Source organism: Equus caballus, chromosome 15, assembly GCF_041296265.1.
Source record: "Equus caballus isolate H_3958 breed thoroughbred chromosome 15, TB-T2T, whole genome shotgun sequence".
NCBI classification, from domain to species: domain Eukaryota; kingdom Metazoa; phylum Chordata; class Mammalia; order Perissodactyla; family Equidae; genus Equus; species Equus caballus.
This window is the reverse complement of record NC_091698.1, coordinates 92,242,565-92,386,743: the sequence shown is the minus strand read 5'-3', so window position 1 is coordinate 92,386,743 and position 144,179 is coordinate 92,242,565. Positions and strand designations below refer to the sequence as shown.

At 38.7% G+C, this 144,179-nt stretch overlaps 2 long non-coding RNA genes across 3 annotated transcripts; one reads left to right on the top strand and one right to left on the bottom strand.

Annotated features, from left to right (window-relative positions):
* Window positions 1–83,808: 83,808 nt before the first annotated feature.
* Window positions 83,809–116,329, bottom strand: LOC111768151 (uncharacterized). Its single transcript, XR_002800293.2, has 4 exons — window positions 116,003–116,329; window positions 109,911–110,227; window positions 108,280–108,437; window positions 83,809–84,864 (listed from the first exon to the last, which is right to left on the bottom strand). It is a non-coding gene; the product is annotated as an uncharacterized lncRNA (long non-coding RNA).
* Window positions 84,767–128,796, top strand: LOC138917900 (uncharacterized). 2 transcript variants are annotated; one of them, XR_011426555.1, is made up of 3 exons: window positions 84,813–84,885; window positions 123,311–124,649; window positions 125,483–127,892. It is a non-coding gene; the product is annotated as an uncharacterized lncRNA (long non-coding RNA). The 2 variants fall into 2 exon arrangements; XR_011426556.1 differs by lacking the exons at window positions 123,311–124,649; window positions 125,483–127,892 and adding an exon at window positions 128,212–128,796 and having other exon boundaries at window positions 84,767–84,885.
* Window positions 128,797–144,179: the final 15,383 nt, after the last annotated feature.

Genomic DNA, 144,179 nt, shown 5'->3' with positions numbered 1-144,179 from the left:
GAAAGTAATTATAAACTGATGGAAAGGAGTAGAGAACATCTATGAATTGATTCTTCTCCAAGCTTTTTCTTCCTGATTCAGCTCTATCTATCTATATATCATCTAATCTTATTATCTTATTCACCTATCTGCAACTTTATAAAAGTGGTATATTTACAGGGTCAAACATATATTACGACGTAAAAGAAACAGTCTTCTGCCACATTTTGACCCACTCCCAAGTGTACTTTCCAGAAATAAAACTTTAAAGACTTTCTGCAATATTTTAAAGCAATATGTATACGTACATATTAATTGATATATTAACTTTGGACATTAACTATATTAACTTTCTGACAAGGATTTTATTCATCGCAGCAGTCTGAGACCCCTCATTCCTATATATTTATATCAATGTCTTTAGTTTTTCTACTGTTTAATTTTGTATTTTGATATTTTAAAAATTCTGTTTCTTGTTTCATCACTTGTTGGTAACATCTCTTGAATGCTCACTTGGTGAAAAGAAGGTATCATCTCTTCTGCCCACTTCTTTTATCTTCGCCGTTACTTTTAAATTTTTAACCTTTGCACTCTTAAGTGTAACCTTAATTAAGTCTTCTGTGCTTTGTCCAGAGGTCATTCTAAAAGTTTAAAATCAATAAAGTGCATTTATTTTATTGACTAAGTAAAAGTGTTCACTGCAGAGCCTGAGTCTTATGACTTAATGTATTTCTTATATAACTGCTTGTTTTTTTTTTCCCCCGCTCCCTGTTGTTTCCAATTGCCTTAGAAAAGAAAGTCTAGTATTTTCTGCCTTTATGACAATATTGCATTTTCCAAACATCTCAGTGATACTCTCTAGTCTAGGAACTCCCCCCTGGGCAGGAGTTCTCCTGTCTGATTACTCCATTCGAGACTGTATTGACTGCTTTTTAGGCCTGACTCCTCTTTCCCTGCTCTCCTTGGTCAGATCCTGAATCTCATTCTTTCTCTCTCTTGGTTTATCCTCTCATTTTACTGGAGCGTGTATTTAAGTAACTTCCTAATAAAGAATTTGTGAGAGGAAAATTTTCTGAACCCTTTCATATCTAAAAGTGTCTTTATTTTGAGCTCACTATGGATTCATACATCGTCTGGGATAAAATTCTAGATTGAAAGTTATTTTCCTTTAAGGATGTGAAAGGAATTGCTGCTGATGAATCAGATGCCAGTGACATGATTCTTTTTCTTATGCAAGTTATTTGTTTTTCTTTCCACGCACCACCATACCCTCCCCAACACACATGCAGTTTTAGAATTTTCTCTTTATTCTTGGTGTTTTGAAATATTACAAGCATATCTGGGTATAAATTTTATTTTTAACATCTTGCTCATTACTTGGTGGGCCACTTTAATTTGTTTCCTTTATTTCTGCAAATTCTATTCTATTAATATTTATTAATTTCCTTTTATCCATTTTCTCTGTTCTTTATTTCTCAAATACTTGTGCTGTTGATTTAAACTTCTTCGTCTTTGATGTTTTTCACTTACAATTTGGTCCCTTTGTTCTTCGTTTGAGATTTCTTGGCTTTATACCTATGTGCTTCTATGGAATAATTTTTACTTGGCAAACACTTTATTTTTTAAATTAGAAAAATTTTCTTTTTCTTTCGTTGATATTTTATTACAGCAATTTGTCATTACTTTCTTGTTTTATGGGTACAGTGATGTTTGAAATTTATGTGTGGCCGTGCTCTATGATGCCATGTAGGTCCCCCTCCAGTGTGGAAGCAGTCATTCTTCCACTCCCTGCAGTCACAGTGTTGCTTGCTGAGTCCCTCCCTGGAAATTATACAGTCCCCCTCTGCGGGGTGGCCTGAATCCAACAACTTATCAGTGGAGGTGGGGGTAGGGTAGGATTCGGATGTATAAAGAGCTGGCCTTTTGCTTCAAATCTATAAATATCCGAAGGGCCATCACGGCTCCAGAGCATCACCTGGGACAGCCTGAGATGTCTGTTGCAATTGAGTCACATGTCAACTCCTCCTTCTGCCCAATCCTGCTTCCCACACTCCCTTACTCCCGTCATTTGGGAGCATGCAAATCTCTCTCTTAGAGTTTGTTTCCCATGAAGCCTGGCCCAAGATATTACGTGACGATACTAATTTGAAGGTTTTTTTTTTTATTTCATCTGTTTTCTGAATTATATCTATTTCCTTCTGAGTCATTTTTCTACTTTGTGTGTATGTGTTCTATTTAAACTCTGGAGCACTTTTATACATACCATACTTCTCCCTAGATGGCTTGTTTGTTATTTTTACCCCCCCCAAGGAAGAATTTTTTTTCTTGATTTGGGGTAAACATCTGGCTGTTTTTCATCTCTGCTTAGGGAGTCTGGGAAGGTGGGTGGGAGTGGGAGTCAACTCCTTAGAACTTCAATTCACCACTCTTTTCAGCCCTTTTTCCTCCCCTGCTCTCTGTTTTCAAGTCGTCCCCAGGGTTCTCCTCATAAGACACCTGTTCTTTGCTGACATCGTCTGTGAGGGTCTCTAGGCCATGCCTTGTGCTGCTCTGGTTTGTTAGCCAATATGCCTAACATGCTTTCTGTGTTCCAGAAATGTATTGAAATTCCTCCTTTGTGGATGGCCCCCGTTCTTTTAGCTGTAGTGTTGAGCCACGTCTTTTCATTCCTTTACGTTCTGTTAATGTAATCCTAAGAAGAGCGGTATACTCTGTACTCTCTCTTGAACCCAGAGTCTTCTGACTTTGGTTTGACTTTTAGAACAGTCATACTACTGGCTGTCCTTCAGGGAGCTGAATTTCAATTCTCTAGGATGGTGTAAAGACCACAAACTTTCCCAAATTCCATCGTGGTTATTTGGGGAAGTTACCAGATATAAACAAATGTATTTGATATCATCTATATGGGGACTTGGAGTCAGGTGAATTATAGCTATTTAACTGTGTTTCTGATAATTGTGCAGCCAAATAATGACTAAATGTCTCCTCTCTGTCAGAACCTGAGTAAGGTGCTGTGGATAACTGAAAAAAGTGTGGTCTGAACTCATAGTCTAGTGGAGGAGGCAAAAATAAAAGATAATCTCACCATAAAATAACAAATGCTCGGGGGCTGGCCCCATGGCCAAGTGGTTAAGTTCACGCGCTCTGCCCTGGCAGCCCAGGGTTTCGCCAGTTCGGATCCTGGGCGCAGACACGGCACCGCTCATCAGGCCATGCTGAGGTGGCGTCCCACATGCCACAACTAGAAGGACCCACAGCTAAAAAAATACACAACTATGTACCAGGGGCCTTTGAGAGAAAAAGGAAAAATAAAAACATCTTAAAAAAATAAAATAACAAATGCTCACTAATAATATTAGTTTGTATAGCGCCAAAACTTATCAAGTGCTTATTATGTGCTGGCTCTTCTACAAATGTTTTACATTTATTAACTGATTAATATTCACAACAAAATTATGATGTAGTCCTTATTCTCACCCCCATTTTATGGAAAAAGACAAGGAGGCATTTGGCCCCAAGCTCACAGCTGGTAAGTAGTCAAGCCAGGATTCAAATTCAGGCTGTGTGGCCCAGACTCTGATGAGCTTTCAACTGCTTGAGTGCACTGTTCCTCAAGAGAGAGGAGGGAGAAAGAAGCAGAGCACAGAAGTCAGATGCCTAACAGAGCTGGAGGTGACATCCTGAACAGTTTTTTTGTCTTGTTTTTATGGAGAAAGCGGCATTAGCGGAATTGTTGGTCCTTTATTGCCAACGTTTTGGAAACAACATTCTCATGGTAGAGTCAAAGTCCTCAAGCTATGGTCATTTAAGCAAATGCTTGATGGTCACACCAGTGAAAGCTGATGTGGCTATGTCTGAAAAAAATTCAAAAGACTTTCCTGAATTCTTCTAAAGAATTTTCATAATTACACATTGAATAATCTCACAACTATATTCAGATATCTTGTTAGTTTCTTCTTTTGCAACTTGCCTTTTTAAAAACTGAGTTATAAAGATATACTAAAGGATACAATATTGCACGTACTAGTTTGTGAAAAATTAAATAGTCAGAAAATACCAAGTACTGGTAAAGATCTAGAAATTCATGTGTGAATTCATGTACACTGCTGCTGGGAGTGCATATTAAAAGTACTTTGAAAAATCATTTGACATTTTCTAGTAATTAGAATATTTTCATTTCTTACAACCAAGATATCATATACCTAGGAATACACCTTGAGGAAACTCTTGGATATGAACTCATAAAACACACAGAAGAATATTCATAGGAGCACTGCTTGTTAAGGGAAAATCCTGGAAATGATGCAAACGTCCATCACATGTAGAATGGAAGTCAATCGTGGCACATTCGAAAATGAGATGAAAAACAGAAGTACAAATGAAGGAACCAAAGTTGTGTGCATCAGGATAATTGAACTTCAAAACCAAAATGTTGAATGAAAAAAGCAAGTACAAAAGGATATTTTTGCTCTATGATTATGTTTTTGTAGAGTTAAAAACTGACAGCACTAAATAACATGGTTGTGTTACATACGCATGTGGTCAAACTATAAAGAAAAACAAGAGAATGATGAATACAAAATTCAGAATAGAAATTACCTCTAGAGGGGAGGTGGGGGGTGGGATCAGGAGGAGACACTCTAGAGTGTCAAAGATACTAACATTCTATTCCTTAGACTGGATGGTGATGGCTGCATGGGTATTCCTTTTATTATTATCCTTTAAAATATCTATATACATTTTATATAGTCCTTTGTATGTGTGATAATATTTCATAACAATTTTTTAAAGAAATAATAAAATGTTTAAAAAATTGGCTTTAGAAGAACAATAACTGAGATTTATGTAAGAAATTAATATAGCCTTAATTAATATAATATTACTTAAAGTAATAGTAGCAAGGTTCCCAAAATTATTTTGAGACATGAAGTGCAAACAGGCTCTGCACTTAAAAACGTAAGGAATGAAAAACTACAAAGCTGGTTAAATTTTCTCATTTCTAAAACACATCTTAAACAATAAGGTCATGTGGATATCCGTGAAATAAAAATCCTTACCCTTCTTTGTTTTATTCTTTAGAATGGATGCTTAAAGAACAAATAGGAGTTAGTCAGGCAAAGAAAAGTGGGATGTGCATCCCAGAGGAAGAAAGTAGCATGGAGAGAGTTCTTTTCCAAGAGGAATCATGGTCCCAATTATCTAATATGCTTTCCATGGCTGCTTTAACCTACGACAGACCAACTTATAAAGTCAGTTTGCTAAATGCCTGGAGGTTTTAAACAATGATAAGTGCCAAATGCATTTTTAACACAGGCTGTTCATTTGTTCATTAATTCACTCATTCATTTACCAAATATTTATGGAGTGTCTACTATGTGCTGGTCCTTATGCTGGGGAAATGCTAATGACCAAGATAGACATGGTCCATGCCTTCATAGAACTTACAGTTTAGAAGAGAACAGTAGAGAAGAAAAGCCAGAGTATCTGTCCTTAACTCCTGATGTCTTGAAACAGGAGCTCTTTGCTTAGAGCTGTTTTGACATTGACTATTTTTCCAGCAGTCAAAATTGGCTTCAGAGATATTAACTCAATGAGAATGTTTAAAAATAGATTAGTTATAATGGGAATAGGATGAGCTGTATGGTAGTCTTTTGGTCTGAAGGATCTTTTCAGAAGAATGAATTCAATAAACAATTATTTATAACATTTACCAGGGTCTTTTATGTGTGAGTTATTGAAAAGAATAGGAAAATAAATCTGTCCTAGACCCTGCTCTTAGATGGGTGATAGGCATTGAAGTCTTCAAACTCACCCTCATTTCTTCTTCCCAGCATCTCACAGTAAAGCTCACTGACTTCTCCTTCGGATACTCAGCTCTGACCTAGTTCTCAGAACCATTTCGATGGGAAAAATGATTTTTCCTTCCTTCCTCTGGTACCATGCTCTTCTATGATGCTTACTACTAAGAAACCTTTTTCAGCTTAGTGTGCAGTGATGTTCATTCTCTTCTCTGCATTATTCAAAGTTTCCAAAAAGAATTGAATATACATCATTAGTGGAATATACATACTATGTCTCTCATTTCTTTTCTCTAACCCTTGAAACTATCCAGGATAGGTATGACCATGCTCGTGTTACAGATGAGGATAAGGAGACTCAGAGATGGACTAGTTTTCCCCATGACTTATCAGCCCATCAGTGGTAGAGGAAGAATTTGAACCTAAAACCCAATTTTGTCTCTCTTAAAAAAATTCATCTTTTTTTTTTTTTTTGGATTCCTGTTTTTCCTTGGTGTTTTTCTGCTTTCTCTTTTTCTGATTTCTGAGTCTGAGCTATTACAATACCGAGTTGGCTTGTCTACACTGCTGATGGATCTAAAGTTCTCCTTTAAGTTTTAGCGATGGAGGCAGCCATCAGAGTGAAGTTTTACTTCATTTCCACATGAAAAATTCCTATGAACCAGTAAAACTAAGTTTCACTTCATTTTCACCTCGTAACATTCCAGACAAATAAATGCATGAAGCCAAACAAGGGGAGAGAGTATCAGAAAGTTTTGTAGATAGGTCACCCTAACAAAGTGAAAGAAGTAACAAGATGCATGGGAGCTTAGCACTTTGCTGGACTGAGTTCCGTGGCATTGCCACACAATCTAGGCTTTCATTTCAGTGTCGTAGAATAAGCAATCACTGAAAGAAGTAGTGGTATTCATTCTCTCATTCATTCCTGCATTCTACAAATATTTGTTGAATGACTACCAGGTGCCCAAGATTATTCTGGGCACAGAGGATGTAACAGTAAATCTCAAGGACAAATTACATATCTTTAAGGTACTAACAGCCTAGTGGTGGAAGACAAATAAGTGGAGAAATAAATAAATAATGTAATTTTAGGTAATGATAAAAGCCATGAAGAAATAAAGTTGATGAAGGACATGAATTACTGGGAGAGGGGGGCGTCGTGGGCAGCTTCTCTTATGATTCCTTAATAATCTGCTTCAAGACCTTATAGTCAAGGTATTCAAGACTCTGTGTAATAATCTCCTCTTAAGTGTAGGTCGTCCTAGCAACTTGCTTCTCATCAATGGAAATTGGTAAAGGTGATGGCAATCACGTTCATGATTAGATTTAAAGAAATTGTAACCTCTGTCTGGCTAGCAATCTTTCTTTTGCTTTCATGAAGTAAGCTGCCATGTTGGAGGAGTCCACAGGACAAGGAACTGAGGGCAACCTATGACTAATAGCCAGTGAGGAAATGAGACCCTCAGCCTAACTATCGTCAAGGAACAAATTCTGCCAACAGTCTGAGCGAGACTGGAAGCAGATCCTTTCTGAGTTGAACTTTTGGATGAGACCCCAGCCTGACCAACAGCTTGATGATGAGAAGCCCTGAAGGAGAGATCTCAGCTAAGGCAGCCCAGATCCCTGACCCATAGAAACTGTGAGATAATAAATATGTGTTGTCTTAACTGCTAAGTCTGTGGTAATATTGTCACACTCGTAACGTTATTGTTGTTTATTTATATGCTTAAAACTTATAGAAGTCTCTTTAAAGTTGATTACACAGTGCATGCCTTATTTGCCATTCATCTTGTGCTGGCGTATAACTGGGTGTGCAGCCTCTTTGTGATAATCATTGAGTTTTACCTTTTGAATTGGTACTGGATCCTTTTTTAAAAAAAAATTAGTTATCTAATTCATTTGTACGAAATTATGCCAGTTGCTAAGAGAACCAGCTTTAACGAGGCCTTTTTCAATTTCCACATTTATTAGCTTCTCTTTCAGAGTTACAGGCTTATTCATGGATTATTACCATTAATAATGTTTAAACACTCTTGATGTAATACCTGGTCATATACCATTTTTCTTTAAGGCATTTAGGATTTATTGGGGTTCTTGCTTTATGGAAAATTCCATGCTTACAGAAATAGTAACAGTGCTCATGTATCAAAAAATCATACAGAGTCTATTCTATTAGAGCCCCACAGGGGCCTTTATGAGGGGCTATGAGAACAGCCTGTGGCTGACAGCTAATGGTTGGATTGTTGATATTGCCCTGTAAACATCTTTGGTACCATTTCCTAGAATGATTTCAACATAACATGCTACCTGAGAGCTTCCAGGCTCAGCTCCTAGCAGAAAATCTTCAGTGGGAACAGCTGGGCCTGCATCTGCTCCATCACTTAAGCAGGGTCCCTCTGAAAGTTGGAGGATGAGAAAAACCCTTCCAGGAGGATGAGAAGAGGGGTGAATAACAGCAACAAGACCATACACACCCTGGGAGGGAGAAAGGAGGAAGAGACAGGCCAGCCAAAGCGTCAGTTCAGCCAAAATCTCTCCCTTTTATTGCTGCTCAATTCTCTCCTTGGGGACCATCAGAAACTAGAATACAGAGCTGGTGCTTTCTTTTTCTGCACGTCCCATCTCTACAGGGATTCTCTGTCAAAAAGCATTGGTCTCTTTTCCTAACATGGCTACACATTTCCCCTTTATAGATTGCCTAAAGCCAGAGTAACAACCCCAGCCATTCCCATTTGAATAAGAAAAGGCTTATTTTATTTAAATAAATAATATACCTGTTAAAACAGGATTATTGTGTATGTTACTTGAAGGCAAGATTTTAGCTGCTATCTCCTGACATCCCTTGGGTTTCACTTTGGTCGCAGCTGTGTTGCTAACCTGGGTCAAGCATCTGACCCTCAGAGAGCAGCTATGGAAGGACAGACAAGACTGGCACTCTCTTAATGGGATCACGTATGGCCCATAGTGTCCTGGTTCCCAGGTCTCCAACCAGCATGTGCCAGGATTATGTTTTCTGTAGAACGAGAACCTGTCAATCAAAATGTAGTCTGCATTATCCTCCCTCCTCTAGTTGCTGGTAAGCAAAGATGAAGATTCAAAGCAAGTTGCTGCCCTGTCTTCAGGCAGAAAGAAAACTCCAAGATTGGCTGCTGCCTTTGGAACCTTGTTTGATATCATAGATGAATGGAACAAGGAAGATACCCAGAGGTTGAAATTGCATGTGTCATCTAAGAAGCTAAGGTTCATGAAGAAATTTATCACTATTGTTACATACAAGTATACAAACACTCTCTTTACGGTGCAAAGAAGATGGTGTCCCTTACATCTCAGATAGTCAGCAAATGGCAAATGTATGTTTGCATGGTGTGTCTATGGAAGTGTATGTGCATGTGTGTGATGAGGCTATGAAGTCATCCTGTGGACTGTCACTCTGAGGGTGTCAAAGACCACCTTATGGCAACATGTGACCTTGAAGGTTTAATTTTCAATAGAGACTGCCTCAGAAAGTAGGTCATTTCTCTTCCCTTAAATTCTCCTATGTGGTGCCCTCAACTTCTCTGTATAGCTAGATGGTAGGTAGATAGATGGTAGGTAGATAGATAGATAGATAGATGATAGATAGACAATGATAGGTAGATAGATGATAGATAGATAGATAGATAGATAGATAGACAGACATCATAGTGTTCCAGCAATCATGTCCAATTCAATAGTTTCTGAAAATATATGCTTTCCTCAAATCTTAGAAGTCTTATTTTTTTAAACAATAGACAGCAAATGAGTGGAACTAGTGATGATTTAGAAGTTAAAATCCCTGGATGTGTGTGTGTGTGTGTGTGAGACAGGCTGACTCTTAACTTCATCTCTGACCAGCTATATGTCCTTGAGCTGGTCACAATTACTCTGAACCTCAATATTTTTATCTGTTAAATAAATAGTGATAGTAACACCAGCCCTGTGACACTATACACGTTTTCCTCATTTTCTTCATCTGCAAAATGAGAATAATAGAACCTTCTTAAAGGGATGTTGTAAGAAAGTGCCTGGCACATAGGAAACACTAAGCAAATATTAGCTATTATTATAACCTCACAGTATTAATCTTAAAATCATCTTAAATCATCCTAAAAATGATGCATCAGTAAGTCATATGCTATAAGTGTTTATATGATGTAAGCGTGGCAGTAGTTGTGCATATTAATTATTTGTAGTGCTAAACAATTTAATGTCTTCTTGGTTAACTATTACTGAAGAAAAAATCAGATTCCCTACTCATATCACATACAAAAAGAAATTCATGATGGATCAAATATTAAAATATAAAAAAATAAAAACATGAAAGAACTGGAAGAAAATGCCAGTGAATATGTGTATCATATTGGACATAGAGAGCATCTTTACAAACATGACAAAACCAAAACTACAAAATAAAAATCCATCCAATTGTAATACATGAAAATTGAAAAAAATAAAAAGCATATTGTATATGACAGAGGATACCATAATAAAGGGAAAGGCTAATTTAAAACAAGGAAATTTTTCTAAAACAGATGAAAGGACAACATCTGTCATGTGTAAAATCTACCTACGTATCAATTAAGGAAAAGTAATACTCAGAAAATGGACAAAAGGTATAACACCAATTTTATATTAGTAAAAACACAAAGCTCAAAAAATATCAATAATGAGCGATGTACACTAAAAAGATAAGTAAATTTTTCCCTACCAAATTAGCAATGATTAAAAAGATTGGTAATACCAAGTTTTAATCAGAATATGGAAAAATGAGTATTGTCTACTCTGATAGTGTGAATATAAGTGATTATATCTTTCTAGAGGGCAATTTGGCAGTACATATTAAAATTAAAAATTTCCATGCTCTTTGATTTAGGAAATCCACTTTTAGGAAATTTATCTGGCCAAATTATTTGTACGAGTTGGCAAAAATGTTTGTATAGTAATAATGGTCATTGAGGCATTGGATTTTAGTAACAGAGAATTCGATCATTCCACGCACAATTTCTGCATTATGGTGTTGGTTACACAGGTCAGCCCTATTCGATGCCTGAAGAGACCAGACAAGGGTATAAAGAGGTCCCTCTTGAAAAGAGTGTTCTCTCCTTGGGTCTGGGTGAAATAATGCAGCCTCTGGTTCCCCGGGTCCTGATGGGGATGTATGAGCCTTGGCATTCATTTGGGATGTTGGGGCCTTCTGAGCCCCAACCTGACCCTCTGAGCAACAGTTCTCAGAGCTGGCTTCTTATTTCAATCATGCGGGTAAATGAGCCATTCCTAGTCCTACCTAGGTGTTCTTACTTAATTGGTTTGTGGTTGAGCTCAGGCATTGATTTTATTTTTTTTTTTAAAGTTCCCAGCTGGTGGAATGATTCATCTCACAATATAGCTTAGGCCACACCTGGAGGCAGGAACCATCTATTGGGTGAGGAGGATCATTATTCCTTCCATCCTATTTCTGTGTATAAAGCAACCAGGGTCACCCTCACACTCCCCAAATCCTTTCACCTCCTCGAGGGGGTGACGTATCGCATTTATCCCTCAATATAGGCAGCCAAAATCGTAAGGCCAATCCAGCAGTGAATCCATGTTGGTGTGTGAACAGTTGTATGCAAACTTCACCAGGACAGAACATTGCAGAAGGAATTCAGACCATTAAATAGGAGGTTTCTGAGCAGGCAACATCATCATAGAGGAAAGAAGGTGATTTATTTTGTGGAGTTGCTCTGTCAGCTTTTTTATCAGCATGAAAAGCAGTTAGAACAAATTGGCAAATTGGCAGAGGCAAATGGTGCAGGAAACCAGAACAGAAACACCAGGAGACTTTAGTTGTTGGTAAAAACATATAAAATATGTAGTACAATATATATTTCTCAATGGTTCTGTTAATGAGAGGTCTAGAAAAAATAATTCTAGTCTTTGTTTCTAACATGCAGTGTGGCCTTAATCAAGAGTTGCAATGTTTTTGAGCCTTTTTTTTTTTTTCACATTTAAATTGGGGATAAGGTGAACTAGTTATTTTCGAAAATCTGTTCTTATTGAAAAACATAATATTCATGCAGCCTTGGATAGCACTGCAAAATTGAAATTTAATTTGCATGTGAATTTAGGAGCCGAAGAGTTGCTCAAGACTGCTACCTGCATTCTATGAAAGTGGTGCCTCCAAGCCTTCTGGAAGGGAAAGAGAGAGAAGCGGGACATCACATGGGATCTGGGTTTGCCACCAAGTGTCTAGGAGACCTGAGTTCAAACACATCCACCTGAGTGTGGAGAGTTCTGATGGTGGACTGGTAGGGACCTGCTTGGAGGAGGGCCTCAGGGTTTTGGGTCGTCTTGGATGAGAGTCAGAGGGCTCTGAAGACCTAGATGAAGTCTCCACCACATCAACTAGCTGGAAAAGAGATGAACACAATGAAAATAGACTAACAGGAGTTGGGGCATTGCAAAACCTGGTACAGTTGAGTGGCCCTGATTCCCCTCCATCAGGTCCAAAGTGATCTTGATCATGGCTGGAAAACCAGGCAGTGTTATCACGTACTAAAGCTCTTCAGATTCATTTAATCTCATGGGCAGCAAAATAGAAATAGAAAATGGCTTCACTCTGGAATTGTGAGAGTGAAAAACTACAGAACGCATCTTTTGTTTTCCATGAACCTCTAAAGTACCACTATCAAACCTGACCCTCCTTGGCTTCCCTGGGGCAGCCTAACTTTACCTCTCAGTACAAAGCTATCCAAGATGTAAAGACTGAAAATTAGCTCAGGCTGTTAATGGGGCTAGGAGGACATAACCAGAAAAAGCCACAGTTAAGAGAAAACTATTTCTCCCCAAGTCATACAACAGCTATAAAACCTCATATGACCCCCTCTACTAGTGGTTACTGCTTTCTAATCTATGACTCCTCCAGATCTGCTTTGCTACTCATGTATATTACTGGGGATATCCAGTTGGGAAATCACCTTTGCCTCAGGCTTTAATTCCTAGTTAATCTCTGCTTCTCCTAATATAGTGTCAGAAAAAGCAACCAAGCCAGAACTGATCCGTTGCCTTTAGATTTTCCTCCAAGTCTTTCATCCGAAACCCAAATGTTATAAAAGATGCTTCCCTCCTTCCTCTTTTCAAATGGCACTGCATGCTTCCTCTGGATTGCCCTCCCTTGCTGCATTGAATCAATAAATCTGATCCACCAGGCAGCAGATTTGTGCCTGGTGGTCTTTGCCTGATAATGCTTTGGCACCGTTGTGGTAGAGGCAGTAGTAACAGTAGGTGTATGGAGGACAGGGACCCAGAGATGCCATTGTGTATATTCCAGAGACATTTTATTTATTTATTTGTTTGAATCTAAGACAGATGTTGTGTATGTGTGAGAGCGTGTGTGTGGAGGGGGCTGTGATAGACAAAACCATGAATGTTTGTTAATGGACATAGCTTTCATGTTACTTTGCACTATGTATGCATTCACAATGAGAAATCAGCCATTTGTGGTTTGATGATAGGTGAGGAAGTTCATTGGAGAGAACAAACCCTCTGCAGGGAGAAGGAGACCACTGAAAGGCACATTTTTCTTTAAAGGAAAGAGAGTAGAGATGAAAAATGGCTTTATATCAAGCAAAAGGTATTTGTAAAGCTTCTGCCCTGGGCTCAGTGTTGAGGAATAGAGGTGGAGTCACACCCATTGTCTCTGCCATGGGTGTCTCATACAAAGGCTAGGGAGAAGAGGCCCACACCACAGAAAGCCTCAGTGACTGAGAAAACCAACCAACCACCAAGATGTAGGTCATCGTGACTTTTGTATGGGGATGTTGGCAGCTGTTTACCAAAAATAATATTGACTGCCCATAAAAATCAATAGTCCCATCTTGATGTGGAACAGCACATTCACATGTCAATACAAAGAAAGAAAAAATAAGTGGGAAGGAAAAGGCAGTATACAAGTTTTTCTTTGTGAGTCCTACCACTTGGAAGAAACACATTATACTACATCCAAAAGAAATAGCATTTTGGAAGAGAGAATGTGATCGCGGGATTAGGAAGAGACAGGCCCTAAAATGGTATTTAAAAGATAGGAGGATTGAGGAGGCCATTCTAAGCCAGGGGAGAGCATGAAGAAGAACAGAATGAGATCAGGCATGTAACAGTGTTACGTCTCTAATCAATGATTATCTGTCTTTGAAAAAGAGGGTAAACAACATCTTAATTCAAGTTTTGGCCAAACTTTTTTTTAAAGCCCAGGTCTATCTTTATCTATGCATCTAAATCAGATTTCCAATGGAATTTTCTGTGATAATAGAAATATTTTATATCTGTGCTGTCCAATATACAGATTTTGAGCCCTTGAAGTATGGCCAGTGTGCTAAGGAACTGAATTTTGATTTTAATTTTGATTAATTCAAAATTTTTTTTATTGAGTTCATAATAGTTTACATCAATGTGAGATTTCAGTTGTACATTATTTCTTGACTGTCACCACATAGGTGCTCCCCTTCACCCCCTGTGCCCACTCCCTAACCCCCGTCCCCTGGTAACCACTGAACTGCTTTCTTTGTCCATGGGTTTGTTCATATTCTACACGAGTGAAATCATCTGGTGTTTGTCTTTCTCAGTCGGGCTTATTTTGCTTACCATAATTCCCTCCAGGTCCTTCCATGTTATTGCAAATGGGATGAATTTGTCTTTTTTTATGGCTGATTAGCATTCCATTGTATGTATATACCATATCTTTATCCAGTCATCAGTCAGTGGGCACTTGGATAGTTTCCATGTCTCAGCTATTGCGAATAGTGCTGACATGAACATAGGGGTGGATATGTTATTTTGGATTGTTGATTTCAAATTATTTGGGTAAATACCTAGTAGTGGGATAATTGGGCCATATGGTAGTTCTATTTTGAGATTTTGGAGGAATCTCCATACTGTTTTCCACAGTGGCTGCACCAGTTTGCATTCCCACCAGCGGTGTATGAGTGTTCCCTTCTCTCCACACTCTTTCCAACATTTGTTATTTTTAGTCTTAGTGATTATAGCCATTTTAATAGGCATAAGGTGGTATCTTAGTGTAGTTTTGATTTGTATTTCCCTGATGATGATGAAGTGGTGTTGAACATCTTTTCCTGTGTTTATTGGCCATCTGTATATCTACTTTGGAAAAATGTCTGTTCATATCCTTTGCCCATGTTTTGATTGGGCTGTTTATTTTTTAATTGTTAAGTTGTGTGAGTTCCTTATACATTATGGAGATTAACCCCTTGTCAGATATATGATTTGCAAATATTTTCTCCCAGTTGGTGGGTTGTTTCTTTGTTTTTATTCTAGTTCCTTTTGCCTTGCAGAAGCTCTTTGGTCTGAGGAACTCCCACTTGTTTATTTTTTCTTTTGTTTCCCTTGTCTGAGAAGACATGGTATTCGAAAAGATCCTTTTCAGTTTGATGTCAAGGAGTGTACTACCTATATTATCTTCCAGGAGTTTTATGGTTTCAGGACTTATCTTCAAGTCTTTGATCCATTTTGAGTTTATTTTTGTGTATGGCATGAGGTAATGGTCTACTTTCATTCTTTTGCCTGTGGCTGTCCAGTTTTCCCAACACCATTTGTCAAAGAGACTGTCTTTTCTCCCTTGTATGTTCTTGGCACCTTTGTTGAAGATTAGCTCTCCCTACATGTGAGGTTTTATTTCTGGACTTTCAGTTCTTTTCCATTGATCTGTGTGCCTGTTTTTGTACCAGTATCACGCTGTTTTGATCACTATGGCTTTGTAGTACATTTTGAAGTCAGGGATTGTGATACCTCCAGCTTTTCTCGTTTTCCTCAGGATCGCCTTAGAAATTCGGGGTCTTTGGTTGCCCCATATGAATTTTAGGATTCTTTGTTCTATTTCCATGAAGAATGTCGTTGGGATTCTGATAGGGATTGCATTAAATCTGGAGATTGCTTTTGGTCGTATGGACATTTTAACTATGTTTATTCTTCCAGTCCCTGTGCATGGAATCTCTTTCCATCTCTTTATGTCAGTATCAATTTCTTTCAGTAATGTCTTATAGGTTTTCATTGTATAAGTCCTTCACCTCCTTGGTTAAATTTATTCCTAGGTACTTTATTCTTTTAGTTGCGATTGTAAATGGAATTGTATTCTTGAGTTCTCTTTCTGTAAGTTCGTTATTGGAGTATAGAAAAGCAACTGATTTTTGTAAGTTGATTTTGTACCCTGCAACTTTACTGTAGTTGTTAATTATTTCTATTAGTTTTCTGATCAAGTCTCTGGGGTCTTCTATACATAAGTCATGTCGTCTGCAAACAGCAAGAGTTTCACTTCTTCACTCCTATTTGGATTCCTTTTATTCATTTCTCTTGCCTAATTGCTCTGGCCAAAACCTCCAGTACTATGTTGAATAAGAGTGGTGATAGTGGGCATCCTTGTCTTGTTCCTCTTCTCAAGGGGATGGTGTTCAGTTTTTGCACATTGAGTATGATGTTGGCTGTGGGTTTGTCATATATGGCCTTTATTATGTTGAGGTAATTTCATTCTATCTCCATTTTGTTAAGAATTTTTATCATAAATGGCTGTTCAACCTTGTCAAATGCTTTCTCTGCATCTATTGAGATGATCATGTGGTTTTTATTCCTCAATTTGTTGATGTGGTGTATCATGTTGATTGATTTGCGGGTGTTGAACCATCCCTGTGTCCATAGTATAAATCCCACTTGATCATGACGTATTATCCTTTTGATATATTGCTGAATTCAGGTTGCCAAAATATTGCTGAGGATTTTTGCATCTATGTTCTTCAGCGGTATTGGCCTGTAGTTTTCCTTTTTTGTGTTGTCCTTGTCAGGCTTTGGTATCAGAGTGATGTTAGCCTCATAGAATGTTTTAGGAAGTGTTCCAACTACCCTAATTCTTTGGAATAGCTAGAGAAAGATAGGTATTAAATCCTTCCTAAAAGTTTGATAGAGTTCCCCAGGGAAGCCTCCTGGTCCTGGGGTTTTATTCTTTCGGCTGCTTTTGATTACTGTTTCAATCTCTTTCCTTGTGATTGGTCTATTCAGATTGTCTGTTTCTTCTTGATTCAATTTTGGGAGGTTGTAAGAGTCTAAGAATTCTCCATTTCCTCTAGATTATCCATTTTGTTGGAATATAGTTTTTTATAGTATTCTCTTATAATCCATTGTATTTCTTTGGTGTCTGTTGTTATTTCTCCTCTTTCATTTCTAATTTTGTTTATCTGAACTTTCTCTCTTTTTTTCTTTGTAAGTCTGGCTAGGGGCTTGTCAATTTTATTTATCTTCTCAAAGAATCAGCTCTTGTTTCACTGATCCTTTCTACTGCCTTTTTTGTTTCAATAGCATTTATTTCTACTCTGATTTTTATTATTTCTCTCCTTCTGCTGACTTTGGGCTTTGTTCATTCTTCTTTTCTAATTCAGTTAGGTGTAATTTGAGATTGCTTATTTGCGATTTTTCCTGTTTGTTAAGGTGTGCCTATATTGTGATGAGTTTCCCTCTTAATACAGCTTTTGCTGCATTCCATATGAGTTGGTATGGTATGTTATAATTTTCATTTGTCTCCAGATAGTTTTTGATTCCTCCTTTAATTTCTTCAATGATCCATTGCTTGTTCAATAGCATGTTATGTGGTCGCCACATCTTTGTCCCTTTCTCAGCTTTTTTCTTATAATTAATTTATAGCTTTATAGTACTGTGATCAGAAAAGATGCTTGCTATTATTTAAATTTTCTTAAATTTGTAGAGGCTTGCCTTGTTTCCCAACATACAGTCTATCCTTGAGAATGTTCCACGTGCACTTGAGAAGAATGTGTGTTCTGCAATTTTTGGATAGAATGTTTTACATATGTCTATTAAGTCCAACTGGTTTAGCTTTTCACGTAATTCCTTGGGTTTCCTTGTTGATTTTCTGTCTGGATAATCTATCCATTGATGTAAGTGGAGTGTTCAGGTCCCCTACTATTATTGTGTTATTATTAATATCTTCTTTTAGGTTTGTTAATAGTTACTTTATGAACTTTGGTGCTCCTGTGTTGGGTCCCTAGATATTTATGTGTTATTTCTTCTTGATGGAATGTCCCTTCGATCATTATATACTGCCCTTCCTTGTCTCTCTTTACCTGTCTTATCTTGAAGTCTACTTTATCTGACATAAGTATTGCAACACTTGCTTTCTTTTGTTTGCCATTAGCTTGGAGTATCATCTTCCATCCCTTCACTCTGAGCCTGTGTTTGTCTTTGGAGCTGGGATGTGTTTCCCGGAGGCAGCATATTGTTGGGTCTTGTTCTTTAATCCTTCTCACCACTCTGTGTCTTTCAATTGGAGAATTCAATCCATTTATGTTAGCGTGATTATTGATGTATGAGAGCTTAATGCTGTCATTTTATCACTCATTTTCTGGTTTTCCTCCATTTCCTTTGTTTCTCATCCTGTGTGTTTTGGTCTACCCATTGCATTATGTAGTTTTTTATGATGTGTTTCTTTGTTTTCCCCTTATTTTTTATATCTGTCTCTGTTCTGCTTTATGTTTAGTGGTTACCCTGAGGTTTGTATTCAGAATCTCGTGTATAAGACAGTCCATTTTCTGATGGCCTCTTATTTCCTTAGTCTAAACTGATTCAGTCCCTTTCCTCCTCCCCTCCTAAGTTGTTTTGCTTGTATCTTATTCCATCTTGTGTTGTGAGTTTGTGGTTAAAATGACAGGATTATCTTTGTTTTTGGTGTTTTCCTTCTCTCTAGCTTAATGCTATACTTGAGTATTTGCTATCCTATTCTGATTCTGTCTACCTATTTATCTCCTTATTCTGTGTTTTGTGACCACTTTCTCTCTTTTTTTTCCAGGTATAAGGGCCTTGTTGAGGATTTCTTGTAGAGGGGGGAGTCTCATGGCTAAGAAGTGACTTAGCTTTTGTTTGTTGGAGAAGTTTTTATTTCTCCCTCATATTTAAAGGATATTTTTGCTGGATAGAGTATTCTTGCCTAAAGATTTTTGTCTTTTAAAGATTTGAATATGTCATTCCATTCTCTCCTAGCTTGTAAGATTTCTGCAGAGAAATATGCTGAAAGCCTGATAAGGGTTCCATTGTAGGATATTTTCTTCTGCCTTACTGCCCTTAATATTCTGTTTTTGTCATTAATTTTTGCCAGTTTTACTACTATATGCCTTGCAGTAGGTCTTTTTGAATCGACAAATCTAGGAGATCTGGAAGACTCTTCCATCCAGATTTCCCTCTCTTTCCCTAGGTTTTGGAAATTTTCTGCTATTATTTCTTTGAACATGCTTTCTGCTCCATTCTCCTTCTCTTCTCCTTCTTGAATACCTGTAATTATTATGTTACATTTCCTCATTGAGTCGGATATGTCTCAGAGACTTTCTTCATTTCTTCTTAGTCTTAGTTCTCTCTTCTCCTCTGTCTGGAGCATTTCAACATGTCTATCTTTGGTTATACTGATATGCTCCTCTATGATGTTCACTCAAGTGTTCAGGGAATCTGTATTTTGTTTTATCTCTTCCACTGTGTCTTTCATCTCTAATATTTCTGATTGATTCTTCTTTATACTTTCAATCTCTTTTGTAAAGTAGCTCCTGAACTCATTGAATTGTTTCTCTACATTCTCTTTTACCTCTTGAGCTTTTTGATGATAGCTATTTTGAATTCATTGTCATTTAGATTACATATTTCTGTGTCCTCAGGACTGAATTCTGGGAGCTTGTTGTTTTCTCTCTGGTCTGGAGATTTGAAGTAGTGTCTGATATTGCTAGAGGTGGGTCGCTTCTTAAGCATTCTGATATTATTTGATTGCAGTTACCTCCTATGGCCACTGGGTGGGGGTCGAGAGCCTCATGCTTTGAGCCCTCTGCCTTCAGCCAAGATCATGGGCAGTGGAGCCAGCGTCGGGTGGATAGGGTGACCGGTGCTATCTCCTGTGTGCTCTCAGGATTTTCTCGCTCTGCTCTCACTATCTGGTCTCCTAGGGTGTTGGCTTGATGAGGTCACCCCCGTGAAAGCTTTCACCCCAGTAGAGGGCTTCCCCCTAGGCTGCAATGGCCCTGAGGAGTCCTTGATGTTCCCATGAATGAGCATCCCCTCCCCCATTCCTTCCCTCACAGTGCCTCCCATGGTTGCAGATTGCAGATTACAGTCATTAGGGGAGGGAGCAAAGTTCTCTCTTACCCTGTTCCAGCTCCTCTGAGGGGGGCTCCAGCCTCTCTGTCCTGTGTTGTATGGCTGTGTTACTCTCTGACATTTTTGTGTTGTGTTAGGATGTCCTCTGTTGGAGTACGGATGCCCCTTTTTGTTGTATGTTGGAGGAGAGAGAGTCCTGGGCAAGTTCACTCTGCCATGATGCTGATGTCACTCCAAATTTAAGTTTATACAGGCACATATGGCTAGTGACTACATATTGGACAATACAGAAATGATTGGTTGACATGAATTTTTTGGCTAATTTCTAATTTGGTATATTAGTGGTGTTCCTCTCATTGAAAGCAGCATCCAAGAATAGGTCATATTCATAGATCACGCTTACCCTTTTGACTAGGAATTAAAGAAAACACAAGCTTCCAAGCTCAGAACTCCTTTGGGCTGAATGTTTCCAGTTTCTAACCTCTGCACCTGAAGCCTGTAAAGGTCTGTCCTAAACAAAGAAACCAAAACCAACCAACCAAACAAAACACACTTTAGGAAGAGTGATTGAATTGCTTGGATATTATTGGTTGATACAGGTAATCACTTGGGCACTTATTTCTATTTTCAAGTCTCAGGATGGCAACTGAATGACTTATTATATGTTGGGTTTCCAGACTATTCAATAATTTAGTCATTGAAATGATTACTCATTAAAATAATTATTGAAGATATCTATTTAAAGAATCTTAATCCTCTCACAAGCGTGACCAACTTCTAATGTTCTGTTTTGTTTTAAATTGGAACACACTTGCTTTTCCCACGTTTATTGGATTGTATGGTTTTGGGGGGCATAAGCTGAATCAGGACCTGTATTTGGGAGACCATTTAAAGGGCCAGCTTGGCATGATTGTTACAAGACTCCTTACGATTTGATAAGCAAACAATAATAAAGACTGGTCTGGTTTGGAAACCCATCCTCCTCTCCCCAGTGTCCTCTAAGGATACAAGCTGCCACTTTGCAATCTTTCTCACTTTCTCTGTAAATGTTAGATTGAATTTTAATTTTAACCCAAAACATCTGAAAAAAAGTGTGAGCAGAAGGACCCACCTTTTAACTTTCCACCAGGTTAGTTTTTCAAGCCAGATTGCAATATGCATCCCTGGGACTGAAGATGCTTCTTTTCCACACCTGGGGAATAACTTGCTTCTGATCATATTTTTCTGAAAAACTCTTCTTTGATAACTCTATAAGGTATGTTATGCCGAAATGATCCATTATTGATTATGATCTATCTTCCTTGGGAATAAAACAAGGCAGAGCCTTAGCTGGCCAAATAAGGCACTTAGCAGAGGGTACTTTTAAGAACTCTGCTTCAGTATTGGTAAATCTATAGAAAACTAGAAGAATTATCAATTGCTAAGTCTATTAATAAAAGCCAGGAATTATCTGTGTTATTAGCAAAAATAAATTTTAAAAAAAATTTCTGTTTTGTGTTCTTAAAAAAGGAGATCTTCTACAACACAGGCTGGTGTTTGTTTTATTTTTGAAGCTGTTTAGTCTTATGTGGAAAATAAAGAGAGATATTATAAATGACCCCCCCTTAAGAAATCTATAGTCTATTTGGGCATGACAGTTTATATCATGGGTCCTAGTTCTGCTTCCACATTTACTCTGTGACTTTTAATCAAATCTTATTTTAATGAGTGTTTTTTCTTCTTGAGTTAGATTTTCCAGAGCTATATATCTATTTTTTATTTGTTAATTTTCAAAGAAAAAGTTATTGGGTTTTAAGAATAAATTATTATTTTTGATTTGTTAATTTTATCTTATTTTAAATTTTTTAATTTCTGTTTTCCTTAGGACTTTAGTTATTTATTTACTTATATTGGTGGTGATTATGACTTCTTAAATTTAACACGTTTCTGATTTAACACATAAATAATTTCTTTACATTCTCACCAACACTTATTATTAAGAACAACAATCTGTCCATTTCCGATAGAGGGATGTTCAAACTCCAACTATAATAGTAGATTAGTCTATTTCTTTCTGCAGTTCTCCCAATTTTTGCCTCACATACTTTGGTGCTCTCTTCTCTGGTGCATATTCATTAAAGGTTGCTATGGCTTCTCAGAGAATTGACCCCTTTATCGGTATGTAATACCTCTTTTTATCCCTGATAACTTTCCTTAGCATGAAATCTCCTCTGTCTAAAATTGTTTTGCTGCTTTTTCAATCTTGGGATTACTGTTAGCATGGTATATCTTTCTCCAACCATTTAATTTTAATCTATATATGTCTTCATGTTTAAAGTGGGTTTCTTGCGGAAAACATATCATTGAGTCTTGTTTTTTGATCCACTCTGACAATCACTGTTTTTTAATTGGTGCATTTAGACTATTGATGTTCAAAATGATTTTTACTATAGAGTTGGATTAATATCTACCATATTTGTTATTGTCTTCTTTTTGTTGCCTTTGTTCCTGTTTTTGTTTTCCACTCATTTTTTGCCTCTTGTGGTTTTAACTGAGCACTTTATACAATTCCACTTTTCCTCCTTTCTTAGCATATCAGTTATACTTTTTTTTTCTTTTTCTAATGGTTGCCCTAGAGTTTGCAATGCACAATTACAGCTAATCCAATTCCACTTTAAAATAACATCGTATGACTCCCCTGGTAGTGGTGCCTTATAATAACAAAATAATCTTTATTTCTCCCTCCTGTCTCTTGTATCATTGCTGTCATTCATTTCACTTATATACAAATATGATTATACATAATTGAATACAGTTGCCAATAGTATTTTGAACAAATTGTTATCTGTTAGATTAATTAAGAATAAGAAAATAAACGTTTACATTTTACTTTCACTTATTCCTTCTCTGATGCTCTACATTTTTTAATGTAGATCTGAGTTGATGATCTATATAATTGTTCTTCTCTCTAAAGAACTTCTTTTAACGTTTCTTGCAAGGCAGGTCTACTGACAACAAATCTCTTTAATTTTTATTTGTCCTAGAAAATCTTTATTTCTCCTTTACTTTCTTTTCTTTTTGGGGGGGTGGGGATGGGGGGAGGTAAATTGGCCCCGAGCTAACATCTGTTGCCAATCTCCCTCTTTTTGCTTGAGGAAGATTGTTGCTGAGCTAACATCTGTGCCAATCTTCCTTTATTTTATGTGGGATGCTGCCACAGCATGGCTTGGTGAGTGGTACTAGGTCTGCACCTAGAATCTGAACCTGAGAACCCTGGGCCATCAAAGCGGAGTGCACAAACTCAACCACTGTGCAACTGGGCTAGCCTCTCTCCTTCAGTTTTGAAGGATGATTTTGCAGAGTACAGAATTCTAGGTTGACGGTTTTTTCTCTCAATACTTTAAATATTTCCCTCTACTATCTTCTTTCTTGCTTGGTTTCTGAGGAGAAGTCAGATAAAATTCGTATCTTTTCTCCTCTATAGGTAAGGTATATTTTCCTCTGGCTTCTTTCGGGGAAATAAAAGCTTTCAGACTTCTTTCTCCTTTATCTTTGGTTTTCTGTAGTTTGAAAATGGTATACATAGGCGTAGTTATTTTGGCATTTATTCTGCTTGTTGTTCTCTGAGTTTCCTGAATCTGTGGCTTGGTATCTAATATTAATTTGGAGAAATTCTCAGTGATTATTGTTTCAAATATTTCTTCTGTTTCTTTCTCTCTTCAAGCAAATGTTACACATTTTGTCATTGTCTCACAGTTCTGGGATATTCAGTTCTGTTTTCTTTATTCAGTCCTGTTTCTCTCTGTTTTAACTTTTGGAGGTTTCTTTTGAGATATCCTCAAGCTCAGAGATTCTTCCCTTGGCCATGTCCAGTCTACTAACAGTCCATCAAAGGCATTCTTGATTTCTGTTAGAGTATTTTGGTTCTTTCTTAGCATTTCCATCTCTCTGCTTACACTGCCACTCTGTGGTAGCATGCACTCTACTTTATCCACTAGAGCCCTTAGAGTATTAATCATAGTCTGTGTCTGGTTCTGATACTTGCTTTGAGCTGTGCTTTTTGCCTTTTGGTATGCCCTGTAATTTTTTCTCAAGAGCCAGACATGATGTATGGGTAAAAGGAATTGCTGTAAGTAGTCCTTTAGATCTGCTGATAAGGTGTTGAGGTAGGGAGGTGTTCTATATGCCTCTGATTAGGTCTCAGTCTTTTACTGAGTCCATGCCTCTGGACTGTGAACTTCACATGTGCTTCTCGATGCCTCACCCCAACGCTTGGGTGGGACAGGATGGCTAGAGTGACTGGAGTTGGATATTTCCCTCCTCCACATGGAAGGCTAGAATCAGCTAGAGTTAGGTATTTCCCTTTCCCCAGGTCCATTAAGCTCTGGTAAAACTCGAGAAGGTTAGGCTCTGGTTAAATACTTTCTTCTAAGGGAAGACCTTGTTAGGAAGAACAGAATGCATTAGTATATTTAAAAATGGTTCCTTTTCCCCTCCTCCTCCAGGAAGCATGAGGCGATTTTTCTCTGATAATCAATGTGAGAACCTGATAGAGCTCAAGGAGACGTGACTCACAAAAGTGTTGGGGTCCCCCTATTGCTGGGTCCCCATGGAGTTTTTATCTCCCAGGCTTGCCCACACTAAGCCTCCATCAATTCATCAATTACACTTCAGGTTTTCCTGTCCTGTCACTGGTTCCCATGGAGGTTTCTGCTCCTGGGTTTCTGAGCCAATAAGTTGTGATTCTCTGTATTTGCTTACCTATCTCTCCAATTTTAGGAGCGGCAGTTTGCCCTATGACCTCATTTCTCCTACAGATCTAAGAAGTGTTGTTGATTTTTCAGTTTGTTCAGCTTTTTACTTGTTAACTTGGAGTGGAAACTTCCAGGCTTATTACATGCTGGACCAGAAACTGGAAGTCTGCTTCATGTTTTTCATCAGTTCAACAGAATTCAAAATATTCAACTCTTCACAAAAAGTGAAACTCATCTTTCTCTAGGTTAATTTTGTTCAGAGGAAAGGTTATTAATATAAATATATTTTATATTGTATTATTTTCTGGATGGATTGAAAGGACTTGGAGACTTGTCAGTGCATCCACTGATCATAATGTTCTTTCCTAGAGTATAAACATTGGTTGAATCCTTATAAAATAGTTATGTATGATATACTCTGATAGAAAATTTTACTTTCTTTTGTTATGATATTATTGGTTACTGTGACATTTGTTCTTCTCATTAACAAGTGGTTTTACTTTCCTCTCATGCCTGCCCCAGGCTGTTATAAGCTACAGAATAGAAATTGAATCTTCATTGAAGATGAGCAGTTTTAGAATCTTGTAGAAAGAACTATGCCAGCTACTCAACTATTTATGCTTCAAGGAATAGTCTTGAGTAGAGGTTTTAAACTGACATTCTTAGACAATTGTCACACAGCACCAGGGAGCAAATCATATTTTCAGGACTATTTATAGTTTAGGAGCAGATGACTTAATGAAAGCAGACTGCTAACCAAAGATCCAGGAAAACAAGAATTGATTACACAGAACCAGACAGATTGATGAAGGCACACGAAATGTGGTAGTTTGTCCTGGAATATTGTCATTATTATTGCTAATGTTCCGCTTTTTATGGGAATGCAAGGAAACCCCTTATATTTCTCTTTTATTTATCCCTAACCCTTAAATTAGTAGGCTAAGCTTTTATAACAGAAACAAAAACACCCTTTAAATGAAGTTGTGTTCTTCCTGTCTGCTAGGAATTCATGAACAAATACTTTTATTGCATCTCTTTACTTTCAATGGCAAAATAGTTATGTTCAACTAGTCAATGAATCTTATTTTTCAGTCAAGACTACGCCTGGAGATTTATTTTTGAGCATAAATCTCATTCAACCAGGTATGACAAACCCACCATTAAGGAATAAGATTGTATTTCATGTGTGGACCCAATGCCCACAAAAATCCTTCCAGGAATCTTGGCAGCCTTTTTGTGATCAAGAATGACCTTTAGAGATTATTTACAATTACTAGGGTTAACAAAAATTATTCAGGACTTGAAATAAGTCAAAAGGATGACTACATGTTTTTTCAAAATACTGGAGAATTGTCTAACAGTCCTGCTCAAGAACTGTTTAAATCCCTGAGGGTATAATTTTTTGTTTTACTTCTCATATATGATTGATTAGGGCCACAATTTTATGAAGTTACTCATTAACTCATAGATTTTGTCCTGTAGAGATGCAAATATTTCTGTCCATTAGAAAGATAAACCCAAGCATTAGAGTTTCATTGCTCTGTAGAACATTAATCAGTTAGGTTTTTAACACAACAATCATTGTTCAAAATATTTTTCAGACGCTACATATATTCAATTTCTGGAACCCTCCCATGAACCAGCTTTATTATTTTGCTGAATCTCTTAAGTAGTTGACATGTTTTATTCTATAATTTTATGAAACTTGTGTTTTTTACTTTGTTAAGATCATATTTTCACACTTTTATCTCTATTTCGCTTATTACCTTGAAAAGTCTAAGAGTCGGGGCCTTTTACCCACTTTTTCTGTCTAAAAAGAAGACCCTTTCAACAAGACATAGTCTTTGTTCAGATAAAGGAACACTTTCTTCTATTATACTTTCTGTTTTTCTTTTATATCTTTTCAGTTTCCAATACACCTGTTATTCCTAATTTTGATCTCTGCATACTATACTCGTTATTTGTTGTCTCTTCTCCCAACATTGTCATCTTTGGTTTTTATCTGCATTCTTGGAAGCCAATATAACTGTTCTTTCTACGACATTTTCAATTTTAGGCAATATGGATTTTACAGGATTTTGTTTGTTTGTTTTTGTTTTTAAAGATTGGCACCTGGGCTAACAACTGTTGCCAATCTTTTTTTTTTTTTCCTGCTTTATCTCCCCAAATCCCCGCCCCCGCTCCCCCCCCCCCCCCATACACAGTTGTATATCTTAGTTGCCGGTCCCTATAGTTGTGGGATGTGGGGCACTGCCTCAACGTGGCCTGACGAGCGGTGCCATGTCGGCGCCCAGGAGCCAAACCCTGGGCCGCCTCAGCGGAGCGCGTGAACTTAATCACTCGGCCACGGAGCCGGCCCCGGATTTTAGAGGATTTTCAATCCAAATTTGATTTCTATATTTGCCTTTGTTAACCTAATTTTTTTCAGCTTCTCTTTCAATCTCCACTTTCATCCGACTCAGCCCCTTATGACTTCCTATCCTTGTTTCATAGGAGCCATATTTACTTTTATTTTATTGAGATAAAGGATACGTTTTATGACCTGTTCTGTTTATTACAGGAAATTTTTTTCTGAGTTTGACTTTTCCTCTCAACTTTTAGGATCTCTCTCTCTTTTTCTTATGTCATAGAATGCTTTTATCTTCTCTAGGTTGGCAATATTTCTTTGTTTTCTCATCAATCAATGAGGAGAGATCTCTCAAGACCCACTTGGCCAATTCAAAAGAGGCATAGATGTCCCTTGGCCTTCTCTGTGCACTTGGATCCGTATAGATCCTAGAATAGCTCTAAGACCTAGTTTCTAATTAATGTGCAAAACCCCCAGCCAAATTTTATTTTCTGACCATTACTCATCTTGTGCACCTGTGATGGGCTGCCTCCATGGCCTCATTTTCTTCTTCTGGAAAATAATGTTTGTCTCCAAGGCAGTACTTTCCAAATCAGACTACTCATCTGAATCCCTTGAAAACCTTTATAAATATGTAGCTTCCCAAATCCCATCTCATCTTTACTGTTTTTAATCTCTGGAAGTAGGACTTGGAAGATGTATTTCTTAAAGGCTCCCTAGTCATTGGGATGCAGCTTGTGAACAGTCCATACATAAGAATAACTAAATGTCTCTGTGAAAATTTATGGCTTTGCTCGAATCTACAGCTCCAGATGGTCTTACATCAAGAGTTGACCTTCAGCACTGTACCGGCCATGACCACATCAGATACTAGCTTCTACAGTAAGCTTTCTTGCACAGCAGAGTCACAACCTGCAAGTGAATGTAGGTGCTAATGATTGGGTGGAGAAGGAATAAACTCTGGTTTTTAAAAAATGATCCGTGCTACAAAGTATCTGTTGCCTGACTTTCAGTTTTATATAAGCAACCGCTGGGGGAGGTTTGAATTATCTTCATATCTACCACCTGGCTGGTCAAACTGGGCTGTTTCAGAACATTCGTTTTCCTCAATTGTTATCTTGTGACTCTGTTTAACAGACTTTCTCCCAAGATGCTAGAGTCTGCCTCCCTTCACTAGATTGTGAATTTCCTGAAGGCAGTAACTGTCTCTCTGACCCTATATTCTCATCACCTCCATAGTGCCTGGCATATAGCAGACATTAACAAATAGGTGTTAACGCCTGAATAAATGGGTTTATTAGTTACCTACTATCCTCAATATTCAAAGTTGTAACTTTGTTTACAATGAGGTTTTTTTTTTTTTTTTTTTTTTGCTGAGGAAGATTGACCCTGAGCTTACATCTGTTGCCAATCTTCCTCTTTTTTTTAAAATGTGAGCTGCAGCCACAGTGTGGCCACTACAAACAAGTCATGTGGTTCCGACCCTGGGAAACAAACCCAGACCACCAAAACAGAGCATGCTGAACTTTAACCACTAGGCCATCGGGGCTGGCCCTACAGTGAATATTATAATGGGAAATTGGGAAAGGCACTGTATCAGAGCCTGTAAAGTGATAGGTTGTTTCAATCCAGAAGTCAACTATTTCATTATTTCGTCAAAAAATGGGAAGACCAACCTGGACTGTGTACTTTAGTTGAAGGGGAGAGAGGGAAAAAGTCCAAAAAACTGCATCTTTTGTGTGTCATAGAGATTGAAAGTGATCTCGTTTTAATGATATATTGAATTTCAAACATTAACAGTATTGGTTTGTTTTTTTTTAATAAACTTGATCTTAGAGCTTTTGTGTTTTATGCCATATTGTAAAGACACAAAAACATAACACCAAATTGGTTCTAACCTCCAACATACTTTTCATGGAAACTTAAATTTGTATTAATACCATGGAGAGAGATTTCTTTCTTCTTTAGGCTCTGACAGGATAATTAGTTTTAGTAATAAAACTAAAGGAGAAAAAAACAAAGCCCTTTCCTTATGTTGCCAATTCAGTTCCTCAAAGCAGTTCTGCTAAAAAATATGCCATCAAACTTGAATTTTTGTGTGTGTATGAGGAAGATTCACCCTGAGCTAACATCTGTTGCCAATCCTCCTCTTTTTTTTCTTGAGGAAGATTAGCCCTGAGCTAACATCTGCACCAGTATTTCTCTACTTTATATGTGGGATACCACCACAGCATGGCTGATGAGTGGAGTGGATCCACATCTGGGATCTGAACCCACAAACTCAGGCCCGGGAAGTGGGGCACACAAAACTTTAACCACTTTGCCATGGGGCCAGCCCATGTGGAATTTTTTAAACAGCAAAGACTGCTGGTTCGAATTTAAAGTTATTGTTTATTTGGTTTTGGCCAATCTCTTTTCTCGCTTCAGTGGCCTTTTTGGAAGTAAACTTTTTAGTAGAATTTTGAATGTCTTCTAAATTTGAGTGAAAATTTGGTACTAGAAATCCTAACTAAGACTAGATAGACTGAGGACATAAAATCTCTTCTCTTGCCTTGCTCTTCTGAGCTAAATGACACGTTGATGTAAATATGCCGTCACATACGTATTTCATATTGTATGTCGTCACAGGCCATAGTTGACTTCTGAAATTGTGTTTTGTACTTTTGCCTTTGGTTTAGTAACTTCTGAGTATTTTGAATGTGGGAAACGTGTAAATAGTTTTAAAATGGATTCATTTTAAATCACTGTTTTTTCTGAATCACTTGGAATTTATAAAGTACATCCTGTAGAAATGATGTAGATTATGGTTAGGTGTCCAAGGTAGCATATATAAAATTCTGCAGCCCCTAGTGTAACTGAGGTTTTCTCATAAGTGGGGCTATCCTCAGACTTGGATCCTGGAGATTGGAGCTGTGACCTGTGAGCTCACAGGTCAGGGGAGGTACAAGTGTGGAGATGGAAGGAAGGAAGCGTCCTCCTACTTTGCCACGGCCTACTTTTCAGTAGGAAATACATATTTTTCACCTTCTTCTTACCACCGCTATTTAAATTCTCATCCATCCCTTGGTGCCCACAGAGTGCTAGTGCCCTGTGCTAGTGCCCTGTGCTGTACTATCCCAGATCTCAGCTTCAGTCTTTACCTCCACTCACTTCAGCTTCCAAACCCCTCACTTCTTACATTCCCAAATTAAAATGCTCATCTCTTCAGTGTGGTCGACTCTTGTTAGGATAGTAATTGCCTGAACTACTTCGCTTTCATGTATTAAAACCAAACATGCTTTTGGAGGGCTTATCATTTTTAAAAGAGAAGGCTTATTATCATCAATGTATTTCTTTTTTGTAAACGAGACAGAGTGACAAAAGTAGGCAAAACCATTCAGGCCTTGAGAGGGATTGAAATGAGTGTGAGCGTGGGTGATCAGGGGGTGGCGTATTGAAGTAAACACCATATAGACAAGTTATATCCAGCAGGGAGGTCTCTAAGCATTAGCCAGCTTTATGTTTGTTTTTAAAAACAGCAAAAGCAAAAAGCATCATTAAGTCAGTCGTTTGTGTATGTGAGGTATTTGTATATTCATGCATTCATGCACTAACTGAACTATGCCTGATAAAGCTGATCTTCTAAGATGGAAGAGGCTATGAAAAGGGAGCTAAGAAAATGGAGCTAGGTGGCTCTGGGGAAGGCAAAAAATGCCCAACTTTATTGTGAAAAAGACTTGTGAGTCCTAAGAAATATCTCATGCACTTTTCAATTTCTAACTGGATTTGAACTAGATTATCTCAACACATTGAACCCCAATGGCTTTTTCTCTTTTAAAAAATATTTTCATTGAATTGCTATAGATTTTTCAAGGGGGCCTACTTGCCTATTCCAAGGAAGCTCCCAAGTGTGTCAGTCAGAAGATTAAGAATGCAGCCTGCAGAATCTGAGCTATCCACATACCATAAGATGAGGGCACCAGCACATCTTCTCAGGGGTAAAGTTAACAGTGTGTGAGATTGTGGAAATTAGGGGATGACTTGTGTTTACAGCGAAGAATATGATAAGTGTATGTCTTATTACCATGACTGATGGGATCATTGCTGTTGGTTAGCTTTCTGCAAGAAGCTGGAACCAAAGCAGGCAGTGGGTGTCCTCCTGCAAGTGGGGTCAGTCCTGGACTTCAAGCACACTGACTCTGTCTGCCCAAAGTCTTCCCATCTCAGACAAAAGCTTATTAGATATAAAACTAGTTATGCCTATTCCATCTCCAACTCCCAGGAATGTCAAGAATAAAAGCAATTGAGAGGTTTCAGCAAGAGCATACATTCTATAGACTTGATGCAGGATGGATGTGCTGAATTTTCAAATTGTCTTTAGAAACCACTTTGAATAAATCATTTTTCTAATAAAGTTTTGATTGCCATGCTGAGGAAAAAAATGCAATAGAAAGTGAATTGAGACAGCAGAAATATTATCTGTAAGTTCCGTTTCCAAGTTGTGGGTGATTTGGATAGAGTATGAAATGACTTGAATTTGGAAGACTGGGTATGCTTTCCTTTCTGAGTCTGTTGCTTGATTGATTATGGAGATTCATTTCTTGGCTTTTGGTTTCCTCCACTGTGTGTAAGACGTGCAATAAAACTGCCTGCCTCACTCACCTCACAGGTTGGTCATGCAGAAAAAGATACGTTGCAGTTTGGATCGTAGTTGGACTAAGTAGTTCAAATGTTTCCTTGGCATTTTATCCTGTTGTTATTCTAATAATACGCGTGTGGCAAGCTCAAAGCTTTCTCCTAAGCCCAGCAGTGGAGATGAAGCATTCTGAGGACTGAGGAAGGAACTGGGAGAAGGCTGATATACATAGAAATATAATGGATGACTCAGATGGTGATATCACTTTTGCTTCTTCTACCTTCTCTCTGTTCTGATGTCCAGGGCTTTTGGTCATAATTCTGGTTGGCTGTTTCTCTGCAATAGAACAATCCAAAACTTGGAGTCTAAAGAACAACCATTTTATCATCTCTCATGGCTTCTGTGGGCCAATAATTCAGGAAATACTTGGCTGGGTGGTTCTGACTCCAGACAATCTGTCTGATGGTGGCTAGAGTTGGAACAGTGGGCTGCAGTCACTGGGGGCTGGCCAGGCATCTCTTCTTTCATGTCGTCTCAGAGCCTCTCCATATGTGTCTATGTGGACTATCTTGGGCTTCCTCACAGCACGGTGACCTCAGGTCAGTTGGATTTCTTCCAGGGAGGCTGAAGACTTTAAGAGTAATTATTCTACGTAGTGAGGGGAAGACCACATTGCCTTTTATAACCTAGCTTTACAAACCACTCAGCATCATTTCTGGTGCATTCGATTAGTTATAAGCAAGTCACAAACACACCCAGATTGAAAGAGAGGAGAATTAGACTCCACGTCTTGATGGAGGAGATGGAAAGATTCTAGAAAAGTATGTGGGATGGGAGTTACTGTGTCAGCCATCTTTGGAAAGGGCAATCTGCCACAGTCATCGCCATCACACTTGTGTGAAACTTCTATGACCAGTCTCTTGTGTCTGTTTGGAGGTGCTCATCATGTTCTCTCCTCACAAGGAACTTGTCTTCCGAGATGCAGCTTTCACTTGAGGTTGAGAGATTGTCCCTCACTGTGACTATTTTTATGAACAGGGACACAGGTAAGTCTTTCCTAATATCCTAAAATCGCACATGCTCCATTCTTCTCAATCCAAGCTACTGTGCCTTCATGAACAGGTACGTAGTTACTCACATTGTGGGTCTTCTCCTTGCAAGTGCATCTGTGTTCATGTATGTGTTGGGGTCGAGTGCAATAAGAGGCCAGAGAGAAGCAGAAGCAAGAGAAGGAAAGCACAGGAATGACAAAGCAGAATTTGAGTTCTGTCTCATCTCTCCTAGGCCCCCTAGCATGATGCTACTGGGCCTGTGGGTTTTGGAGAGGCAGCCAAATATGTTATCTAGTCACATGCCAGACTGTTTAATTCCCTTTTATTCTTAAGAATTTAGTACAGTTTTATTTGGTTGTTCTGGCTGGTCTCAGCTGTGCTGCAGAGAATTAACCTAAGATCAGAATTTTCTCTGGGGTAGAAGTTTACATGTGGGTGTAGCACCCCATTAGGCCAATGTGGAGTTGCAACCAGGATTTGTAGGACCCCTTGGGAGAAAGTAAGTCCCTTCATTCACTCAGTCATTTAGTTTACAAATACTCATGAAGTGCTAACTATAGTACCAGGTACTTTTCTAAGGCTGAGACTACAACAGAGAACAAGACAAAACAAAGTTCCTGCCCTCACGAAGCTTCCATTTTATTGGAGAGAGAAAGAAACAAATAGATGCCTCGTATAGATGCGCACTCTGAAGAAAAATAGCAGTAAGGTGATAGACTGTGATGAAGCTGCTATTTCCATGGTGCTCAGGGACACCCTTTCTGACGAGGTGACGTTTAAACAGAAACTTGAATCACTGGAGTAGATGCAAGATCGGAATCTCTGCTCTTCTCATCTTTTTTAAAAAAATTATTTATTAAGAAAGTTGATCCACATTCCAGATCTTTCTTTCAGACTATAAAACTTTGGTATCTGCATTCATTTTCTTTAATTTGTTTGTTTTTAAAAGTGTAGTCACCTTCTTACATATTAATAGAGATTAAATAATAATCCTTATCGGTCCAATTATTAGTTTCTCTTTCTTTACAAGTGCAATTTTTCCCAGTAAATCTATTTAACTGTACATTTCTTTGGCTATAAAATGGATTTCCGTCCATATTTTCAAGGATAACTAGTGATTATGCTTAGAACTAAGTAGAAGGAGGCAATGTGATATTCAGGAAATAATGTGGTCACTCTGCTCTGTGTTTTACTCTTGGCTCTGTCCTTTGCTAGCAGAGGAATCTTATAAGAGTCATATAAATTCTTTGAAGCACACTTTTTCTCATATGTAAAATGGGGATGATAGCTACCTTCCAAACATGTTGTTCAGTATGTGTTGATCGTCTTTCTTCTACACCACAACCAGAAATTCCTGCAGACAGTTATTTTTCCCTTTAGACACCTGAGTGTCTAGTCCTTTTTCCTTTTTAGAGGACTATTCGGCATAACTAGTAAAGATCTTGATCATCCCATGTTAACAAGATACTAAGGAGACTTCATCATTGCTGGGATTGTTTTTATTTATCGTGTTGCAATTTAAACAATGACTCTCAGACTTCCTAGATTGATTTCTCCAACAACTTATATTTATCAAAGCTCTAACGTGTGTTACACTGAAAAGTTAAGAGATTGATCAAGGTCACTCAGCTGGTTGATAGTAGAGACGCAACCAGTATCACCTTTCCTGATTACGCTGAATATTTGCCTTCTATCTTAGGACTGACACTTGATCAAAACCCTCAAAGCAAAAAATAGCCTCTGAAAGATCATATAAGTTACTAGATGACAAATAATTGCTTTAACAGATTTGGTCAGTACCAAAATAAATATCTGTGAATGTTTTTGGAGAAAGGACAATCCTTTGACTTTAGAGAAGCACGAAAGAAAAGCACACACTTAACAGATGAAGAAGAATTCAGCCTTGCTGAAATTAACCTTATTTATTTTTATTAAGGTATAATTGACATAAAACATTATTATATTTTAATGTTTCAGTTATGAACAGGATGCAACTGGTCCAAGCCTGGAATGAAAACGTACTCTTGCCTTTTAAATCTGATTTTTAGATACTTATTTTCTCTTTAGTCTTCAGAAAGCCATACGAGTCTCATAGAGAGAAACCCTCATGTTAGATGGAAATAAGGGAGAAGTACATGATTTCTATATTTTAATCTTACTGCATTAACTCATCTTAGATTGAGAGATCTACCTTTTCTCTTGTCAAACAGTACAAAGTGCTAGAAATATACCTCCCCTGACACACACGGTGGCTGGGGTCTTCCTGTGGGGAGTGTCTGGGGCTCTATTTCTGGGCCATTTCTCAGCTCACTGCCAAGCTGCCTGTCTGGAAACCTGACATTGCACATTCCAACCTGCCTGTCTGCTATAAAATAAGGATTTGCTGGGGATCTTTGAGAAAAGGCACTTATTTTTGTTTTGCTTTTCCTGTAAAAGCATAAATGCTCTGATAGGCATTTTCTCCTGATCTATCAAGTAACTTCTATCCACTGATTTTTCAGAATGCTCTCACTGTTATTTCTTCATGGTCTGGAGAAAACAAGTGACTTGCCCAGTGTTTCACAGTGAGTTAAAGGAAGAGCAAGGAGTGGATCCTGAGTCTCTTTGACAATTACTTTCATTTTAAATTTTTCCCCTCAGCGTTCTTCATTACCTCTTTATACAACCTCTAGGTCCAGAAGCCCTTTTTAAACTTCTAGGTCAGCAAGAGTGTAAGAAGTTACAGTTTTCTTCTGGAAAAGTGAGCAAACATGGCATGAAAAATTCTTGTATTTCTCTTATAATACTCTACATTTGTGTGAGTATTTTAAATTTTCTTTTCTTTTTTTTTTTTTGAGGAAGATTAGCCCTGAGCTAACATCTGCCGCCAATCCTCTTCTTTTTGCTGAGGAAGACTGGCCCTGTGCTAACACCCATGCCCATCTCCCTCTACTCTATATGTAGGATGCCTACCACAGCACGGCTTGCCAAGCGGTGCATAAGTCTGCACCTGGGGTCTGAACTGGCAAACCCCGGGCTGCCAAAGCGGAAAGCATGAACTTAACTGCTGCACCAGCAGGGCGGCCCCTAAATTTTCATTTGAAAGCCACAACATGCTCTAAAGGTATGAAGTAATCACAATAATGATTGGAATTCCCCCCTTTTTTTTTTTGGCCTGCTTGGGTAGTAAGAATAACTTTCTTAATTTCAAAATACAAAAAATTCACTTGTACATTGGTAGATATCTCGGGTGCCTGCATTCCACTGAGATTATCTGCATGTGACTTTCTCACATTGCTCCCTTGTGCCGTGCTGCCCACTGTTGTGAGGTGTCAGAGGCTGGTGTTTGTTGCCTTTAGTGTGCTGATGCACATCCTTAGATATTTACCAGCTTATTTGAGGAAAGAGAGGGATGCATATATTGAAAGTTGTATTGCCAGACTCTAAATTGTAATTCTAGGGCAGTTGAGGGAGAGACACTGTCAGATCAGTTGTGTTTGAATATCATGTCAACTGAGCAACTGCCTGAAGGTTTGCTTTTCAGTGGCGTGCTTTAACGTACATGAACCGCCTGGGTAGTCAATCTTTATTTATTAGAGTAGCCCTGCCAATTGATGCAGCAGAGGACAAGTTGTCCAAGTCGTGGTTTGGGCCCTTATTTGATATGCCAATTATAAACATCAGAAGGCATAATCAGATTGATTTCAGAGCTGTAATACAGGGTAGAGCTTACAGTATAGATTGGATTAGATCCATCTCAGTTTTTTTTAAAACCTTTTTTATTATCTTCCTGTTATGGACACCCCCTCACCTTTTTTTAAGGATAATTTCAGATTTTCTGCTTTTATTTATTTTTTTATCCATTCTGGCAATCTCTGTTTTTTTCTTTTTCCTTTTTTTTTTTGAGGAAGATTAGCCCCGAGCTAACATCTGCTACCAATCCTCCTCTTTTTGCTGAGGAAGACTGGCCCTGAGCTAACATCCATGCCCATCTTCCTCTACTTTATATGTGGGACACCTACCACAGCATGGCTTGCCAAGCAGTGCCACGTCCGCACACGGGATCCGAACTGGCGAACCCTGGGCCGCCAAAGCGGAACGTGCGAACTTAACTGCTGCACCACGGGGCTGGCCCCTGCCGATCTCTGCTTTTTAATTGGTATATTTATACCATTTACATTGAAATTAATATGACAGGGCTTGTCATCCATTTTATCATTTGTTTTCTCTGTTTCTTTTTTCTTGTCTTACTGTAGGTTTTTCTTGAACGTTCTTTAGGATTCCAGTTTGATTTGTTTGTAGAGTTTTTGAGTGCATTGCTTCATATAGTTTTCTTAGTGGTTGCTCTTGGTATTACAATTACGTATGTGACTTATTACAGCCTGTTGGTATCAACATTCTATCACTATGAGTGTAGTATGGAAACTTCACTTCCATTTAGGTCTCTACCATCCCCACTATTGAAATATCATTGTCTTTACTTTCAGATGGTTATATGGACTGAATATTTGTGTCCTCCCCAAGTTCATATGTGGTGCCCCAACCCTCAGTGTGGCTTTGGCAGATAGAGCCTATATGGAGGTAATTAAGATTAAAAGAGGTCAAAAGTGTCAGGCCCTGATCCGATAGGATTAGTGTCCTTATACGAAGAGACATGAGAGAGCTCTCTCTCTCTCCCTCCACACACCTGCAGGCACGCGCTAAGGAAAGGCCACGTGAGGACATAACAAGAAGGGGGCCATCTACGAGTCAGGAAGAGAGTCCTCGCCAGAAATCCTGCTGGAAACATGATCTTGGCCTTTTCAGCCTCCAGACATGTGAGAAAATAAGTTTCTGCTGTTTATTTTAGTCAGTCTATGACATTTTATTATGGCCGTCCAAACTGATCAATACAGATGGTGTTATAAGGTTTGTTTCAATCCTCAAATGAGATTTAGAAAACTCAATCAGCAGGAGAATATTCTATTGGAGACTGTTCTTGGCTAACGACTATTAGCCATATTTTGGTTCTTTGCATTGTTATAGTTTTCCTTCTTGATGCACTAAGATTCTTCATTTATCATTTCCTTTCTGTTTGAAGAATTTCCTTTAGCCATTCTTTAAGAGTAAGTCTGTTAAGTGACAAATTCTCATAGTTTTCCTTCATATGAGAGTATTTTTATTCCCCATTCGTTCCTGAAGAATAACTTTGCAAGATATGGAATTTGCAGTTAACAATTCTTTTCTTTCAATGCTTGAAAATGTTGTGCCACTTCTCTCTGTCCTCCATTATTTCAAATAAGAAATCTACTGTAATTCAAATTAATATTTCTCTCTGGATAATGCCTTATTTTTCTCTGGCTGCTTTCAAGATATTGTCTTTGTTTTCAGTGTTTAGAAGTTGAATTATGATGTGTCGACACAGATTTCTTTGAGTTTATCCTATGTGGGTTTCTCTTAGCTTTTTAAAGTCTGTAGATTTATGTCTTTTTCCAAAACTGGAAGAGTTTCAGCCATTATTTCTTTAAAATGGGACTCTGACAATGTGAAATTGGATTGTTTGTTACTGACTGGGTTAGACAGATCTGGGTTAAAATTCTGTTTAAGCCACTTAGTAGCTAAATTATCTGGGTAAAATAAATCTCTTTCAGATTTATTTATTTATTTATTTATGTAAAAGGAGATATAACTCCAGCCTATATTGGACCTCTGTTGTTTTGATCGGAAACACCCCCTCCCTGGCCTTATATACATAGGCACACCTTGCGTTCTTTGGAGAACTGCTCTTTCCTTGCTGTATTTGGTGGCATTAGGAACCTTAATACCATCACTATTCTTACCACATTCCACAAGAATTGAGTTCTGCTCACCCTAGGAAATAAACTGCATGAGGCAACATTAGTATCTTCTTCACTCCAGCGCCTGGAGCAATGCCTCATCCATATGACTTTAACTATTATTTGTTGCATGTAAAAATAGATAATGATTTAAATGCCAATAATATTTCTTTCTCAGTGCCGTGAAGGTGACAAAATACTTCCAGGCTTGTAGCGCAGGTAAGCAACTGGCTCTGTGATGTAAAACAGGACTTTGTTGCATTCGCAGGCTAATTTTTCTCTCTCTTTATTGCTCACTCTACATGTTTCCCTCTTCCTTTGGCTACATCTATCTTACTCTGCATGTCTTCATCCAGACTGTCTTCGTATTTTCTCCCTAAGTCCCTAAGCTTCTTTGTTTCTCATCTTTCTCTCTTGTGGTCTCTTTTGTTTATATCTGTTTGGATTTCCAGTTCTGTACTTTATTCCTACTTACCTTCTCATCTTAACATCTCTTTTTGCTTTTTATCTATCTTTCCAGGTCATCATATCTATTCTATATCAGATCATAATGGGGCTCTAACTTCTTTGTGTTTAGTTTTTATTCAGTATTTATTTGATATCTCTTGGAATAAAGATTTATTTTCCTTTTTCTACCTGGAAGAAGTTTTAATCTACTAAATCTATCTACTAACTCTACATTTAATCTACTAAAATCAATATTTGCAACTTAAAATATACTATACAACATATTTCAATATTAAATATATTGAAATTAAATACTAAAATTAAATTATTTGCATAAAGAAGATAATATAACTTTTTATTCATCTCCAACTGTCAATTAATTTTACTTTTCTTGTGGATTAAAGACTGTTAATAGAAAAAAAAAATTCCCGATCCTTCTTGTAACATGGGTCTATAATGCTAAAGCCATGAACTGTGACTGTGACAAGTAGGTCTGATGACAGTAATGTTGATTTATCTCCATATGCCTGAGCATCTGGTTTTAGGAAACTGAATAGGAAACACTCAGCTCCAGCTCAATATCTAGAGTGTTCATTGACTGGTGAATATTGACTATGCATATTACTCAGAATTGTCCAATGGAAGAGCATATCAGGGCCAGTGATCTGGCTGCATTGACAGACCTATTCTCTGGGTAGAGAATGATGCTTCACTCAGCCTACTCTCCAGACTTCAATTCTACCCCTGCCAAGGGACTGCTCCAGAGCCTGGCCCCAGTGGAGAGGAAAGAGGGAAGTAACCGTCCCTGTCTCTGCCTGAGGGACATTGGGTAACAGGGCTACACTCATATCTCCCAGGCACTTTAGCTGATCTCATTTGCCATTTCCCCTCTCTGTGACTTTCTTCTTCTCTGGAAAACTATCCCAAGTGTGTAGTGCTCCATCCTTCTCTAGATCACAGCCCCAGGAGACTTTTTTCTTATTGTGAATGAATACAATAATCTCTCCCAGGAGGATTTTTCAACCTTGAACCTTGGCTCTCTCTGCGAACAAGCATACCTGCTCCCTGGGGCCCTGGGATACTAGATGCTCCCAATTTCTACTCCTACCTCCACCCCCATGTCTTTAATAATGTGTGTCCAGGGCCCACAAACATTTAATTGGAGAGCTTAGTTAGTGTTTTTCTCATCCTTAGATTACCCTATAAATATTGAAATCAGACAAGATCTTTCAAAGTACTTAAGTGACGTTTTGTTGGTGTACACATAGGGTGAATAAATTTACATCTATTAGATAATTATTTATCAGGCTAATTGGCCCCAGATCCATCAACTTTTTTGTTTTTTCATAAAGCCTGATACTTGCAGGGAGAAGGTATTTTTTTTTCAAACTCGAGTTCTCCTAAGACAGCTTGCAAAACTGGATTCCCTGACTGCAAAGGTGCTTCACGTCCTTCCGTGGTGAGGAGGGAAAACTGAGATCTCCAGCACCAAACAGTAATTTTATTCCACAAAACCCATGTGTGGGTTATTTACATTCCATTCCCACGATGACTCAATTAATGAAGCCAATTAATGCACACTGTGCTTTATAGTATCATCAGCAGGAAATAAACGAGCCTTTTGGGGGAATGTTTATGGATTTCACTGATCCAGGAAAAAGAGTTGACTGATAAGGGCAGCTGCTTGTGGGAAACAGTTTGCACCCAAATAGGAATGAACCATAAGATTGAACAGATGTTGTTCCATCCTCTTAGTGCCCGGAATATGGTGCGATGTTATCACTTAGTTCCCTACCAGGAAAGTCTAAACTAAAGTCAGAGGAAACTGTCAGAGACCTGCCACAGCATCCCATGGCAGCAGTGCAGTGTTTACTCCCCAGAAGATTTATAGTCATTGATCTCTCAGATAGCTCACTAATCAGTTAAAAAATAAACAATAAAATGGCCAACAGTTAAAAAAATACATTGACTTGGTATTATAAATTACCAAGTTGGACATGACTTGGAAATAGTAAATTAGCTTAGAGAATGAGTTGAAATCCCTTTGAATACATTTAATAACTATTCCAGCTAGTTTTGGTAAAGGGATATGATGGTTAATTTTGTCTGTCAGCTTGACCAAACTAAGGGATACCCAGATAGCTGGTAAACATGACGTCTGGGTGTGTCTGCGAGAGTGTTTCTGGAAGAGATTAGCATTTGAAATGGTAGATTGGGTAAAAAAGATTGCTCTCACCAATGCTGAGGGCCTGAATAGAACAAAAATATGGAGGAAGGGCAAATTAGCTCTCTCTGCTTCAATTAGGGTATTCATCTTCTCTTGCCCTTGCACATTGGTGCTCCTTCTCAGGCCTTTGAACTTGAAATGAATTGTTCTGCCAGCTTTCCTGGTTCTCTAGCTTGCAGATGGCAGATCATGGGACTTCTTAGCCTCCATAATTGTGCGAGTCAATTCTCATACTAAAACTCCTCTTCTACCTATCTCTCTCTCTCTCTCTCTCCTATTGGTTCTGTTTCTCTGGAGAATCCTGGCTTATACGTGGGGAAGGCAAAGAAAAAAGCATACAGAACAAGATCTCTTATTTCCAGAGGGCAGACTTCCCAGCTGCAATATTTCTGGAAAGATGTATATTCTGTGCCTTTCTCCACATTATAATGTAGCAGCTCTGCAACCGGAATTAGTCAGAAGTGGGTTCCAATCAAGAATGTCCTCACATGAGTTGTGTGACCTTGGGTAAGTTACCTTGGATAGGTTAATGAAGCATAATGGATCTTGATTTCTTCTTCTGTAAAATGGGCTACATATACTTGCTTCACAGGGTGAAATAAAATATGTGATAATTTTTGTTGTACACATTTTCTATATTCTAAAATATCATAGATTATAAGACAATCAATTTATTAATTTGCAAGGAGATGAGGGAAGCAGAAAAAGGACTTTAATATATAGGTTGACTGTAAAGATGCTTTCTGATTTTAGAAACATGGAAATGTGAAAAGAAAGCCTTGTACCCTGGGCTTGAGAAATTGTCATAGCGGATGCTAAAGAATTATTCACTTTCTTTCTCCTTGTGCATTAAGAAAGCAGACAGCAGAGGGACCGGCCAGGTGGCGTAGTGGTTAAGTTTGCACGCTCTGCTTGGGTGGCCCGGGGTTCACAGGTTGGGCTCCTGGGTGCAGACATAGCACTGCTTGTCAAGCCATGCTGTGGTGGCATCCCACATAAAGTAGAGGAAGATGGGAAAGGATGTTATCTCAGTGATGATCTTCCTTAAGCAAAAAGAGGAAGATTGGCAACAGATGTTAGCTCAGTGCCAATCTTCCTCACAAAAAAGAAAGAAAAGAGAAAACAGACAGCAGAGAACAGCTCACCAAACATTCAAGGAGACTGAAATTGCTTGATATTTACTTGTAAGACACATTATTTCTAGTATGAGTATGTACAATCCAATGTACAAAAATCAAAGAATCCTAGCCTGAGGCCTGAGATGCGTAGACATCGCATGTGGCCTTTATTTCTTATGTTAGGCTTGCAAATAAAATAAGATGGCTCACAGCTTCTGCTATATAATCCATTCCTGGTTTTTTGGTGGGGCCAATAAAGAAGGTGCTGCAAAAATGGTATTTCTTTGACTATTAAAAGAATATTTCTAGCATAATGAATAAATCACAAATCCAAGAAAATGTGCTATATATAATCATTGTGAAGCCTATTTCTAGTTTTACCAAAGTGAGGCATGAGGTTTTGTATGTGCTTGTGCTGTCTTTGCTTTGGCAGGAGATGGGGTAGTAGAGAGAGCTTTGAGGGGAAAACATTGCTCTATAGTTGTAAAATTATTTCCTTCCTAACCATAGCTGTGCTCATTTATTTCACTCATTTCCGTGGATTGCAGCCAAAGAAATCAGCCAGATCGGAGCTGGAAGAGACTGGACTTGGAAACGTTGGAGATAGGCAGAAATACTGGAATCTTGAAGACAGAGAAAGGGGAAATTATATGTGTATATTAATAAATATCTTATACAATATTTACATATAAATAGTATATGTGTACATATATACACACATCTACTGAGAGAAATATGGATGCAATGGATAGACAGACGATACAAAAACATTCTCTCTAGGAAACCTAAAAACTTCACCCTGTAAGGGCTTACTCTTACCCCTCCCCCTCCCAGTTAGAGTGTCTCTAAGAATCTTAGTCCGGGGGACCTTGACATGCTTCTTGAACCTGTGCCATGTGGGAACACTTGCCTCACATATGCCCACCCCCTAACAGGGCTGGTACTGTTTTCATGTCCCTCTTTCATAATCAGGATTTTCTGTCTTGAATTTCAGAGTTCCTGGGGAATCTCAAGTAAGTCTTCTTTCGAAATGGTTGGAAAGACATCTGCCACACCTTTTTAAAATGAAATTTTAATTCTCTTTATCATTAACAAATAAGTGTAAATACTAAAACCTACCATTTTATTGAACATCTGCTATCTTCCAGGCAGGCACCTTAGTTAATGAATTACTTGATTTAGTTCTCATCTGAGTCTTATGAGAAAGATATTATTATTATCATTTCAGTTGAGCACACTGAGATTAATTGACCAATGTAACAGTAAAGGCATTTGGTCAATGAACATTATTCTTTTATTGTTGAAGCCTGAGGGAGCTGGTAGAAAGAGAGAGATCATTAGGATGATTTAATTCATTTTTCATTTTACAGAGCAGGAGAACGAGTCTCAGAGGAAGTAGGTGACTCCACCATGGTCTCCCTGGGGTGTGTATTGGTGCTTGGAACAGAACACAGGACTTCTGACTGTCAATCCACAATTTTCTCTGTGAAACCAGGTTGCCTCATGAAATGGAAGGACAACAGGCCTACTGAGGCATGGCCGGTTGTAAATCGGGAAATTGTTGATGTTCCGTCAGTTGTTACTGAGGCTCTCTGTAACCTGCACCAAGAAGAGGAGAAAGGATTTGGGAAGCTGCTCATATCCTTTCTGGATTAGAAGGCCTTGCCACTCAGACCCCTTTGCTTTCTTCAGGCCTCGCTGTCAGAGATGCCTGATGATATCTTCCAGAGCAAGACTTGATTAGATTAGCTACAGGATAAGAAATAGGATATTTGTAAAAGAACATTAAAGAAAGGACACAGAAAGTGAAAGCATTTTAGGACAATAGGGAAACACTTTCCTCTTCAGCTACAGTCTCACCTCTTACCTCCCCTGGCCCCTTTGTCCACTTTAACTTTAAAACCCCAGTGAGAAGATGCAAGTGCTGCATGCTGGACACAATGTCCCCTGACACTCCCCCTGGGGCAGCAGGGTCTGCTGTCTGTCCCCTTGCTCACCTTGGGCATCCACACTCTCTTCTAGTTGATGGAGCCTGTGTGAAAAGCAAGGGGATGTTTTTTTTCTCTCCTTTGAGCTCTTCAGTCTTCAAGGATTAGACGTGAGGTTAGCAGGGACAAAGGTGAGGGCTGTGGAGGTGGTAAGGTAGAGAAGTGAAGCGAGAGTCATCATACAAGTTGAGGAAGACAAAGCAAATAAACAGTCCTAAGTAGAACTAGAGAAATTTCTGCACTTGAATCTTTTTTTCTTTGTGTCTCCGTGCCCCCTCTGGAAGGATTCCTTAGCACTATCTTCCAGTTCACTCATGCTCTCGTTGTGTTCGGTCTATAGGTTAACTCATTCACTGAGTTTTATTTACATACATATTTTTCATTTTCAAGCTTTCTCATTGGTTATCTACATATTCTTGTTTTATTTCTGTCTATTCTTCTTTCATACTTTTTATTCCACTCAGCGGAACATTCTAAACATTTGTTTCATAGTATTAGGTTATCCATAAAATTTACTGCCTCTGGAGTAAGTTAATGTTCCAATTGTTGATGTTTTTGGCCATCTTTCCCATAGTTAGATTTTTTCGTTTTGATTTAAGAGCTAATTTTGAGTAGGATGAACAAAATTGTTTTTCTCTTTCTCTTTCCCTCAGTGCTCCCCACTCACTTTCTAGCCACTCTGTGTTGCCTCTGCTCAATTCTGGGCCTCAGTCCAGACTTAGGTCTTTCAGTGCCATGTTGGTGGCATTGAGGAGATCACAGACTCAGTGGGAGGCTTGGTTCATTCCTGGTCACCAGGCAGCTTGCATAGAGGCAGAGCCTCCCCTGTGTCTGACTTGCCTCTTTCAGTGGGAAACCCCGATCCAGCCCCTGGTTTCAAGCATGAGATGGACTCAGGTTTCATCACCTGAGTGGAGCGCTTCAGGGCATTACTATCCTCAGGTTCTGAACCCACACCAGCCTCTGCAGCCTGGTCTAGCTCCTGCATTATGGAAAGGGCTAACCTACCTTTTTAAAAGTAAAATGGGGATAGTAATATTTGCTTTTTAGAGTAATGAAACTGATTAGAATGATTCTGAAAGGATTCTCTAGTTTCCACGATTTTTATTTTTTTATTTTAAACAGTGCTGCCTAATCTTGTCATGTAATTATTTAATGTGGAATGGATTATTAAATAAAGTTAGAAGACCCCCAAATCCTGAGTTTATTATGTATTTATATATTTGTATATAGTTTGTATACAAGTTTAAGTTTATACCCACTTCTTTATTTTTTCATTTCCCGGAGTGGATCTTTGACAACTATAAACATGAAGAATACTTTTCCAAAACCTTATAATTGTAATTGCCTGAGGAAGGTTGTTTAAATATTCAATATATTAGAATCATTTTGAAAAGTTTATTATGCCAAAGCTATATAATTTCATTAACTTCCATCACTGAATCCTTTGCTCAATGTCTTTCTAATATGGCTACTGCAGAGAGTACTTATGGTTTTTGAGGGAGCTTTGCCTAAAATAAGATCTTTTCTCATAGATAAACAATTTTGTTCAGCAAGAGATTTCTTTGCAAGAGTATAACAGATCTGTGGAGGAAAAAAATGTCTCTTTAATTTGAGTCTTGATAGTCCCTGGATTTAGTTAACGATTATTGGAATCATGTTGTTGGCAAAAGATAGGTGCTTAGAAAGATCACTACATTAATTTTCACCATATTCCATTGAGCACAGAGATTTACATACAATTGTGTCACATTTCATATTTCAATATTCTGGTATTCTTTTTGAGTCTCTTTTAAAAAGCATAATCTGTGCTGGGATAAAGGATGTGTCTTGGGTTTCTAGTCTAACATACAGACAATGCCATATATTCTAACCACCTTTGGGGAGATCCAAATGCCTTGTCTTGCCGGGTCTTGATCCTCTGTTGCTGGGCTCATTGATAGGTGCTACATTCTTGAGGTCCTGGATTGTAAAGCCCTAGAGAGGATCCTAGTGTAGCAAAGCCCTTGCTGCCTTCTTCCATGGAGGATGAGAAAGGTCAAATCTTTAATGTAAAAATGTCAAAGAAAAAAATTATTCATGACACTTGTTAAAATAGTAAGGTAGATTCTATTCAGGACTGTTTAGTATAGGGACTATAGAGATGGGGTTTTGCAGCAGAGGAGAGAGATTAGGCTCAACTCTGAATACAATAAGGAAAAATGGGAATTTATAACCAAGGAGCAGGATGGGAGTCCATGAGTGGAAAATTGCTAGAGGAAACATCAGGGATAAGGGGAGGAATTCTGGCTAAACCGACCTAACAGGATTCTTGCTGAAGACAGGCCAGGGCGATCAGATCCTGAGGTTGGAGGATTCTGTCTAAACCAATTTGGCATGATTCTTGATAAAATTAGTAATGCAAAGAAGGGCATGGAAGTCCAAAAGTCAAGATTAGTTGGGAAGAGGATTGGGAGAAGCTTGAGCTTCGTCCAGGAGAGACTCTGTCAGTGACTCACCAAAAATATTGCAATCAGCAATTCTGAGAGTTAAAGGGGGAAAAGGGTGTTTCAGATTATCAGGCAGTGGTGTTGGATGTGAGGGTATAAACTGCCCTCTCTGTGGGCTGGTCTTGTCCCAACATGTCAAGTTAAAGTTGAGGCTCTCTGTCAAGGCTGCTCACCAAGTGTCTGCACGCAGTGCCCTCCTCTTGTGTTCCCTAAGCTCAGGGAAGGTAGCTGTGCACTGGGAATGACCAGAGGAGCCAGACCCAAAGCAGTTGTGGTTTATAATGTTCCTGTGGTTTATGAAGTTAAATGTGTTGAGTCCTCTGTTTCTCCTCACTGGCTCCCAAAATTAAAGTTTAATCTTCTCTACAAGAGTGATGCTGCTGATAGCTAGCAAGCCTTTGTGCAGTTTGTGGAAATGAGTTTTAATTTCTTTATGGGCCAGTAGGAAGTCTTTTTCCTTGCTCTTTCCCATTTCTTTCATCATACTACATACTCTTTTGCTTAGTGACTTTATCTCTACCTCATCTTGATTCCTCTTGTATCTAGGGGAAGAAAATACATTATTTAGGCATTTTCATAATTGAACAAGAGAGAAGAATCCACATCTGCATCTTTTGAACTTTTCCATCTGGATCCTTTGCCTTGGTAAACTGTGGTTCTAGGGTCCTTCCTCACTGTGGCCACTCTGCATTTTTTGTCAGAACGTAGCTCTTGCTCAACCTGATTCCCTTTCAACCAACTGATCTTATCAGTGTATTTAATTTTGCAGATAGACACATACTGAATAACTTCTGTGAATTATTGCTGAATGTATATTCAACATTTTCTCCTTTTATAGATTACATTATATGGATTCTCAAATCCTTTGTATGGCTTATCAGAAATTACATGTCATGGGAGAGAAGAAATAGCTCAGGTTCCATATCTTTTTGGAATTTCTTTTACTTGAAACTGGTAGATTTGTAAGAACAAGTTTTAGTTTATTAACAAATAAATAAAAATAAGTAATTAGTTTCTAGTAAAGCAGAAACAACAGATGGACTTTGTAATGCATACGTTTTACTTTGCAGTTCTACAGAACATACAGTATTTTCATAGGGACTGATTCTCTTCAAAGAGATAGAATCTGACCACTCTGAAGGCTGCTCTTAGTAGGAGTTATGACAGCCTTGCCAATTGTGGAAGGCCAGAGATCACCAGGTTACAGACAAGCCACTGATGTGTGAACACTTATACTAGAGTTCATGATCATAAAGGGAACTAGAGGCGGTCAGGAACAGGTTGGAGACACGCAGGGAGATTTTTCAGGTTGGCTCCTGGAGTTCATATTTCTTCCAGCTGAGTATAAATAATCTCACCACTGAGGATCTCATTTAAGTCACGCCATTTTTTTTTCTCTTAGGCAAGATATATTATTATAACTAACATACCCCCATAGAAACCTAGATGAGTACATTTAAAATGGGTCACTCGTTCTGACTTTCTTGATTTAATGTAATTTCTGCTTTAAAAAAATGAATGTGCATACTAATTTTCTATTTCCTCTCACCATCTGTTACCATAAGCTCATAGACAAAATATAGCTATAAATCATAGTTACTAAAATTTTACTCTTCTTGTCTCGTGGGATGTATTCATGAGTGTGCGTATATTTTGTGTTGCTAAATTCACATTATCTTTACTTTCTGTGTGTTTCCTCTATATAAGAAGCAAAGTAATTTTCTTTGCAGACGTTAATTATAAGCACAAAACTTAGAGAACAGTGATTTTGAACTTCTAAGATAGTCAAAAATCTTTAATCATCATGATTTTAAGCAACTTCCGTGTGGGTTGGATGAAAGTGGGTTCATTTATATGACTTTGCATTCCTCTTTTTGGTATCAGACTAGTCATTACAGAATCATCTTTGAATATAGGCCAAGTCTGTACATCTAGATCTGCTTAGTGACCCTACCAATGAGATCTTGCACCTGCTGACTTGTCTTGTTAGCATGTGAACATCTTTGCTATCAATCTCTGCATAATGCTTCTGACCATGTGTTTGCGATACATGGTGTAACACAAAAACAGAAGCAAATGAACAGCAACTGAAAAAAATGTTCCCAGAATCATTCTGTTAAGGAAAATAAATAAGTTTTACTCTCTAACTAAAATATTACATAGAAGAAACATGAAAGAAATAAACTCTGTAAACTTAGCACGATGCCTTGAACCCTAACCAGTAACTTAAAAATTGAAGCAGGATAGATAATTGATTTGTGCTCCAAAATGATTTATACCATAGTATCCAATTATCTTTAGTCTCTTTTTCTAGTCTGGTTATCAGCAACAGTACTGCGTGCTAGATTTTGAGAACTATATAACAGAATGTATAATGACTTTATTTTACATGGTGAGGAGTGATAAGCGCCACTCAATTTGCCGCAAAGCTATTTCTTCATTTTCTTTCTAAATTCTGCATGGTAAAGTGGATTATTTTTTTCTCACACCTGCAACATTCCACTGTCCCCTTGGCTGTGCTATGGCATTAAAAAATTTAAATCCCTCTGGTGAATAGCCAATTGTGACCTTTCTTTTTATGGAAGATGTATTCTGTTTCCAATTTTGCTTGGGCTGAAGCAGCTTCTAATGCAAATGAGTGCATGTCTTATAAAATGTCACTAATAAATTTCCTGTCATTTGGCATTGGAATAAGATACTACATAAAAAATCAACTTGATATTTCAACAAAACCATCAAATGAAAACCTAGATTAAAATAACTAATTTCTTTTATCTTACATATTAGAGTAAAATTCCTCTGTGTGTGTGTGTGTGGCGATTTATTGATGTGAATTAAACTCTGAGTCCAGGGCCTTTTTTTTTTCATCTTGGGGAAGATAGTTATTACACTTAATCTTTGTTTTTCTACATATAGGCAAGAACAAGAAAGGTGGATGTTAGGCGAGAAAATTAGGCATCATAGTGCAAATAGATACTTGCTATATTGCGGTCCAGAGACCTAGGTTCTAGCCCCATCTTGGCCTTTTGTTGTCTGTGTGACCTTGAGCAAATCACCCTTTCTGAGCCCTTAGTTTCTTGTCTATAAACTAGAGATGTCAATACATGCTCTATTTTCTTGGTTTTACATGTGCTTTAATATTCTTGGAATCTATGAACTGCTACACAGATCTGAGGTAAAACCATTTTAAAGTTGAACTAGATTATTTTTGGCCAAAGGGTAAGCCAACAATCAAATCACTGTTTGTGTCAACACACCCCTTTAACAATGGAAACTTTATCAGTGGAATCTATCATCTATGGGTATTTTTATTCATCATGTCCCTTCAAGAATAACAACAACAGGTAAAAATTATTTGAGGGGCATATTTTGTTGACTCTAAGGCTGGTTACTGGTAGCAAATAAAAATATAAGCCCTCAGTCACTGCCTCTTAAGTGCCAAGTGTTGTGCCTAGGGCTTCATGTACATTATTTCTGTTTTTTACTAAATCTCTGCAAGCAACAGCCACTATGCAGTTAACAGACAGGTAGATAAGTCAATGAAGCCTCAGAGACAATGCCTTGCTCAGGCCGTAGAGTTGGTTCCAAGCAGCGTCAGAATTCATATGTGGCTAGGGCAGGACTCCTGTTGATGTGTCAAGCATTTGACAGTCCTAACAACAGAATGCTGCTGGTAAAATACAAGAAAAACGTAGATCCTAGGAGAGACACACCAATAAGCCACCTCCTGAGGGTGAAGAAAGGTGTATCCTGGGAGGTTGGCTGTTGGCAGCTGTGAGAAATAGTAGTTTTCTTTACTTTTACTTGAACTTTATTTCTTAAGAGCCAATATCATCCAGACAGTTCCCTTTAGGCCCCTGCCTCCACTTCCTTTTAATCTTAAAGAAATTGATCCCATTATATTTTCAAAGGAGAACCTCATATTCTATGATAACTAGTTATTGCGCACAAAGTTGTCTGTTGAGGCTCAGTTCTTAGAAATTCATTGCCACAAGCAGTGATAGAAGGGACTACACATAAAGGTAAACTTACTTTCAGCATAATGTATATTGGGTACAATTTCTAACTCACATTTTGTTAGAATTGTAAGGCAACTTGGGCAAATTGCTTTTGGGTTTTATTTTGTTTTTGTCTTTCTGGGAAAGATTAGCCCTGAGCTAACATCTGTTGCCAAACTTCCTCTCTGTTTTTTTCCCTCCCGAAAGCCCCAGTGCATAGTTGTATATTCTAGTTTTAAGTCCTTCTAGTTCTTCTATGTGAGCCGCTGCCACGTCAACTGACAACTGACGTGCATGGCAACTGAGAGACAAATGGTGTGGTTCCACACCCGGGAATCGAACCTGGGCCACCAAAAGCGGAGTACGCCAAACTTTAACGACTAGGCCTTCAGGGCTGGCTCGCTTTTTTGTTTTGTTCTGAAAGTTGAGAGAAAGAGGCCCAAAGAGAGGAAGTGACCTGCCTACAGTCACACAGTCCATTATAAAGGTTCCAGAGGCACCCAGATCTTTTAACTACTTATCTTTCCCACTTTCTCAGGCTTTTGTTTCCTTTGCTTTATTTATTTATTTATTTTTTTAAAGATTTTTTTTTTTATTTTTCCTTTTTCTCCCCAAAGCCCCCCAGTACATAGTTGTATATTCTTTGTTGTGGGTCCTTCTAGTTGTGGCATGTGGGACGCTGCCTCAGCGTGGTTTGATGAGCAGTGCCATGTCCGCGCCCAGGATTCGAACCAACGAAACACTGGGCCGCCTGCAGCGGAGCGCGCGAACTTAACCACTCGGCCACGGGGCCAGCCCCTTGTTTCCTTTGCTTTAACTGAATCTTGCAGCAAAGCGGCAGCTGTTCTACTTACACAGGGTGAGTAATAAGTTGACTCCAGTCCCCACCTACCATTGTTTATGAATTGGGCACCCTACACTAACACCTCTACCAACACACAAGCGTTGTCAACTCCTAAGGACCACAAAAGGTTCCTCAATGGGCTTCTTGTGCTTATGAAAAAGATGTTATTTACTAGTTTTAAACTGATTTTGTTCGCTCATGCCCATTCACTGTGGTTTAAGGCTAACTGGTGCTGCCTTTGAAAAGTATGCTTCTGTGAGACTCTTGAAGCCTTGAGATGATGATGTAAATCTATAGAAAACAGAATTTGATTTATACAACACATTTTAGGACACTCATGTTAAACACTATATTTGCCTCAAAATGTTGTGTCTTCCATATAAAATCTTAAGTTTTGATTTTCCTCAGTATTCTGTTTCTACAAACCACTGTGTGTAGAATAGGAATGATATATAGGGACAGAATTTCTGTGTGTAATTTAAGAAATTAATCATTCATAGGTGAAATAAAAAATTAAGAATGCATGTAATTTTGTTTTGATTTCTCTTCTGCTTCGCCAGAATTACTTTCTGCTTATGTACACACAATCTTTTAAAACTATCTTATTGGAAATTTCTTCATGTAATGTGATTATAAGGATAGATGTCTATGTGACATACAGCATGGAAATTTTGCAATTAGAAGTAATCAACCCATAAATGTAAGCAGAGGGTCATGATGGGAAAAGAAAGAAGGAAATAATTTTAATATGAGAGTCCTGGTCTTTCTAAAACAGAATTTATTGCTAAAATGTACTCTTTTCCATTTAAAAAATGGAATTATTATAATTTGCCCTTTGTTTCTATTATTGCTACTCTTTTCTTGAGTGACTCATGATCTTTCATCAGTTCTATTTATCTTTTGGTGAATAAAATTGTAAGATATTTGAAATGCATTAATATATTAAGTATTTTTCTTTTCCTTCTATTCAGTATTTGAGGTTTGGAGCTTTATCTCTCTCTCTCTATATATGTATATAAATATAAATATGTAGATAAATCCCCTTCAGTGTGTTAAAAAGTAACACAGAGACATTTTGTGACAAATATCAAAAGAAGAAAAAATATATTCAGCCCATGCATCAGTTAACAACTAGAAACCCATTCAACGGTGATACTGTAAACCTAGGAAGGCATAAGAGAGACTAGTGGGAAAACTGAAGAACACTTTGGACTGTCTCAAAGAAACAGAGCCATGTTGTATGGGCAAATGGAGCCAATCAAGGAAGAGAAAAAAATATTATATAAGTCCTGATCTTTCTGCAATAGAATTTGTTTGCTTAAGTGTTTCATAAAGTGAAATTGCTGTGGCATTTCTTTTGTTGTAGCAGTTTCTATTAGTAGCATGGCTTAGACTCAAGAAATTTATTGAGGAATTTTGGTAGTAACTTTGATGGTTATATCACTCTCCTAGTTCTGAGCACATCAGAATCAAAAAGGCCAAAGAAGTTGTGCATCCAGTTATGCATCCTAATTATTCAGATGTGAATCCCTTTCTGGGATTCCAAGCATGTGGGATATATACGATGATGGAGAAGCTTCTTCTGCATATGCTGACAATTCTTTTTCTTGATAACTAACTTATTCACTCAACCAGCACTGAGTGCCTACTATGCACCAGGCATGTTTATACATTGGAACATACACAAAGGAAAAAAATAAGATGCTACATCTGTCCTGGAGACTCACAGTCTAGTGAGAGAGAAGGAAATAAAGTAGTTATTAAAATACCAGGTAACAAGCATATGGTAGAAAAATATTTAAAAATCTGAAGAAAATCAGAAGAGAGAGCAATAGACACTGGAGAGATCACATGTCAAATTAGTTTTGATTCATTACAATTTTCTATTAAGTTCCATATTCTCTTGGTCTCTCTCTTTCTCTCTTACACATACATGATAAAATTATGTAACTATTTTTATTCTTCATAGACCTAATTTCATGTCTCATCTCTCTGCATCTGCCTTGCTTGTGTCCTTATCAATAACCCTAATAATGAATTTTACTAAAAATACCATATCCAGATGACCTAAGGAAGCATAAATTGAGCTAATGTGCCGCCAAAGGACATAGAAAGGACTTCTGGGTAAGATTATAAGGCCCAGTGAAAGTAAATATTTTCTAATAATCAGAGATATTCAACAATGTAATGGGCTACTGTGGTGTGTAGTAAGTTCCCCATCCTCAGAACTAAGTAATGGTATACTTCTATTGATGTGGAATCAAATTTTATTGACTTTTGAGTTAAAGTTGCAAAGTTGTGAGTGGGGTCTATAAGAAAACATTTAATCGTCTTAACCTTTTGTCCTCTTTTCGGATACAATTCTACAGAGCATGTCATTGATGATAATGTTGAACATTCAGCACCAAGGACAGCGATTTCCATTCGATGACATAGATGTTGATTTGATACTAAATAGCAACAGCAACAAAAGATTACCCGCAAAGATATCATATAATATGTCCAATTGATCAATCAATGTAAGTTTCAGAGCTGAGAAGGAGGAAGACTAACACTTCTTGAGCAACCCATTATACTATCTCATTTAATCCTCCCAACAAATGTGTGTGGTAAACATTGTTATTCATAGATATATATGATGTATATATGTATATGTATGTCTATATAAATATAAAATATTTTTACAAGCTTTCAATATATGTTTATAAATGAGGAAGTAAAGGCTTAAAGTAACTTTCTCAAGATCACATTATTAGTAAGAGCTTCAGTCCCAGTTATGATTTTAAATCTCATTGCCTTTCTACCCAGAGAAGAGGAAATATGCAAAAAAGAGAAAGGTTGCATCTGCATAGCCAAAAATAAGCATGCAATTTGTCAAATTCAAAAAGAAGGGAAATGCATTTTTATAGGAAATGGAGGAGAGACGTTACTGAGAAAAGTAGCTTATTACCGTCTATACTTAGCTATTTAAAAACACTTTGCTTTATAACGGGTATATTTGTATACACATTGATGATTTATTTTCCCAAATGACCGTGACCTAGTTTAGGATACTTCTGAGACCAGGAAGTTGTGGCCCAAGACCACTGGAAGTCTGTTGGCTTCTGTTAACCTCTAGTCAGACTGGAGGGTAATTTCTGGAATGGTAGGGTTGTGATGTCTTTGGTGCTACTCAAGGAGTTTCTTGTCCTCAAGACCAAACTTTTCCCCCAAAAAAGGAAAATGATCCAAACTAAACTCTCTGAATTCACACAGAATAAATGAGGACAGTGTTGTTTTGGGTTGAATAAAAAACGAATACAATAGTAAGATCATATAAAGGGAACTGACTCTAGGGTGAGTCCTTCAAAATACTTACATATAAATGCTTATGAAACAAATATAGCCTTTGTAAGAACAAATGCTGTTAGAACGTGTAACCAGCATCTTTGAAACAGTTGCATAATAGCTGTTAGGAAATTAGGTGGAAGTTTATGCATATTTCATGAAGACTGTATTTCACCATATCTAAGCATGTGCACACATTTAGGAATGAGCAACAGGCAAAACATTCACTTTCTCACTTAATAGCAGTGCAAATCTGATTCCTAAATGCACTCCACAATTCTTCAATGTGCTCTTCCCTAAAATTTACTTGCCCAAAGAAAATCCTACTCATCCTTTAAGGTCTTACACATAACCTTATTTGTGTTTGGCAATCGATGACTATTAATGATTTAAACAGAAAAATAAAATATTTGTATTTTGCACATTTCTGGTACTATTGATGAATATTTATCATTTGGACTATCCAATTGTATGAACCACAACAGATCTATTCAGTGTGAAAAAATAGCTCCAAATCCATCTATTAAAGATATACTGAAAATTAGCTCTATGTGGAGTAATGGAAACAGTATTAGCCTGGTGGTTAGGAGTATAGGTCCTTGTTCTGATTCGCCACTGACTCTCCATGCAACTTTTAGTTAGGCATGTTACCTTTCTGATTCACATGATATAAACTTAGTAAGTTAGTTACTATGCAGCATATTTAGCTTCTTGTCTTTCCAACTAGATTGTGGTCATAGCCATCATTGTGTTTCTTTTACATCCAAAACACCCAGCAGTGTACCCAGAAGGTACAAATACATCTAATTTTAATTTATTTAAATGAATTGAATTTCATTTTTCATCATGCATGGAATATGAATAATAATCGTAGCTCTGCATGCTGTACACTTTAACCTGTGGTGAATCATTGCATGTGAAGGTATTTTAGGAGAAACATCCCATAAAGCATTTTGCAAATAGAGAGATTTAGACAAGAGTTTCATCCCAAGAGAAGCAGATCTGACTTACATGGCCTAAATGTGACTCAAAGAAAACTGAAGGAAAATAAATCCCTTGTAAACTGACTAACAGCAACCTTGAATACTAATTCCAGAATCTGAATATTGAAACTGCACATGCTGCAACCTTTTCCCTGAAGCAATATTAGAGAATGAGTTTCTCACTTATTTCTCTACCTTTATCTATAGGTGTCTAGAATTGATTTGTAAATATGGAAAATTGATGCCCTTATTTAGAATCAAGACTATATCATCTTTCTATGGTATACAATGATGTATTGCAGGGGCTCAATACTTTTACCCATATTTTTGCTTGAGCTTCACAAAAACTCAGTGATTCAAGCAAGAATATGTTCTACTCTTTTGGAAGACCAGTAAAATGAACTGACTTGCTGGTATCAAAGAGGTTCTTGGTATCAGAGCCAAGATAAAAATTCAGGTGGCTTGATTCTCAGCCCCCATCATGATTCCTTCCCACCATAGTGCCTTGGACATTGAAGGATACTGGAAGACCTGGCTCATGTCATCTAGATTCTCAAGAATAATCACAGCCTGTCTCTGGTGTTCTTGTTTGTATTTACATCATTGACCTGTGGCTAAAGCTGTTTAATCATATTTTCAGTCTCCTGAGTTTTCGTTTGATGTTTTGGTTTACTTCCAGAAGAGCACACAAGATAGATGATTAGCCATTATGAGAATATGCTTTTTCAACACTGAAAGCAGCTGTTCAACATGAGGTTAAACCTTCTCTCTGCAGGGTTATTGGCATATGTTACCACTGCACAGACTTCCAAGGATCTTATTTTCAGGGCCATTCTTAATTGGAATGTTTGATATTCTGGATCATCAAGAAATGTGGGTTTATCTTATATGGGGTAGGTTGAGATATTCAAAAAAGCCATGTTGAAAATATCTTCCTAGGAAAGTCTCTGATCATTGTAGTTTCCATTTGACAGCTCATCTTTTCATAAAGCCTTAAAATAATTATGCCAGTATCAGCAATAAAATTCCTTCCTTGTCCCTCCTCACAAAATAACAGATGGTAAATACGTAAATATTTTGGATGCTTTTACACTCTGTGACTCATTTTCAGGCGAAGTATAGCTTTCTCCAGATGTTCACAACCACGGTCTAGAATGGATGGCGAGTAGCATTTATCAAGCCTTTCATTAACTTCTAACAACAAGTTCTTGCATATGACCATGGCATGAATAACTAAAACTGAGTTATTGTTGCCTATCTTGAGTAATGCAAAATAGCTTATTTGCATGCATTTCTTGCAGGCATTGGTTAATGCGTGATCTACATATAGCACATAATATCTTGCATATCACTGTTTTACCAGTATTTTAAAAATAAATATTTGTTATAGACCTACTCATAAAAATACTTATACAACTCGCAGTATGTGTAAAATGAAACCATCTGCTTTGTAGCAGTTAAGATTACATCACTTTTGTGAGAAGCAATATGACAAATCTCTTGAAGCATGGTGGTGAATTTTTTACTCCTACCTATTTCTTAGTGATGTCATATGCACAAAATGGATTTGATGTTTCATGATCTTCTTAATAAATAAATATATAATACTAAATATATGCAAATCAGTATTCTAAGTTCCTCATAAGCAGGTATCAATAGTATAGAATTTATTTAATTTTATAAATAATTCAATATGCAGATGTAATTATACCCAACGTTTATAATGAGTCGTGTGCTTTGGTTACTGCCACTTTACTTTAATTACAAAATCTTAAAGAAGTATATGTTAGAAGCTGAGTGCTGATTGGCATTCTATGTTCTAGGAACGGTACAAGAGTAGGATAAGATTCGGTGCTTACTTTTGAGGTACTTATAGTTCATACGGGGTAATTCGGCAAAGAACAGATCAATACCTTTTGGAGTTTCAGGCCTTATACTGGGAGGAACTTTATGCAAAGGGGATTTCATCTTTTAGGCCTCCAAGATTTTGCTCCTGGCACAGGAAGCCTCTTTATCATCAGCCAACATAGAATGAAGATTGAGGGAGAGGGAGCTGCCTCACTCCTGAGATGGGTCAGCTAAGAGGAAGGCCAAGAATTGGTCCTAGATCTTTTGACTCCCAGCCTCCATCAACCCTTCTGGAAGGCCATGATGATTGACTATAATAAACTGATCTAAAGCAAGTCCTATGATCCAATTACTAGTCCATGAAATATGTAACTAGTAATGTCATATGACATATAGCATCTATGTCATATGATTCCTTGTCAGGAATTCTCACACTGGTGTTTCCTTTGCTAAGCACCACAGTACTTTCTAGGTCTGATCTGGGCTCTCCATGGTCTTCTTTTCTTTGTTCATCTCAGGTATGGGACAGCCCCTTCCCTCATTTTCATTGACTTCCCAATCTCCTCTATTCCTGATGAGAGGGTTTTCACCTCTTTGAAGTGAGCAGGCAGAGTGAAATGTAAGCCTCTACCTTGGCTTTTTCTTGCTGCTCAAACTTATAAACCTTTAGGAACTTTATTCAAAGGGTTTACTGTTATGGAAAACATATGGTAAAGAATTACAAACACAAGGAAGTGTGTTACCAGGTTCTTGTCAAGGGCTTAGCAAATTCCATCGGTCCCTTTCTCCGGTCTGGCTCCTTCTCAGAGATCTACATCCGCTTTTGTTCTCTCGAGGGTGAGATTCACTATTGCCTTCTCCAGACCCTGTACCTCTTCCATCCTACCTTTGGGAAGCTTATGTGGGCACTTTATGCCTTATTGACCCTTTATCCAAGCCTGAAGTTAAATTATAGATGGAACAATGTCACTTGACTTGTTTTATGAAGGGCAAAATCAGAGTAGAGGAACCCAGTTACTGAGAGTATATAGAGCAATTTGTCTGGACAACATTTGAAAGGTTGCTATATGTCAGAAACTGGTTTGGTGACAACTGGATGAATAGGACAAAGCCTTAGCTCTCTAGGAATTTTAGCATTGTGGGGAATGTGTGAAAAAAATATGCATTGAAGTAAGCAATTGGAGTGATTTAGCCTCAGAATAGAAGCCTGGAAGTTGGGGAGGGAAGGAGAACATGGTGACAGGCTTCAAAAGATAGCAGAGCAGTCACGGACCACATGGTTATTCTCAGTGATGCCAAGGGCTAGAACTAGGACCAGTGATTAAAAATGGCAGGTGAGTTTTGTTTCTGCTTAATATAATGAAAAACTTTCTGATAACCAGAGCTGCCTGATAATCAGTGTGCTGTGGTGAGCTTCATTTCTGGAAGATGGATGATTATTCATTCATTGGGACAATATAGGGGTCATGTGGGTGTCAGAGGAGTCTTGAGACACTTAATTTACTTGGGCTGTGTGTTCTACAGCTTTTTGGCTTGGATTTTCATAACTACAAGGTCTAAGTAGGAAACTACTGAACCTCAAAGCTAATTTCTCACCTATGATTTCTATCCCGGTTTATTCATCTTAATGCCTGCTTTTTGAAAGCAACACTTTCATTAAGCAATGTAAAAGCATTTCTGGAAATGAGTTTTCCTCTTAAATCTATTTGTTCAGCCTCCTTTGGTGAACAAACTTGTTTCTTTTGGCTTTTTAATATTCAGCCTTTGTTTTGACTCAATGTATTTTGCGATGTTGTAATCATTATTTCTTTGCTACTGTTAAATTACCCCCAACCCCAAGACTTTGCTACAGAGAAGACTGATAAATATTTTTATTGAAAAGCTATATTCTCTAAACTTCAATGACTTTGTAAAACAAGTTTCATCAGAAATGAGGTTTTTGAGTTTTTAGTAAATGTGAATGCTCACTTTCTCACTGCTGCTTAGAATTTTACTGATTACATTTTGGAACTGCATAATTGTGTAATTAATCTTGAGCATGTCAGAGTGTGCATTTTTAAAAGTAGTTTTCTTAGGGAAATAATACATATCTCATTATTTTTTACTGTAATTGATATTCACAGTCTCTTAGTTTATAGGTATAAGCCCTGCCAGAGATGGCCAATGTCAGTGCCATATATTACTAAAATGGATAATTTTTTCAAACACATCTTCCACTCAATTTCTCATTAAATGGGGAATTGTAAATTCAGCTGTCAAGGAATACAAATAACATGATTATGCAATACTTGCATTATACAAAGTCCTCTAGGCTAGGATGGTTATCTGCCATAAACACTGATCCATTCTTTATAGAAAAGAACTTTAGGACACTGACCAAGAGCCAACTGCAGTCCAAACCTTTGTTACTCTCATTGCTTTCACCAGTAAAGAGTTTGTGATCCAAGGAGGGACCTAAAGATAGAGTCAAATTTACTTTACCTATAGTTTTTGAAAAAATGTACTACTTATTCAAGGACCACCATCCTTTGTCTAACCCAAATATGAATGAAAGAATGAATCAGAATGAGTAAGGGAAGAATGATATATACCAGCACTCGATGATGGTCTGCTGTCTACAGACAAGGACACTGCTCTGTATCAAGTCATTCAGTTTCTCAATGATAAAAACTTTAGTGGAAATCTTGAGGCATTAGCTCTAAACAAATGATAAGCATTGGGCTATGCAAAGTAGAATAAGACAGGGTCTTGCTGTTAAGGAGGTCATGATTATATGGGATAGTCACATAACTAAGCATAGTGATTTCAATGCAATGTTCTTGCAAGTGCCAGCAAAATGCTTTATTCAGCTAAGGAAACCATCACCTCACTCTGCGAGGTACGGGGGGTTAGTAGAAGAGTCGCAGAGGAAGGGAGATCTGAGCTTTGGCTTGAGGGGTAGAGAGGGCTGTGTCTGTAGGAAGAGGGAAGGACACTCAGTTAGGACTGGGAGACCAGCAGGTACAGAGGTGTGAGGTTGGCATGGGCCTGGCATTTGCAGGAATCAGTTTTAAGCTCCATGGGACTGGAATAAAGTGTTGGGGGGAGTCATGGTCCTGTCTTGGGATCTATTCTGTGAGCAGCGGAATGTGCCTGAGGCTATGATACAGAGGGGAGCATACTGAGACTGCTTTTTGGAGGGCCTCTCTGGAGGCAAAGTGGAGGGCAGATTGCAGGATAAAGGACTAGCGTGAAGAATCCTTTTAGTAGAGTGCCAGGAAAATGGAAATAGGAAGGTTGATTTAAAAGAGACGTGCAAGATTGAATTCAATAGAATATTGTGACTGATAGATTTGCGACATAAAGAAGGAAGGAGTGGAAAATTAATTTTGGACCTTAGATAGATTACTAGGTTATTAATGAAAATCAGAAATGAAAAAAGAGCACTCTGGCGAGTGGTGGTGTTTTAGATGATACCTTCAGTTTGCAGCATGTTGCACTTGAATTGCTTATGACTTTCAGGCAGAGATATTGAGCCGAAGGTGCACAGAGTTCCCATATACCTCCTACCCCCACACATGCACAGCCTTCCCAATATCAACATCCCCCACCAGAGTGGTACGTTTGTTACAATTGATGAACTTACATTGACACCTTATCACCCAAAGTCCATAGCTCAGGTTAGGGTTCATACTTGGTGTTGTACATTCTATGGATTTTGAAAAATCTATAATGACGTGTGTCCACCATTATAGCATCACACAGAGAAGATTCACCATTCTAAAAATCCTCTGGGCTCTACCTGGTTACCCTTCCTTCCCCCTAACCCCTGGAAACCACTGCCTCTTTTTAATGCCCCTATAGTTTTGCCTTTGCCAGAAGTTAGAATCATATAGTATGTAACCTTTTCAGATTGGCTTTTTTCGCTTAGTTGTATGCATTTCAAATGCCTCCATGTCTTTTCACGGTTTGATAGCTCATTTCGTTTTAAGCACAGAATAATATTCGATTGTCTAGATGTATCACAGTTTACCAATCTATCTACCTACTGAAGGATATTGTGCTTGCTTCCAAGTTTTAGTAGCATGAATAAAGCTGCTATAAACACCTGTATGCAGGTTTTTGTGTGAACATAACTTTTCAACTCATTTGGATAAATATCAAGAAGCATGATTGCTGGATCATGCGGTAAGAGTATGTTTTTCTAAGTTTTGTAAGAAACGGCCAAACTGTCTTTCAAAGTGGTTGTACCATTCTGCATTCCCAGCAGCAATGAATGAGGGTTCTTGTTGCTCCATGTCATTGTCAGCATTTGTTGTTATCAGAGTTCTGGACTTTGGCCATTCTAATATGTGTATAGTGGTATCTCATTGCTATTTTAATTTGCAATTCTCTGATGACGTATGATGTTGAGCACATTTTCATATGCTTATTTGCCATCTGTATATCGTTTTTGGTGAGATTCATGTTCAGATCTTTTATCCAATTTTTACTTGACTTGTTCATTTTTTAATTGTTGCGTTTCATGAGTTCTTTTTATATTTTGCATAACAGTCCTTTATCATATATGTCCTTTTCAAATATTTTCTTCCAGTCTGTAACATATATTTCAATTGTCCTGAGCAAGCAGTTTTTCTATGTCTGATAAAATGGCTAAAATATTCATAGTGACCTACCACAGCATATTTCAACTTTCATTTTGAAATAATTTTAGATTTAAAGAAAACTTAGTACAGAGAGTAGTGCACAGAGTTCCTGTGTGTCTTTTACCCAGCTTCACTTAATGTTACCATCTGATATAACCAAGGTGCATTCAGAAACACTAAGAAATTAACATTGACACGACAACATTAACTAAACTATAAACTTTATCTGATGTCAGTAGTGTTCCCACTAATATCCTTTTTCTCTTCCAGGATCCAAGGATTCGATGTTGCATATATTTGTCATGTCTCCACAGTCCCCATGAATTCACAAGATTCTTAACCTTAGTTTTCATGAACTTGGCCCTTTTGAATAGTACTGGTCAGGTATTTTTTTAGAATGTCTCTCAATTAAGGTTTTCATATATTTATCCTGATTTTACTGGGGTTGTGATTTGGGGGAAGAATACCACAGTCGTGAGGTGTCTTCGTTATATCATATAGTATCAAGAAGTGCATAGTATCAACATGACTTATTACTCATCATGGTAACTCTGATTACCTGGTTAACATGGCACATGCCAGGTTTCATAATAACTGTAGCTACGGTAACAGTAAAGTTGATATTTTTCCCTTTCTATACTCTGTTCATTAGGCACAAGTCACTAAGTCCTTCCCCCATCAAAGGAGGAAAATTAAACCTCACTCACCATGATTTTTTGAAGCTCCCTTGTCCAAAATTAGCTGTCCCTAGATGTGTGGGTTTATTTCTGGGTCTCGATTCTGTTCCATTGATCTGTGTGTCTGTTTTTGTGCCAGTACCATTCTGTTTTGATTACTACAGCTTTGTTGTTTATTTTGAAATCAGGGAGTGTGATACCTCCAGCTGTGTTTTTTTCTCTCAGGATTACTTTGACTATTTGGAGTCCTGTTGTTCCACATAAATTTTAGTATTCATTGTTCTACGTCTGTGAAAAATGTTGCAAATTTGATATGGATTGCATTGAATCTATAGATTGCTTTAGGGAGTATGGATATTTTAATTATGTTAATTCTTCCAATCCAAGAGCAGGGAATATCTTTCCATTTCTTTGGATATTTCTTTCTTCTAATTCTTTCAACAATATTTTGTGGGTGTTGAACCATCTCTGCATCCCTTGAATAAATACCACTTGATCATGGCGTATGATCTTTGTAATGTATTGTCGTATTCGATTTGCTAGTATTTTGTTGAGGATTTTTGCGTCAATGTTCATCATAGATATGTTCTTTTTTTGTGTTGTCTGTCTCTGGTTTTGGTATCAGAGTAATGTTGGCTTCATAGAATCAGTTAGGAAGGTTTCTCTCCTCTTCAATTTTTTGGAAGAGTTTGGGAAGGATAGGTATTAAGTCTTTGAATGTTTGATAAAATTCACCAGGGAAGCCATCTGGTCCTGGACTCTTATTTTTTGGGAGGTTTTTGATTACACTTTCCATTTCCTTACTGGTAATGGGTCTATTCAAATTCTCTATTTCTTCTTTATTCAGTTTTGGAAGGTTGTATGATTCTAAGATTTTATCCGTTTCATCTAGATTATCCAATTTGTTGGCATATAGCTTTTTGTAGTATTACTTTATAATCTTTTGTATTTTTGAGGTGTCTGTTGTAATTTCTCCTCTTACATTTCTGATTTTATTTATTTGAGACTTCTCTTTTTTTCTTGATCAATCTAGCTAAAGGCTTGTCAATTTTGTTTATCTTTTCACAGAACCAGCTCTTAGTTTCAGTGATTTTTTTCTATTTTTTTTTCTAGTCTCTATTATTTCTGCTCTTATTTTCATTATTTCCTTCCTTCTACTGACTTGGGGCTTTGTTTGTTGTTCTTTATATAGTTCCTTTACTTGCACTCTTAGATTGTTTATTTGAGATTCTTCTTCTTTATTGAGACAAGCCTATATTGCTATAAACTTCTCTCTTAGAACCGCTTTTCCTCTATCCCATAAATTTTGGCAGGTTGTATTTTCATGTTTGTTTATCTCCAGGTATTTTTTGATTTCTTCATTTACCCGATTGTTGTTCAGTAACATCTTATTTAATCTCCACCTATTTGTGGCTTTTCCAATTTTCTTCTTGTAGTTAATTTCTAGTTTCATACTAGATTGTGATCAGAAAAGATACTTAGCATTATTTCAATCTTCTTAAATTTATTGAGACTTGTTTTGTGGCCTAACATGTAATCTATTTTGGAGAGTGTTCCATGTGCATTTGAAAAGAATGTGTATTCTGCAGTTTTCGGATAGAATGTTCTACATATATCTACTAAGTCCATCTGATCTAATGTGTCATTTCAGGCCAACGTTTCCTTGTTGATGTTCTGTTTGGATGTTTGGATGACCTATCCATTGATGTAAGTGGAGTGTTAAAGTCCCCTACTCTTACTGTGTTACTGTCTATTTCTCCTTTTATGTCTGTTAATAATTGATTTATATATTTAGGTATTCCTCTGTTATGTGCATAGATATTTATAAGTATTATATCCTATTGTTGGATTGTTCCTTTTATCATTATATAGTGCCCTTCTTTGTCTCTTTTACAGTTTTGGTTTAAAGTCTATTTTGTCTGATATAAGTATTGCTACCCCAGCTTTCTTTTCATTGCCATTTGCATGGAGTATCTTTTTGCTTTCAGTTTGTGAGTGTCTTTAGGTCTGAAGTGTGTCTTTTCTATGTAGCATATATATGAATCTTCTTTTTTTATCCAGTCAGCCACCCTATGCCTTTTGATTGGAACATTCAGTCCATTGACATTTAAAGTAGCTATTGATAAGAATGTACTTATTGCCATTTTCTTACTTTTTCTCTGGATGTTCTAGTAGTTCTACTCTGTTCCTTTCTTCTCTTGCCCTCTTACTTTGTGGTTTGATGGCTTTCTTTAGTATTATGTTTGGGTTCCTTTCTCTTAATTTTTTGTGTATTTATTACAGGTTCCTGGTTTGTAATTACCATGAGGTTCATATATAATAACCTACATATATAGCAATCTATTTTAAGGTGATGGTATCTTTAGTTTGACCTCTTGCTAAAAGCTCTACTCTTTGATCCCCTCCTCCCACATTTTATGTTTTTGATATCATATCTAATCTCTTTGTGTGTGTGTGTGTGTGTGTGTATCTGTTACCCTCTTATCATGGAAATAGATAATTTTGTACTTTTGTCTTTTGATCTTCATATTAGCTTCATAGGTGGTTGATCTGCTACATTTACTCTATAATTGCTTTTACCAGTGATTTTATTGCTTTTTCCTTTTTTGATAGTCTTCTTATTCCTATTTGTGATCTTATCCTTTCCACTTAAATAAGTCCCTTTCACATTTCTTGTGTGGCTGGTTTCTTTAGTTTTTGCCTGTTGGGAAAACTCTTTATCTCTCCTTCCATTTGGAATGATAACCTTGCCAGGTAGAGTATTCTTGGCTATAATTTTTTTCCTTTAATAATTACTTAAATATATTATGCCGCTCCCTCCTAGTCTGTAAGGTTTCTGCTGAGAAGTTAGATGATAGCCTAGGGGGTTTCCCTGTATGTAACTTGTTGCCATTCTCCTGCACCTTTTAGGATTCTCTCTTTATCTTTAATTTTTGACATTTTAATTATAATGTGTCTTGGTATGGGCCTTTGGGTTCATCTTGTTTGGTGTTCTCTGTGCTCCCTGTACATGGATGTTTGTTCCTTCCTTAGGTTAGGAAAGTTATCGGCTATTATTTCTTCAAATAGATTCTCTGCCCCTTTGTCACTTTCTTCTCCTCCTGAGACACCCATAATATGGATTTTAGTGTGCTTCTTGTTTTCCCAGAGGTCCCTTGGACTGTCCTTGTTCTTTATAATTCTTTTTTATCTGTTCAGCTTGGGTAATTTCCTCCAGTCTTTTGTCCAGCTCACTGATCCATTCTTCTATATCATCTACTCTGCCATTGAGTTTCTCTAGTGAATTTTTCATTTCCAGTATTGTATTCTTTATTTCTGATTGGTTCTTTTTTATGTTTTTCCAGCTATTTGTTGATTTTCTCACTGAGTTCATTCATTCTTCTCCCAAGATCAGTAAGCATCCTTATGACTTTTAGTTTGTACTCTTTGTCAGGTAGATTGTTTATCTCTGTTTCATTTAATTCCTTTTCTGAGATTTTGTCCTGTTCCCTTACTTGGAAGATATTCCTTTGTCTCCTCATTTTTCCTCTTTCTCTCTGCTTATATCTACATATTAGGTAGGTCAGCTATGTCTCCTGATCTTGGAGAGGTGGCCTTATGAAAGAGATGCCTTATGAAGCCCAGTGGTGTGCTTCCCTCTCGTCACCAGTCCCATATATGCCAGGAGGTCCCTTGTGTGGGCTATGTGTGTCCTTCTGTTGTGGCAGGGTTGCTCTTGCTGTAGAATGCCCAGGCAAGCTAGGCTGTCCCCCGGCCATCTGGTTGTAATGCTTAGCTGTGTGTGGCTCCTATGGACTCTTCAGTCACTTTATCATGTGTGGGGAGCCCCAGCATGTTGGCTGCAAGGTTTAAGGTCTAATAGCAGATTCCTGTTGCAGTTTTTCTGTTTGAATGAATAGGCCCACAGCATGGCTGGTTGCTAGGCTCGGGGGCTTATAATAGCTTAAGGCCTCCAGCCTGCATGGCTGTTGTCATCTCTCTCAGAATTACAGCTGAGTGGGTCCAGCCCCAGCTATAGGAGCACCCAATTGTTTTAGGCTTTGGAAGGTGTAATTAATCCCATTCATGACTGTTTGAGAAGCACAAGTCTGCTGCAGCTAACAAGCCCCACTGCCCACAGGGCCACACACCCTGTCAACACCTTCCTGCCTCATGCGTGCACCCTGACCCACTAAAGTAGACCCAGTCACCCCACGGCAGAGGCCTCACACACTCCATGAATACAGGCCTACCCCTTTCACACACCCTGCCCCACAGAGTTGACACACATGCCTGGCTGCAAAGGTTCCATGCACCTGGCCTATGTGGACCTACAACTTGTCCAAGGGCTTGCTGTTGGGTAGGGCCAGTCCCTAGGGCAGCTGCCTGCTGTGGCTGAGCTGGATTAAATGCATGCTGTAGTGAGCAGAGTTGACCCTGGGCTAACATGCCAAGGGAAGAACTCCAATGTCATCTGACAGCATCTGTGTCAGCATACCTGTACTAGGTCACAATAATGGTTGACGCCAATGTCTCAGTCTCTGGGGGGGTCTCACCTCTCCCCAAGATACACCCAGAGCCTATCAAGTGAATCTCTTTTCACCAAAGGGCAGTGTACTTTTATCTCTGGTGATTTAAGGTTTCTTTCCAAAAGGGGTGAATTCATGCATGGGCCCTTTAAGATCAGGCACTTTTTTTTCCCTATGTCTGATAGTTTTTCTGGGAGTATTCTCCATTGTAGTTAATAGCCAGTAAAGCCAGATATGACACTTGTCTAAGTTGTGCTGAGTCCAAAAGCTGCTTGTTGTGGTAATGCTCCCCTGCTCAGATTCCCTACTCCTCCAGGGAAGGCTTCATATGTTAATATTGCTCCCAGCCAGCTGTGAGGCATCATGGCTCAAGGTGGCTTTTTTCTCTCCAGAAAGGAATTTCTGCCTCTTTTACCTCAGCCAACACTGTCCCTTTTTGTGGGGGTTCTTTTTATCCAGTTTTCAGTTCTCTCTCAAGGGTAATTGTTCTAAGAGTAGTTGTAAATTTTTGCATCCGTGGGAGGAGGTGAGTTCAGAGTCTGCCTACACTGCCATTTTGACACCGTCTCCTGAATTTCTTTACTGAGATCTACTTTTTACTGTCAAAGTCACTGCTCAGAAATCATTGTAGAATAGTGCAAAGAATATGCAATTTGAAATTAAATAACCTGGTTTGAGTAGTGGCTTCTCCACTTGAAAACTGCATGAAGATTAAAAATGAAACAAAATATAAGATACTGTCTATCCTGACCTGGCAGGATAAGCTGGGGAGTCAGCTGGAGAAGAATAAGAATGTGCAAAGGTGTGAAGCATGAAAATGCCAGTAAATACCTGTAGATAGAAGTGGTAGGATGTAAATCAAAAATTAGGTTATCTCCAGGTTTAAAAGAATGCTAGATTCCATGTTAAGAAGTTTGAGTTTTAGCTATAGGGCATGGGAGCTCATCAGACGTTTCTGAGTAGGGCAAGGCCTGATCACATTTATGTTTTAGGAAGATGATCCTGGAGAAATATGAAGCTAGGTTAGAGGAGGCAAGGCCGAAGATAAGGAAGAAAAGGTAAAATGAATGACACATTCGTGAGGTGAAGTCAACTGACTTTCCCATTACTTCCTGGATGCAGTAGAGTGACAGTGGAGTTACGAGAGACGCGAGAGACAATGAAGGGGAAAGATGGTCAGGGCTGATGATGAAGTGGATGTGAGGGAGGGGAAGAGAGATTCTAAGACTTCCTACTCTCTGACTGGTGCAATCGGAGTATGAGTTTGGGTGGAAAGTGTGAGTGGAAGAAAAGAAACGTCTCAGGTTTGGAGAAGGTGAAAAAACAAAAATCAGTTGCAAGCCAAGTGTTTGAATTTTTGCCACTTATCAGAGGGTTGGGAAGGGTGTTGTTCTTTCCTCACTCTCCATCTTTGGGAGGAAGATGCTGGTCCAGATCATCTCTCATGACATTTCTGGCTTTAGCATTCAGATTCTATGTTTTCCAGAAAGGTTCTGTGAGCTCTCATTATTCTCTGAGGCACTCAAGAGGTACAAGAACTTTCTGCTGCTGTTGGATGATTTCAAACTCAGTTATAAGCTCCCACAAGTGTTTTCTGAGACCAAAGGTTTTCATGCACTGAAAAAAATGCTACACGAAGGGAAAACAACCTCCCACTTTGGGGAATGTAATGAGAAAACTTGAACATTTCCAGCTAACAGCTTTTTATGAGCTATGAATAAGTAAACACAGAGTGAAATAGGAGAGAACAAGCATGTGCTTCACTGGAGAAATATTTGTTTAGTGAGCCAATCGGTACTAGCCCAATTTATCCTTCGGAGGGGTAAAGATGGGCATCCTCACTTCTGAACTCAAGTCTGACATAGACATACTGTGGTCCAGATTGTATCACTGGAACTTTCATTCATTTGTACATTCACATATCAAACATTTATTGAACATCTGTATTGTGCCAGACTCACTGCTAGGTCCTAGGGCAGAGATACGCAGAGCTTATAACTTTAAAGAATTCCCAATTTAGTGAGTGAGATATACTTATATGTAACTAATTACAATGTCATTTGGTAGGTCTGATATTGGAGACACAGTGGTGCGCTTCATTTCTTCAACTCTCATCTTATAGCCATTATCACACAAGAATGACTGAGCACTTGTATTCTGTGGGGATTTTCTTGGGCTGGGGAATAATATAAAACATCAATAACATTTTTTGCACCTACAATGTGTTTTCTTTGAAACAATTCTGCAAATAATCCTTTTATAATTGAGTGGCTAAGACAGAGAGAGGTTAGGTGCCTTTGCTCAGACCATAATGGTAAGTAGAAAAGCATTGATATGACTCATATGTCTTACTCCAAAGCCCAAGTATTTTCCTTCTTTACTTCATGGCTTGGAGATGTGGTCTGAGAAGCCTGCTATACCTGGCTCATGTAGCAGGTGTGGCTTCAGGGTCCCAATATGGCTGAGGAGCTGCTCAGACATCTGTTTATCCCTTGGTTACTCCTGAACCCTTTCATGTTCACACTGGTAGACCAGTCTGCCATTGTCACAGAAATGCCACTCCACGCAATGGGTCCTAACTGGGCAGTGTGTGTTTGTCAAGACGGTTTCACTGGGTGACCTGGACTCCTTAAAGACTGGAATCCAAGAAAATTCAACCTGGAGGGGTCACCAGGCCAAAGAAGACAATCAGGAGCAGTTTCCCAGATTTGCTGACCATTCTTATCCATCTCAGCACCTTGTGATTGAGGAGGACATCATTCTCTGTGCCTTGGCCTGAGATGGCACAGGCTCATAAAGCAATTTATAGGAACAGGGAGAGCCTGAATGCAGAGGATTTCTGTAGCTAAACTGTGAACTCGGTATAATTTTGATTCAAAATCCCAATTCCTGTGTCTGAGTCTTCTCTTTCCCCTGCTTCCCATGGGTAGGTGGCTTTGTGTTCTTTTTTCCCTCCCCATCTCAGCACTCCTCATAGAAGCCTCTGCAGAGCACCCTGCAGCACAGTTCAGTGGAAAGAGCTTAGGTTTTGGAGGTGGGCAGGCCTGGACTTGCAGTGTGACTTAGGTAGGGAGCCGAATCTCCCTGAGCCTCATTTCCTCACAACCAACTTGAGGAATATGGTGTGATTTAATAAGATTAGGTTCCTAAATCACCTGGCATAGTCCTGTGAAATTATAGTTTGGTCTATAGATGGCAATTCTCGCAGCAAGCATTGCTATTTACTATAGATTAGTAAGCAATTGAATTGCGTCTCACATTATATATTCAGCTTTACTTTTTATCTTTGTAAGGAATGTTTTGTTCTCAGTTAGGGCTATTTTCATCATCATGGAAAGGTCAGGAACAATTGTTTTGGGCCAGCTGTCCCTTCCTTTTGCTCCTGAAATACACAGATAGTCAAGGAAGTGCTTGGTTATTCCCATACCAAGAACTCCTCTAGTGCAGTACTTAGAACTCGTCTCCTTAGAAACCTAAAAAGAGGGCTGGCCTCTAAGCTGTTTCTTCTACTCTGCCTCTACCACCCATTGGTAGCAAGAGAATTGTTTTATGCCTGGTTAGCTTCTGATGGGCCGCCTCTAGTGGGCATAGGACAGATGGTGAGGAGGCCTAGAGAAGGCCCTTTTAAGGACTTCATCACAACCACGTGATGATTAAAGATGGTATGACTTCTGGAGTATTGAGTGAGTTGAAGACAATTATACCAAAAAACACTCACCTCATTCATACAATAAACATTTCTTGAGAGCCTTTCAGTGCCAGGTACTAAGCTAGGAACTAGGATAGAGCAATAAGTCAGCTGCAGTCCTGCCCCTGAGAAGCTCATAGTCTTTTGCAGGAGGTAGATAAGTAAAAGGACATTTACAATATGCTGTAGTAAGTGTTAGGATAGAGTTATGCATAGTATGTCAATGAATCTGCAGAATATGGCATTCTAATTCAGTCTTCCCTCAAAAAGGAGAAATCTATGCCAAGTTAAGTGGGAATTGGCCAGGCTGTCACAAAGGCATTGGAAGAAGAATAACACTGAAAAACTCATGTAGGCAAGATGTATGGAGCTGTCTAGGGCTCAAGGTCCATGTTGATGAGTGACAATCACTGATGCTGGAGGCAAGCAGAGCTAGATTTCACAGAATCTTGTATGCCATGATGAGGAGTTTGGATTTTATTCTGAATATGATAGGATGCTATTGAAGAATTTTAGTTCATTTATTTATTCATTCCTTTCCATCATTTAGCAATGTTTGTTGAGCATCTGCCATGTAGATTAGACATAGAGTGGAAGTTAATATCAAGGACTCTGGATTCAAATTACTTGGGTTCAAATGCCGTTTCAGCTACTCGCATGTTCTCTGGCCATGGACTAGTTTTCTAATGTCTCGTTGCCCTAGTTTCCTCATTTATAAACTGGTGATAATAATAGCACTCATTTGACAGGATTTTTATAAAGATTAATTTAAAATGACAGGTAAAACATTTAGAGCAGTTCCAGACTCATGGTAAGCATTCATTGTTAGCTATAATCATGTGTCTGACAGGGTCTGGAGAAAGCACAGAGAAAGGCATCATCCTTGCTCTCCATGAGCCTCGAATCTGTGGGAAAGGGAAACGATGCTGTGAGAACAGACATCGCCAATCCGTAGGATGTGTGCCATGATGAGAGTGCCATGTTATGGAAGCACACAGAAGAGGCTTCTAGCTTAGACTTGGAGGACCAGAGGAAGCTTTTGGAAAGGAGTAATATTTCAGTTAGACCCAACATTTGAGTAGAAATTAACTAGACAAAAGGAGCACCAAAAAGTCCCAGGGCAAGGCATGCTCAAACATGCTTTTAGGAATGCCCTCTCTGGCAGCAGGTGTGACCTGGCCAGAAGGAGAGGAGTTCACGGAAAGAGAGACCATGCAGAGGCTCTCCAAGGGAGTTGCCTGCAGCTCATGGAATAGTCAGACCAGAGTCTATCTCCCTTTCACAAATGAGAAAGAGAAACTTAAGTGCCTGCTCATGTTCTCATGGCGCCCTATCAGGAACTGAGCCAGGGTTAGTCTCTTTCTCCTTATTACTATTCCACTAGTTCGCAAATCCCCCAAAGAGATTTTATACCAACAAATACAGTCATGCACACGCACCGCATACCAGCACTTTGGTCAGTGATGGACTACATATATGATGGTGGACCCATAAGATTAGTACCATATAGCCCAGGTGTGTAAGACGCTATACCACCTAGGTTTGCATAAGTATGCTCTATGATGTTCACACAATGACAAAATAGCCCAATGACATTTGTCAGAACATATTCCCATTGCTAAGTGACACATGACTGTTGTGGAATCACACGGGCTTACACAATTGTGTGGGCATTGATAAATACAGACAGGAAGACCCTGATGCTTGAATAATTCTCCTTAACATGCTATATGCATGTGATCATGTTTTACTGTTTCACAGAACATCTCAAACGAACATATATTATGTGTGTGTACAAGTTCCAAAATCTCACAGCCCAAAGTAGCAGAATAAAACTCTTTGGTGGTCAAATGATGATAGCGTCTTAGAAAGGGAGACATGCTATTGTCCTTAAGGATGTCTTTAAATGTTTCTCTTCTCACTAGCCAAGAAGTTTTCTGCTTGGCCTTCCATAAAGCCATTTTTGGCATAATGGCTTTGATAGTTGGATGAGGGCTGAGGCTGACATGACATAAGTGTTTAATAAAACCCAAGAAGGTCAGTGAGCTACGTTGGAAACATACCCCAAGAGATAAGAAGTTAATGTCAATCACATCCACAATGTCTGCTGTTTAGGTCTCTACAGAAAAACAGTCTAGACCTCTAGTTTTAGGACTCCTAATCTGGTATCCTTTTCACCATAATATGCTTCTGCTTTAATCTACAAACCATCACAGGAGGCCATCTGAATTGTCATTCCAATGGAGGGTAGACATTTATGTCTCTCTTGTTGTCAATCACAGTTGATATTCAGAACTTCCTTTGTTGATTTGTTTAAAACATGGAAACTGCCTTTTGACAACAAAGATGAAGGAAACATATTTGTTTTGATTCATCAGAAAACATTAATTTTCTCACATTCATAATGTTTCTCTTAAAGGTATGAGCTACTCAGGACTAAAGTGATTAAATTTGAATTTGCTTTCCAATATCTTGAACTATTTCATAAAAATATCCCAGAAACATTCAAATAATTTAATTTTTTCTCAATTCTGGCTATTTTGGTCAGGATTTATAAATTAGTAACGCACCTAAGAAACCAATAACCTCCCAAAGGAAATAGAAATTAGATTTAAAATGTTACCTTAAAAAATTATTTTCCTACTGACATCTGGGCTACAGCCCAGTGAAGTAGGTGAGCTACTTGCCCTGTCAGTTGCACAGTGTGAATATAAGTTGTGGAAGAATATGAATAAACTCATCCCAATGCAGCTCAAACTGTTGTGGTTGGCACATCTTGGCTCTCCTACCAGCCAACTTGCCAATGGACAGGTCTGTTAGTAAAGTGGCCAATAATAGCTGCCCACCTGCCCAGCTTACTTTGGTTTTTAGAGTTATCAGAAAGAAGGGGAGAGTTTGGACAGGGTGTTGGCTAAGAGTACAGGTTCTCCAGTTAAACAGCCTGAGATCAAAGCCCAGCCCAGCCACTTACTAGCTGGGAAAACATAGATAAGTAATGTGTTTTCTCTCTGCCTTGATTTACTCATTTGTGAAATGATGATGATAATGACTGTTATATGGATTAATTGAGATAATACATTTAAACACTTTGAATAGTTTCTGGAACATAGTCCACCCTCAATAAATGCTAGCTATTACCATAAAGTTCAATTTAAGTATATAAACACAATCTTAAATTGCGTGGGTGTGAGAGTTACTGTAGCTGAGGTCTCCCATTTCATAGATGAGGAAATCGAGACATAGAAAGGAGGAAGCAACTAGTTTAGTGTAACATAATAAATGGATGGTCAGTGGGAAGCCTGCTGGCTGATTCTCATTATAGAACTATTTTTACTTTGCGAGATTTTCCTTCCACTTATTCAGAAAAGGAACATAGTAAAGCTGAAAGTTAATACAAGTGTCTTTGATCTTTAGATTTTGTGAAAGTTTTTAAAAAATGAATTTAATTGACTTTTTAAATTATCGTCTGTTATTCCATATAAGTGAGTTAAAAAAATGAAATGAATTGTCTTAAACTTATTGTTTTGGAATTCATTAAAAGTGTATTTTGATTAATTTTGTTATATTTGAGGCCCTGGAGCCAGCTTTTTGTGCTGCTTCTGTTGAACCATCTGCCAACTTGAAAAATGATCCCGTTCTGCACATGGACCTGCGTTTCTGCAGGAGGAGACCCCCTTGTGGGGTGAAATATAACCTGTGCTGTACGTGGGCTATGGGCAACAGTGATGCCTGGTGATTGACTCCAGCTAACGATTCCTTTGTGAACAATCTGTCAGTACCAATAGCTTGCACACACTTTTGGGTCTGAATAGCATCCGTGCTGAGGACTGGCCTTCTTGCAGAGCAGACATCAGCATGTGGCAGCTCTGGCTTGGAGTAAGCAAATTTTGGCTTTTGAAAATTTCTGTTTCTATTTTATATTCCTCTCTACATAAAAACTTCCTGGCATTTACATTGTTTAAGCTTTTGGAAACTTCTGTAGTTTCTGTCTTGTAACTGTCAAGCTGTTAATCTTTCAAGTGGACATAGATATTTATCTTAGAAATCTTCCCAACCCAGTGGAGATGGAAGAACTAGGCATATCACACAGTAGAGAAAAAAGCACTGGAATTCAAGATATGAGCCTTAATTTCCATCTTTGATCAATGAAACAATTCAATGAACATTTATTGAACACCTGCTAGGAACCAGGAAACTTGTTCATCTCTGTAAATGGAGATACAGAAATGAATGTAAAACAGTCCTTGACCTCAGGAAGTTCACCACTGAGTGAGAGCAACAAGCACATAAACAATGGTAAAGACAAAAGCAGTGATGGAGTCCATGGTCGTGTGGGAGCCTGAGGCAGAATATCTAACTCAGAGTGGATGGGAAGCAAAGGAGAAGATTCCTAGGGGAGTCGGTGCCTGAGCTGGGTTCTGAAGTGTGAGTAGAAGTTTCATTGACAAACCAAAGATGAGGAGGCAGAGGAAACAGTGTGATAAAAGAGAGAGAAAGCCTAGAAAGAAAACAGGAAAATTGGGAAAGCATCTCAGTATTTCTGAAGCCCAGAGTATATGCAGTGGGGGGAAAGATGAGCCTAGAGCCTGAGGACCTTGTTTGCCACATTAGGGAGCTTGGGCTTTATCTAGAAGGTGATTGAGATCCTTCAATCAACTGTGGGCAGAGGAGTGTCATGACCATATTTGCATTTTAGAAAGATCCCTGTATTAGTGTGGGGAATTGATTATAGAGTGACCAGTGTGGTTGTAGGAAGAATATTTAGGATATCCTTGTCTTTGGGGCCTGAACTTAAGTGGAACATTAACATTAACATCCCAATGGTGAGTATAATGATTCAGAGATATTACTTGATAGAATCATTGGAATTTGTTTATCTGTTGCATAGAGAGAGGGAGGCTGGGAAAGACATTGAGGCTTCTAGATAAGCAACAAGGCAGATGGTGATTCTAGTTTCTGAATGGTAAACATTAAAATGTGTAGCCACCCCTGACACAGGAAGGGTTAATAATCACTGGAAAAGGCTTGCCAAGAAACTGTGACCCAGAGGTGAGAAGGCCTGTCAGCCAATGATGGGTAAGACCTCCACGGGGAGGCAACCTAAGCCAGGTGCTGTTGCCTGGGGGCACAGATGGAGACACAATATTGATATCGGGAGCAGGAGGGGCCTTTGCCTAGGAGGCCTTGCCTGCTCCGAGATAAAAATATACGAGCACAGCAAAAACATGATAATATCAAAACAGAGGCCGAGGGAGGGCTCCTTGAGAAATCACTAAGAATTCTTGGCATTCGCTAATTACTTCACCCAGAACACCTGTGTATGTTTAACAGATGTAAGCTATGTATATATTGAAATGCTGGTTATAATAAACTCAGAGTGGCCATCAGCCCTCTCCACATCTATCCTGATGTGTATATTGGATTGTGACACTGACAAAAGGGAGCAGAAGGAGGATGAGGAGGATGAGGATGAGATGGAGGAGGAAAAGGGGTAGGTCATAAAGGAGGAGGAAGTGGAGGTAGAGAAGGAGGAGGCAGAGTGAGTTTTGGGAAAAACAGTGAGTTCAGTTTTAGATATGAATTTGATGTGTCCGAGATGATATCTAGTAGGCATTTGGGATATGAGAGACCCAGGCTGGAGATAACTATTTGAGAGTCATTGACATAGAAGTGATGAGTAAGCATGAAGTCACTCTGAGGGATCATGTAGAGGGAATGGGAAGAAAGAGACTGATAAGCCTCTGCTATCTACAGTCGGGTGTCTAGGATGATGAAGCCCCTTAATGTTGATGAAAGAAACCAAGACAAGGAAACTTTGAAATAACTGGGGCTGTAGCCGCCCCTGACTCAGGAAGGGTTAATAATCACTGGAAAAAGCTTGCCAACAAACTGTGACCCAGAGGTGAGAAGGCCAGTTAGCCAATGATGGGTAAGACCTCCAGGGGGAGGCAACCTAAGACAGGCATCGGTCGCCTGGGGGCACAGATGGAGACGCGATATTGGGAGCAGGAGGGGCCATTGCCTAGGAGGGCTTGCATGCTCCAAGGGAAAATATACGAGCACAACAATAACATGATAATATCAAAACAGAGGCCAAGGGAGGGCTCCTTGAGAAATCACTAAGAATTCTTGGCATTTGCTAATTACTTCATCCAGAACACCTGTGTATGTTTAACAGCTGTAAGCTATGTATATATTGAAATGCTGCTTATAATAAACTCAGAGTGGCAATCAGCCCTCTCCGCATCTATCCTGATGTGTACATTGGATTGTGACACCGACAGGGGCTGTTTCATTTAAGAAGAGAAGAATCTGGATGAGTATAAAAATTTCTGAATAGGGCCCAGCCCTGTAGCGGAGTGGTTAAAGTTCTGTGCACTATGCTTCAGCGGCCCGGGTTTATGGGTTCAGATTCTGGGTGCAGACCTACTCCACTCACCAACCATGCTGTGCCAGTGACCCACATACGAAAAAATAAAGGAGAATGGGCACAGATGTTAGCTCAGGGCAAATCTTTCTCAGCAAAACAAACAAAATATCTGAATGCTTTCACAGAATAAGTGAAAGTTTTCTTCATGGACCTAAAATTAGGCTTCTTGGGAAAAGTTGCAAAATTTGGTCCTGTATATGGAGACACTTTTTTATAAAAAGCTTTATTGAGGTATAATTGATATACAAGGAACTACACCTATTAAACAGGTACACTTCGGTGAGTTCAAACATATGCAAACACCTGTGATATCATCACCAAGATCAAAGTAATAGACGTATACAACACCCCCCAAAGTTCCCTTGTGTCTCTTTGTTTTTGTTTTTGTGGTAAGGATATTTAACGTGAGATCTATCCTCTTAAATTCTGAAGTGCATAATACCCTAATGTTGTAACTATAGGCGCTATGTTGTACAGGAGATCTCTAGAACTTATTCATCTCGCATAACTGGAACTTTATACCTAGTGAACAACAACTCCCCATTTCCTCTGCCTCCCAGCCCTGGCAGCCACTATTGTCTTCTCTACTTCTATGAGTTTGCCGTTATAGATACCTCATATAAGTGGAATCATGTGATATTCGTCCTTCTTATTTCACACTCCTTGATGTATTCAGAGCAGTCCAACAAAACTACCTTGGGAAGCAGTGAACTCTCCATTGATAGAACTGTTTACAGAAGAGGGATGACTATCTACCAAAGAAGAGGGAGAGCAGTGAATCCTACACTTTGCTGCTTCCAAACCACCTCAGGACCTTCAATAAAAAGTACGAATTCCAAATCACCGCTCTACAACTTCTGGACCAGGTATCTTCATGTATGTATTTTTTAGATAATTTTCCTTGGTGGTATTTATATTGCCATATTGGCATAAGTTCATAGGACAGCCCTTCTCTTGGCTCCTAAGTCATGCTTATTATAGCACAGGGCTCAGGTCTCAACTTGTGTCCTCTCTAGTCCCCTAAAGCACAGGCTCCTGAAGGAAACGGAGCATCTCATCCATCTTCTTCTGCAATACTTATGACATCTGACTTGGAACCAAATTCAGCATAACTGCTAGGAATTAGGTATTGGCTAGTTCTTAAAACTTATTGTGCCAGACAAATAGTATATTGAAACAGGTTCCTTTCTCTTCTAAAATTGATAGAACTTACTATTACTCATTGATCTTGCAAACTTAAGGATGTTTTCCTGCATTTCCAATGAGAGGTTGGGTCCAACAAAATAAATTGGAAACCATATATAAAAATGAATCATTTATTTTTTATTGAATACACACTTTCACGTTAAACATCTTTAATACTTAACATGCATTCCTGCTAGCTTTAAAAATCAAACATAGTTTACGGGCTCAATTTAAAACCTTTCATTGAAAGGAAATCTATTTTTAATTTTCATTTTAATCTTTAAATATTTAAAGATGTTGCCTTTGGTCTCCAAACTTCTTTCAGTCATATTGGGTATGACTACGAAGGGACTCTTGCGACAATGGACATTTTTATTAACAGGGTGTTTCAAAACAAATGCATTTTTTAACCTGGAAAATGCATCTTCTAACCTCTAGTTTTACTTTTGTATTCCATCAGAGGTGTCTGTGAATTCTGTTTTAATATGCCTGTGAGGATCTCTGTTATTACTGGAATAGATAGTGATTCAAAAATGCCTTGATATTTAGCATTCGGTAATATGAGTGGGACTCATGGTTCAGCTTCTTGCTTCTGCTGAACTCATCTCCATTGTCTGGCATTCACTGTTCTCACAGGTGATGAAATTAATCTGCAAGAATTCACTTCAAGTGTATTGGGCTCTGAAGGTGGAATCTATCAAGTATCTTCACTTCTAGCCTGATGAGGAATCTAGGTTGACTAGGCATAGGCTTCATATAGACTTGAGTACCAAATTCAGCTCTCTCATTTATTAGTTTTGTTACTCGAGCAGTTTATTTACCTTCTTTGAGATTCAATTTTCTCATCTAAAATAATGTCTATTTCTGCAGATTGATGTACGCATCAGGAATAATACATGTCTGACTCATAAAACGTCCTTGGTAAATGGTCACTCTTGAAAATGTTGCCAATTTTCCATGAGAATGAAAACCCTGAAGTAAGGAGATGCTGTGTGAACACCCAGGGGAATCTCAATTTATCCTTCATATATCTCCTTTCCTTGTTTTTAAGTGTAAATGCCCATCTTGTAAAAGAACAGCTCTGTAGCCGCCTAAGTGTTTGAAGTACAGATATGCTGGGATTCTGGAAGCAGAGGATGCTGATTTGCCTATGAGCAGTGAGTGAGATAACTACCCTCTGTTCTACTAATGTGGACTTACCTTTGCTTCCAAGAGAGAAGATCCTCTGCAAAAAGACATCCTGCACCATGGATATTGCTGTGGCTTCTTTCCAGCCCCCAAGTAGCCTGGATATAGCCTGTGCTGTTTCCACACCTGTATCAGGCCAGCCTTATGTTGGAGAATGAGGTGGAGATGAGACATATAGGCAGATAATTTCAAGGATGCTGGGAAAGATCCTCTGTCACGTTTAAAACTACTCCATCTCCTCTTCTGCTACTTTTAAAAGGGAGAATAGGCCTTTCCTTTCCTAGTTAGAAGGATGCAAATGGTTTCATCCAAAAGGGAATTTAGCTCTACCACACCTTGTTCCTCTTATGCCCATAGTTCTTCTGGGGAACAAGATTGTTATTGAGAAGATATTTCTCCTACCACCTTTGACAGCATTCCTTCCAGTGCAAAGTATCTTCAATAGTCCCTTATTTTGTGCATTGATCCCATTCAGGGAATGAGCATTTATTAAATACCCACTACATCTGCCATTGCATTAGGCACGTTACATACCTGATCTCATTCAATTCACACCACAATCCTCTTGAATAAGGGGCATAACCTACATTTTTATGCATGAGGAAATGTTCAGTACAAGATTTTGAGAAGCATCACCCAGACTATACAATGAGAGAAAGACAAAGTTGAGATTTAAAACCAAGTTTGTGTGACTTCAAAGTCCTCGTTCTTTGCATAACATGATGGTATTTGCTTTAAGCAAAACATGAGATTCACTTCATGTTCACTCCTCCAGCTCAACTTTAAAATCACTTACACTTTCAAAAATTGACTAAGTGATCAGAACATCTCAAAAGGCAATCTTTATTTATTGTTATAATTTTTAATTTGCTGAAGAAAGTCTTTGATTTTGACCGTATATCTAGTGTATATTTTTTCATTTATCAATATCCATGAGAAGTTTGGAAATATAGCATTAAGAAAGGGATCTCAGAAGTATACTGCAGTGGACAGCATTAAGACTCTGGAATTAGATATGCATCCATTCCAACCATTAGCTGTCTGATGATGAGCAGTTTGCTTGAGCCAAGTCCTGACTTCTTCACATATAAAATGGGGACAGTCACAAATATTTTGCATGGTTATTACAAGAATTAAGCAAAATAAGAAACTCAATGTCACAGAATCTGGCACACTGAGACATGCATTAAATGAGAGACCTTATTATTACGACTATATTGCCATCTTATTATCAACACAGTAGCTTAAATATGTATAATGTGTATAGATAAATGATATACAAACACTAACAAAAATGTCTCTATTTCCCACTAGACTGTGTCTTGTTTACCACTATATTATCAGCCCTTAGCACAGTGCCCAGCATATAACAGATTCTGAGAAAATATTGATTGAATTGAATTGAGGACAAAGCAGTAATTTAAGAGACCTAGGTTCATGATCTAGACCTTTATTAGTCTGTCATCAATTTCAAATGTATAAAATAAAAATTGGGGGCTAGAAAATCTGTAATGCTCTTAGTATTTCAAGATTGTATGTTTGAAAGTCTCTGAAATGAAATGTATAAAGTATTTTTGTTTGAGCATCAATTAAGTAACATTAAAGCCAAATAAGAGACGTTCAGAGCATCAGGTAAAACCAATTCTTCTTTTGATTAATCTATCTCATGGCAAGGAAAAATATGATCACTTTTAAAGGGTGAATTTGAGGTCTTCAAATACATTAATATATAATAAAACCGACCATCTGATAAATGTATAATGAAATGCAGATAGTGTATGCTGCTGAAAGCAATGATACAAGATGCTGAAGAGGCATCTTCCGATTCATTAACTATCTCTAATGAGATGTGGAAAAGATAAGTTAGTTGGTCGGTGCTGCTGATCAGGGTGCAGACCCACGCTTGCCAAGAAGTCTGAGCTGGAGTTTGGGAGACTCAAGAATTAATGGAGAGCTATAGCATCTTCATATTTCTTGTCCTCCAATTAAGTCTTATGTGTCAGAATTTTATTCTTGATTGTACTTTTTAATTGTCCTATATGTATACATCTTTTTCTTATTATACTATATGTTCTTTGAGATTAGGGATGATGTGAGCAATTTCATATACTCTTCACACTCATGTAAAGTCATAATGAGACTGAAAACTTTAAAAGGGGTGTAATCTTTCTTATCTTGTGGAACTTTTCTGAGGTTTGAATAAGGTTGAAATGTAGAACAGTTAGCTCAGTGCCTGTCAGTTCAATCAATAAGCTTACTGTTATTATTATTACCATTACTGCAATTGTTTGTGTGCTAACTAGATAGTGAGGGTGTGCCCCCACTAGATATTGAGGGTTTGCCCCCCTCATTGTCATGCTTCTTAAAGAGCTTAATAGAATAGAAGAAGTCAGAAGGGCATAAAATGAGGGTAATCATAAAGTATTATCTCCACTAATGATGTTCTCATATTTTCCCTACTCCAGTGTACTTTAAGCCCTGGTGCTATCTCAGCTTTAAATAAATTTGGGGATTAAAAGCCCTTAGTTTTTCTCCACCCAAAGGGAGTTTTCTCCTCTTAAGTTGAATCACTGAAATATTTGGGCCTTCCTCCATTATTCCTTGATGAGGAGAATGTTTTCTAGTGAATGAAACTTCCCTTAAAGCAGGATAATTGCCACTTCCCCATCTTACCCCCACTGCTCATGTGGACAAAATGATTCTGCGTGGATCTCTTCCTGATGAGATGTTCCCTGGAATCAGGTTACTGAATGCTTTTACCTCTGTATATTTGAAACTTAGGTGTGTACCAAAAGAACTTTGCCATGAAAAGCAACATAACTAGTACTGGGAAGCTTGTAATTCACTTTAATTAAACTTTAACTCAACTCTAGTGGAGAATGTGGCAATGCAATTTTGCGGACCTTGTTTTATTTTAGGATCTACATATTTAAGTACTTAGAACTACTTAAAGGAAATGTACATAAAAAAGAGACGTATAAAAACAGAACCTGCAAAGACATATTGTTGAAAAAATATATATGGAAAAATAGAGGAAAAACTATGGGAAAAGAATGCTTTTTCTTTCATTACTTTTCCTGATTTTATTGTAACTTGATGATCAAGTTACACAAAGGGTTTTGGCAAATTTGCCATGTAGGTGTTGAATCCATCAGAAAGCATTTATTCCTTTCTTTCTCTAGTATTTTTGATGCCATGGCCACAGAGAGTCATTTTCTAGTCTAGACTTTCACAGGCAAATGCATTGCTCTTTTAATGTAGTGAAATTCTGTTTAGAGACTGGTCCAGTCTCAAGGTAACCAATCCACATTTCACGCAGACAGTCTCTGAGTTATAGCCGAACACTCAGCTGTCGAATGCTCCCCCACCTCTTTCCCTAGCAAATGCCTGGGGAGCAAGGACATTTTCAACTAACTCTTCCCTGGTGTGAGTATCTGTAAATGGAAAGGAGAAAAAAGTAAAAGACATATTGAGTTGTAACGGAAAGGTTTCCCCTTACAGAACTTAGAATAGGGACTGTGGCATATGAATGATTCAGCTGAGGTTAATAACCTAATGCATCGATGCCTTTGGGAATCGGAGTCCCTTTGGAATGTCTGCTTCTGTCCTTCCACAATGTCACCCTCTGAGTGATTTCAGTTTGTTCTTTTGGCACAGCTTCAAGCTTAACGTGCATTCAGTAAAACTCCATTGAAAAGCAGAATTTGGGGGTTCTGTGGACATTTAGGATGTTTGGTGTTTCTGAATTACTGATGGGATGATACCCTCCAAAGCTTGTTTGCTTAAATCATTTTTATGTTCATTTTCTGCTTTATAGAGAGTCTGGTGTACATTTCCCAGGTAAAGATCTGGTAGAATCTTGTTCTTGAACATTAATTCTCATCACATAGGACCACTGGAAGCAGTGTTTGAAAGGTTGTTGCAACTCACAAGTTATGTACATGGCTGTCTTTCCTGGCTGCTTCCCCTCATCACACCTGTGTACTTAGCTCACTTCAGCCTCTGCTGTCAATTCTATTCCTTGTGAGAGGTAATTGGGGGAGGAGCTTCCAGCCACCATTAATGCAAAAAATCTTTGTTAATGTCACTGTGATTTATTTTTCCCGTGTCCAATGTTCCATCTTATAGTACAGAGTCCTAATCAACCTTGTTTAGTTGCAAGGAACAGTGATCTCCTTCAAACACCCCAAGTTATAAAAATAAGAGTGAATTATCCCAAAATAGCAGTCATTGGAAATCATAGCAACTTCAGGGGCCAGTTACCCTCCTTATAACTCCCAGGGGCCACCTGCTTTCTCTTTATAATGGCATTTCTGCTTCTCTCTGTGAACCCAGTAATTCTATTGACTAGTGTCCTCTACTTACATTTTTTGCGTCCTTATAACTTCTCCTTGCAAATAGCTTGTCTTCATCTTAACTTGGCTCTTGGCATCCTTTCTGCTTCTGACCCCACCACTAACTAAGCACTTTTCAACAATTTCATTGTGTAAATTTTTGATAAAAACCCCACTTCTGTTTTTTGCTTCAGGCCCAAGGTTTCTAAGTAGTTGATGAATTTCTGTCCTTGAGTTAGGTGCCCATCCTTGATTCGATCAATCTTGGTTGGATGGTAGAGCAAAGATCTGTTGTATTACTCACAGCAGTTCAGTCCCTCTCTCTCATTGGTCAGTGATGTGGGTGGCCGGTTCCCTTAGAAGGACTAATACATTGTCAACAATGTGAAGCACAGTGAATCATTCAACACAGACTTGAAATACTCATTGTTGTGAATCTGGCCTCTTGAGTGTTATTTTCCTCATCCGTGAGTAGGGTAGTGACAGTATCTCAAGGCTCCTGTAAGGATTACAGATATAAGTGAGTAGCAAAATGTTTTCCATTTTTAATCATGGATGCCATGATTAGTTACAACAGTCATATAATTAGTAACAATAACTGTATAATTTTAGTAGTAATAGTTGTAGTGATAACAGTAGTGTTTTACTAGTGATAGTTGTAGTATTAGTAATAGGAAATAGTAGGAATGGTGAACAGTATTGATTTAGTGGCAGAGTTCTGGTCAGGAGTAGAAGCTGTGTCTTCTTTAGCCTTTGCTGAGTCCCTGCCTCAAAGACCTGCCTCTAAGTCCAATTCTTGAGGCCAGGTCTGCAAGAAACAAAAATAAAACTTAGCAAAATTAAGAGGAGAGAGAGGATTGGTTTATTTGTTTATGTAACTGAAGGGCATGGTCTGACTTCAGGCTGGTCGGATCTTGAGGATGAAATAATGCTGTTAGAACTCCACAGAGACCTTTCCTCTCTTGGTTTTACTTTCTCCTGGTTTGATTTATTCTCAGGCAGATCTTCATGATAAGGTGTGACAGACGACTGTTGGCATATCTAGTTTTATTTTCTCCTTTTAGCTAGCAATCCTAGAGGAACCAGGCATGCCTTTTACCCACCAAGCCAGCAAAATGCCATGGAAAACTGTTTGTTTGGGTGCTGGATCCAGCCATGAATCAGTCACTGTGGCCAGGAGTGGGCTGGGGATGGGGACTCTGACCTGATGTGGGTCCCTCTCCAGGTCTGAAAGTGGGTTGGGGGTAGGATTATTCCCACCTAAATCTCACAGAGTTAAAATGGATGTGAGTTAGATCCTCAATAGCAAGAGGCAAATATGAACAGCAAAGAAGCAGATGTTTACTACACATGACATACAAGTTGGTGGTTGTTGGTTATAAGGCTAAGATGAGATGATAGATGCAAATTATTGAGTAAAGGAGCTGGCTAACAAGTAGTAAGCAATTAATAGTTATCCCCCTCACTCTTTTCCCCATTGCATCTTCCATTCTTATGTGGTATTTGGCCCCAATCCCACTTTTTAAAAAATTCTGTTTTTCCAGACATAAATTAGATGACTACTTGGCATTGATTTCAAATATCAGATAACAGTAGGTTGAAGTGTTCTTTTTCAATCCCAGATCTCTATGACTTAAGGTCTTATTGTTAATGGCTGACACATTGATCCATCTTCTGAGTTATATAGCCCTAAATCTCAAACTCATCTCCAGCTTCTCCTTTCCCAATTATACCTGTCCTTCTGTTAAACAGCTTTCTGGATTTTCCTGTTTCTATCCCTGCCCTCTATATTTTATGCATTCCTTCTACTTCTTCCCACAGATAACACCCAAGTGCAGGTCCTAATTTTTTTTTAAATTGAGGTAAAATTCACATAAAATTAAATTAACCATTTTCAGATGTACAATTCAGTGGTATTTAGTACATTCACAATGTTTTACAACTGTCATCCCTATATACTTTAATTAATAAATAATTTTCATCACCCCCAAAAGGAAACTCCATACTCATTAAGCAGCCATTTCCCATTCCTTCTTCCCCCTAGCCTCAGGAAAGTACTAATCTGCCTTCTGTCTCTATGGGTTTGCTTATTCTAGACATTTCATATAAATGGACTCATATGACATGTATGTGAAAGAAGCCAGACTTTTGTGTCTGGCTTCTTTCACATAGCATAATGTTTTCAAGGCTCATCCATGTTGTAGCATGTATCAGTACTTCATTCCTTCTTATGGCTGAATTGTATGGCTGCCCCACATTTTGTTTATCCATTCGTCAGTTGATGGACCTTTGGAAGATTCTCATTTCTTTACCCTAACCCTGACTATAGCTAGAGTCTCCTGCTGGGCTGCTGCATTGCTCAACTACAGAAAGCAATAGTCACTTTCTATTCTGTATGACTAGTCTTCCCTGGAGTTGTAAACACAGGGACTATGCTCCTAACCGGAAGCCTTGTCATACTTTACCTGAAATGCATACTGATCACGTTGACCATCTATGCTCCTAAAGCCCATCTTTGGCCATATCATCTTCTACTCAAAATCCTTTGATGATCCTCTTTTACTTTTATGTTAATTATAGTAATAATAATATATAATAATAAATGCAATATATTAAATTCTAGATATGTGCCAGGCATTTTTTCTATACCCCTACACAAGTAATTCTCACAACAAATATATAAGATGTATATTCTTCTTCCCGTTCCATTAATGAGAAAACTGAGTCTTCGCATATTAAGAACTTGTCTAAGGTGACACAGCAGGAAAGTGTTGGAACCAAGATAGGAACCCTGCCAATGGCAGACAGATTCTAAGGTGAACCCCAGTGATCCCCCCCTCCTGCTGTTCATGCCTTTGTGTAATCCTGTCTCCATTTGTGTTAACTGGAACTGCGACTTGCTTTTAATCAACAGAATATGGCGAGAGGTGGTGGGATGTCTCTTCCATGACTATCTTATATTGTGTTAGGTCTCTGCTTAGGAGACTGGAGCTGAAGACTGTCCTTGCTGGTTTGATGAAGTAATTGGTCACGTTGGAGAAGCACACATGACAAAGAACTTTAGCCAGCCTCTAGGACCTAAGGGTGACCTCTTTCTTCAAGTCAGCAAAAAGCAGGGACCCTTAGTCACATAGCCACGAAGAAATGAATTCTGCCAAAAACCTCAGTGGCCTTGGAATCAGGTTCTTCCTCAGTCAAGCCTCCATATGAGAATGCAGCCTAGTGGACACCTTGATTACAGCTTTATGGGACCCTGCAGAGGACCCAGCTAAGTCATGTCCAGACTCTAGACCCATGGAAACTTGAGATAATAAATGAGTATAGTTTTAAGCCACTAAGTTCATGGTACTTTATTATGTAGCAATAGAAAACTGACACAGATTTTGGTTCCTGGAAGTGGAGTGCTGCTTTAACAAATACGTAAAAATGTGGGAGGGCTTTGAAAGTGGATACTGGGCAGAGGCTGGAAGAATGTTGAGTATGATAGAAAAAGACAAAAGTGCTTCAAATAGACTCTTAGTAGAAATCTAGACTGGAGGACACTGCTGGTGATGATTCAGAAGAAAGTGAGGAACATGTACTTGGAAACTGGAGAAAGAAGAATACTTGTTACATAGTGGCAGAAAGCATAGCAAGACTGTCTCTTTTATTTATGTATAAGGAGAACTTGTAAGTGATGAACCTGGATAAATAGCTAGAGAGATTTACGACTCTTGCAACTTTATCTCGAACTATTAAACTAGGTTTTCCACAGTGAGCTTCTCTCCATCTACCAGTGCAGTGTGTTTCAAACACATGCAAACCTTTCAATTTCTTGAATTCCATCTGCACATTCCTGCCTCTGCACTTTGGTAGAATGATATTTTTTAATTTATTTTATCCTACTTAGAATGCTTGTCCCTCTCCCCACGTCTCCCTGTTCTTCAACGCCCAACTCAAATGTTCCCTCATTACCTGATTGCCTAGCCAGAGTTATTCTTTATCTCTTCGGTATATTTTGTTCCTCAGTAACTCTGCTGTGGACCAAAGTTCAGTGTTTACATGTTGATCATGCCTGTTAGATCATAACCTTATTTTGTGTGTGTGCCCTTTAAAAAATTTTTTTAACTGTTTTATTGAAATATAATTGAGATATATACATTTAAAGTGCACAACTTACGTTTTGACATATGTATGCATATGTAAAATCAACACCATCATAAAGATAATGAACATATCCATCACCTCCAGAAGTTTCCCTGTGCCCCTTTGTAATGGTATCCTCCACTCTCCCTATCCTTCCTTCCACAGGCAATCAATGAGTTAGTTTTTTGTCACCATAGATTAGTCTGAATTTTACAGAATTTTATAAAATGCAATAATACCGTATGTACTCAGTATTTCTCTGGCTTTCCTCCTTAGCGTGATTATTTTGAGATTCATCCATATTGCTTTGAGTACCAATAGCTTATTCTTTTTATTGCTCAGCAGTATTCCATTGTCTGGATATGCCACTGTTTGCTTATGCATTTAGCTGTTGAATGGATATTTGAGTTGTTTCTAGTTTTAGGCTACTACAAATAAAGCTGCTATGAATTTTCATGTGCAAGTCTTTGTATGGATGCATGCATTCATTTCTTTTGAGTGTATTCCTAGGAGTGGAATGTCTGGATCATATGGCATGTATCGGTTTAATTTTTAAGAAACTGTGAGACTGTTTTTTAAACTTATTGTTACCTTTTTACATTCCTACCATCAGTGTATGAGAACTCCATTTCCTCCATATCCTTGCCAGCACTTAATATGGTCAGCTTTTAATCTCAGCCGTTCTAATGGATGTGTAGTAGAATCTCATTGTGATTTTAATTTGCAATTCTCCAATAACTAATGAAGTTAAACAGCTTTTAATGTGCTTATTTTCCATACATATATCTTCTTTAGTAAAATGTCTATTCAAAGCTTTTGCTCATTTTTTAAGTTGGGCTGTTTGATTTATTATTATTAAATTTTGAAAGTTCTTTGTATATTCTGGGTACAAATAATTTATCAGATACATGCTTTGCAAATATTTTTTCCCAGTCAGTGGCTTGCTTATTAAGCTTATTAAGGGTGATTTTTAAAAAGCAGAATTCTCTATTTTTTAATTTTTAAACTGTCCTTTATAGCCTTATGGCCACTGTCCAAAAGTTTGTTGCTTTATATATTATTTTGGTCTTTTGGTTGTTTCAGGCAAGAAGGTGAATCCACCCTATGCTACTCCATCTTGGTCAGAAGCAGAAGTTCTCAGTCACAAACTTGCTGAGGGTAGAGAACAGGTCTTTTATTACGTAGTCCTCTCCCACATGTAGCAAATTATCTTCTATATGGTAAATGCCAAAAATAAATGTTTGTGGAATAGTTGGAATTTGCTTAAAAAGTGAAAACTTAAATAAATCCCCTGTCTCAGCTGGGTTTTGCATCTATAGCAGCTTTCTCTGAAAGTGATGTGCAGTGAATTGAAAATTCAGCTTAGTTCAAAGCCCAGAGTAATCGGAATTTAGAACTGAGGCTTTGGTGATTACTCTCAAGGCAGATTTTTATAGCTACAGAGCATTTTATTTCTTCTTTTGTAATTAATGGAAAAATATTATTGTTTTACTGCATAAAAATCCATCACAAATTTAGCCTTCATGGAAGTTTGTATTACTGGTAATAAACAAATGGCTCTTAAATAAGTCTGAGTATTCTTTTTAATTTTCTTTTGTTGTTAGTTTTCTTTTTCTAATTTATTAACTCCAGTGTTGGGAATATAATAGGAGTTTTTAGCTTTTTAAAATTCATAAAGTTTCAATCACATTGACCTATTTGTTGAATTGAATTAGTTTGTTTTCATGTTTAAGATCCTGGAGAACATATTCTGTGTCAATCTTTTATTTTTGTTATTGGGATTGAAGACATTAACTCTGATTCTTAAACTCTGATTTATAATTTGTCACAATAGCATTTAAAGAGTAAGATTTTTGCTCTTTTAAATTTTGCAAAGTTTAAGCACTTTGAAATATTTATCCAATTCACTTTTACAGAGCTCTACTTTGTATTAATTTGTCATATGGCTGATGTTTAAGACCCTAGAGAGCACATTCTAAACCCAATGCTTCCTCTTCTTTTTAAAGTGGGATTATGGTAGGAGATCTTACCTCTAATTGAATTTTATCTTTTATAATTTATTTCAGAGGAAATGAAGTGGAGAATAGGGTGGTCTTAAACACCATTGGGTAAATACCTGAAGTTCAAAAAACACTCATGTAATTAAATTGTTCTGGATAATGGAAGCTAGCAAATTACTTGACATTTTCCTTGGCTTGTGAATTAATATTCGCTTGATGAATAGTACTTTAACTCTTACTCTGAGTCAAACATAGTATTAGATGTTGAGAGTTAACAAAGTGAAAAAAAACTCCACCTTTGCCTTTTAAAGCTCACAGTCTAATTTGGATGTGGTTAACTTGGAATCAAGGGTGGTTTTAGAGTTTTCTGTGAACTTCCTAAAGCTTTTAGGGGGTGGGTTCTAAGAGGCAGCGAAAACAGGAGAAACTTAACATCTTTTTTTACATCTAAAAGAAGACTTAACCCACCCTCCATCTCCCGAGGATTAAGAACTATTGATCTAGGGGTAAGACAAATATGCAAATAAAAAACTATGACACTATGTTACAGGTTTTTTAAGTGGTAGGTACAGGATTCCCCGTACATAAATCAAGAAGATACAACAATCATAAATATATATGCATCCAACATTGGAGCACCTAACATATAAAGCAAATATTAATAGAACTGAAAAAAATAGACAGCATTACAATAATATTGGGGACTTCAATACCTTACTTTCAACAATGTATCATCTACACAGAAAATCAATAAGAAAACAGCAGACTTGAACAACACGGCAGACCAAAAGGACCTAATAGACATATAGGGAACATTCTATCCGATAGTAGCAGAATATACATTCTTCTCAAGAGCACATGGAATACTTTCCAGAAAAGGTTATATGTTAGGTCACATAACAAGTCTTAAATTTAAGAAGACAGAAATAATAGCATATATTTTTTCCAACCACAATTGTATGAAACCGGAAATCAATAACAGAGGGAAAACTGGAAAATTCGCAAATATGCGGAGATTAAATAACATACTTCTGAACAACCAATGGGTCAAAGAAAAAATCAAAAGAAGCAGCAAAAACTAACTTGAGACAAACACAAATGGAAGCACAACATATAAAAACTTATGGGAAGGGCTGGCACGGTGGCACAGCAGTTAAGTTCACACGTTCTGCTTCGGCGGCCTGGGGTTTGTCGATTCAGATCCCGGGTGTGGACATGTCACTGCTTGTCAGGCCATGCTGTGGTAAGCATCCCACATATAAAGTAGACGAAGATGGGCACAGATGTTAGCTCTGGGCCAGTCTTCCTCAGCAAAAAGAGGAGGATTGGCAGCAGATGTTAGCTCAGTGCTAATCTTCCTCAAAAAAACAAAAACTTATGGAAAGCAGCAAAAGCAGCGTTCAAAGCAAAGTTTAGAATGATAAATGCCTACAGAATGTAGAAAGATCTCAAATAAACAGCCTAACCTTACACCTCAAGGAACTAGAAAAAGAATAAATTAAACCCAAAACTAAGAGAAGAAAGAAAATAATAAAGAGTAGAACAGAAATAAATGAATTAGAGACTAGGAAAATAATAGGAAAGATTCACAAAATGAGTTGACTTTTAAAAAGATTCGAATTAAAACCACAATGGGACATCACCGCACATCTCTTAGGAAGGCTATTATGAAAAAGACAAGAGGGGGCTGGCCCTGTGGCGAGTGGTTAAGTTCGTACGCTCTGCTTTGGCAGCCCAGGGTTTCGCCAGTTTGAATCCTGGGCGCCGACATGGCACCGCTCATCAAGCCATGCTGAGGTGGTGTCCCACATGCCACAACTAGAGTATACAACTATGTATTGGGGGGCTTTGGGAAGAAAAAGAAGAAAAAAAAAAAGAAGATTGGCAATGATTGTTAGATAGGTGCCAATCTCTAAAAAATAAAAAAAGATAAGAGATAACAGTTGTTGGCAAGGATATGAAGAAAAGAGAACCCTGGTACACTGTTGTTAGGGATGTAAATTGGTATAACCGTTATAGAAATTAGTATGGAGATTTCTCAAAAAATTACAAATAGAACTACCGTATCATCCAGTATCTCACTTCTGAGTATATATCCAAAAGAATAAAATCAAAATCTCAAAGAGATATCTTTATTCCAATGTTCATTGCAGCATTATTCATAATAACTATGATATATATTCAACCTAAGTGTCGGTGAAAGAATAGGTTTGAAAAATGTGGTATATATAGACAATGGAATATTATTCAGCCTTAAAAAAGAAAGGAATCTTGCCATTTGTGACAACATAGATGGACCTGAGGGACACATGCTAAGTGAAATGTCAAACACAAAAAGACAATTACTGCATGATCTCACTTGTATGTGGGATCTTAAAAAGTGGAATACATAGAAGCAAACAGTAGAAAGGTGGTTGCCATGGGCCAGGGATGGTGGGGGAAATGGGAAGATGTCGGTGAAAGGATACCAAGTTTCAGTTATGCAGGATGAATAAAATTCTAGGGATATAATGTATAATATGGTGACTATAGCTAATAATACCGTGTTGTATACCTAAAATTAGCTAAGAGAGTAAATGTTGTATTCTCACAAAAAATTTTTTTAAAAGATGACTATGTGATAGATAAGTTAATTAGCTTAATTATGGTAATCCTTTCACAATGTTTTTATATATCAAAACATTATGTTGTACTCTTTAAATATATACAATTTTTATTTGTCAATTATACCTCCATAAAGCTGGAAAAAACAAAAGGAAGGAAACAGACTGGAGAGGGAGACAGCAGACACCAGTTAATGGTAGAGCCAAGGCTTAATGCAGTGTTACATACTCCAAAACACAATAACTTTAACCTCCACTCTCTACAAAGCAATGTGACAAAAAGAGGGAATACATTTCACTTGTATTCCAATAATATAAATAACTTGGAACTTCCAGAGTAGCAATTTACTTTTAATGTCTTGATTTTATTTTTATTTTTGGAAAAAAGTACAGATGTCACCTCTATGCGACAAGTGATGAATCCTCACAAAATCAACAGAGACAATTGTGTGACAAATGTTCATATAAAGTTAATGAAAGAGTTTTTGATCATTTTGGTGATCACTTAAGATGTCAGAATTGGTTATGAGCAAATAATCAAGCATAGAAATTAGACTTTGCATTCTCTTGCCCACATGTTCAGCAAAGTCAACTATAATCTGTGAAATTGAAATATGGGACCAACATTGTTTGCATTACTAGAACAAAACTGGAAAATATACAGATGTTCATTCACAGGAATTGATTAAATAAGTTATAGTATTGTTATTTAATAAAATAATCCACAGTCATTAAAAGATGTTGTAAACCTATAAATGTCGACTATAAAAAGTTAAAAATGTATTAGGTGAAAAAAGCAAATCATAAAATATATGCAAATGTCTTTATATTTTGGTATTTTATACAAAATGTCTGGACAATGGCTACCTCCAGTGGGACTGAGAGTGGGAGCAGGGAAAATAGACCGTGTTTGTTGCATACTATTCTCTACTATTTGATTTTTTTTATAACAAGCATGTATTGTTTTTGTAATAAAATTTTAAAAACTTCATTTTCCTCTAAAGGAAAAACTATTCAGGTTCCTTTGCCATTTTCTACATTCTAAGACATAACCCAGAGAGAAATGAAACAGTAGTGGGAAAGTATCTTTATTGTGATTTTGAAAGTGGTGTTATAATAGGAAGTCAGAGTATATTCTACAGGAGCAGTTTAATTTAGCTTCTGTAAAGTAGTGATAAAGTTCTCTAAGAAACTGTGGAGATACTTTTAAGTTTAAATCTCAGATAAAATTTTATTGATGTATTGGTGTAGACACAAGATTCATTCAAAATGAGAGAAAAGCTTTTCCTGTGTTTTATATGGTAATTCATTCTGCATATAATTACTGAAGCAGAGTTTGGGAATACCAGCTTTCTTCAATTAAGAAGAATTGTTCTAAATTTGAGTCTGGCTGATCAACTAAAACTTTGTTTTGAAGGAAAATTTGACTCAGTGCACTTGATGTCTTCGTAGCATCTCCCATGATTCTCAGTTTACTGCAATGCTGAAGGGCTGCAGCTATCTCAGATTTCGTATGGAACATATGGAGGTCCCTTCCAGGGATCAAATAAAAAGTTCATAGTCAATGACTCTAGAAAATTATGATTGTTTGCCTTTTGATTAACTCATTAATTTATATTAATTGTATTAAAAACTAAATCACATTGATTATTGGCTGCAATTATTCCTCCCTTTTCTTGAGATAAGTCTAAGTTTCAGATATGAAGAAAGCATAAATTGATTCTGCAGGTTACCCATCATCTCCTACTACTACCACATGGCAGGATCTCTGGAAGCATGGAGAAGAGTGTAACAGTGAACATTTATTTAGTCCTTATTAAGAATTTGCTGTATGTTAAGTGATTTATGTTTATTTTCTCATTAAATCTCTATGACAAACCTATGAGATGTTATTATTCTCAATGTACATTGTCATAGAAGCTATTCCTTGCTTCTGAGTGGCAGCCCACAACTGGAACTTAAAGGATAAGTGTTGAAAGAATGAATTAATTTTCATAATAGTCTTGTGAGTCAAATAGAAGAATCATAACTATTTTCGTCGGATAAGTAAGGGAGGAAACTATAGTTAAATGACCTGCTCACATGGATCTAGCTAATGATAGGGATGGAAATCAAGATCAGAGCTCCATTTTCTGAGGTCTGACTCCTACTAATATAACACTTCCTTCATTTATTCACTTTATCAATCTTTTACTTATTCATCCACATTTATTGTGAGCCTTCTATGTGTCAGGCATGGTGCCAAAAGCTGAAGATATTTGAAGGTTACAATGACGAAACATCCCCTCTTGGTAGCAGCCACTCATGCCGGATTTATGGCAGAGAAACTTAGGGCTTGTAAATATTCCATGTGCTCCCCTGCATTCTCAGCTTCCCTCATAATTAGATAAGAGCTTCATGACTAGTTTTGGCCAATACACAGAGAATGGAAGCTATGTGTGTGATTTCCAAGCCAAGGCAATTAAAAGGTTATGCATTTCCTCCAACTTGATCTTCACATGTAACAATGGCCATATTCATGTATTGAGATGATATATCACAGGATGGAGGAGCCTCTTCACTGACACATAGTGGACTTCTGTGAGTGAACTCTAAGCCAACAAGATTTAAGAATTTATTTGTTACCACAGTACAACCTAGATTATCTGACTAAACAAATATATTTTAAAATTTTCTATCATTTCCCTGAAAATATCTCTCCCTTATTGATGTACTTGTAGACGATGCCAGGGAAAGAATGTGCCAGTGGACATAATTTCCTGTCCACTATTTTTTCAAAGTGATGCTTTATTTGTAGGTTTCCCCCTAATTAGAAGAAACTAAAATATTAGATGAAAATAACACAACACCAAAAAGATTTGAGAGTAGTTAAAAAGAAGATAGGGTGTATTAAGTACAGAAATTATAGAAACAAAATGTAATAGAACAAACAACAAAAATAAAAAACAGTCTCTAAAAGACAAATAATAATAAGCAGGCAAAACTGGCAAGATTGGTCATGTACATCAAAGTGCAAATGCAGAAGATTAGGAGTGAAAAGGAGAATATAACCTTAGATAGAGCAGAGATTTATTTCTGAAAGAATTGGAGATTACTGTTAACAACTTCATGCCCTTACATTTCAAATCATAGCGACGCAGAAATTTGCTAGAAAACTGTAACTTAAAACTAATCCAAGGAAAAGTCGAAAACCTGGATAAGCCTGTGTACATATTAAGCAAGTTGAATCCATTATTAAAAATAATATCCATACAAAAGTCTCTAAATCCAGATGAGAGAATTATACCAAACATTCAGAGAACACAAAATACTTAGCTTGTCTTGTACAATTGCTGCAGAGAATAGGATAGAAGGAATGCTTCTATCTTATTTAATGAGCTGATAGCATCTTGTTTCATTCAGGTGAGAGATTAAGGAGTAGTGAATAAGGAGGTGGCAGTGGGAATGCAGAGAGGTGAATATATTCTGCCGATATTTAAGAGATATAATCAATGGTATATGGAGAATGGTTGGCGTTGTAGACTGTGAGGTGAAGGTTAGTGTGCAGGGAGATTATTCAGAAGTGCTCTTGGAATAAATATCTGTGGGGAAAGGGAAGGAAGCAGGACTGGGGAGAGGGGGAAATCGGGCTGCAATGAAGACATAAGAAAGCATTTGTTGGAGAGCTCTGAAACTGGGTGGCCCTTTAGAGTTGCCTTGAGTTGGGCTTTTAAACTCCTCTGTGGACTTATCATTTGGAACAGGCACTTGGATCTGGTAGCTCTCTTGGGATGAGGGAAAACCCAGAGAGGGGTGATGGCTGAAAGCTCTCAGCCATCAGCATTTCCACCAGCTGGGGAAATATATGCGTGTATATGGGCAATCTGAACAGTACAGCAGAATGTCTACTACAATTTGACATTGGGAGTAAGGGAGAGGGAGGAGTGAAATGTGGCACTAGAGTTTCTGGTGGAGGCATTTTAGTGGATGTTGGTTCTATCCAGAGAGATAGGGAGTATGGATTAAATAGTTTAGTTAGGTGAGAAGAGGATAGCTCAGTTTAGGTCACGCAGAGTTTGATTCATACAGATGGAGATTTCCATTGGCAACTGAATATTTTGTTTGATATTTGCATAGACGTGCACTGTGTACGTGTATGTGTGCATACGTGTATTTGTGAGTATAATTTAGATCAGGGCAACTGCTGACATATAGAATGCTTTTGTATAAATTAGAAAAAGGCACCCTCTCTAAGCAAACACTGGCCTTGGGGTATTCAGCCTGGCAAGTAGAGCACAGACTGGATTTCTGACTCCACTCTCTTTTTCAACTTAGCACGTTAGGGCAGTGCACAACCTACACAACCTTACTGAGTGGCCCTGAATTAAATAACAAGTGAATCTTGGGAGTGAAAGAGATTGCCTAAAACGAGTAGCTAGAATGAGAAGAGTGTCTTCTGAAAAATGACTTAGGACAACCAATATTTAAGAGGTGGGAAAAGGAGGTGGTGCCCACAAAAAGATTTAGAAAGCCCAGTCAGGGAGATTGCGGGAAACAGTGTTATTACTGAAACAAAGAAAAGCTAATATTCTAGAAAGAGTTTTGAACAGAGTCAAAAGCCGCAGAAAACGCAAGTAAAGTGAGATGAAAAATATTTCCATTGAATTGATCAACATTATACTAATAGAGACTAATTAAATATGTTAGCAGTAAAACCTTTTTGATCACCACTTATTACTTGTGGATTAAGAATCCCTTTAGGGTCTTAAGAGGCTAATCTCAGAGTCGTCAATATGAATACCACTTCTCAGGCACTGGCTATGTTGAAATGTAGAGTCTAATAAAGATATATTAACATAGACTATGCAAATATTGAATGATTGAGTCTGAATAACATCTACCGTTTTTTCTGGCTTCCTCTGTGTACTAGACACTCTACACATTACCTTATTTCAACCTCACAACAACCTTACGAGGTAGACATCAATTTTATATCAATTTTACGGATGAGCAAATTGAGATTCAGACTTGGATTACTTGTTCAAGAATAAATAGTGATAAGTGAGTGACTTGAAGTTTTGTCCCAGGTCTGATGATTCCATAGCTCATGTCTTTCGCTCTGTCCTTGTTTCTACAGAATCTTAAGGTTCTATTAAAAGCACTACTTGCTCTCTAGTATTCAACTTCTGAGTATCAAGCAGAAACCAGCCAACAAGTACAGGATTTTTTGAGGAATTATATGGCCTCCTGCTGTGGTGGCCTGGAATGACCCCTGGTAGATGGACGCCACATTCTCCATCAATCCAAACTCAATATAAACAAAACTGGGGCTTGTTTTACAACATAGACCCTGCCACATAGTCTAAGTAGTGGTGTATATTTTTGCAACTGCAATGATTGTTGTCCTTAAACCAAGGATGTTATTGGTCTATAAATCAAAGGTTGGACATTAAATTACTGCTCTACTGAGTTATAAGTCAAGAAGAGCAGACACAAATGTAAAAAGTTGTAAATTTTCCACTACTACCAGATTCTCCCTGAACACTGAACCGTAACTTTCCTCTCTACTCCAGAAACAAGTCCTAAATTTGCTATATATGGGGAGAGCATTTAAGTCCCTGGATCCTGTTATCCTGAAAGAAGGTTCTAGCCTTGACTTGACACTTGATTACATGAACAGATAAATTCTCTTTTATTGCCTAAGCTAATTCAAAATAGACATTTGACAAAATAACAACACTCTTATTACTCTTCTCCAACATAGTGTTGGAAGCCCTACCCAGAGAAATCAGCAAGAAAAAGAAATAAAAGCCATCCAAATCAGAAAGGAAGAATTCAAATTTTCTCTGTTTGAAGATGATATTATCTTATATAGGAAATCCTAAAGACTCCAGAACAAACCTGTTAGAACTAATCAACAAATGTACCAAAGTTTCAGGATACAAAATCAACATAAAAAAAATCAGTTGCATTTCTATACATTACCAACAAAATATCTGAAAAAGAAATAAAGAAAACAGTCCTATTTACAATAGCATAAAAAATAAAATATTTAGGAATAAATTTAACCAGGGGTATGAAAGTCTGTATACTGAAAATTACAAGACTTTGATAAAGAAATTGAAGAAGACACAAATAAACGGAAAGATGATCCATGTTAATGGATCAGAAAAATTAATATTGTTAAAATGTCCAACTACCCAAAACCATCTATAAATTCAATGCCATCCCTATCAAAATTACAATGACATTTTCCCAGAAATAGAAAACACAATCCTAAGATTTGTATGGAACCACAAAAAAACGTGAAAAGCCAAAGCAATCTTGAGCAAGGAGGAATCTTGAGAAAGAACAAAGGTGGAGGAGTCACGCTTCCTGTTCTCGAACTGTATTACAAAGCTATGGTAATCAAAGCAGTATGGTACAGGCATAAAACCAGATACGTGCACCAATGGAATAGAATAGAGAACACAGAAATTAACCCTTGCATATACAGTCAGCTAATATTTGACAAAGGAGTCAAGGGACTCAATGGGGAAAGGATAGTATCTTCAATAAATGGTATTGGGAAAACTGGATAATCGCATGCAAAAGAATGAAATTGGGCCCCTATCTTACACCACTCACAAAAATTAACGCGAAATGTATTAAAGACTAAACATAAGACCGGAAACTGTAAACATCCTAGAAAAAAACATAGGAAAAAAGCTCCTTGACATTCATCTCGGCAATGATTTTTTTGGATATGGTACCAAAAGTACAAGCAACAAGAGCAAAAATAAATAAACGGGACTACATCAAATTAAAAACCTTCTGAACAGGGGCCAGCCTGGTGGTGCAGCTGTTGAGTGCGCATGCTCCGCTTTGTTGGCCCAGGGTTTGCTGGTTAGGATCCTGGGTGCAGACATGGCACCTCTTGGCCAGCCATCCTGTGGTAGGCGTCCCACATATAAAGTAGAGAAAGATGGGCACGGATGTTAGCTCAAGGCCAGTCTTCCTCAGCAAAAAGAGGAGGATTGGCAGCAGATGTTAGCTCAGGGCTAATCTTCCCCCCCCAAAAAACAAAACAAAATCCCTTTGAACAGCAAAAGACACAATAAAAAAATGAAAAGGCAATCTGTGGAATGGGAAAAAATATTTGCAAACCATCTATCTGATAAAGGGTTAGTATTTAAAATATATAAGGATTTCATACAACTCCATAGCAACAAAACCAAACAATCTAATTTAAAAATGGGGAAAGGATTTGAATAGACATTTTCCAAAGAAGATGTACAAATAGCCAACAGGTTCCTGAAAAGATTCTCAAGATCACTAATGTTATCATTAGTGGAAATGCAAATCCAAACCACAATGAGCTATCACCCCACACCTGTTAGAATAACAATTATCACAAAGAGGCAACAAGTGTACACGAGGCTGTGGGGAGAAGGCAACACTTGTGCATTGTTGATGGGAATGTAAATTGGTGCAGCCATTATGGAGTACAGAGGTTCCTCAAAAAATTAAAAGTAGAAGTACCATATGATCCAGCAATCCCACTTCTGGGTATATATCTGAAAGAAATAACTATCTCAAAGAGATTATCTACACCCCCATTTTCATTGCAGCATTATTCATAATAGCCAAGACCGGGAGACAACCTAAATGTCCACTGACTGATGAATGGAAAACTAAAATGCGCTATGTATATATGACTTGATAGCATTTATATCAGATTTGACCTTCATTTATGTTTCCCTTTCTTGATCTTTGCAGCTCATGTTTTATCTCTTTCTGTTTTATCATTATCTATTCCTCACTTTTGTGTATTTTGCTTTGTGCATTTGTTAAACAGCGGCAATTGTTTCATTAGGCTTTCTCTTTTTTAAATCTATGACTATGGCTCAGTGTGTTTACTTGCAGGAAACAGAACTTACACTAGATGGTTAAAGCCAAAGGAGTTTATTAAGGGATATCTGGTAGCTCATGAAATCTCCTGGAGAGCTAGGGAACCAGGCTTGGGTACTGCACAACCAGGAGAGTGCCCAACCACACTCTGGCAATGTTCTAGCAGGAACTGATTGCTGCTATCTCCATTGCTCAGTGCCTAAGACACTGGGGACCATACACTAGAAACTGCCCCAGCGTCACAGAACCACAGCCTCACTCCCTGTGCTTGACACAAGATCAGCTTCTCCGTATGTGGATCCCATTATTTCCTTCCTTCTAGAAATCACAGGTGGGTGATTTTGCTTAGTGGATCTTTGTCATAGGCAGAACTCTAGCTACAGAGGAGTCTGAGAAATGATACTTTGTGTTTCTCAGCCAGCTAGAAAGGCTGGAAGAGAGTGGAGTGGACATTGAATTAGCCAATCTACAGTACCACCACATTACAATGCAATGTTTGATCACGATTTTCATTTTGTCTGTAGCTATGTTTTTCTGATGAGTGTTCCTTATATGCCATGTGTTTTCTCTGTTCCATTCTTTTGTTGTTGTTGTTTGTTCCTTTCTTCTAGTTTCCATATAGTGCTTATGCTATAAGGTACCTTTTTGATGATTTATCTTAAGCAGTCGACTTTTTCCTGCACCAGCTGTTTGCAGGACCTGGTTGTGGTGAAGGAACAGAGAAATTCTCAAGGTTAGCAGGAGTTTCCTTATGGTCCAGTGTTGTGTTTGTGAGTTCTTTTAGCCTTTATTTCTTTCCGCAGAAGAGAGACAGGCATCTGCAGGACTGTTCAAAATGTAAAGCTCCTCTGCTTCCCTGTGCTCCTTGAGCGATTTCTCTTTCAGTCCTGCCCCTAGGGTTTCTTGATCAAACAGCCTCTGAGGGAGCTCCCATTGCTGGATGTGTGTCCAGGGACCTGGGTATGCGCCTCAGCGTGTCCCTTCCTTGGGACGTGCTTGTCCACTCCCTGACAAGTGCACTCTGATTGCTTTTTCTGAGATACTCAGCCATGGGTTTCACCTTTCTGCTTTCTCCCACAGTCCTGACCAATATGGCAATGCATTTGGCACCATTTGACCTGTTTTGTGGTTGCAGCTGTCCGCTAGTTCCCTTAAAGATGTGGTTTACAGCTTTTTTTTCATTCTCCTTGTTGGTATTACATGATTTATGACAGGTGAGGGAAAAGCCTCATTTCACACTAACATTTTTATAATCTACTCCCTTCTTGAAACTTTCTTCACTCTCCTCCATTTCCCCCTCTGTTACTGGTTGCTTCTTAGTTACCTTTGCTAGATTTTTTTCCTTTTTTCAACTTCGAACTGTCAGAATAGTACTGGATTCAGTCCTTAGAACTTCTTTTCTCCATCTGTGCTCATATCCAGTGCCCCGACTCAATATTTGGTAGTGACTCCCAAATTTGCATTTGCATCTGCATTCCTAACCTCTTTACTGAGCCCCAAATTTGTATGCCCACCTGCCTACTTATCATCGTCACAGGGTATCTACTAGGCATCTCAAATTTGTCACGTCTAAAACTGAACTCCTTTTAAATTTCCCCCTCAAACTTAAAGCACCACCACTTTTAGCTAGTAGCTCAGAACAAACCCTGGAATTATCCTTAATTCTTCTCTCTGTTTCTCCCACTCCATATCAATGCTAATAACAAATTCTGTCAGGACCATCTTCAACAATACATCTGGAATCCTACCTCTTCTCACTATTTCCACACATAGCCCTAGTCCAATCTGCCACAATTTCTCCCTTGACTACTATAATAAACTCCAAATAGAGTTTCCTCTATCCGTTATGCTCTGCTAGTCTATTTTCCATAAGCAACGAAAGTAATCCATTAACATATGTCATGTCAAATCATATGATTTTGTTGTTGTTATTCCAATGGCCTCCCGTCACACTTAAAAAATAAATGCAAGCCACTGGTCTAGAAGGTGTCTCATGATCTGGCATCTATCTCATTGACTATTCTCCTGCTACCCTCTACCCTGACGCTTCTGCTCCAGCCACACTGGCCTCTTTGCTGATCCTCATGGAACCATGTATGCTCCTGCCTCAGGCCCTTTGCACCTGCCATTCCTTCAGTCTGGAACACTCCTTCCCAACATTTGCATGGCTGTCTCTCTTCATTCAAGATCAAATTTCTCCTTCTCATAGGTGCCTTGCCTGTCTGTCTTATACAAATTTGCCGCTCTAATCAAACTCTATCCCCTTACCTTTATTGTTTCATAGCATGTATCACTACTTGATATAATAATTTACATTCATGTGTTTCTTGTGTGCTTTACCATCACTAATGTGGACTCTAAGAGGACAAGAACTTGGTCTGTCTTGGTCTCTGATATGCCACTCTCATCCAGTGCCTGACACATAGCAGGCTTTCAGTACAAGTATATTGAACCAATAAATGAATAAATAAATATGTAGGCCTAGTGTTTCTTACCTATGAACTCAGATGGTAAACTATTGTGCAGATCTCTGATTCTTTGTTTCTTTATGGTAAGGAGTTGACCACCTGAAACAAAAGCCCATTTTTCAAGTGTTAAGAAGTTTGGTGGGGAGTGTAAGACATTGACAGTCACCTCTTCGCTTGGCATCTGTGAATGGCAGAACTCAGATTAGGACCCAGGGAACAAGCAGAGCTTACATGCTTAACCACTGCACCATCTTGCCAACATCCTCGACGTATTAGCACCTCTTGCTCAGATGGTTTCAGTAGCATAACTTCATGGCCTGAATCAAGCTAGTCTCCTTCAATCCATCCTACACACAGTGATCTTTCTAACGTGCAAAGAGAATCATGTCAACTTCTTCCTTAGAATCTCAATTTAGAACCCATCCCATAGAGAATACAATCCAATCGTATTGTGGAATGCCCGAATTACCCCCTCTCTCATCAATCCCACTTCACCTTGGGACATCCCAGACTTGCCTGAAATTCATGCATTTTTCAGTAAATACCATCGTTGCACGTGCTTTTCTTCATGCCTTCTTCTCAGACACCTCACATTTGATGTTCCTTCTGCCTGTTCCTTCCTGCTCCATCTGCGCCCCTTACTCCTCAGTTCCTTATCTAAATCTCCCTCCGCCTTGAGGACCAGTTTGGGTACTATCGCTTCTAGGAAGACTGCCCCAGGCGCTCTCCTTCTTCCACATGCAGTGCAGATCCAGTGAGAGAAAAGGAGAGAATAAAACCCAAGAGACAGGAAAGAAGGGTAAGAGAAAAAAGGAAGGGAGAGTGGAAAGTAAAATGAAAGTTTGGGGAATGAACCAAAGTGGAGAAAAAGAAAAGAGAGGAAAAACTAGACACAGCTAATACAGTCTCAGAGATTGCCCTTGGGTTTTATACAGTTTGAGAAATGACCGACCTCTGAGCAGGAAACCTCCTTTGTGCTGAGTGCTACCTTATTACAGAGCTTGTCATGTCTTCCTAGACTGTGTGCAATGTGGGGACAGTGGCTAACTCTTAGGCAACTCTGTATTAACAGTGCCTAGCACAGCCTCAGCTCTATAAATATTTCTTGACTGAATGGATAAACAAATTCCCATGAGAAGGATCAGAGAAGGGGAAGTATCAACCCTGTTTAGGGAGAGGAAGGGATGGCTGTGGAAGGCTTCTTAGAGGAGGAAACATTTAAGCAGAAACTTGAAGGATTAGTAGGAGCTCGCTAAGCGTGCAATGAGGGGCATTTTGGAATGGAGGAGGGGTCTAATTATAATAAATGCTAACATTTTTGAGCATTGTCATAATGCAGGTACTCTTCAAAGAACTTTATATGAATTTGTGCATTAAGTCCTCACAACGTACCAGGAAGGTATGTTTAATTATGGTTATCTTTTACAGGTTAGGGAATAGGAGCAAGGAGCGGTTTTCTAATGTTCCCATGATCACACAGCTAGAAAGGGGTAGAACGAGGCTTCCAGTCCTGGCAGTGGCTCCAGAGCCCACACTTTACTCCATGTCTCTCGTCTACGCTTTCAGGGAGAGGAGCACTCTACATGGAGCAACGACCCGAAGATGTGGTAGTTTGGGGTGACAGTGAGCATATCATCAGACTGAGAACCCAAAACTTCCGTTGTTCAGGCCCCTGTTATTTCTACTCCTCTCTGCTGCCTCCAGCCTAGAAAACAATATTTAAAAATCAATCGAAGAAAGACCCAGGCCAATAATGATTATATGAGCAATGTGACTGATATTATTTACTCTAGCTAGATTAAAATGTTCCCTAGGAAAAAAAATCTATAAAGACAACAGGAGCCATTATATAAAGCTATGTGGAGCCTTCCAGATAGCAAAATGGATGTCATAAATTATTTCTGCCTCTGTGGAGAGGGAAGTCTCTCCACATGGAATCATAAGAGACATCATATCAGATTAAATTCACCGAGTTCCAGCTTTTAATTCCCCTCCCAACACCCTTCCTAAGTGTTTTCCTTGCAGTGGCCACCAAACCAAGCCGAAATTAAAGAACTTCAGGGAAATATGTGGAAAAGGGAAGCAAAGCTACCTTCTCTAATGCTTACAGAACCCCTGATGGAAAGAACCCCTGTAGGAATCTGACATTAATCACCAGGCTCCTCCCTAGGGTCACAGTTGTCAAATTGTTAGTGGACATATCCATAATTATTTGTAATATAACTTTCAACAACCCTCCTTGTAACACTTATCCTGGTGGGCCATCCACCTTCATTTCCCTCACCCACGGCCAACCCGTCATACTCAGGCCTTCTTCTCCACTGAGGCATAATTGTATATGCATATACAATTACACATTATAATATCCTTATGCATTGTACAAATATACACATGTATACAATAATACCTATATTATTATATATACTATGTTATACATATTATTATATTGTTGAATATCCAATCACACCTCAGTGGAAAAGATATGTATCTATATATCTATAGCTACATCTTGAGGCAAGAGGAAAGATAAGATGCCCATTCTAAGGCAATGAGTATCTTATCTTCCCTCCTGCCCCCAAGGTGGACTTCACTGCCTTTGGTGATGCTGCGCTAAGCTCTGCATTCATTCACTAGGGTAGGATAGGAGCATGGTCTGTGGTGATAGACCTGAGTCCCAAGCCTGAATTTGCCCTGACCAACTGCATGATCCTGGACAAGTCTACTCACTTCTTTGAGCCTCAGTTTTCTCATCTACACAAAGAAGGTAACAGTTCCCCCCCCACACACAAGATTGTTATAAGGGTTAAGTGTAACCTCTCATTAGGGGCAACACATGATAAATATGCAACCAATATTAATTCTCCTTCTTACTTTAAGATCTGTGTGTGCTACATTCATTAAGCAAACCCTGTATTCAACATTGCTTCAGTGAGGAAAATGACATGGAAGAAGATGGTGACGTTTTGTGAAAACCTGAGGGATGACTACTATAAATCTGGGTTCTGTTTTTAGAGTTTTATTCAAAGTATCCAAAAGGAAGAAAATGCACTGGGGAGAACTTTATTATCCATCAACAAGGCAAAAGGGGCTTATTTTGTTTGCCAAGCGCTGCAACAATCATTCCCCAAATCATTAAATTGCATTGCTGAATGTAACAATGAAATTATCCTTAACTCTGAAGCGTAAAACATCACAAAATTCTCACAAAAATTAAGGAAAGTTCTTCTTTCCTGTAAAGACATGCATGACTGCAGCGTGAGAATGTGCTCCCGTGGAAGCTGCAGCTGTCCTCACCCTGGGAAGGAGGCAGAATCAGTCTCGCCTGAGTTGACTGCTCAAGGGCAGTCTTGCGTAGGTGGGTAAGTGGGTGGAGGTGAGAACACTGCAGACAGATGCCTTCTTGCTCCAAACTCTACCTCCCTTTTCCTCTCTGAGCCAGGACCCACCTGGGTTACTGGGTTGTTGGGACAATGTTCTGCTCTGGGACGTTTATTTTCCCAGATTCAAAACTATCCACAGAACTCAGAGAAGAACTTGTGTGCCGTTGGCATCCAGAAGTTAGGACAGTCCCTAGAAAGTGTCAGGGTCAGGTGAAATCTGTGCAATTTAGCTTCTTGGCTAGCTTACTTAATTAGATTTGCCAGAAGACACTTCAGAGGTGAGTTTTCTTGCCAGGGCAGGGAGCTGCCTATTTCCAAGCTTACAGTGAGGATCACTAATCAGTATATGGATGGGGACTGTTGTCCAGTTCTCTGTCTTGTAATGCTTGCTTCATTCCTCTTTCTATACTCTGAGTTCTTCATTCCTTTAAAGATAGCTTAGCAAATGAAGGGACAGCCAATATGAGGCAGCATGTAGTGATTCTCTTTCAGCTGGCACAGCTGTTAGGGGAGTCGTAGGTGGCTGTGGAGGAGGCTTGACCCTTGCAGGCTCTGATGCCTCTGAGGACAATGGTGCTAGACTGGTGCTTCAGTAAGAGGGAAGCATATTGCTCTTGGTCAGATGTAAGCTGTAACCTTAGACTTTGAGTTGACTACTCTATCCTTTTCATTTTGTACATGGGAAACCTGAAACCACAGGGGTAAATGATCTTTCTGGAGATCCCAGGGTTGTCTAAGTATATATAGCCACCATTTATCATGTGCCTGCCACATCCCTTTTCTGTAATGATCACAATAATCCCGCAGCACACGGGTAATAGGCTCATTTTAGAGAGAGGAAAACCAAGCGATCATGGATGAAGAGCGTGAGCCCTGGGGTCAATCTTCCTGGGATTGCGTCCTTGCTCTGCTTCTTACTGGCTACTTGATTTCTGGGATATTAAGCTCCTAGTGTGTCACTTGCATTGTATGTTTACTAACAGTAAGCATCCCCCTAGGTGGTCTAAATACTTCACAATATGATGAGAAGTGTTCAATAAAGGTTAGTCATTATCATTTCCAGTGTCCACAGCTAGTTAGTTTTATTTATTTTAAAATTTTATTTATTTATTTTTTTGGTGAGGAGGAGTCACCCTGAGCTAACATCTGTTGCTAATCTTCCTCTATTTTGTATGCGGGTCGCTGCCACAGCACGGCCCATGACAAGTGGTGTAGGTCTGCGCCTGGGAACAGAACCTGGGCTGCCGAAGTGGAGCCTGCCAAACTTAACCACTAGGCCACAGGCCCTGCCTCTCACAGCTCTTTAGTTTTAGATTTGATGCTCACACTTATTCTGGCCATGCTCCCACCTTTATGCCACATTGCCTCCAGCCCTGTCATGTGACCTGCACCTCCCATTGCCCAAACACCAAGCCCATACCTTCCAATCCTTCTCAGTTAACGAGTAGTTTAGAGAGTGGAGCTCTTACCTGTTCATGCTTTTCTGCAATTTCTCCTCCTTTTTACAGACAAGCCAGCAGACAGTGGAGGTAACTGCAGAATAAGTCCTTACCATGGGATATTTGGGAAAAGTGTGATTTCAGAGTACAGATAATCCTCTTGGTTCCTTTGGCCACCCAGACAAAACCTTAAACAGTGGTGTTATCATTAGTGGTTTCATAAGCATCTCAAATTCAGTACCCCAGAGTCAATCAGGCTTGGGGAGGCTGATTTATACTAATAAAGCTTATAAGATACTGATATTTAAAGCCAAAATGACCATTTACTGACATCTTTTGTGAAAAATACGGTTGTCAATTGTACAAGATTTTTTTTTGCTGTCCTGGCTAGGTTAAAATTTCCCAATAATCAGTGACAAGGGAAGTCAATTAAAAATCAGATGGTTGCTTGTTATATATGAAACAAATTCTCATATTCAGCAAATATTTATTGAGAGACTCCTGTTTGATGTGCACTATATTATTTTCTAAAATTATAGCAGGAAAGAGGTATAATAATAATACAATGCACTAGTAATAATAATAGCAATCACAATATGGAAGTATTCTTCTGTATTTTATATGTGTGGTTACTTATATATACTTTCTTACTAACTCTGTGTCAGAAACTCTTCTAAGCACTTTATATATATTAGTTCTTTTGCTTCTCACTATAGCCCTATGAGGTCATTGCTAGAATCATCTCTAGTTTTCAGATTAAGAACCTGGAGCACAGGGGGTGAAGCCATAGTTTCTTCACTTAAAAGTGTTACAGTCTAGTTGATAATGGGTAGAGTAAGCAGCCATTCAATCTGATGTAATAAATGCAAGGTGAGGGCAGGTGCTGGTGCTCTGAGAACTTGTGAAGGAGCGTCCAGCCCAGGCCTTAGGGTTCAGGGAAAGCGACATCATATGGAGAATGGAGGAGCACAGGACAGATTGCCAGGAAAGAGAGGGAGGGGAGGGCACCACAGGGAAGCGGGCCTGTTTGCACTATATGGCAGGAGATTTCCTTGGGAGGGGAGAGCAGGTGTGAAATGATAGTGCAGAGCTTGGCAGGAGCCAGCTTATGAAGCCTTTTTAAACCATGTCAAAACATTTGGATTTTATACTGAACATAACAGAAAACCATTGAAGGATTTTAAGCAGAAAGTAACCTAAAATTCACGATTTAGAAAGATCTTTCTGGCTGCAGTGTAAAACACAACTGGAATGGAGACGGGGGTGGAATGGCTTGGAGGCAGGGAGATGTTAGGAAGCTGCTGCAGTGAGAAATATGGGTGACTTGAACTGTGGTGGTGGCAAAGGTAATGGTGGAAGGGGTCACATTTGAGTTATTTAGAGGGCAGAATTGATGGAAGATCAGATCAGTGCATGTAAAACATGAAAACTTAGGCAAATTATCAGAAAATGCAAGAGAATCAAGCTCCCAACTGTCTGTGTCTGTGTTGGGGATTTACCTGCCTGACAGAGTAGAGAGACCCACAGGCCCATCAGCCACCCAATGTCCCCTCTCCCAAAGGCAGTTCCTTAGCGACTTCACTTTTGTTATGGTTTGGAGGCATACCATATTCCCTTCTGAGGAAATGCAGGTGCCCTCAGTTAGCCAGGTAGGCATTTACCTGGAAGGCATTCCACTTCCTTAAGGCGGCTCTGCAGGACTCTGCTATGACCCATTTTGTGTTGACTTCACAGTATAAGTGCCAGAAGGCAATCATATTTCCCTTATTTCCAGGTTATTGGGGTGTGCCCATGCAGATGTCTCCCGCACATACTTTCTCATTGCCTTGGTTTCACAGACACCTTGAAGGGCCACAGAGTCATCCTTGCTCCCTGACTAATGCTTGAAACATCCCTCTTCGAGGTTTATGCTGTGCCTTCACAGGATGGTCCCCGAAACAAGATGGTGAGTGGGGAAGTTGGATGGCACAGGGGAAACCTGAAAAATTAAATAATTTCGTAAGTGATGTGAACAGTGAGTGGCAGGGCCAGGGCTCAAATTTCAAAGCCTTTGCTCTTTCTATTACACTGTATTACATTGCTTTAGTGAAATCTTTAGAATCGTCTCCCAACGCAGCAGTTGAATGAAGGCTATGCACTAATTCAGCTCATATTTGTATGTGTACTGAGCATACATTACATGTGTAAATATAAATGTGCATACACACCTCCCGCAAAGTAAACTCTGTGAGGATAGAGACGATATTTGCATGTTTGTCTCATTCATTCTTGCCCCCTAACACTTAGCACAAACCTGGAACTAATATTTTGAAGTGACCTATGATAGATGACATCAGCCACATTCCTTAGAGTTCTAAGGCACATTTTCATGAAAGATAGTCCCTATCCTAAAGGAAATCACAAGACAAGTGCCATGGCCGAGGTCTGTACCAATGCTGTTGTCACTTTGCTTAGACAGTGAACTCTTCAAGGAAAGGTGTGTGCCTTCCCATATGATTCTCTTTGCAGTGCTGGCTTAGCGAGGCTCTGACATCAGTTCCCCATGAATCCACCTGCCTTGTTTCATCTCCTTCTCCAAGTCCATAGACTCCAAGTCTGACCTCCCTGCTCTGAATCACAGATACTTCAATATGCTCCAGGCAACTTGGTTGCTTTTTTCTTTTCTGTCTCCCTGTTTTGATGGGAAAAGGTTACAGGCCCTCAGCTGTCACTCATCCTATGACAACTCTCTGGCAGACTCCTGCCTGTCAGTCACCTCCCACAGCCAGTGACATTTATCAGTTTCGATTCCGAAAAGGTCACAGAGACCAATAATGGGAAATGGCTTCAGTCATAGTGAGAACTGTGTCTGGTGCAGTTAAAATTTTGGGATGTGCCACATGCAACCCACAGAGATCCTAAGTAATCTCAAAAAGCTAGCAGACCTGATGAGAGGGGGCTAGCTGTATGGGGTAGGAGCCCTCTAGGGAAGCTCCCTGGATGAGGCTCATAGTCCTGGGTTCATGGTCATGTGGTCTTTTAAATGTCAAGGAGACTAGGCATAGCTTCAGCCTAGAGCTCCGGGGTTATTGGTTCTAGTCTGATATTCCCCTTTAGGTGTGTTCAGCAAGACTCTTACTCTTCTGTGCCTCCAATTCCCTTTATAAAATGAGGGTATCATACTAGATTTCTAAATCCCTATCCACATCTGACATCCTACTTTTGATTCCACAGGACCTGCAGACATGATCAAGAAGAAAGCAGTCCCCTGTGGAGTATTAGGCCTAATTATGGTGAATGTGGGGAAGCTGAGAGTACAATTTACGCTGATATCAGGGGCTTGATTTAGCTGCAAGTTCTGCATCCACCTCATCACACACAGTGCTATGCGCTAAAATATCTGGATGAAAGACTGTTTCCCCATGGCCCAAGTCTTCCAATAGAAGGATCATATGAAGCCACATCTAACGTCTGTTTCCCAGACTGTGGGAGAAGCCATTGGCTTTGGGGCAAGCTGCCAGCACAGGCTGACAGATTGCAGCTGTCCTGTCCATGGTTCTGGGGAGTTGATAACTCATGTTCCCAGAGTAAAGGCCAGAGCAGGAAGAGGACATGTGAAACATTCATGAGCAGATATTTTGGACATGGAAATCCTCCCGGGCTGGGATTTCCAGTATTCCAGTGGGGATACCAGGTCTTAGCCAGTCAGCCCCAATAGTGTCTTTCTGATGATCTTGGTCCTTCTGGTCCCACCACTGTGGCCCTGCTTAAGGCCTGAGGGCTCCACAATTGGAGAATTGTTTCCTGGAACTTTATAAAAAAGGATTTTTGAATTTCTTTTTCAGTTTAGAGATATTAGGAGCTTCCTATTACCAGAATGTAGGTCCAATCCTATATCCAAAGTGAGATGTATTAGGAGGTCTCCTAATGTCTGCCAACTCAACACTTAGATCATATTTTGGTCCAAGTGTCCCAGAAATAAGATTGACATTTTTCTTAGACCCTCATTACTACTTCCAAGATATCATTCCTCCATCTTGTCTTAGCCCCCTGCTTTTTGAGTTTGTTGCCCATCAGCTACATCAGCCTCATCACTCATATCTACCTCAAGTCATTTTCATCCTTCTTTAAGAATGTAGCCATTGGAATTTTTCTTTTGTCCCATCTGTTCTTCTATTTTCCCTCTTTTTCTGCCTTCTTTAGATTGAGTATGTTTTACGATTTTATTTTATCATCTTCGTTGGATATTATCTATGTCTTTGTTGTATTATTTTGGTGTTTGTTTTAGGGTTTAGAGTTTATAATATGTGTGTTTAATTTGTAACTCCCTTCAAGTGATATTATACAACTTCCCTTACAGTATAAGAACTTTACTATAGCATACTTCCATTTCTCCCCTCCTGGTCTTTTGCTATAGCTGTCCTATGTTTCACTTATACATAGATCACAAATTCAAAAATATAGTTATTACTTTTGCTTTAAGTGGCCTATTGTCTTTTACATATATTTAAATAATAAGGGAAATCGTATTTACATCTACTGGTGTAGTTACCATTTCCGGTGCTTTTTTACTCCTCTGCACTGAGCCAGATTCTATTTGATATCATTTTCTTTCTTCTTGAAAGACATACTTCAACATCTCTTGTAGTATAGATATGCTGGTGACTAATTCTTTCAGCTTTTATATGTATGGGAGATCTTTATTTTGCCTCCATTTTTGAAAGATTTTTACGCGATAAATAATTCTAGATTTTGCTTTTCAGAACTTCAGTGATGTTGCTCAACTGTCTTATAGCTTGCATTGTTTCTGAAAAGAAATCTGCAGCCATGTTTATTTTATTTCTCTGGGATGTTTGTCTTCAAGCATCTCTGAAATCAGTCTCTTTGCTGGCTAGGGCTTTCGCCAGGATGGGAGTGACAACTAGCATCTCAAGGTAGAACGTGTTAATGATTAAGGTTAACTCTAGGATGAGAGGGCTGGAATCTGGTTGCCAGATTCCATTCTACCCTAACGTCAGAGAGAATAAAGTTGTAGTCTAGAGTCTCCACACTTAACGGTAGAAAACTTAAATTATCCAAGCCATTTAATTTAATTTCTTTAGAAATTTCCACATGATGTATTTCCTATAGTAAATATTTACTTCCTGCTTTCTGCCTGCTGGGGAGGGGAGGGGAACACCACACAACATTTTGGGCAGTTGTCCCATATATTGTTCAACTGTTCCTTCTCCTACTCAACTCGTTATTCCTGCTTGCCAACATATGTGCTAGTCTGAGCTCAGTAGCTCTTTGAGGTCCTTTGGGTAAACTGGCTGCTACTTCCTTGGTGGCTCTCTCATGGCACATTCTATGCTGTCAACTTCTCCACCAATTTTGTCTGTCAACCTACTCCTATCTACAATTTTCTTTCAGAATTTTTACAACTATTTATCAATAGCATTTCTATCTCCCACTTCTTTCTCTTTGTCACTATTAGTTTATTCCTTTTTTCTTTTATGCCTTATCTTAGTGGGATCTCAGGAAGAGAGAGGCAATCTCACACACCTAGTCCTTTGCCTTAAGCTTAAAACACCTCCGTAACCCCTTTTTAATTTTGCTTCTTCAAATGAGTAAATCAGTTTCAAAGTAATTATGAACAAAATCCAAATATTCATAGCTAGTTGCTGATGGAGTCTGGTCCAGATTCTTTGGCCACTTCATTGACGATCAGTATTTGCCATTATATAGGTTAAATCAATGCATTGATACTTGCATAGCACTCAGCTGCTCAGTGAGGGTGGGGACAATTTCTGATTCACCATTGTATCTTTGATTCTTGCAAGATGCCTGGCACAAATTAGCTTCTCACTGATAAATTAATAATCCTCATGGACTAAATGGCTTCCAAGACCCCTTTCAGCAGTAAGGATCTGTGATCTATTGATTTTATTTGAGAATTGAATTAATTCCATTATAGAGGATATTATCTGTCTTCTCATTCTGCCTCTATGGTAGACTATTTTTGTTATGTTTGGTATATATTGATTTAGAAAATCTAATCCTAAAGCAGCACATGCCCCCAACTTTGACTTTTTCACATATAATTGGGCTTGTGCTTCTTAGTGGTAACTTTTTATCTATACAATGAGATTTAAGGAGGACAGGATAGCCAGAAATCACTTGATTAATTACGTAAGCGAAAAAAAGAAGTCTCCACAATGCCCCAGATCTGGTCCTGGGCACTGAAGATATGAAGCCATAAAAAATATATTTCCTGACCTACAGGAGTCCCTAGGCAAGATATGTAAAAATGATTCTTAAAATATATGATCCTAAAAAAAACCAAGCTTGAATTAGAACCACAAAATTAGAAGACGCAAACTATATATATAAACACTTTTCTCAGGTGACCAGTTCCTCTGGAATCATCAAAGCCAACAAGAACCCTCAAATACACCTAAACCTGTAGCTTCAGAACCAAGTATGATTTAGCATCTTATTTTCCCCAGCTTGCTTTCTCAGGATGCATTTCCAGAGAGCAGGCTGGCTGAAGAGAAGGAGCTAAAAGGATCCAGAGTAGATGATCAGTGACACTAGACAGTGCTGTCTTTATTAAAGATTTGCTTGACTTTGGACTAAGGTGAAGCACACCTATTTCTAAATTATCTTTTTTTTTTAAAGGAATAGATTTAAAATATCGATGGAAGAACTCACAGCATGTTCTGGTTACTTTTTGTAATTACAGGTAGAAGGAGAGTATTTTAACATCCTAGTCATGCTGTCTAACAGAAAGGGGATGAATTCTCAGATCGCTCAGAGATTTCTCTCTTAGTTTGGATTCCCCATAATGAATCAATTATAAGAATGTCTTTGTAACTGATCACACTAAACCAGGGTGCTCTGATTTCATTTCACTCTCCATATCTAATCAGAAATATTTTCTATCCTGGTGAAAAGCACATTTTTCTTGAATGTGCTCTTAATTGCACTGTGCTGAGGGCATTTCTGAGGGCCCTGTTAAATATTATATTACACAGTAGTGTGCTTTCTTACAATGAAGACCACAAATATTTGCATTTTAATGTGCACAGTGAATCTCAATTAAATGTCTCTAGTCTGTTTAAAGACCATTTTCTCCCACGTTTCAGTCTCTTTGGAAATACCAATGTTATAATAGTGAATAACCTTGAAAGAACTGCTGGTGGATAATCATGTTGACTTAATTACAGAAAAAGACAAGTTACCCCAGAGGAACCCAGAACCAAAGACTTGAGAGGGAAAAGAAGTGACCCTGTCTCAACTGGCTGCAGTGATGGGAAGGCAGCATTGATGTGAAGGCAAATAGAAGAATTTATGCTTTTTTTCTGAAGATTTTGGAAGGCTTTGCTTTTTGTTCAGAAAGTGTGGTAAAGTAACTGTACATTTACAGAAAGCTCTGCCAACCATCACATTGAAACGAAATAGAAAATCTCAGCTGTGCTACAACTAAGAAAGGTCCCTAATCTCACACTACAATCTCTGAAAAATATCTGTAAGATGCAATTTTATTTTTATCAAATTGAATCTGGCCTGAAGTTGACAAAGAACAACTCTCCTTAAGATCAAAGTTGAACCTAGTGTGGGGAAAAGGATAATGATTTCTGAAGGCCCCCAGTAATATCTCTGTGATTGGAGGTAATGAGACTGGAACATAAATAGGCCACATAAAGGGCAGGGAAAAAATTTAGTTCGTTTCAATTTTACAGATTAGCAGAGATGGTGGGGCAAGGAGAGAAACAGCACGAACATACTTTACCATTGTCTTCTCTGGTCCAGCTTCCAAACAGGAGAGATGATATATGGACGTGAGCTGACTTTTCAGCAATAGGCCCAATTCAGGAGAAATTATACAGCTATCCACCAAAAAGAAGAAGGAGATGATTCATTGCTACTCATCTTCTCACCAAAGTGGGCAACTGACAAGTGACTATGTGCTGAAATCCAAGACGTGGACGTTCCCCAAACTTGAAAGCATAAAGCATACGCTAAAAAACAGTGAAGATGTTCCTGCGTTCACGGAGAAACTCAGAAACAGAACTCCACAGTCGAATATTCCCCAAGCCCCAGAAATTTCCTCTCAGATAAATTCTTCATCCAACATCCAACTTTTCACTCAATTCCTAAGGGAGGAGGCTGAAGGGACTTTTTGAGTTAATAAGGAAGACAGTCAAAAATATCCCTCCTATACTATTTTGGGGAAAATAGCCAGCTGAGTGGGAATTGCCCCATTCAAAGAGAATGAAGGAGAAATTTATCAGCCTGTGGTCTATGCATAGTCGTAAAGTAAAAAAAAAAAAAAAAAAAAAAAAAAAAAAATTCGGCCTGGCTTCGTCACCAACTGGTTAAAGTCCTGCATGCTTTGCTGTAGTGGTCTGGGTTTGTGGGTTCGGATCTTGGGCACAGACCTACTCCACTCACCAGCCACACTGTGGAGGTGTTCCACATCTAAAAAACTAGAGGAGGGTTTGCACAGATGTTAGCTCAGGGCTAATCTTCCTTGAGGAGGGAGTGGAGGCACCATAACACAGGGCAATAATGCCGTATCTGGGAAGAGATTTACCTTCCTGCCATAAACAACAAGAAATTTGAAAATACCACTTTTACATACAGAGAAACAGGTAGTACAGGAATATAATCCTTAAGAACATTACATTTTCTGGACGATGGTGTAGGGAGGGGATCACAACAGGATATGTGTTCTCACTCAGTGAATGAGACAAAAGAAAAAGAGTTTGGGAAAGAATGCTGGAGATGGGGAAGGTATGTAGATAAAGAGTCCCAGAAAGCTATAAACTGTCTTCTGGAATCTTCAGCTGAATATTAACCAGCGCTCGTGTAAACTGAAACTCCAAGTGGGATATATGAGGTTGGTTCAAAATAGAAAATCTACTAATGTGATTTGCCAAATATGTTAATTTTCTATTGCTCATGTAATAAATTTCCACGAACTTAGTGGATTAAAATAATACAAGTTTATCACTTTGTAGTTCTGAAGGTCAAAAGTCTGATGCAGATCTCACTGGGCTGAGATGAAGGTGCCAGCAAGGCTGCATTCATTTTTGGAGGCTCCAGAGGAGAATTCGCTTTCTTGCTCATTCAGGTTGTTGGCAGAAGCCAGCACCCTGTGGTTGTAGTACTGAGCTCTCCGTTTTCTTGCTGGCTGTAAACTGAGTGCTGTTCCCAGTGTCTAGAGGCCATTGCATTGGCTCATGGTTCCTTTTCTCCAACTTCAAAGCCAGTAATGCTGGGCCGAGTCCTTCTAACACCACATCTTTCTGACCCTCTCTTGTGCTCTTCTCTTCCACTTTTTAAGGATCGTGTGATAGGACTGGACCCACTTGTATAATCCGGGATAATCTCTCCATCTAGAGGTTTATGTTTAATCACTCTAGCGTGTAAACTAACATAGTCACCGGTTCCAGGGGTTAGGATGTGAACAGCTTTCCGCCTACCACATGATATCAAGAGACTGATGGAGAAAAGCTATGGAATCATTTCAATAATGTTAAAAGAATATTCAGTGACATTAAACAGTTTATCATTATTAATATATCTTAATAAATTAGAAATAGAAAAGATCTTTTAAACCTGAGAAAAGGTGTCTTGCCAAAGAATCCTACAGAAAATATAGTCAATAATAAAATGTTAAAAACATTCCCCCAAAGATACAGAGAACAACAAGGATGCTAATTATCAACTCTTCTTAACCGGTCATCGTACCCAAAAAACTAATATAAGAAAAATAAAGCAGGGGTGTGGGATTTGGAAAGGAGGAATTAAACTATCGTTATTCCCAGGTAACATCATTGTTTCCACAGAGAACCCAAACACAACTATGAGAAAATTGTTAAAATTAATAACTGAGATTAGTAATGCTACCTAATATAATATTAATAAGCAAAAGCCAATTGTACTTTGAACACCAGCCCACAGATTTAAAAAAATGTGATTTCATCAAAACATAAGAAAATATAAGGTACTTAGAATAAACCTAATCAAATATGTGCAAGGAATGTATGGAAAAATTTTAAAACATTTTTGCAAGACAGTTTTAAAATTCTAAATAAGTTGAGGGACATATCTTGTTCATGAATAGGAAGATTCAATATGATACAAAAATATAAACTAAAATCGATCTATAGATCCGATACAATTCTAATCAAAATCTCTGCAGGGTCTAGACAAGGTGATTCTAAAATTCATATGAAAGAGTAAAACGGCAACGGTAGGAAAAAGATTCTGAAGAAGTAAAAGGTAGAAGAACTGACCCTATCAGATATCAATAATTCTTACGAGGCTATAGTGATTATGATGGAGTTAGGGATAATTAGATAGATCAATGGTATTGGTTCAAAGGATAGAGAAATCGATTAATGGAACTGAATGAAAACTCAGAAAATGGCATTTACAGAAACTTTATACATAACAGAGGTAGCTGGAAGATTACTGGGGATGTATTATTAGTTTTGAAATAGTTGAGTATCAGTATAGGAAAAGTTAAAATGGAACTCTATCTCACACCCTACCAAAAAATCAATTCTAGTTAGAATAAAGGCTTAAGTGTGAAAAGCAAAAGATCAAAATTTTGAAGTCAATATAAGGAATATGACATCAGGACGGTAAAGAATTTCTTAAGCAAGTCATAAAAAGCACAAACAATATAGGAAAATATTGAGAATTTTATTATAGTAAAATTAAGATTTTCCCATCTTTCAAAAGCCATCATAATCAAATGGAAAACACAGACCAAAATATGGCAAAAAATATTTATCATCCATGTAACAGTCATAGGAGAAATATCTGTAATGTATAATAAACTACTACAAATCAATAAGACTGAAAACCGAAAAACGAGGAAAGGATTAGATAGATGTTTTGCAAAGGAAGTAACACTTTTAGCACATCAACTGTATGTTCAGTCTCTTTAATAATCAGGGAAATACAAATTAAAACCATGATGAAACACCAACCAGATTGACAAAAATTATGACGTTACATGATTCCAAGTGTTGGCAAGGCTGTAGAACAATGGGAATACTAACCTACTGCTTGTTGGAATGCAAATTGTTCTGCACCCCCACCTTACAGTATGACATTATCTAGAAAACTTGTAAATTTGAGCACTCTACAATCCAGCTGTCCTCTTCTAGGTAATTCCCTAGAGAAAGCTTTCCACATGAGTATCAGAAAATATGCATGAGGATTCACAGAAGACATGGTTTGCAACAGTAAAACACTGAACACAAACCAAATGCATTAATGTATTATGATCTATATGAACCAGAGAATACACTATAGCAAGGAAAATAAATTAACCATAGTTACATACATAGGAATATATCCTGCAACTGCTGCTTTCTCGTCTATCTTTGTCAATGATTCATTTTTTGATTCTTTGAAACTTTGTTTCCTCACTTGCAAGATTAGAGAGTTTGAATGAGATGCTCAGGGAGCCTTCTAGCTTTGAAGTTTGATTCCCTTTATTTGCTTTTCTCTCCCGAGAAGAGTAGAGTTTCATACGCTATTGCTCCTCGATTGTGTCCACTCTCCTAGCATGTATTCTTAGAACACACTTTAGTTTCACGTGATTAATCTGCTAGGCTACTTGCAAAATGGATGTAGATTTACTTGGTCACCAGTGGGCAATAGGGAAAGATACATGCTTTTAATTTCTCTTGTAAGATTATTACACATTCTATGGGGCCAAAGTGAGCGAACTTTAGACTGTGGACACCAGGTGTTGTTGGAAGGAAAAGCCGATTGTTCTTTCTTTCTTCCCTAAAGGATCATGACTATGATCTGTCATATTTGCTTCCGAGTGACTTTGGCCAATGGGTGGAAGAGGAGCAAAAATGAACGGAACAGGAGGGTGCCTAGAGGAGCTCATGGAGGCTCAGCCTCATCTCAAGTGCAAGCATTTCACTCCTGGGCTCAGAGGTTTCAGAAAATGAGGCACTGAGTGGGGAGAGGTAAAAGGTATCTTGGGTTTGATCTCCCCTTGTGCTTTGGGTTTACTCCATGACTTTTTTCCTCAATATTTTTGGATTTTGCTTTTGACACTTATTCATAATCTTCAGTCTAGGCATAACTTGATTGATTTTAGTCTTTAGCATCAAAGTTCTCTGAAATTCAGTGCCCTGAGACTGCGGGAAATCCCTGCGTCTCTGGAATCAGAATATGGGCTTTGCTGCCCTCTGCTGTTGGACGGGGCGATACTTTACCTAGGAGGAGGAAGAAAGAGCAGCCAGGCCCTCTGATGTCAGGAAAAAGTGTGGCAAGAAGAGTCAGGAGCAGAATGGCTCTTGTTCTGGACGCTGGCATAAGTGACATAGCCTTGCATATTCCCACTACGGCACGAGGAGGAATTTCTTCAACCTTCCAGGGACTTCATGGATGTTAGATAAAAAGTTTTACTTTACATGAGGGTATCTTTCCTATTACAAAAAATGCCACACAATGTTTTAAATGTTATACTGATGTGCTCATTAATGGTTTTTATAGTAAAAACTGTCAATGTCCCACCCATCTTTCCTTGGCCTACTTCTAAGATCCACTGCTGACACCAGCTATCTTGACTGATTACCTGGAAACCACACTGAGACAAAAAGCTGCATACAGAAGGTTTATGGTGGATTACTTTCAGGAGATATACCTATAAAGAGGTGAGGTAGGCAGAATTGGGCAGAGAGAAAAGGTGACCGATAATGTGGTTACAACGGAGGCCTCAGCCAATCCTACAGGGAGCTCTGGAGCTCAAATGGCCTTTTAGAATTGTTCCAAGTTGAGACAAGGAGGAGTGGGACTTTCATCCCTGCCCTGGCCAATCGTTGTCCATGGGCCACCTCCTGTCAGGGCATAACCTTGGACAAGGCAGCTCCCTAAGGCCAAAGGTCATTCCCTGTCAAGGTCACAATTATAAATTATCAGAAGCTGATCTTTCCAGATGCTGAGACCATAGTACCTTGGCCCTGGTGAAGGGATTTGGGCAGCATAATACAATATCCACTCACTGAGGATTGCCTGGTTAGGGGATTACAGAATTTTGAATTGAAAAGTCTCTAGTTGGAGGAGGCCCACCTTCCAACGTGAGCTTTGAATATTCTTTACATATTTGGGATTATTTGAACTGAGTCTTGAGAAATGGAGGTCTCTGCACAAAGGATTGCTGGAGAGGAAGAGAAGCTGAGTGGAAGATGTAGCAACATAAAGGGATAGAGGCAGAATATTCCAGAACAAGTCTTTGCAACAGCAAGATTCTGGATATGCAGATAACTATTCTGAAGGGGAACAGCAAGCTGCAAGTTTGGTAATAGTAAGCTAACTCAAAGAAATGTAAAATTAGTCTTGGAGATTGTCCAAGTCCCAGTTCTGTGGCTGACTAGCTGTGTGCCATTAGACCGGTTTCTTAATCTCTGCAAGCTTCAGTTTACTCATCTATGTAAATCGAGAATAATAATAGTAACTTCCTCACATAGTTTCAACGAAAATTAGAGACCCACATAAAACTGGAACCCCAAAAGACTACAACCTCAGTGTTAGGAACGAGCAATAAATAAATCTCACTATATATATACACACACACATATATATCTGTGTGTGCGCCCGTGTGCATGCATATATAAATATGCATTCATGTTTGCATATGAATATCTATATATCTGTCTACATCTGTATCTACATATATCTTAGTGGTTCTCAATTAGAGGTAATTTTCTTCCCAAGAGGATATTTGTCAATGTCTGGAGACATATTTGGTTGTCATAGTCCCTGGGAGAGAGGGTGCTACTGCTATCTAGTTGCACCTAGTGGCTCTAGAGACCAGCGATGCTGCTGAAAATCCTACAATGCACAGGACTGTTCGCCACAAGAAAAAATTATCTGGCCCCACATTTCAACAGTGCTAAGGTCAAGAAACTCTGATCTATCTATACTTTTATATCATATCTATTTTGTCACTGTGTGTAGCCCAGAGTAACAAAAAACATGTGTCTATAATTGCTATTATTCTGATGATTCCAGGGTTTGGAATATGCTTCCAGGCTCCTACTACATATCCATTCACCATTCTTCATTAGTAACAGAACCCACTATTCATAAGGCAATGTGTCCAGTTCATTTCTCAGTTTTCTTTTTTTTTTTTTAAAGGTATGCTTTTTTGGTGAGGAAGATTGGCTCTGAGCTAACATCTATTGCCAATCTTCCTCATTTTTTTCTCCCCAAATGCCCAGTACATAGTTGTATATTCTAGTCGTAAGTCATTTTAGTTCCTCTATGTGGGATGCTGTCACAGCATGGCTTGATGAGTAGTGTGTAGGTCCATGCCCAGGATCTGAACTGGCAAACCCTGGGCCACTGAAGCAGAGCACAAGAGCTTAACCATTCAGCCACAGGGCTGGCCCTCTCAGTTTTCTTGCAACAAAGGTGGTCATCTTGCACAATTCTGGCTAATGAATTGTCAGTAGAAGTCTTCCAGTGAAGCTGATATTTTCTGATAAAAGGGAAGAATTCTGAAAGGTCACCTCAGCTCCAGAGCTCCCTGTAAGACTGGCGAAGGCCTCAGTTGTAACTGCATTATGGGGCACCTTCTTTCTCTGCCCGTGTCTGCCTACCTCACTTTATAGGTATATCTCCTGAAAGTGATCAGCAATAAACCTCTGGTGTGCAGCTTTTTGACTCACAGTGGTTTCCGGATAATCAACTAGATGATTGGTGTCAGAAGTAGAAAAAGAGGGACAGAGACAGGCTTTGTTTCCTGCAATATCATGTACTAGATACACAAAAATGCCTTCCTTAGAAAAATAAGCTTAAAACTCCATTAAACATTTAAAAATAAAGACTTTCTTTAAGTCCCTTGTTGATTTTGCAAGAAAGTAAGTCTTCCTTAGAAACCCAAAACAGAGTGAGGTAAGTGAATGCTGGGTAAGCGAAGCTGAGTAAAATAGCTTTTACTTTAGCGGAATCTGTTCAGGCATTGAAGGAAAAAAATGTTTTATTTGAGAATGTATAATCACAAACAAGCTCTCAAAAGCAGAGAATTTAAATTAAAGTATTCCTTCATTGATAGGGCTCCCAAGGAAGTGAAAGAAACAAACTTTCTCCGGAGGAACACAACTTCAAAAGAAGCCTTGAGAATTCCCAAAGATGAAGTTGTAAAGAATGTGAACTCACAGGCGAAAGAATGTGAGAAAATCATGTACTGTGACTAAGAATCAACAGCAACAACAGATAATAGAATTGGTTCCACAAAAATCCAATCAGTCCACAATTGTTCAAGGAAAACCTTTGGAACTAGATACGGTTCAGAATACAGAACTTTTTGGCTATTTAAAAGTATGGTAAAATCCATTTATGGTCGATTCTGTAACAGCCTGAGTGGAGTCTGCAGTAACATTATATAATCAAAATTTCCAGAGGAAAATACAGGAAGTGGTAGAAACAGAACCTGAACAGTCTCAGGGCAATGCAGTTTGGATGTTGCTGTGATGAGTACTGTTCACCCTCTTCTCAGAAGAAAATCGTGTTTTCAGAGCTTTTTGACGTCAGAATTTCAGATAGGGGATTTTGAAACTGAATTGGGATATCGGATATGCCATGTAAAATAAGTATATTGAATATTTTTTGGAAAATAAAAGAGACACTTAAAAAACATAAGCCAGAAATAAGAGAGAATGAAAGCACATTTGAAAAAACCAGCCAAATAGAACTTCTAGAAATAAAAATTACATGATTGAAATTTAAAACACAATGGATGCATTAAGCCAGAATATTAGACTCGCCTAAAGAAAGAATTAGTAAAGTAGTTTTGCTCAGGAGGTGGGTAAACCAATTAACCTAAGATGTTGTTAAGTACTCATATTAAATGATCTAAAAATAGCTACAAAAATATAACTACCAAATTAGTAAGGGGGAATGTAATGAGAAAAAGGAAAAAATAAAAGAGAAATTCAATCAATGCAAAAGAAGGCAAAAACAAGGAGGAAAATCTTCTTCCAAACAAAACTAAAAAACTCAAAATAGCACAAAACAAGACGGTAGATAAATCTAATTATAATATTAATTACCACAAATATAAATGGACTTTATTCATTTTAATTAAAAGAAAATGACTTTCATCCTCTATTTTTAAATTGCGTCTATGTTTTAAAAAAACACCTTAAAACATAAGCAGAGAGTTTACATCAAACCGTTAGGAAAAGATATTCCAGATACCTAATAGCCTAAGTAAATCTGGTATGGCTATACAAATATTACGCATTTGGGGACTTCAACTTTTGGTTATGACGGAGTAAGTGGCTCCAGACTTGCTCTCCCACTGCAACCAATCAGACAACTGGAGTAAAGATATGAAACGACTACTTTCACACATTAGACAACTGGCAGAACAGGACTGGGATATAAACAAGGTAAGCCCTGCTGAACCCTGCCTTTCTGCATGGAGGTACTTTCTGGGCAGCAGCTCATGGAAGGAGAGTCCAAGCCAGCACAGGAGTGTCACTGAGATGAAGAGACAGATTGTTGAGATCTGGGAGGCGGAGGTGGTGGGAGTTTGCAGGGCAGAGTACAGGAAAGGAGGAAGCAGAGGAAGAGATCCAGAAATGTACATCAGAGTTCCCTTGGGTCTTTTGCTAAATACCAAGCCATGAACACATAGGGTCAAACTTCATGAGGCTGGACAAAGGAGGAATGCCAGGTTGTGTAAGCTGAACAGACACCTGACACAGCTGGGAAATGTTCGAGGTTCCACCTCTTGGTGGAGCAAGTAGACAGAAAATCAGTAAGGTTCTATAAGCCCTGAAGAACACCATCAAGTATCTCGTCTTTATTGATATTCATAGGACAATACACCGACAATAGTGAAATATCCATTTTTTAAGAGTATATGAAACATAAGCAAATATAAATAAATTTTAAAGGATGAAAATTGTACAGAGTATTTTCTCTGACTTCAGTGCCTGGGTTCCCTAATTAATGGGAGCGGGAGGATGAGGGAGAATTGTGCAGATCCCAAACTGCCGTCTCCTTAGAATTTTCCAGGGGTGAGTCCTAAGAGGAGGTACATGCAATGACTAGAAAGTGCCACTAGGAGGAAGTATTTGCTCATGAAACCAACGACCTGAGCAATCAGTAACAGACTCAGATCCAGGCTATACGCCTGGATTATCCCAGGAAATGGGAACTGAAATAGTCCAATGAAGTATAAACTGAAAGACATTCTTGCTGAATCTCTTCTTGCCAGTGTTCCAGTTCAGCCAGAGGATGACCAGAACATTCGACCCTTACCTGCTGTTTACCCACAAGCTATGACATTTCCTGGTGACCTGACCCTGGATCCCTGGCATGGGCTCAGAGGGCTGCTGTGTCTCTGAGACATCTCCTCCATTCACCATCCCAGGGAATCTCTTCTTCCTTCTCATCTCAAAGGGCAGCACCGTCCAGTTGCTGTATGAGAAATCTCAAAGGTGATGAACATAGGGCAGACAGTTTTTAATGAATCTCCGTGACAAACTTCAGACTCTGATTTAGTCCTATCTCACCTCTTAGGGAGTAAGGCAGACTTGGGTTCAAATCTCAGCTCTTCTATTTACTAGCTGCATGAACCTGGGTAAATTTCTTAACTCTCAGACTTTTTGGTTTACTCATCTAACACAGGAAGCTGCTGTGAAGATTAAATCAGAACAATGAATGCAAAGCACCCAGCACTTAGTAAAGGCCCAAGAAGTGAGTTCCTTCATTCTGTTAGCTATTTTCTTAACCAACCAGCCTTCTTTTATTTTATTTTGAGGAAGATTAGCCCTGAGCTAACTGCCACCAATCCTACTCTTTTTGGTGAGGAAGGCTGGCCCTGAGCTAACATCCATGCCCATCTTCCTCTACTTCATCTGTGGGACGCCTACCACAGCATGGCTTGCTAAGTAGTGTCACGTCCACACCCAGGATCCGAACCAGCGAACCTGGGCCGCTGAAGTGGAAGGTGCATGCTTAACTGCTGTGCCACCCCAAGCAGCCTTCTTTTAATGTGTCCAGCCTTGTGCTGATGTTTCCGGTGATAAAAGTATTCTAAGAAAGTAATCTGAGATGTTTGTTCAAAGCTCGAGCCAGGTGTGTGGAGAAGAACTCTGTAATTTGCAATAGAACATTGCTTCTCAAACTGCAGACATTCTGATTCCAACTTTGTAGTTTCTGCTCTGTTTGCTATCTGCTTGTTCCCTTATTTGTTTAATATTTTTTAAATCAGTTGATCTTTTTTAAACTTAAATTTATCTTAAGAGGAAAATTATCTCTCTTCTGTAAATGGAAAACTAGCACCACTTGCAATAAATATACGGTCATTATAAAAATGAACATTAAAATAAACCAAGTAATTAAATAGTGTAACTACAAGTAATAGACCACTATATCAAAGTATTTCTGAGGGTCTGCAGTAAGCTTACTAGTCCTAGGTAAGTTTGGTAAGTCATTTCAATCTGTATAGTAGTTACCCCTCATCCATAGGGGATACGCTCCAGTACCCCCAATGGATGCCTGAAATCATGGATAGCACTAAACCCCATTTATACTACGTTTTTTCCTATACGCATATAGCTATGATAAAGTCTAATTTACAAATTAGGCACAGTAAAAGATTAACAATAACTAATAATAAAATAGAACAATTAGAACAATATATTGTAATTCTTCTGAGAGAGAATGTGGTCTCTCTCAAAATATCTTGTTGTGCTATACTCAGTCTTCTTCATCATGAAATGATGCAATGCCTACGTGATGAGATGAAGTGAAGTGAATGACGTAGGCAATGCGATGTAGCATTTCGGGTGGGATGGAGTGGGATAGCAGGAGATGTCACCAAGCTACTCAGAATGGCGCACAGTTTAAAACTTATGAACTGTTTATTTCCGGAATTTTTCATTTAATATTTTTGCACCAGGGTTGACCATTGATAACTGAAACTGCAGAAAGTGAAGCCACGAATAAGAGGGGACTATTGTATATACCAGGAGTTTAGTGACTTCAGTTATCATAATGAGCACAAATACAGTTCTAATTGAATGTGCAAAGAAAATATATCTTCATTATTCTTAATAACTAATTTGATCTCTTTTACATGCTTCTACCTGGTAATTCAGTCCATTCCCATAAGTTAAAATGTCTCTTCAGAAGCTCTGTCTCGGCTAAATTATCCAATTAAATTCTCAGCTTTCGGATGTCTCCTGTCTTCCTCTGTTTCCCTCCAAGCTGGCAGCTGGGTTATGGTGAGGGCTATAGCTTTTGTGATCTTGTGTTGATGCCTGTGTGGGCATGACATCCATGAAGTATGATACTGACCCTCTGCTGAAGTCTAGAGGCCAGAGTGTCTGCCTGAACTCTCAAATGCCCGACTCTATGGTCCAAGCTCTGACTCCGGGCCCTTGTGTTGCACTGACCTTCTTCTAATGTCCTCATTCCTTCTCCAGGACACTCAGTGCATAGCCACTTTGCTCTCCCTCTTTCTCTCTTTTCTCCCCACTAACCGCTAGCTAAAAATGTCTGCTTATCACTCCATCCAGCATTAGTGCTTGATAACTTGAAGATGGAGATAAAGAGATTTCTTACTATTAAATCCTAGTTTTGACATAAAGTCAAAAGTTAACTCTTCCTTTCACTTCCCATTTTTTCTCTAATATATATACTGTATATATCTCTCTGAGGTGAACGGATACCCTTGGCAGAGTGAGGAAAGATCAATTCAAGAAAATGCAAAAAAGAAAAGCAAACTAAGATACATAAAAAAAAAATGCTTGGGGCCGGCCCCCCTCTCTGACTGTTTTAAACAACATTGAGCAGTAGCACAGAGGATGTTTCAAGACTAGGTACATTTGTGAATATAATATTCCACCATATTTTCAATGTATGTGTATATCATGGGACTCAGGAAGCACCAGTCTCCATGCTTATGAATGATTTGATGTTTCTGCTCTCCATTACCAGTGCAGCAAGCCAGTCCTCCCCCAGCCTACACCAAGCTCTCAACTCTGCCAGAAGGAAAGTCTCCCTCCTGATCTGCAATGCTCTTAGTAAGCTTCACCATGCAAACTGTGCCAGAAGTCATGAGTCCAGGAGCCAGAGCTGCACGGCACACTTGGGTCTGAAGAGTTTCCTGTATCACAGTAGTTTTTACCAGGGGTTGATCTTGCCTCCCAGAGCACATTTGCAATGTCTAGAGACATTTTGATTGTCATGACTGGAAAGTTGCTATTCATCTAAGGGGTAGGGGCCAGGGATGCTGCTAAACATCCTACAATGCACAGGACAGCTCACAGTGAAGATAATATGTTGGTGTTGCCAAAGTTGAGAACTCAGGTCTGCTCTACCAGAATGCAGAAGGAAGTATAACGAACAATCTTTCAAGCCATGAGAAGACAGAAGCAGTCTTGTTGCTTTCAATGTTTGATCTCAATTCTCTATCTGCAGTGCCTCTTGGAGCCTGGTAACTGAAGACACTCTAAAATCTATGTCTCTATAGAATGAGAGACTGTCAATAAATGAGAGAGTGCGTGAATGCTAATAAACAAATATTCCGTTTTAAGTATTCTTTCTTGAAGTCTATTGCCAGTGGGAGGATTCTGGTGAGGACCAGGCAGAATTAAGAGTGGGAGTGGTGGTGAGAGGTGAAGAAAAGAAGGAAATTTGGTTAGAAATAATATTTCCTTTTTTTATTTTTTATTTTTTACTTATTTTGGTAAAGCAAATGTGATCCCTAAGGGGTGGTAATCCCTGACAAATATTAGAAAATCTTTTCTTTTTTCTTCCCTCAACCTCCCACCCTCTCTGCTGTAACCATCACCTTCCTCCGCTGCCACCTGTGCCCCTCACCTGGGGGCCGTGTCCCGCTCTGTACCCTCTCCCCCAATGGATGGGCAGGTGCTCATCCTTAGCAAATCTTATTGCCACTATTAATTCAGTAGGATATTTACTGTCTCATAGCTTTTATGAAGACAAGACAAGATTTGTAAAATGTCTTCCATGTTTTCCCAAGCATCATACTTTCAAAAATTTCTAATCAACCTGCAGAATATTCAAAGTGGATGAGTCATTCTGAGGTTCCATCATTGAATCTTTTTCAAAGTGAAGGAGGGAAGCCTGTAATTGTTCCATTTATCCCATTACTGCAAACTAGTAAGATACTTTCTACCAGGATGCTAGTTTGCTTTATGTCCATTTTTGCTTAATGGACAGTCAAGTTGAAAGAAGTGCATTTTTTAATTTAAACTTTTTTATTTTTCAGTAATTGTAGGTTCAAGTGCAGTTATAAGAGATAGTACAGAGAGGTCTTATGTGCCCTTTACCCACGCAGTGCATTTGTTCTAACATTTTGAAAGCCATTGTCTGTTACTCCAGTGCAATGGGATCACTTTCATTAATTGGATACTGAGAGCTGCCCTGCTTTTAAAATGAGGATCTCAAAGACCAAAATAGAAGAACTCATTAAATTATATGACATTAAGACTAGCATGTAATGCCTTTTTTTGACTTGTTTGTTTTGGATGATTCAGAACATTGGGTTTTCGTCTAGGTAGTGAAAGGCATAGAAACTCTGGAATAAGAGCATGCTTATCTTGTGATGTGACACACTGTGAAATATCTTTGGAAATATTTTTCAAAATGGATGAATGAGGAAACAAATCCATGATCATGATGGAAGGACCAGAAGTCTCCAGGACCCAACTGTCCATCGGCTGACCTGGGGAGAAGCCCTAATACTCCTTTCTGGAAGACCCACATCACGACAGTCAGACTGGTAGAAAGGAAACTGTATTTCATGTAGTTATATGGGAAATATTTGGTTTTCAATCCATCTTAATTTCATCAAAATGGGCCTTCTAGGAAGAGCCATAATTCAGTTGTGCTAAAACCAACTAATAGTTGACGCTGAAGAGAAAATATAAGCCGTATAGAATATGTTACCGTAAATCAAAATTCATTCTTCATCTGAAGCCTACCGATTATAAATCAAGAATTAAACTCAGGTCAGTAAATCCAAGCAAACGACACAAACCTGAGAATTAGCACAACTGAAACAGAAGCTTGTAAGGTAAACCTGCATAAATCAGAGGGGGAAACAATGATTTTTCTTGTCCAACAGAGCAAGAGAAACGAACTCTCTAAGCCCCTCTATGCAGATAAAAGTTCTGGTTTTTATAGAGCTTGATATATTTATGTACGGAGGAAGCACTGCCTGAAATTAAGCAAGAAAAATGAAATAGTGTAAAGACCAAGCTAGAGAAGTGGCCCAGCAAGCAGTTTCACAGTTGGGTCATTAACAAGAATGTTTGAGAAAACACTCCATTAGCATTCATCTGCTCTTTGCCAAGGGATGGCGGGGGTGGAATGCTTTCAGAATCTGTCAAAGCTGTTAGTCAAAGCCGCTGCCCAGTGGTCAAGAAGAGAAAGGTCTCCTGCAGCTTTGGGATGAAGCTGCTGTTCTTGACAGATTTTACCTTCCATGTCACAAGAGCCATCTGAATATTTGCTCTGCAGTGAGCCCCTCTTGGCTTAGGGGCTCCACAGTCCTGAGGTTTTAGTGCTGTGGAATGTTAATGTCACCTTTATAATGTAATTTTCCCTCATTTTCGAAAATTTCTTAAATCTAATTTACTGCCCTGTGGTTTCACAATCCCCTTAGTAAGACAGCCAGACCCTCAAATCATTTTGGTTTATTGATTAAATGTTAAAAACCACGTGCATAGAGAGCTCGATTTTGTTTTGTAAAAGGGCACTGGCATAGCCAACCATGTTGCTTAGCTTATTTGCTTTAATTGGAATGACATTTTAAAAAAGGCTTTAGTATTTTCATGTAACCCACAGTGGGAAGCGGGGTCCCTCACAAGGCTTCCCGTGCTGCATTTAATTTCTGATTCTGAACTAATCTCTGCACAGAAGGGTTTCTAATCTAAAAGAGAAAACCTTGTATAACAGTGTTAGGGGGGACCCATGTATATCTGTATATGCAGGGTTCTTTGCACAGCTATCCAAAGGAGGTAGTTGGGCATGTATGTCTCCTCCACATCAACGCCTGCACATACAGGTAGAAATCCCTTGCCGTGCCTGAAAACCAACTGCAGCTTGTCAATGATTCTTCTTTGATAAGTGGCTCATTTTGAGGCAAAATATTCAAGTGCAGGAACTTTCCCCAGTTGCCTACACTTACACCTGATCTGGAGACCTCTAAAGCACCCAAAGTACGTGAAGGAAATATTTATTTGTTAAATTCATTCCACAAATATTTAATTAATGACTTCTAGTGCCAACGACTGTTTCAGGAGATGAAGAAACAGAAATGAACAAAACAGACAAAAAGTTGAATGTCAAATCAATTCAATTTCCTGATTGGGTCTCTTTGGGCTGAATGTCTTCTTAATAACCCTTCATTCTGATACAAGACTTAAATAATTCTTACCACGATTCTTAGGGTAGCTTCTCATCCCAGACCCCAACAGGTCCTTTTATTTGGTGAAATTTTATCTTAGAGTTATGCTAACCTGTAAGTTCATATCATGGGCAGGGAATAGACCCTTTATAACTCAGAAAAAGAAGAAAATGCATAAATTTCATATAAACTAGGAAATAGCCATATAAAAAGATGGCATTATGTAGACAAAGGTTTGGGAAGAATAAGCAAAAATTAGGGAGTGTTAGAATAGGCCATAACCACAAAGTATGACCAGTAGCATCTGTATCACCTGGGGAATCATTAGAAACACAAATTCTCGGGCCCCATCTCAGGCCTACTGAGTAGAAACTCTAGGGGTGAAGCCCGACTCCTGTGCTTTAACAGGCCATCCAAGTGATTCTGATTTACCTGAGAGTTCAGGAACCCTTGGTGAAGGGAGACATTGAAGGTTCTTTTACTTAAAAACCTTTTAACGGTGTAGTTACATTATAAGTACAATTATTTTACAAAGCTTGAAGGGTTCCAGAGATGAGAGAAACCCATCCATTATTTACGGCAGATCTATACAAGCAAAATTGAATTGCTGACTAAGCCGGTAATTTGAATGCTTTTTGTTCAGAAAGTTGCTCTCTCTGAATCAGAAATGCCTAATTCTTGTAGTCATTGGTCAACATTGGCCTAGGAGTCCAGACACAGCTGTTCATGTGTCTGTATTCCTGGGCTGGTAAAACCCAGCCTCAGTTTAGGCTGATCAAGTCTTAAGCTGTGCATCTTGGTCCCCTGCCCACTTGTTGATGGAATTAGAGCACCCTAGTCACTGAAAAGAATCAATCTGCTAAATAGATTTTTTACAACAACTTCCATGTGCTGGACACTCGGCCTGGTGCTTTTAGAGAGGTGGGAGTGGCTAGGGCAAGGTGCCCCTGACCCAGAAGTCACAGGGAATTTTAGGCTTATCGTCTGTAAACAAAAGCACTCACCACCCCTGGCTTTGTGCAGCTGGTGCTGAATGACTATTCAAAGGACAAGACATTGCAGTGGTCTAGGTCAATCAGGGACAGCTTCACAGAGTTCCACACAGTTGTACAAGGGGTTGGGAGGGATATGAATGTTAATATGGTGTGGGTGTAGGAAAATCTATGACATGTTTGAGGGAGAGTTCTGCATGTGTTGTTTAGTAGTGGGAGAGAAGGTTGAAACTGATGTTTGAGCCAGATGGAAATGGATGTTGGATAGTATCCCACAGACAAGACAGAACCATTATAGGTTTTTCAGCAAGGGCATGCTAAGATGAAGATGGAGGCTTAAGATGTCGAGTTAAAAATAATTGACTTAATCTAGGCTTCCTAAAGCAGTCATGAGTCACCCAGGCTGTGAAATGGGTCCATTTGTCAGTAAAGGGGAAAAGGTGACAACAGCTAAGAAAATAGAGAACAGCAGGCATCCCAGTCAGAACCTGGCCCCAGAGCGAGAATGCACACATGGTCCGCTTAGAGATGAAAAATGCTTTCCTTGGGCCATCCATCATCATCCCCCTCCATGGAGACAGCTCCCCCATCTAGGGCACATTTCTCCTGAAGGGAGAGCCTGGGCCGTGGGGATGCCGTGATGCCCAGCCCTCTTCGGACAGCCTCTCGTGATTGATAGCTTTGGGCTCTGTGCCTCTCCAGGACGACGGTGCAGTATGGCTGTGAAGTGTGGAGGGCAGGGAGCACTCACTTCCCAGCCAGAAGCAAAAAAGTGCAAGCAAAGACTCCAAGTCACAAAGAAAATCCTTGTCCATCTCCCTTATTCCACTGTGAGCACCTTGAAGGTAGAATCAGCTCCCTAACCTTGTTAGCTTTAGTGTCAACCACAAGCCCAGCACACATTTGATTCTGAGTTAGTTTGTTGAACAAATGTATGAGTCTAACAGTCGGCACATAGAATATTTTCCCCTCTTCTCTCTGTGCTTAAATCAGAATCTTTAAGAACCAGCAGTGTCCTCAGACACCATCTAGTCCAAATACTTGATGTACAAATGGGGAAACTGAGGACCAGAGAGGGATAGTGGCCTGCATAAAGTCTCCAACAAATTAGCAGGGATTATAAATTAGTCTTATACTAATAATACAGTGTCTCCTATATCAGAGGGACTTCTAAAAGGCTCTTCCAAATGAATGATCCAGTTAGAATTGCCTCTTTCAGATCTCTGTGTAATCATCACCTTATCAGTGACGTCTCTATGATCATCCTATTTAAAATAACACACTCCTACTGGCACAAAAACAGACACACAGATCAATGGAAGAGAATAGAGAGCCCAGAAAGAAGCCCATGCATGTATGGCCAGTTAATCTTTAACAAAGGAAGCACAAATATACAATGAAGAAAAGACAGTCCTTTCAATAAATGATGTTGGGAAAACTGGACGGCTATACGCAAAAGAATGAAACTGGAATGCTCTCTTCAACCATACACAAAAATAAGCTCAAAATAGATTAAAGACTTGAATGTAAGACCTGAAACCATAAAACTCCTAGAAGAAAACATAGATAATATGCTCTTTGACATTGATCCTAGTAATATTCTTTTATAACTTTCTCCTCAGACAAGGACAACAAAAGCAAAAATGAACAAATGTGACTGCATCAAACTAAAAAACTTTTGCAGGGTCAGCCCTATGGCATAGTAATTAAGTCTGGTGAGCTCTGCTTTGGTAGCTCAGGTTTGTGGATTCAGATCCTGGGCTCAGGACTACACCATTCATCAAGCCATGGTGTGGCGGCGACCCACATATGAAATACAAGAAGATTAACACAGTTGTTAGCTCAGAGTGAATTTTCCTCACCAAAATAATAATAGTAATAATAAAATAAAAAGCTTTTTTGGGGCCGGCCCGGTGGTGCAGCGGTTAAGTGCACACTTTCTGCTTTGGCAGCCCGGGGTTCGCTGGTTCAGATCCCTGGTGCGGACATGGCACCACTTGTCAAGCCATGATGTGGTAGGCATCCCACAAATAAAGTAGAGGAAGATGGGCATGGATGTTAGCTCAGGGCCAGTCTTCCTCAGCAAAAAGAGAAGGATTGGCAGCAGATGTTAGCTCAGGGCTAATCTTCCTCAAAAAAAAAAGCTTTGCATGGTGAAGAAAACCATCACAAAATGAAAAGACGATATACTTAATAGGAGATGATATTGGCAAATGATATATCTGACATGCGATTAATACTAAAAATTACAAAAAGCGTATGTAACAATATCAAAAAGAACAAACAACCTGATTAAAAAATGGGCAAACATCTGAATCAACATTTTTCCAAAGAATGCATATAGATAGCCAACAAGCACATGAAAAGATACTCAACATCACTAATTATCAGGGAAATGCAAATCAAAAGCACAAGGAAATATCACCTCACACTGGTAAGAATGGCTATTATCAAAAAGACAAAAAAGAACAAGTGTAAGTGAGGAGGTAGAGAAAAAGGAACTCTTGTGCACTGTTGGTGGGAATGTAAATTGGAAAACAGTATGGAGGCTCCTCAAAAAATTAAAAATAGAACTACCATATGATTCAGCAATTCCACTTCTTGCTATTTATCCAAAGGAAACAAAAACACTAATTCAAAAAGCTATATGCACCCTTATGTTCATTGCAGTTTTATTTACAATAGCCAAGATATGGATGCAAACTAAGTGTCCATCAATAGAACAATGGATAAAGAAGATGTGATATACATACACACAATGGAATATTACTCAGCCATAAAAAAGAATGAAATCTTGCCATTTGCAACAATATGGATGGATCTAGAGAGTATTATGCTAAGTGAAATAGTATACAGAAAAAGATTATTACCATATGATTTCACTTATATGTGGAATCTAAAAAGCAAGACAAACGAACAAACAAAACAAGTCAGAAACAGACTCACAGATAAAGGAAGCAACTTGGTGGTTGCCAGAAGGACAGGAGATTGGTGGGCAGGCGAAACAGGTGAAGGGGATTAAGAGGTACAAATTTCCACTTATAAAATAAATAAGTCATGGAGTTGTAATGTATAAGGAATACAGTCAATAATATTGTAATAATCTTTTTCTAAAGATTTTATTTTTTTCCTTTTTCTCCCCAAAGCCCCCTAGTACATAGTTGTATATTCTTCGTTGTGGGTCCTTCTAGTTGTGGCATGTGGGACGCTGCCTCAGCGTGATTTGATGAGCAGTGCCATGTCCGCGCCCAGGATTCGAACCAACGAAACACTGGGCCACTTGCAGCGGAGCGCGTGAACTTACTCACTCGGCCACGGGGCCAGCCCCAATATTGTATTAATTTTTTACAGCAACAGATGATAACTAGATTTATCATGGTGATCATTTTGTAAGATATGTAAATATCAGATCACTATGGGGTACACCTGAAACTAATAGGATATTGTCTGTTAATTATACTTCAATTAAAAAAGATTTTTAAAACCAGATAAAGTATAATAAAATAAAACAATCCTTCCTCTACACTCCCCGACTCCCACCTCACAGCCTGGTCTTCCTTACCTCCCTTCCTCCATCCATTCTAATCCATTTTTCTCCATAGAACTTATCACTGATATTCCAGATATTTCATGTGTTTATATTTCTTTTGTGTGCCCCAGCCCCCAAGAATGTGATGTCCATGAGGGTGGAGGTTTTGGTCACTTTACTCAGTTCTATCTCCATTACTTATAACACACCTGGCACATATAAGGCATTCAATGCACATTTGATGAATGAATGAAGAAATTAATTTTCTAGAATGCAAACACATTCCCTGAGAATCTTGGTCAATTACAATTTATTTATTTACATCCTGTAGTGATTATACCATGACAGTGATTCCTGGAGAGACAGGAGGCTCCGACCAAGAGCCCTCCAGCTGCAGGTGTCCAGGACGGCACTAGGACCCATGTCCGGCCAAGCTCTGTGCAATGGAGCAGAACAAGCCAAGGCATACGTTACACTTTAATTTTGTTTGTGTGTCTGTTGCTTCTGCTTAGCTGAAAGAAGCTTGAGGACAGAACTGCCCTATATCCCCTGCTCAACCCCTAGCACATAGTAGGGCCAGGCAAACTCCAGATCAAGATGGTGCAGTAGGACATTCGGCAGTGATAGAAATGATCTGTATCAGTGCTGCCTGAAATGGAGGCCACTGGCCACATGTGATTATTAAGCACTTGAAATGTGACTAATGCAACTCATGAACTCAATTTTTTATTTTACTTAATTTTAAGTTTGAAGAGCTACTCTTATGAACAGGATGGCTCTAGAGTTTCAATATATTTACTGAATGAATAACTACAACTGGTCTAGTTGACAAACTCTATCGTCTCAGTAAAACTATCAATAATTTGGAAGAATTTGTGAAAGACGGAAATTAGTCAAAAGTAGTAATTGTTGATTATTCAAAATAATTACTCTTTGCCAATATCAAGCATATACTTGAAGTATTTCCTCCTGGCCTAATCAGCACACAGGAAGCAAAATGGTTTTTATATGGTTTGATACTATAATGAAATATTTCCCATGACCTTGTGTTTTCTACTGGATTATGATTATGAATATTGTATTTTTTGAAAGTACCACCACTTATTTCATTACTCAGTTGTATCTTGTTAGATATATATGTTGATTTCAGTTTTTCCGCTAATATGGACAAGAGCGTAATAAATACTCTTTTACATAAATCCTGACGTACACCTCCATTCTTAATTTTGGCTAGGATAATACAAGTGGAGCACACGAGATACCTGTTTTTAAGCCTTCAAAAACTCAAGAACCTAGTTTTGATGACATGTTCTACAACCTCTTTTGATGGAATTATCAGGTGGGTTTGTCACGAGTGTCCTTAGCTGATGGCTCCTGTGTGCATGGACACTTTGAAGCTATTGCAACAATCCCTCTTACCACCGTCCCTTCGGGATTTGCACAATCTTTCTCCCATGACTGAGCGTGAATTAATACTATGCTGTGGCAAGGAAATCTAAAACTACAGGGCCTTAAATAAGATAGAGATATTTTCCTTCTCATGTGAAAATCTGAAAATAAGAAGGGTGCCCCATTTATCCTGTAAATGAACCTTCCAAGATTGACGTAATCATAGACAGGTACCAAAATCATAGAGAAGAGAAAGGGCCAGGAACCCAGAGTAAGAATTCCCAGGAGATGACCTGAAAGTTGCACGTATCAATTGTTCTTTCTGTTCACTGGCCTGAAATCAGTCAATGGCCCATCCTGGCAACAGGAGAGAGAGTTATCAAGTCCTGTTAATCAGACATCCTTAATATAATTATACCTATTGGTTATACCTTGAATCTGTCCACTGATCTCTCCACTTACTGCCATTGTCTTCTTTCTGGCCCCATCATCTCTTGCTTAGATTAGTATAACGACCTTCTAATTGGTCCTTATTCTTAATCTTTTCCTCTTCTAATCCATCCTCTACATACATAGAAAGAGCAATGCTTTTGAAATACAGATCTCATCACATCACTCTTCTGCTTAAAATTTTAAATGGTGAAACGTTTACTTCAGAGAAAAGAAATTTAAAAAGCCAAACACCTTCTAATGATATCCAAGGGCTTTTTGTTTGACCCTACCCAATTCTCCAGCCTCAGATTTCTCAAATGTCTGGGATGCAGCCATGTTGGCACATATTTTGTCTTTTAAGGGTGGAAGAAGTGGGAGCTAAAAGCTAAGTCTTTGACAGCTAACTTGTCTGGAATATGAAGTGAGAAAACACATGTGTTTTCTATCACTCTAACAAAACTCAGCATTTGTCCTCTCTTCAAACAAATGTGAAAACTACCTATTTGAGGCCTATGGTTTCCCAGGGCTTCCAGAAACCCAGTTCTTTACTCTGTAGGACTTCTTGGGATTGTAGAGATTATCTGTTGAGAGACACATGTCCCATCAGAGTTCACTCCTGAGATCAGCCTGCAGAGCAGACCTGTCCCATGATGTGCTCTCACAGAAAAATAGAGTAGGGTTTCATGTATATTGATTTCTTACACGGAAGTCTCTGGTATTATGCCAAACAAAAGAGGATGCTAAGGGGCCAAGGCAGAAGATATTTCTCACTGCTCACTTAAGTGATTCTGAGTAAACAAATATTTCTCTCTGGGCCTCAGTTTCCCCATATGTAAAATGAAGGTGTTGGACTAGGATGATCTCAAATGTCCATTCCAGCACCATAAGGAGATCAATTCACTCATTCAATAGATATTTTTGGGCCCCTACTATGTGCCCAGGACTATTCTATGTCATGAGAATACAGTGTTGAAAAAGATGGACAATGAACATGTGAATGAACTCTAATGAAGATTATATTCTAGTTGGGAGTGGAGTGGTCCAATAGACACTCATACAGACAAATAAGACAGAACTGATGAGACAGAGATGGCTGCTATGTAGAAGATTATTAGAGGGTGGTGTGATAAATGTAAAAGGCTGTCTCTTGAGTGACATTTAGGCTAAAAAGCAACCATGCCAACATCAGGCAAAAAGTTTTCCATGCAGAAAAACCATCATGAGAACTGAGATTAATGTGTTTCATGAAATGACAGAGACCTAGAGAGCGAGGTAAGGTTGAAACTGGTCCTGGAGGAGGTAGAAGTTATTCTGGGGCCAGATAGTGTAGGATATTTACAGCAGGCTAAGAGTTTTATCCTAAGTCCTATTGAAAGTCCCTGGAGGACTTTAAGCTTGGGATAGACAGACCCTTATATAAATTTTAAAAATATCACTCTTGAAATTTTATGGAAGGATTAAGAGGGAGTGGATTAAAAGGGGAGGCTGCTTAGGAGGTTATTATAGTAGTTCAGGAGAGAGGCGGTTGGGCATGGATTAGATGATAGTAGTAGATGGAGAAAAGTGAATAAACATGAAACATGTTCGTGGAGTTATTGCAGAGAACGAGTAAAAGGAAGGTCAGGGATATCAACTAGATATGGTGGGGTCATTTTCTGATATGGTAAAGACTGGGTTTAAGAGAATGGAATACAGTTTTGTTTCTGTTTTTGAAACACACAAAATCTGAGATACTCATTTCACCTATTAGTGTAGATGCCGTGGAGGCCGTTGAGAGAGGTATGTCTGGAGATTAAATTCGGAAACCATCAGTAAATGGATAGTTTTGCAAGCTGTAGACTGGATAAGATCATCTAGGAAGAGATCTTAGAGTCAAAAACAGGTCCCTTAGCATTGGGGCATTCCTTTACTTAAAGATTTGGTAAAGGAGAATAATCCAGGGAAAACACTGACATGAAGCAAGGAATGAGGTAGAAGGAAAATCAGGAAAGACTGGTTTCACTAAAGCAAGAGAGAAGTGTTTCAAAGCGAGTTCATTTGTTCTGAATGCTTCTGAGAACTCAGGTAAGATAAAAACTGTGAAGGAACTATTGGATTTGACAACCTGGGACTCAATGGTGACTTTGACAAAAGCAACCTGAGTGGCATGGTGGGGCAGGGTCCCAATCAGAGGAGACTAAGCATAGAAAATGGGGTGAGGAAGAGAGTGGAGAAAGCAGTTAAGTAAAACGGTTATGAATTGGAGCAAAGATATAATGGGGATGTGGGGATGAAAGACAGATTGGATATTTTGAAGACAGGAGAAAATACAGCATGATTGTAGGATGATGGGAATGATGCTGTAGGGAAAGAGAAACTGATGGTGCAGGAGAGAGAGAAGAATTACAGCAGAGAAATATCAATTAGCCAAGTGGAGATGAGGTCCAGTAGACAAGTCGGGGTGTTGTCCTTGGACAGGAGAAGGCACACTTCTTCCAAGGTGACAGGAAGGAGACAGAGTATGGGCACTGATACAGAAGGATGGGAAGTTGTGTAAATGAGCTGATCTCTAATAGCTTGCATTTTTCAGTGAATCAAGGGGCAAGTCATGGAGGAGAAGCAGGCGGGGAAGCAGGGATACTAGAGATGGAGAGCTGAGGAGAGCTGAGTGAGAAGCAGGGAGATTAAAGATTAAAGATTTGTCATCTCTCCTTATTTATTTACAGATAAAATCAGCAATGTGTTCAAGATGTAAAATCCTGCCAGATCCTTTTCATGTATTATATCTAATTATCCCGATCACAATGCAAAAAGGCAAATATTACCTCCACTTTACAGAAAGCACACTCAGTGTGATTAAATAACAGCAAGATCTTATCTTTCTTGGAAGTCCTTGCTTCTTTTGAAGCATCGCTACCTAATGAGGATGCTGGCAAGGTAAGGGTTATCAGTTCATTTATCAATTCACTCCAGCAGGCGTTTCCGACCACCTATTATGTGTTAGGTTTCTGACTTCCATGGCACACTTTATCTTTATACTTCCTGTGATACTTCCGCCCAACCTGTTTTCAATCACTCTCCTTGAAGAATCTGGGCTCTGGAAGCACAGCAGTGACTGAGGTACAGGCCCTCTTTTCAGAGAGTGAAAATAAATAAGCGGGCAGAAATGTGTGTTATTACAGTAGTGAGTCCAGGGAGTGGTGGACACAGCCTTGTGGGGGTCAGCGAGAGCTCCCAGAGGAGAGACACCTAAGCTCTTTGTCTTGTGGATGCTTTTGCCTCATCAACTTTTTCCTCTTCTATGTAGCCCATGTATAGAGGCTGACCACCAACCTCCATTGGTTTTCCTCGCTGGAATCCCTAACCCACCCTCCAGGGAGTGACCTCCCTGAGAATCTAATTCAATCACCCTGTACTACTCTGCTGAAGAAGACCTTCCAAAGGAACCCCAAACGCAAATTCTTTAACTTAGTGTGACATTCAAGGCCCTCTATGATTTCACCCCTTTCCACCTATCTCATCTTATCTATCTCCTTCATCTCCACACCTCCTTTCCTATCTGCTGCCCCTCTCCCACCCCTTTCTATATAATCCAAATTCCGGCCAGTACTTTTGCAATTTTTGCACCCCACCCAGTTTTCTCTAGCTGTTGGCCATTTCTTCATATTGTTTCTCAACATGGAAGACCCTTTTATCCCAATCCCCATGTGGCTACCTGCTTTTGGTTTTTCGGGACTCAGTTCAGGTGATATATTTTCCTGGGAAATCTTTCCTTGCTAATATGACCCCCCACCCCACACACACACACACACACACACACGTCCTCTCTTCTCCTCTAGATCACTGAGCTCCCACAGGACTCGTTCCTACCTCTACCTCTGCCTAAACCTTAACTCGCTAATTGTTTGCAAGTCCATTTCCGTCACTGTGCTGACAATTGTTTAACACCAAAGATGTGTCTTATTAATTACCAAGAATGGTATCCAGCATATAGTAGGAACTCCATATATTTTTGAAAAATAAAGAAGAAATGAACAGATAAATAAACAAGCAAATTAATGCTAACAGTCCTTCCAAATTTGCTTTATGCTCTTAGCCTCCAGGTATTTGGATATGCTATTCCATCTGTTGAAGTGTTCTTTTCCCTTCTCCAGCTCCTATTCTTCCTGAGACTCAGAAAATTTGTGATGCACCAATACAAAGGCTTCTCAGCAAAACAGGTCTCTTAAAGCAAGCGTCACCTTATTATGAACCAATTATCCCCGCATCATTTGGTTTGGGATCCTTGGAGAAAACAGCCTTTATTAAAGTGGTTTTGAACACTGAGGCCTTTTGGGCTACTGTTGCAGAAGTTTAGATGTGCATTCCAGAAGGTCGAGGATCTTTTAAACGTCAGTACATACTTCCCATCCCCCACCAATCACCCCCTTGAGAATATTCTATTTTACGAAGCATTTTTAAACAAACCTACACTTCTGGACCAATTCATCTGCAATTTGCTATACTTCACAGGGCTCAAAGCCCCCGCGTGCCTAAACTACTAGGAAAGATTTCTGGACACGTCAATAAAAGTATCCTAATGAACAACAGCTGCAAAGAACATGTCTTTAGATAAATTGATTCCAAATTTTCCTGTATGTTTCTGTGATTTTGCTCTTTAAATGGGCACCACTGACTTTATGCTTGGCTATCTAAAAAAAGCTGAAGGAAAAAAATCATATATTGTTTCAAAAAAATTTAGTTGTCTTGCTTTTCTTCACCATTCTTGGTTTGAAGAGGTTAATGTGTGTTCACATCGATTACCTCACTTCTGCTTGTAATAGTTCTTTGGAGCACGAGGAGGCAAGTTATATATCTTCCCCATTTTTAATGTGGTACAGAAAGTTTACATACTTGTCCAGATTGGGCATCAGGATTAGAACTCAGATCTCCTGATTTTGAGGATCATCTTCAGACCCTGGGCTCCGCTGTCTTTTAAAACAAAACCGAAAATATCCCCTTACCAGCAGAGAACACGTATGATGACGATATCCGTGCTGTCCCCTATTCAGGCTCCATGAACTTCATATACAACATATACGAGTGGTATTTGGCTCAAAGTTTCTGTTCAATTATAAATATGAAATGAGATCGGAATTTTTTCCTCTAAGGAGTAAAACTTACCAATTTATTTAATCCTCAAAAAACCTTTTATATGAATTACTTACCATCTGAAATCATATTTAAACTTTCAATTATATTTAAACTTTATGAAGAATGAACTTGTTTTACTAATCAGTAAATAAAGAAGTGGCACTTGGAAGATGATTGAGATAGATGCTTCCATTTTTGGTTTTAATAGCATAGCAGATGGTCCTATTTTTTTTCTCACACAGGAGGCTAGAAATCAAAATTTGGCTCCACAGCCACATGACTTCCCCTCTGTGGTCTACTGCTCTGGACATCTGGGTTTCTTGTGGATTGTGTTCAATCAGCAATGTTGAGGTAGTAAATATTTCACCATCCAGTTCCCCTCTTTTATTCTTCCTGGATAAAAGGAGAGAGAGCATGGTAGATTCGCATCTTGGAAATCCTTCTTCTGTCACCTTGCACACATTGCCTCTGCCATTTGTGAAAATGCAGTTTGTGACACTGTTTTTCTGGAGCAAAGACAAACGCATAGTAGTGGGAAGTAGGATGGAGGGTGGGAAGGGTTGAATTAGGACCCAGAAATTGTTGAATAGAACAAAATGAAAAGCTGTTCCCAATTTGAAAAGTGAGTTGACGTCTGTTACTCTGGTATGCAGTAAAACATGTTTTTCATCTAAGACATAATAAAAGCTACAAGCATTTTACACAGTGCATTAAGAGCTGCATCTTGAAGGGAACATCTTTTCATATAGAGCACGTACAGAGTTTTCTATTTGATGGTACTTTTGAACATTTTATTATTATAGTAGATGAAATATCCCCCAGTCACGGCAAATTCTAAATGAATTGACAAAACACCTTTGTAGAAATGACTGTTATGGGCATATTGGCATTGCATTTTTTCATCCATTTCTACAAGCATAAAATTTCTGTTCAAACTGAGTTCAGGACTGCACTACATCATTGGGAGAAAACTAATAGAGGAGCTAGCATCCAATACGTGCAAACGACCCAAAGGGTTAAGGTGGATTAAGACTTTGACGTGATAGTGAAAGGGAGGTAGAAGCAAGGAGCTCGT